At 44.9% G+C, this 144,179-nt stretch overlaps 2 protein-coding genes across 2 annotated transcripts in view; both read right to left on the bottom strand.

Moving 5' to 3' along the window:
* LOC311235712 (transducin-like enhancer protein 4) overlaps positions 1-30,472 on the bottom strand; it is a gene marked incomplete at both ends in the record, with an annotated part of 199,679 nt that extends 169,207 nt beyond the window's left edge. Inside the window, 4 exons of the mRNA XM_084323178.1 lie at positions 4,320-4,364; positions 4,496-4,559; positions 28,787-28,884; positions 30,425-30,472. Coding sequence (XP_084179304.1) covers positions 4,320-4,364; positions 4,496-4,559; positions 28,787-28,884; positions 30,425-30,472 — 255 coding nt within the window. The remainder of the gene's footprint in view (positions 1-4,319; positions 4,365-4,495; positions 4,560-28,786; positions 28,885-30,424) is intronic.
* A 56,487-nt stretch (positions 30,473-86,959) lies between these two features.
* On the bottom strand, positions 86,960-138,612 carry psat1 (phosphoserine aminotransferase 1). Its single transcript, XM_084323618.1, has 9 exons — positions 138,455-138,612; positions 135,761-135,821; positions 128,136-128,205; positions 126,838-127,043; positions 96,407-96,579; positions 95,008-95,177; positions 94,394-94,522; positions 90,479-90,619; positions 86,960-87,676 (listed from the first exon to the last, which is right to left on the bottom strand). The coding sequence occupies exons 1-9, from the start codon at positions 138,512-138,514 to the stop codon at positions 87,574-87,576; spliced, it is 1,113 nt and encodes a 370-aa protein (XP_084179744.1). The 5' UTR covers positions 138,515-138,612; the 3' UTR covers positions 86,960-87,573.
* Between the last annotated feature and the right edge of the window lie 5,567 nt (positions 138,613-144,179).

Below are 144,179 nucleotides of genomic sequence, written 5' to 3'. Positions count from 1 at the left end.
GCCTGGCGAGTGGCTGGTGGGCTGCTAAAGCCTACAGCGATTAGTAACTGTGTTCGAATTGCTGTTTTTTCTATAAAAAAAATTGTGTCTGGTGGCAGGGCCTTGAGGGCCAGCCGACGTCAACACATCGCGCGAGGTTGTTGACGTTATTAGCTTTGACCTAGCCGCAAGCTATAACCGCTCAGGGTTCCCCTCTCCGCAGAGGATTTTGGTCTTCTGCTGGAGCGCGGGCGGTATTGTCCTAGGCCCCACACCGCCTCACACCGCGCAGCCAGAAGAAGAAAGAGCACGGCCTCGTCAGCGGCCTGTCCCATGGGAAGGTTCAGCATTTTTTGGATCGTCTCCTACCTGTTGAACACTGTCAGGTGGGGGTCTGGTTCTCCTCCATAGACCTGTAGGGTGCGTATTCGCATCTCCAATCTTCCATCCTAGGGCTTACCTACGCTTCCTTTGCAGGGTTAGCGTATGAGTACCAGAGGCTGCCGTTCGGTTTTCTCTGGCTACCCGCATCTTCACCAAGTGCGTGGAGGCCGCACTGGGGCCTCTGCGTCGTCAGGGGTTACGAACTGTATTCTGCCCTGACGACGTTCTGGTCCTTCGCGGTCAAGGTGGATCGTCGGGTCTCGTACCAGGCAGGTCCCTACCAGCCTGGGGTTTGCTGTAGACTGGAAGTAGAGTACTCCTCTTCCCAGTCAACGGTTGGAGTGCTATGGGCATCCCTCTCAGAGCGTGTTGTCGACACGCTCGGGAGGTTCCGTCCTAGGACGGTTACGGCGCTGTCTCACGTCACGTTTTTCACCGACGCCTCCCTCGCTGAAGATGCGTCGGGCCAACGCAGTAGGGGGCAGCTGGCAAACCATGCTGCCCGGTCTGCGCTACGTTCAATGTGTTGGTATTGAAAGCAGTCCTTCTGGTCCTCAAACGGTGTTGATCAGGACGGACAATACGACGTCAGTGTCGTATATCGACAGACAGGGAGGAGTACGCTCCCCCCGTCTGCACCGGGCGGCTGGCTATGGGCGTCCTCCATCTGCGCGGCCTGAGGGCTCCCCACATCCCCGGCAGGGTGAATGTGGGTACAGGTGTACTGTCGCGGGGCGGTCCTCATCCTGACGGGTGGGGATTACGTCCGGACATAGCCAGGCAGATCTGGGACCGATGCCGTGCCGCCTGGGATTCTTTCCCCATACATCTGTTAGGTCAGTTGTTGGGACGGGTACGCCCCAGATGGCGTATGTTCCAAGAGTGGTGTCCTGCCCCCTGGATACTGTCCTTGTTACCTCCAGTCTCTCCTTGATGGACTGTCGGCTTCGACGGTGAGGGTATATGCAGCAGCTATATCCTCTTATCATGAGGGATTTGAGGGTGATGTTTTGTTCAGCCACCCTCTTGTGAAGCGTTTCCTGCTTGGCGCCCGACGCGTTAAGCCCTTAAAATGCTCTTTGGCTCCGAGTTGGGATCTTCAATTGGTCCTCGGTCGGTTGTCCTTGGCCCCGTTTGAGCCTCTTGAGCAAGCGCCGTTTGAACAGCTGTCGTTCAAGACCGCTCTTGCTGGCCGTCACCTCCGCTGAACGCGTGGGTGTGCTTTGTGCTCTCTCGGTACGACCAGAGTGCCTGTCTTTCGTTCCGATTGCGGTGCCACTCTGCGGCCTAATCCTGCCTTCGTGCCTAAAAATATCCGGAGTTCCTTCCACTCCAGGGATATTGTGGTTCAGGCGTTTCATCCACCTCCTCACGCTAGTGAGTTGGAGACGGGCCTTCACCTGTCATGTCCGGTCCGTGCTTGGGGATTTACCTCAGCCGTACTCAGGGCCTCAGGGCTACCGATCAGCTTTTTGTCTGTTACGGTGGTTCTCGTGCCGGTAAGGCACTATCGAAACAGCGCCTGTCCCATTGGTTGTGCGAGGGCATTGCCCTCTGCTACACGTTGGCCGGGCTGGATCCCCCTGGGGGCGTCAGGGCGCACTCCACTCATGGGGTGGCGGCCTCTGCCGCTCTTCTGGGTGGGGCCTCGGTGGAGGACATCTGTGCTGCAGCTTCATGGTCCTCCCCGGGTCCCTTCGTAAGGTTTTACCTCATGGACATGACCGGGGGTTCTGTCTCCCAGGCGGTTCTGGGGTCTGTGGCCTCTCCTGCTTCCCGTCCTTTGGTAGGGTAGCAGGGGTGTGTGGGTATGGGCCACAGTGTGTTCCCTCGCGTCCGCTCTACCCCATATCTCGGTATGGCTTAAGAGCGGGACGCGATGGCCAAGTACGATAATATAACGACAGGTTATGTATATAACCTAGTTATATGAGTACTGGCTAAGCGTCCCGCTCTTAAGCAGCCCTGAGTTCCCTTGGGGAATCTTTTCCTGGAAACGGGTTTTTTACGAGGAAGAGTGAGTGGTGACCATGCCTAGTACTTTATAGTACGCCTCTATAGGGGCGGGGCCTGGCAGGTGGTGGGTGTATTTGTTTTTCGTTGATGGTGTACAGTAGGTACATGAGATGAGGTATATCTCGGTATGGCTTAAGAGCGGGACGCTTAGCCAGTACTCGTTAATTGTACAATCTATTTTATTTATTGTCTAGTCATTGTAGTGTTGAGTCGATGTTTTTGGTGTCTTTTTATGTATTATTATTGTTGTATGGATTGTATTATTGTTATTATGTTGTGAACTGTGTTGTTTCATGTTTGAAAATTAAAAAAATTTGATCACAAAATAATAATTTGTTTTACATTTACAGTCGTGCCTCGAGAGTCATCGTGATGTCCGAAAATAAATAAAAACACTACACCAACACTGCAAATGACAGTGGATAAATAAATAAGAACTAAAGCTAATCGTGTGGATATAGCTATAGTGGATTATGTAAGGGATAATGTATAGCTACGAGGTCATTGTCGCAAAATAATTGACCGACACGTAGTTTAAAATACCGAGCCGCTTCGGCGAGGTGTTTTAAACGTCAGTGAAGGTCAATTATTTTGCGACAATGACCGAGTAAAGCTATACATTATCCCGCTTATTACATGGCTAACTTACTAACAATATACCTAATTCATTTGACAAATCGCAGTTGTTCTGTGGCTCTGTCAGCCCAAATAAAGTGATTATTATTATCGCGGGCAGCCCGGCAGGTGTGTCTGATTGGCTGCACTGAAACAGTGTTTGTCAGTGGGCTTGATTGCGAACAGCTGCGCACAGCGGTCATTATTGTCCCACAGCGGTCATTATTGTCTGATAACTGACCTCTGACGCGCGCTATTGACCAATCACAAGCAAGCATTTCGGCGAATGTGAAAACGCCATGTAATAAGTAAGGGATAATGTATAGCTACGAGGTCATTGTCGCAAAATAATTGACCGACACGTCGTTTAAAATACCGAGCCGCCTCGGCGAGGTGTTTTAAACGTCAGTGAAGGTCAATTATTTTGCGATGATGACCGAGTATAGCTATACATTATCCCTTACTTATTACATGGCTAACTTACTAACAATATACCTAATTCATTTGACAAATCACAGTTGTTCTGTGGCTCTGTCAGCCCAAATAAAGTGATTATTATTATCGCGGGCAGCCCGGCAGGTGTGTCTGATTGGCTGCACTGAAACAGTGTGTGTCAGTGGGCTTGATTACTCCAGCTGCGAAAAACAATAATCACCGGTGGCTATCGAAAAATAATTCACCGCTGTCGGGGGCTATTGACCAATCACAAGCAAGCATTTCGGCGAATGTGAAAACGCCATGTAATAACCATAAATAACAAGCGAAGAATGAGCGAGCTGGTATTGATATTGCAACAAATGTGTATTGAAACTGTTTCAAATATTCAGAATTGATCAAGTCAAAGTTGAAAAATCATGTGTGCACTCTGATGCACACACACCAACATGCACACACATATAAACTATATCCTGGCATCTCACACACGTGCACGCCAACACGCACACACCTGTCTACCAGGTGATGCAACAAGAGCAGAGTACATGTTGTCTGCCCCTGTAAATGTCCACCCCCCCCCAACCCCCTCCAAGGTACAGTTTCTTCCCCCTCAAATGTATATACTCTCTTTTAGAAACTGTCTCTTAAACAGTACTGTTTATCTATATATCGTGTATGTCATAAATGTCTGGATGAATTAGAAATGAGGGACCCTGATGTAAACAAGATGAAAGTCTTTCTCAGGTCTGCATCCCCTTGACAATTGTGTGTATTGAGCCGTACTGTATTGTACCCATTCTGCAATCCGTTAATAAAGTTTTCAATCAATCAATCAATCAATCAATCAATCAATTAATCAAGCAATCAATCAAGCAATCAGTCAGTCTTACCTGCTTATGCATTTCCATGTTGAGCCCGTAAGACATTTCATAGTACTGAAAAAACACAGATGAGTCAAATAAACATTTACACTCTCTACACACGCACGCACACACACTCTCACTCTCACTCACACTCACACACACACACACACACACACACACACACACACACACACGAGACTCACCATAACGTAGTGTCTCTGCATCTCAGTCTTCTCACTGGCAAGTTTCTCACACTCCAGTTTCAGACTGTGGACAGAAAATAAAGATTACACACTCTCACACACACACTCACACACACACACACACACACACACACACACACACACACACACACACACACACACACACACACACACACACACACATATATATAGACCCACATTATAGACACATTTGAACCTCTTAAGAAAAGAAAGGATGATAAAACTGTCCTGTCACTTCGAGCTGTTTTAATCTCAGGTAATGACAAAGGGAAGGTGAGAAGGCAGTATTCTGCTGTATTGTAGCACCGTCCCCTGTGGCTACAGCCTCCCCACCTACATACTCAGCAGCTCTTCTACCAGTAATTAACTGATCAATAGGCGTCTAGACGACCCTCAGTATGAGTTCCACTCTAATGGTCCCATTAAAGGAACACGCCGACCGACATTATCATGAAATGCTCTTACCGTCTTCTCCAGAGTCGGGCAATAAATACCAATATCCTTTCTGTGCGTTCGGTGGAAAGCTATCCGGCTGCAAGCTAGCCTAGTTTAGTTTAAATGAATGTAAGCGGATATGGACTACTAGCCTAGCTTAAAACTCCAGGAGAAGTGTTTTTGGCCAGCTAGGCTAGCTGATCCGTATCGTCTTTAAAAATATTTAAAACAGATATTGATACTGGTGATTATCGTCACCAAACTGATCATGACTGGACTTCTTTTTTTGTTCATCTCTCATTTACGTTTTTTGCAAAGAAACTTGTCTACATTAATTTTAATTATTCATTTTCAAGCACCTCATTCTTCCCTAGTATTAACCTCTTATACATCGGACGGCCCAACAATGGACCGTTGCGCACGCGAGCGCACGTCGCAGCACTTTGCCCTCGTCTGCCGGCTCTGGGCTGTATTTTTGCATATCAACCCATACATTGATGGAAAGCTAATATGGCCACCATTCGATTGACACCCTACTCTACATATTGCATGCTTCCAGTCTCGGGTTACAAGACCAAACAACCGACGAGCATCATTTGACGAGAGACATCCTGAATGGCCCAGTGACCTCCGATGGTGAAAATTATTGACCGCCTTTGTAGCCAATGAAATTCTGGAGCCAACGGTATCCCACGCGAGGGCTGATTGCAACAACAAAGGGGCAGAAGAAGACAAACAAGTTCTTTGTTTTTACTCGCTCTTCGGAATGAATGGCAGCGGGCGGCCATTTTGGATAATCATGCCGAAGAATAAATCGCAAATGACTTTGGGTATGCAATCGTCAGACGTGTTGTGCAAAACTAGACCAATTTTTTTGCCCAATAGATAAGAGGTTAGGGCTGTATTTGGTGGGTATAGGAGGACACACTCAACCCTCCCCTGCCTGCTACCTCACACCCAAGAGGAAAACACTTTAAATTAGTATTAGCAACAGTAACAGTGTATTGCACTACCAAAGCTACCTAGCATGTCCTATATGCCCTGTAAATAATTATGTACAGATACCGAGATGTCACATGTTACCTGTTATTGCACAATGTTTTTTGTATTGGATTCTATTATATGTTGTACCACTGTATTGCACATCGTTGCGGGCAAGACCACCCGCATTTCATTGTATACTCGTATGCCGTGACAAATAAAACTCTTGACTTGACTTGACTTGAACACTCAACCCTTCCCCTGCCTGCTAGCTCAATGGGGGGAAATACCTTTCGGTACTCACCAGCCTGTGAGTGGAATAAACTGCCAGTGTCCATAAAAAGTATTGACTCAGAAAGAAGAAATGGCTTTGTGTTTGTTTGTGTTATTGCATTTTTTTTTTTCATATTTACATTTTCACAATGCTTGGACATTTTATTTATATGTCTTATTTGTGCATAGTGCATACTAGTCTAGTCATCTTGCCCCCCCCCCCCTTTGAGGACCACAATGGAAATAAACCGTAAGGTTTTATTGTGTTTTAATCCTCGACGATTTTAGATTATATGTGATGGCTGTATATGTTGTGTACCGGTATTGTATGTGATTTTAGATTGTCAAATAAATTCAATCAATTCAATCAATCAATCAACCTCATGCCCAAGAGAAAAACACTCAACCCTCCCATGCCTGCTACCTCACACCCAAGAGGCAAACACTCAACCCTCCCCTGCCTGCTACCTCACACCCAAGAGGAAAACGGGGGTGGTTGCTATCGCTCCACCCCACAAAGCTCTCCACCACCACCACTCTCTACCTCCTGAGACACTGCAAAAGCCCAACCCCGTGGCAAGGCCGTAGCAGCGGAGCGCGAAGGAGGACCCAGACCCAGGAAGGGACTGGACCCCCCCCCCGGAAAAGGGGGCCTGGAGAGGCCAACGACGCCGCAGCATCGAGACCCCACCAGGCGGTCACTAGTGACCAGGCCACGTGAGCGGATCGGCGCAGGCGAGAAATCCGCTCTTCGCTCTTTAAAGCTTGGTCCGCTCCGCTAATCACTCATGTTGACCCCGCCCCCAAGTCGCTCTCCGCTCGCTCACCGCTCACCTTGAATCGAGCGCTCCCCGCTCCCCGCGCCACATCGCTCGGCAGATTTTTTTCTTTTTTGGAGCATGGTGTAAATTAGCTCAAACTACAACAGTCTACACCCCCTGGGCCCCTTAACAATTGTTTGTATTGAGCCGCATTGTAATTGTACCCATTCTGCAATGTTAAATAACGTTGTTTATCCATTCACTAGCTCTATTAAGCGATGATAGCTAGCCTAGCCACAATGCTATGGTCGCTGCCATTAACGTTAGCATGTAAGCTAACGACAACAACAATGGCGTCAAAACTTTTTCTAACAGGATGTGAGTGACAAAGCCTGAACAGGATATCACAGGTTCACCCTTCTCATTGGTTGAAAATGGCCTTCATGTTTGTACATTGCCATCCGTTGCTTTGGCATTGTACTACATGTATATTACATCAGTGTTAAACCACTGTGAGCGGCCTGGAGTGGATTGGAGCGGAGGAGAACTCTCGCTCCGGACGTCGCGCCGACCCATTTTAAAACCCACTCCTCGCTCACGTCAAAACCGCCCGCTCACGTGCACTGCTAGTGACACCACCCCCCACATCGCCAGCGTATTCGGACAGGGCCCATCCAAGAGCAGGCCCTTCCCTCCTACAGCACGCCGCTCCGAAGCACTCAAGAGGCTACACCCACAGCGGGACCAGGCAGCACACCGGGGAGACAACCCCCAAAAGAGGTCGATCCCTCAATCCAGGCAACAGGCCACTCGACCTGAGCCTGGAGCACTGCGGACTAGACAGGCGCCAAAGGGGTCTGCTGAAAACAGCACCCGGGCGGAAGGGGCATATGCTGGCATGCTGTGCACCATGTCGCAGCCTCCACAAAAAAAACCTCGACTCTCTAGAGGGGCCGAGGCAGAGAAGGCTGACATGATTGGCAGACGTCATGAAAGGTGCGGGGGCACACTCACAGGTAGACGGGCCAAACCCGGCCTACCCCGAGAGTTGACTCCGCTACCAACACACCAGGGAACCAACCACCCCCTTGGTTCTAACATGAGGCGGTTGTTCCTATAACCCCCCAAGAAAAAACTCCAAAACACAACTGCGGGTATACACTGGCTATACCGCAGTACAAGTGTTTCAGTTTTCAAGAAGGGGTTAACCCAGGCCAACAGGTCGACGAAAACAATTTCGAACCCGGGCCCGGCGGACCGGGACGTACACAGGGATGCCAGAGGAGTTCTACAAGAACCACCTCAACAGCCCCCTCCCAGCCCCGCCTAAGCAGGAGAAGAGAGGGGCGAAAAAGAATGGAGAAGGACCTGTTAGATATTAAGTAGTACTTCACTTAATATCGACTCAGTATTTAAACAATAGTCTTTATTTGCATTCTCCGTTCTAGTGCTCCCGCACTCGACTTGCTCCCAGCCTGCATTCTCTGGAGTGAACGCACAGCGTCAGCTCCTATGACGTAACCACGTAACAGCGTGGTACGTCAGTACACAACAGGACCAGGCTCCTTCAGCACGGCGCAAGGTACAACACAACATGGACCAAGCAACAGTGAGGGATAACACGTAGTAACATAACACGAACATCTCCATAACGTCAAACCCTGCAACGCCCGGGCCGACCCGGCATTCCCCCCCCCCCCCCCCCCCCAAAAAAACACAAGTCCCTCAGGGTACCAGAACAGCAGATCTGCGCCCCGGTGGACAACGGGTTAACTGACCTGGTCCGGCGCGACCAGAATCAGTCCCGTGCCCTAATCACGCCGCCATCCCCAGTCCCAGGAGGGGGGTAGGTACGCGTGTCGATCCAAAACATTATAGAGGGCGCCACCCAGACGGTCCCCTTCGTACCGCACCCGGTGGCCGACCCCAAGGATGTGAGACCCCTCTACCAATGCTTTGATCTATTCCGTTAACATCCCCCAGAGATGAACGAGAATTCGTAGAGACAAGCCTAGTACACTGGCGCTCGGAAGAGACAAACTCCATCCCAGTTGCCCCATAAAAACGCTGTTTCAATGATGAGCAACCAAGGCGCGCAAGCCCATGCATGGTTCCTATCAGAAGCACCCAGGGCCAGCACTATGTACACATCGAGACCCAAAACATATCAATGGACATTCTAACAAGAACCCAGATACCGTTCCTCCAAGCCGCCTGGGAGAACGACAAGAAGCAGTTTTTTTCACAGAAAAAAATACGGACATGGGTCCCATACGACGCGGCTGAGGGAAAACAACACCCCGTCAACCTGCTCCATAAAAGAGGGGACGGGGAGTGACGTACCCTATGGCGGGGGGAATCCCATGACTCAACCGACCATTACAGACGAGGAGTCAGGGAACTCCCTAAACACCCCGTCAACCTGCTCCACAAAAGAAGGGACAGGGAACCCCCAGAGAGACTTCCCACGTGAGCAATAAATTGAAAAGACATATCGCTGCTGTCGGGACAAAACCTCATAACTCCAAAAACCCAACTTTTCAGCAGATGAAAAAAACTAACACAGATTTGAGGGTGAATAGAGTTAGGAGGTTTAGACAGATGATCGGTTGAATGCTTTCCCATTGTTTAAACTTTGCAAAACCCACACACACATATGGAGGATGATCTACGGAGTTGATTTATATAATAAAAAAAAATTCAAAAAATGGAGTTATGAGGTTTTGTCCCGACAGCAGCGATATGCAACATTAAGCCATGTAACAATTGGACTAGGACTCTCTGAAACTCTGAGGAGGCTCCCTCACTGAGAGGGAGGCTCTGAACTCACCGAGGAGGCTCTGAAACTCTGTGAGGAGGAGGCTCTGACCCAATATACACACTACTAGTAGGGAGCAGAGCAGAAGAACAAATCGTCTCTACTGCATTGCATCACCTACCAAGCTCAATACACATACAACAGAGCAGAACCTCTTTTTAAGTTCTACTCACCTTGACAATCTGAGGAGGAGGCTCTGAAACTCTGAGGATGCTCCCTCACTGAGAGGGAGGGTCTGAAACTCACCGAGGAGGCTCTGAAACTCCCTGTAACAGAGGTCCACAACATGGAGCCTGAAAATAACTCACGAAAGTCTCACAACCAATAGAAACGCGCCCAGTGACATACTCTATGGCGGGGGGAATTCCGTGGCCCACCGCCCAATATGGCGTGGGACCAGGAAAGTCCCCCCCCCCCCCCCTCCCTACCCTGTGACGCGCTGACCCAGCAACGTGACAGGAAGCCCAAAGGACAGGAGGCCCAACCCCCTGACCAATCAGAAAAAGGGGAGGGAGGTTTTATCAGTTCACCCCCTCATGACCCCTCACCCCTGATACGATGCAATGACAAAGCAGAGCCATGACACCAGTCATAGCGTGCTACATGAATCGTTAACAACTTCACATAGACTCATGTGCGAACCTGCCACCTGAATTTTTACACCTTTTCCTAAAGGAAGAAAAATACAGACCAAGAGAGGGCCCCTTTAAGGGCCCTGGTACAAGAGCTTACACATGTAACTTCTGTAGGCCAACACCTAACCCAGTTATGGATCTTAACGACACACACAACCCTCCATCACAACAAAAAAGGCAAAAGTACACTCTCACTACCGTAAGAGGAACGCCGTTTTTCATAACGAGAGAAGACACAAGACCTCGATTAAGTACTGGTCACAGGCCTTGCTAAGTCCACATGACAGCGACCAAACAATCTTCAGAAAAAAATTGCCTCTCTAAGCAGGAGCACAACCCCAGCAGAAGCTAAGGGGTTACACCGTATCCCCACAAACATAGTGAAAAAATATATTGTAAACAAAATCATGTTTGAGGGGAGGGGGGGGGGGGGGGGGAAACCGGGGGAAAAAACCACCCCTCACCACCTTACCCCTGATACGACTCGTTTGAACAGGTACAGCCCTGTTCATTTGTGAAACTCGCCACCTGTTTATTGTCATCACAAGCTGAGAGAGGGACTCACCCCTCGATCACACAATTCACACACAACACATGTCGCATCCCCAAATGTAGTGAAGCAACATACGTTTTGGAAAAAACATCGTTATTACAAAACATTCAGAAGGGAAGGAAGGAAGAGGGGGGAAGTGTCCAATGGACCTTTACCTGCACCAATGAACGCAGGCTGAGAGGACCGCAACACTGGTCTCCACGTTGACGAAGGTCCTCGCTGGCGGGGGCAAAAGAAGCTAAGGCCGGAGCGAGGCTCCGCGAGACGCCCCCCTCCAACAGCCGATCATGGTGCAGGGCCGACTACCTCCTCTGTCAAAGATGACGTCGTAGTCAGAGTGTTATGGCCTGCTATTCTCACGGCTAATGTTCAACGGTGTAGCATAAGCTAACAGCTAACTCCAGGCTAACTGGTAGCATCAGGCTAATGTTCCCAGCCGAGCGAGCGTACAGAGCTAGCGTCGTAGCTAACAGCTAACTGGCTAACAGGTAGCTCAACCCAGCTAGGACGAAAGCTAAGCAGCTATCACCGAAACTGTACAACGAGAGAACACAATATAGGCCAACACTTCAGACAGCCGCCGTCTGTCCCTCTCCTCATCCGAAGAGAGAAGAGGAAAAGAAGTCAACACAGTCTTCAGAACGGTGATTAACAGACACAGCGGTGCCGGCACAATTCCCTCATGGGCTGCAGCCGACTTGAGCGTGGAGGAATTCTTATAACGAAACACCAAACCCACTTCCCTCACGCTGGGTAACTTTCATCTTGAAAGGTGGGGCCTCGCACGGTGACAGAGAGTATCCGTTTGTCCAGAGATCTGGGGGTTTGAACCGCAGATTCGGATACGGTCCCAGGCAATAGAGCTCCCGATGAGGAGCTCATGTAGCGTGGGCGTCAAAACCAGAACCCTCTCCACGCCGCTAAGAGGCAGCAAAAAAGGGTACCAGCCTGGAGCCGGCTTTCGTAAGTCGTGTAGCCATTCCCCCCATAGCAACACAACTGGCGCTCGCATATCAAAACCATCACCCACCCGGAGAGGCAGCTAGCCCTCACAACAGCCGAGCGCCTCTCAAGCAAAGTCCAACTGCAGAGCGGAGGTAATACCTGTCCAACTGCAGAGCTGGAGGAATGCAGGTGGGGATTGGGCCAGCGACGCGAGCCCCTAATACGAAAATGCCGGTGGAGGTCAGAATGATCATCATCTTCTAGACACCCCGGTGGCGAAGACATTATCGCTGTATTTCCTCGAAAATAGTGAGAGAGAAAATAAAGATATAATGTCAACGCAGCTCCTTCATCGTAGCTCCTCTTCAACATTTCACTAGTCTCAAAGTGGTGTATACAGACACTTGCCGTGGTGAAAACAAGGAAGGAGCTGTTAGTATGGCCACACCCCTGCTTATGTAGCGGATGGGGGTGTGGACAGGCAGATGAGGTGTGTAAAGGTGCATGTGAAAATGTATTCAGTGCTAATACTGATATGGAAGAGTATTACAGTATGACGCAGAGCGGAGCTACACGATATATAACTGAAAGTTAATGCCATAAAATAGAACACAGTTCGTTTCTCTACCTTTCTGTAAACGTCTAGCAAAAAAAGGCGTTGCAATCTGATGAAAAATGCTGGATAAATGTACATTATAAAAGGGTAACTGTACTTACAGTAGATTTCATTCACGTTTGTTGATGCCCTGTCAGGGGCGCCTGGTGGTACTAAATCCAGATTGAACTCTGCCATTGGAAAGGGGAGATTTGGCCCGATCCAGAGATGTGTGATTTGGCCATAATAAGGTCATTTATAGGCCTGATATTCTATATTATATAATCATATTTCAAATTGCATGTGTCCGGATGGCAGAATTCAATACTGTTTGATTGATTGATTGAAAACTTTATTAACAGATTGCAGAATGGGTACAATACAGTACAGCTCAATACATACAATTGTTAAGGGGATGCAGACCAGAGAAAGACTTTTGTCTTGTTTACATCAGGGTCCCCCATTTTCAATTCATCATAACATATATGACACACACGACATACAGATAGACAGTACTGCTACATCTATACATTTATCACATACCAGATTTGCAAATACAGTACTGTTTGTGATACAAAAAGAGTCCAGAAAAGAGAGTATATACATTTGACGTAGACACTGTACATTGGAGGAGGTTGGGTAGGTGGTGTGGAATAATATATTGATTCCCCAACTCTCATGTAAAGACATTCCCCTCCCCTTTGTCCCCTATCCTGTGCCCCCCCCCCCCCCCCACCACCCATTTGACCTATCAAATGGGACCCCCTCTTCCCCCTTTTCACTATATAGGGCTCCTCCCGACAGCATTCAGGGTCTCTACCTGGGTCATTTCAGCTGATCACCTTGGGCAAGAGCCTCAGCCATTCTGTCTAAATACTATGTGTATATTTCTATCTGTCTGGCTAATAAACCTTATTAACTGGATCTCGGTTGACTGAGCACGTTCTTCAGGTTATCCAAGATATCCCACAGTGGGGTGGGGTTGGGCTGTACATTGGAGGTGGGTGGGTGGGTGGGGTGGGGAGTTTGGGTAGGGGGTGGGTGGGGGACACTGTACACTGTACAAGCAAAACTGTACATTGGAATATTGACAAAGCCATACATGGTCATTTACTGTACATTGGAGGGGATTGGGTTAGGACATTTGCAGGGGCCAGTTTCGAATTGCAGTCTCCCGTAGGTGTTCTTTGAGAGTGGTTTTGAAAGTGGGTAGTGATTCACATTCCTTTACAGCTTTGGGTAGGGCATTCCACATTGATGTGGCATAATTGCGAAACGTGTTTAGTCCCTTGTTTGAGCCGAATCTGGGTTTAACATGATTTGTGGAGCTCCCTCTGGTGTTGTGATCGTGGTATTCACTGACCTTTGGGAAGTATTTTGACATGTACATGGGTACCTTGGTCGTGTAGTGTATCTTGTATTTTATTTTTTTATTATTTTTTAAACAAACATATAAACAAACATGACAACACACGATAAGATATACAAGCATTAATTAACAGTGCATATCCAATGAAATCACCATTTAGTTAAATGTCTTATACAGGATATACCCCTAATACCTGCTATCTAGTACCCTACACACATATGCTCTAGCTCGTACCCCCCCCTCCCGGACCCCCCATTGGATAATCCATCCATTATAACTTGTTCCTACCAGACACTACCTTTATATGCTAGCTTTTATTCTCTCCACCACTTCTAACCACATTGTCATTTTGGATTCATTGAGACCCAAAATTCTTGCTGTAGATATTTCTTGATAAATCACATCGAGATATGTAAGAATCCAGACCTTCCGGCAAATTTTTTCCGGTTCAAACCATCGTGATGCTATCAGCTTTTTAGCCACTGTGATACCAGATAAAACCAATCTCTTTAGCTGTGGATGTACTGCACACTCAAAGATATCATTCAGCAGTAATACAGAGGGGTGTACAGGTATATTCAGAGTTAAGAGATTTGATAATTGTTGGGTCACTTCTTTCCAGAATATCTTAACTGGTGGGCAGTCCCAGTACATGTGCATAAATGTCCCCTCCCCGTTTGTACATATGGAGCATTTGGGGTCTTGTTTAAGACCCATTTTGTTCAGTCTTATAGGAGTTAAGTATGTCCTGTGAATATAGTTAAGATTGATTTGTTGATGGTCCGGGTTCCTTGATGCAAGTCGAACATTTGCCCAGGCTTCTTGCCAGTCAAAATCTATCTCCAGGTCTGGTATATCCCTCCTCCAAACTGAGTCTAGATGGAGGGTTTCATATGAGGATGTTAGTAATTGATGATAAAAATCTGAAACAAAACCTCTCGATGTCTCTCTTTCATAGAAGAATTTGTGGTATCTGTGGTGTACAATTGGTATCCTTAATGGAACACCGTGAGCCTTCAAACATGCCAATAACTGTGCGTAAAAATAATATGTGGACTTGGTGAGATAATTTTTTTTGCGTATTTCATCATAACTACAAAAACCCTGTTTGTTGAAAACATCTCCTAATGAGTGTATGCCTTGCTTTTCCCATCTAGGGAATCTTATAGGTTGTTTTCCAATCAAGAGTGCATTGTTATTGAATAAGGGAGTATGATTATGCCATTTATGTGGGATAGAATATTTTTTTTGTGTTTCACACCATATCCGGATCGCATGAGTAATTATGGGGCCAAATTTCCGTTCGCATTGCTTAATTGATAATTTGGTGTAAACTATGTCCTTCAGCCTATGTGGAGCTACTATATTTTCTTCTAAATTTCTCCAGGATACTGATGCTTGGATCAAACCATGTTGTCAGTGGTCTTAAAGTGTACGCCTTAAAATAGTGGTAGAAATCTGGAAATGCCATACCACCGTCTGCTCTGTTTCTCTGTGCGGTGGATCTTTTTATACGTGGTGGTTTTTTTTTAATTTTTTTTTTATTATCTTTCTTCCCCTCCTTTTTTCCCGATTTTTCTCCCATCCCACCCTTCCTGGTTGTTGCGTACTTTCCCCTACTGTTGGTCCGGGAGACCGGAGACTGTCACATGCTTTCCTCCGACGCATGTGCAGCCTGGGGCAGGCCAACCTGGCCGCGCAGGTTCTCACCGGGGAGAGTGTAGCGTGTGGGAGGCCACACTATCTCTCCTCAGATCCAACCCTCGCTGAGCAGGCGCCCCGACCGAACTGTAGGGGTCGCTGTCCACAACGCCCAGGACCCACCCTTCAGCTTCCCACCCCCTGATACAGCCAATTGTGTCAGCGTGAGAGGACAGCCAAGCTGATAGCAACGCCGGGAGCTGGATTCGAACAGGCGAATCCTAGTGTCTCCCGGTGTTGGTGTATGTGGAGGAGTGTAATTCTTTCCAGTAACCCTCTGGAGGGGGTAACGGTAGCATTGAGCTGAAGAAGTTGATTCTAGGTAGGACGTCCATCTTAACTATTGATACCCGTGCCTGTACTGAGTTTTTAAGTTTTGACCACCTGTCAAGGTCGTATTTGATTTTGTTTTGGATTTTTATGTAATTGTGCTTCACCGTTTGGCTTATGGTAGGGAATATTTCAACTCCCAAACATCTAAAGTGTTTTACCATCGGTATCTCTTCTGGGAGGGTTATATTTCTTTTTGCAGGGGCGTTAAGTGGGAGGAAGGCCGACTTCGGCCAATTTTTCTTAAACCCTGATAAATCTCCAAAGTCCTCAATCAGCTTGAGAAGATGAGGCAATGCGGTGTTGGGGTTTTACATGAACAGTATTACGTCGTCCGCATATAAACAAATTTTATGTTGTGTGCCCTTGATTACGATTGGTTCTATGGATTGGGATTGTCTTATATATTGTGCTAAAGGCTCTAATGATAGATCGAATAGTCCGGGACTAAGAGGGCAACCCTGTCTGGAAGAACGTGATACCGGAAAGATTTCGGAGGTGATTGTACCTGTTGTAATCATGGCCGATGGGTCTTTGTATAATACTTTAATCATATCAATGAATCCTTTTCCTAACCCCATCCTTTCTAATACTGCCCATAGATACGACCATTCCAACCTGTCAAAAGCTTTCATTGCATCCAGGGACAGCATCGCCTTAGGTGTGGTGTCGTCCTTGTTAGCATCTAGTATGTGTAGTAATCGTCTTATGTTATCAGTGATCAAGCGGCCTCTTATGAAGCCAGTTTGGTGCGGATGAATTAAAGACGTCATGTGCTTTTGTAGTCTGATGGCTAATACCTTAGAGTACAGTTTGATATCGGTTCCGAGGAGGCTTAAGGGTCTATAACTACAGCACTCGGTGGGGTCTTTGTCTTTTTTAAGGAGGACTGTTATGAGTGCAATATTGTCGTGTTTATGGAAGTTCCCCTCATTGACTGAGTATAAAATCATATTTAGTAATAAGGGTCCAATTATGTCCCAACAAGAGAGGTACATTTCTGGTGGGATACCGTCTCTTCCAGGAGCCCTACCACTTTGCATTTCAGATATGGCCTCCCTAAGTTCATCTAGTGTGATCAGTGTTTCTAACTGTTTAGCGTCATCCTCTGAACGTTTAGGGAGGTTAATTTGATTAAGATATGTGTCCATTTTGTTTTGATCGAAGGTCGTTTCTGATTTGTACAAGTTGGAGTAGAATTCTTTGAATGTCGCGTTTAATTTCTTTAGGTTCTGTAACAAGTCCTTGTTGTGCTTTAATGGTAGTTATATCTGCAAATTTTGCGTTAACTCTTAATCGCATAGCTAATAGGTGACTTGGTTTGGAACCTTGAGAGTACTGCTGTTGTCTTGTGCTACGTATTTGTATTTCAGATTGTTGTCTGTATATGGCGCTAATCTCTTTTTTTAGTATATTGACTTGATTTTCCAGTCGAACCGAGTTGTTGTATTGTAAAGAATTAAATATCGTTGAATAAAGCGTTTCCAGTTCAGCCAGTTTTGAGCATCGATTCTTGCGTATTTTGGAGGAAAAGCTATGAGTGAAATCCTTGATCATTCCCTTTACCGACATCCATAATATTCTGGGGTCTTGCACCGAATTAGCGTTCATCCGTATGAATACCGTAAGAGCTTCTTTGATTTGTGTAATGAATTCCTTGTTATTAAGCAGCATCGAGTTAAATCGCCATCTTGGGGCTCGGGATGATAGTATACCAAATGTTCCTTTTAGGAGTAAATAACAGTGATCTGATAATGCATTGGGTATCATTTCCACATCATAACTTGACTATACACATCATAGTTATCAAATAGTCTTGGGGATGCAAAAACGTAATCTATTCTGGATAATGTGTTATGTCTCGCAGATCGGCAAGAGTACTTCCGGGTCGTGGGGTTGAGTGATCGCCATAAGTCATTTTTTTTTTGATCCACTTTTTCTCCCATTTTTCTATATTTTTCTCCCATCCCAATTTCGTATCATCCAATTCAACCCTCCCCTGTCACGAACGCTGTTTCTTGCCTCCCACAAGCCGGCTGCAATGTGGACTAAGTCATACATAGCACAAGTCCCCTCCGGTACTTGAGGTAACAGCAGTCGCATCTTTTCACCTGCGCAGCTCGACCTCTCAGTGTCGAGGAGTAACGCGTGGGAGGCTCACGCTGCCCCCGACACTTCCTGATTCTACTGCGCAGGCGCACCAACCGACTTGTAGGAGTCGCTTGTTCACAACGTTCGATCCCCACCCTTCAGTTTTCCCTCCCCGTAATACGGCCAATGTGTATTACTGCGGACGACCAGCCAAACTGAAAAACAATGTGGAGAGCTGGATTCGAACACGCGAATCCTAGCGTCTCCACACTGGTGGCGAGTGCCTTAGACCACTACACCACCTAGCCGCCTCCATAAGTCATTTACACCTGTAATCTTCGACCAATCCTTTAATGCATTAGATGACTTTTTTTTGTTCGTTGGAAAAGGAGGGGTAAGATTTATCCATCCTTGGATTCCAAATGGCATTAAAATCCGCACCAATTATAAATGAGTATTCGGGAAGGTCTAACATTGCTCTGGTAAGTGTAGTGAAGAAACTAACTTCGTACAAATTTGGGGCGTATACAGCTACCAACGCTATTTTCCTGTTCTTGTGTACAATCTTAGCTATAGTTATCCGACCATCTGAATCAGACCATACTCCCTTTAATTCAATATTCAACTTCCGTCTAACGACTATGGCAACTCCACGAGTTCTCGTTCCAAAGGAAGAGTGACTAATGTTATGATATGTGTTGTCCGCTAACGTATGTCTTTCCCTAAAATGTGTGTTTCGCTTAGTAGAGCCACGTCAACCTGTCCTTTTTTCATCAGTGTGAGCACGCTTTTGCGTTTGTGTTGATTATTTATTCCCCCAGTGTTCCAGATCATTATATTCAAACTAGCCATAATCAATACATGTTGTTGTGTAGTTGTTGGTAATGCTTCTGGAGAGCGAAGCTACAATAGATATACATCCAACTATTGAGGTCCCGTTGAGAGCCGAGCTTAAAAACATACATATATACAAATAATAATCCCCTAATCCCCCTTCCCTCCGAGATTCATACAGGACTGTGTTGCATAGACACATCCTACGCGTATGACTCCCTCCCTTATGCCACCGGGTTGCCCAAGATGAGCTTTCTAACCCTAATCTTCCTATGCTAATTGCCATAGGATCTAAAACGTTCATTCTAATTCAATAGAATGTCACTTTTGGTCTAGCGCCTTCCCATTAATGTAATAACAATAGTGTGAAAAAATTAAAAATATACCTCTATTGATATATTCATTTGAACCTTCTACTAACTTATATTGGAACCATCAGAAATATGAAAAGAGTGAAGAAAAATACTAAAAAAAAAAAAAAAAAAATTGAATTAAAATAAAACCTAACAGAGAGAAAAGATAAAAAAAAAATAAAAATAAAAATAGATTTTTAGAGCTACATTGTGCGAATCCCTAAGGCAGTGGAGTAATTGCTTGAAATATTAGAATAACCTTGCTTAAAATATTAGAATAACCTTGTCATGCTTATACCTTTAGATGTGGCTGATGTTTTTTTTAAACATTATTGAGCTTCCATCACTGGAGCTTATGCATATACATACCAGATGTTAAAGTTCCAGGCCTTCTTTGTAGGCTTACAGTATATTCTAGAAGGTTGTGGAATATCCTTGTAAATTCTTAAACACTGCTGTTATGTTCCAGAATGTTCTTCCTAACCGGGAGTTATGACCCACTAGTGTTTTCCAGCATATTCCATTGTGTCCGAGAGGACAGTCCAGAATATTCCAGAGTGTTCCCAATGTCATTTATTGGATTATTGCCTCCTCAGAGACCAGAAGACTATAAATATAGTGCCTATCGTTCCGTATTAGACACTTTGTGCCTACATGCCAACATGCATATCAGCTGTTGCTTGTAGTGTATCTTGTAGACCAGGCCCATTGCAAGTTGCTGTACTCTGTCGTCTACTCTAAGCCATCCTAGGTTGTCAAAGTGGGCAGGGGTGAGGTGGGTTCTAGGAGTAAGGTCAAGCAGTAGTCTGACCAGTTTGTTTTGAGATGTTTGTAATTTAGTTTTTAGCGCCTTTGAGGTGCTTTGGTACCATGAGGTGCAAGCATAGTCCTAGTACCCTTGAATGAGTGCTCCTGCCAGAGTCTTCAGGGTATTCTTGTTTACCAGAGAGGAGATCCGGTACAAGAATCAAGTTCGTTGGTTGACTTTTTTTACTACATTGGATGCCATTTTGTCACAGGAAAGATTAGCCTCTAGGATGGAACCCAGGTAGGTAATTTCATCTTTCCTTGTGACAGTATTGTCACCCACTGTAACTGAGGAGCCGTCGGTCTTGCTGAGTTTGTTATTTGAACCGAAGAGAATGGACTCTGGTTTGCCCATGTATCTACAAAACCTCCTGTTAATCATCTGCCCTTTATTCATTTGCTTCGATTTTTTGTAAATGTGATCTCAAGAAGGTGCTGAATGAGCTCAGTGGCAATAAATGTTTCATGTCTGGTCAATTTTAGCATTTTATTCACCGTCAAAGATGGACACAAATAATAATAATAATAATCATTGATATTCTCCTTTGGTTCATTACAATTTACTCAAGCATAGTAACAATATTTCTGATACTGGGAATACACATTCCCTGAGGTGCATAGATGTCCCTAGATACCAAGAACATGCAAATGGGCCTTGTAGAAGTGGAGCAATCTTCCATTTACTTGGGTAGGCTATGTACTTGTAGGCGAATGTTCTGAAAACATGGCTAGGGCTTAAGAGGTTAAATTGTTCATGTTATTGGTGCAAGGCCCTTAGGGTTATCTTTTTAACCAAACTAGTCCCACACAGTCAAATGCCTCACTTTTTAAAATTGGAATATTTGGCAGTTTAGCTTTGAATGGACTTTGAGGAAAGACGTTATAGATCTTATAGCTTTACGCTCTGCTCTATTGGAACTATCCCTTTAATCCATTCTAACACTGAACAACTTTCACATGTACACACCCCTATTCACCTCCGCCTGGCCACACCCACATCCGCTCCTTATAAGCGGGGTCGTGGCCACACCATCAGCTCCTTCCCTACCACCGAAAGTGTCTGTATACACCACTTTAAGCTTAGTGCCAAAGTAGTTTGTGAGGGATGCGCGAGAAGAGGAGCTGCGTTGACATTGTATCTTTGTTTTCTCTCTCACTATTTTTTGAGAAAATAAAGCGATAATGTCTTCACCACCGGAGAGTCTAGAAGATGATGATCATTCTGACCTCCACCGGCACTTCGCATTGGGGCGCGCGTCGCTGAGCAATCCCCGCCAGCGTTGTCTCCGGCTCTGCAGCTGGATACTATGCCTCGGGGCGGTCGGCTGTGTGAGAGCTGACGGTCTCCCTGGGCGGGTGATGTTTTTGCGACACGAGCCTCGGGTGTGTCAGTTGTGAGGGGACAACTGTGTGCAGCTTGCGAAGGTCGGCTCCAAGCTAGAATCCCTTCGTTGCCCCTTATAGCGGCGTGGAGGGGGTTCTAGTTTGATGCCCCACGATAACACAGTGCTCCTCCTCAGTGAAGTCGTAGCTTTGTTTTCCTGGGGCCATGATTCCAAGTCTGCGGTTCGATTCCCCGGGTCTCTGGAAAACGGATACCCTCTGCCGCCATGCTGGCCCAGATTTTCAAGACGAAAACACCCGGCACGAGGGATGCAAGTTTGGTGTTTCATTATGAGAATATCGCAGAGCTTGAGTCGGCTGCAGCCCGCGTACCACGAGGGGCTTACTGCCGATGCCGCTGTGTCTGGTAAACACCGTTCTGTGAGAGGGACGTGTGTTGCCTTTTTCCCTTTTTTCTTCGGATAAGAAGAGGAAAAGACAGCAGCTGTCAGAAGTGTTGGCCTGTATCGCTATTTCTCACGTTATGCAGCTTCAGAGTAGCCGCTTAGCTTGCTACTGCGTTAGCTAGTGGCTATCGATAGCCGGTAGAAGCTAACTATTAGCCAGTTAGCTCCTAGGCTAAGTCGTTAGCTGGCGGCTACGCTCGGCTGGAAACGTTAGCTTGATGCTATCAGTTAGCCTGGAGGTAGCTGTTAGCTTATGCTACAACCATTGGCGCTAGCCGTGAGGAGGTAGCGGGCCTCCCCCCTTTACTGATTGGCCGGGAGGTGGGACCTCCTGCCTGTCAGTCTCCCTGTCGGCTGAGGGGTCAGCACGTCACAGGGAGGGGGAAGGGGGGGGGCGGTTCCCTGGTTCCACTCCATGTTAGGATGGGTGGGTCACAGGATTTCCCCCCGGCCATGAAATACGTCACTGGGCGCGTTTTTCCTATTGGCCATGAGACATCTGTGAGTTTTCAGGCTCTGTACTGCAGACCGCTGTCATTGTCAAAGTTGGATGATGCGATGTATTCGAAAACTGTTTGTTTTATGCTCTGCTCTCTATTAAAGTGTGTATTGGGCCGTTAGTCACTTATCCCAATTATTATTACATGTATCTTTTTCAATTGTTACTCACGTAGAGGTCTCTCTGGGGGAACTTCTGTCTTCCCCTCTGAGCAGAATTGACAGGGTTTTACCCTCAGACGCGCCATATGAGACCCGTGTCTGTGTCTTATAGACCGGCTTCCTGTTGCTCGTCCCAGACAGCATGGAGGGAACGTTGTCTGATGTTTCTTATTAGAATTCACCATTGATGTGTTTCGGGTTCTCGACGTGCATATACTGTAGCGCTGGCCCTGGGTGCTTTCAATGTGGAACCACTTTATGGGCTGGCGCGCCTTGGTTGCCCAATTGGCGGAGGGCATAGAAACTGCGTTTTTTTATGCGGGTGGCTGGGAAGGAGATTTTTATCTCTACCGAGCGCCAGTGCACTAGGTTAGACTCGACGGCTCACGTGCATCTCCGGGGGAGATGACGGAGTAGATCAAAACATTGGCGGAGGGGTCTCACGCCCATGAGGTGGGCCACCAGGAGCAGTACATTTGCGTACTGACCGTCTTGGTGGCGCCCTCTGTGATGTTTTGGATCGACACGTGTACCTACCCCCCCCTCTTAGGACTGGGGATGGCGGCGTGACTAGGACGCGGGACTGGTTCTGGTATGCGCCGGACCAGGTCAGTTAACCCGTTGTCCGCCGGGGCGCAGATCTGCTGTTCTGGTACCCCGAAGGACTTTGTGCTTTTCCGGGGGGGGATGGCGGGTCAGGCCGGGCGTCGCGGGGATTGATGTTGTGGATGTGTGTGTCATATGTATGCCACCACAGGTTGCCTTTAACAGTGACGTGCTTGGTCCATACTGTGTTGTACCTTGCGCTGTGTTAGGGGGCTTGGTCCCTCTCCATTTGTTTCACCCCTCCCTCCCTGCTAGGACGGGGCTGGGAGGGGGCTGTCGGGGAGGTTGTTGTCAACTACTCTAGGCATCCCTGTGTAGGTCCCGGTCCGCCGGGTCCAGGTTTGAACTCGTTCTCGTCGACCTGTTGGCCTGGGTTAACCCTTTGAAAACTGAAACACTTGTGCTGCTTGTATAGCCTGTGTATACACGCAGTTATGTTTCTGAGTTTTCTTTGTGGGTTAAGGAAACAACCGCCTCCTGTTAAACCAAACATAGGGGGGTGGCTGGTTCTCCGGTGTGTTGGTAGCAGAGTCGACTCTCGGGTTGAGGCCGGGCTTGACCCCGTCTGCCCGAGAGTATGCCCCCGCATCTTTCATGACATCTGCCAATTGTGTCAGCCTTTTCTTTGAACCTCGACCCCGCTGGATTGGGGGGTCGGGTTTGTGGAGGTTATGACATGGTGCACAGCATACCGAACACCCCTTCCGCCGGGATACTGTTCTCACAGTAGACCCTTTAGGTGCCTGTCTAGTCCACAGTGCTCCAGGCACAGGTCGAGTTCTGCTCTTGGGGCCTGTTGCCTGGATTGAGGGATCAACCTCTTTGGGGGTTGTCTCCCCGGCACGCCGACTGGCCCCACAGTGTTGTGGGGGGGTAGCCTCTTGAAGAGTGCTTCAAAGCGGCGTGCCAAGGGGGGAAGGGCCTGCTCTTGATTTGGGCCCTGTCCGATACGCTGGCGATGTGGGGGGTGACCGGCTGGTGGGGTCCCGATGCTGCGGCCTCGTTGGCCTCACCAGGCCCCCTTTTTTCAGTGGGTCCTAGCCCTCAGGTTGTCCTAGGGCTGGGACCTCCTCTGCGCTCCGCTGCTGCAGCCTTGCCACAGGGTTGTGTTCTTGACCTTCGACCCCGTGATGTTGGGGGCTGTGACGGGGGTGTTTTGCTTCCCGTCCGTTCCCTGGTGGCATGTGGGATGCGCGCCTGAGTGGTCGCGGGTCCTTCTGAACAAAGGTAAGTCCCGCGGTCTGCTCACCCTGTGCGTTTGAGGTGCTAAGCCCTCTTCGCACAGTCTGATCCGATTCCCTCCCGTCCTCCACTAGGGAGGGCCGGGGGGCTCGGGTCCGCCCATGTTCTGATGGTTGTGGGGGGCCTCAGCGGGTACATATGTCGAGCTTTTCGCTCTGCTCAGCTCCTGTGTTCCAATAGAGCAGAGCGTAAAGCTATACGATCTATAACGTAAGGTTATCCTATAATCCTAGTTATATGAGTATAGTGAGCGCTCTGCTCTGACTCACTGAGGACCCCATGGTCTTTGCCTTCGGTGGTGAAAGACTTGGGAAGGAGCTGATGGTGTGGCCACGACCCCGCTTATATAGGAGCGGATGTGGGTGTGGCCAGGCGGAGGTGAATAGGGGTGTGTACATGTGAAAGTTGTTCAGTATTAGAATGGATTAAAGGGATAGTTCCAATAGAGCAGAGCGCTCGCTATACTCATATAACTAGGGTTATAGGATAACCTTACGTTATTTAACCTTGAGTAGCCTCACAGTATTTGTCTCCAACTTGTGGATCGAAGTTATTGTGATACTGGAGGAAGTGGTTATTACCTGTGATACTGGAGGAACTGGTTATTACCTGTGCTACTGGAGGAACTAGTTATTACTAGGGCTGTCAGTTGATCGCGTTAATTAGATTAATTAATTAAGCAAATCACCTCATTATGAAAATTAACTCAAAATTAATTTAAAAATAAATCTTTTTTATTTTTATTTATTTTTAAATATTTTTTTATCTCATTCATTCCATAAGAACGTAGAATACACATTTACAGACTTTTTTTTTATATGGTCCATTTGCATGTTCTTGGTATCTGATTCTAGGGACATCTATGGATCTCAGGAATGTATTCCCAGTGTCAGAAATACTGTGTCTCTTACTAGGCTTGAGTAAATTGTAATGAACCAAATGAGAATATCAATAAATTTTTTTAAATCTTTGACTGTGAATAACACGCTAAAATTGACCAGACCTGAAAAATCGATGATTAAACAGAAGGTTTTGTAGATACAGTACTGAATTCTGCCATTCGGACACATGCTATTTGAAATATGATTATAGAATATAGAATATCAGGCCTAAAATGGTTATGCGATTAAAATGCGATTAATTAGATTAATTAATTACAAATCCTTTAATTAATTAGATAAAAAAAAATTATCGCCTGACAGCACTAGTTATTACCTGTGATACTGGAGGAACTGGTTATTACTAGGGATGTCCGATATTGGCATTAAAATGTGATATCGGAAAATATCGGTATCGGTTTAAAAAATATATATATATATTTTATTTCTTTTAGCTTTTTTTTACATTTCTATAACCTTTATTTAACCAGGCAAGCAAGTAAGAACAAATTCTGATTTTATTTATTGTCAAAAGTATGCATAATGTTGTGTTAATTGCACAACAAGAGATTTTTTGGCGGGGGAAACCCTGCATATATCGGTATCGGTTGATATCGGTATCGGAAATTAAGAGTTGGACAATATCGGTATATCGGTATCGGTAAAAAAGCCAATATCGAGCATCCCTAGTTATTTCGGTTGCTACGGGTTACTACAGTTACTACGGTTGCTACGAGTTACTACAGGTTACTACAGGTTACTACGGTTTCTATGGTTGCTATGGGTTATTTCGGATGCTACGGGTTACTACAGTAATGTATGTAGCATTAGTATTAGCATGTAGCTAGCATTAGTTGTTTAACAGCACGCTTGCAGGACCGTTTGGAACCCGTTCACCGCAGTGAACGTTCACCAAACCATCCCCCCCCTGGCGCCGACACACAACATGGTTGTGTAACAAACAACCCAGCATTACTAACACTAATACCTGTGCCTGATGACACAGGGCTCACCGTTGTACAAACCGGCCCGATAGCCAAACCATGTACGCTGCCCCTCGATCTGCTGTCGTCAGACGAGGAAACATCAACATAGGCCCGTCGTGTCGCTGAAACATGCTTTGAAGATGCCAGGGGCACGCAAACCTCCGGTAAGCTTTCAACATTACGCAATTCCTCCAATCTTTTTCATACTACTAGTTACATAAGGTGCACTGCATCCAATATGATGGAACGAAAATAGAGGAAGAGTGTGTTGGTGACCATGGCCATGGTCTTATAGGCTACGCCTCCATAGAGGCGGGACCCGGTCAGGTGTGGGTGTACAAGTTGTTTTCGTGGTGGAGTACCTTAGGTACAGGAGATAAGGGGTATCTCAATAGGCTTAAGAGCGGGACGCGATAAGCCAGATACGAAATATAACCTCCAGTAGTGTGGTAGTAAAAGGTTAACCGTCTGTAGTGTGGTAGTGAAAGGTTAACCGTCTGTAGTGTGGTAGTAAAAGGTTAAAACCGTCTGTAGTATGGTAGTGAAAGAGGTTAACCGTCTGTAGTGTGGTAGTGAAAGAGGTTAACCGTCTGTAGTGTGGTAGTGAAAGAGGTTAACTGTCTGTAGTGTGGTAGTGAAAGGTTAACCGTCTGTAGTATGGTAGTGAAAGAGGTTAACCGTCTGTAGTGTGAAAGGTTAACCGTCTGTAGTATGGTAGTGAAAGAGGTTAACCTTCTGTAGTGTGGTAGTGAAAGGTTAACCTTCTGTAGTGTGGTAGTGAAAGAGGTTAACCGTCTGTAGTGTGGTAGTGAAAGGGCTAACACCAAAAGGAGGTTTGTAATTCTGTCATTGAACCAAAATGAAAACCTCATTTGGGTGTAAGAGCTCACATAAACATGACGTCACAAAATCAGAGCCCCAGTCATAGATAGAATAGAATAGAATAAAAATACTTTTATTATCCCGAGGGAAATTTGACACTGCAAATCGCTCAACATTTAAACATTTAGACAGAACAGGTCACGAATTAGAATAACAAAACAAATCAAATCAAATTGCCTAACATAAGAGTAGAATAAAATAGAATAAGAATGGAATAAAATATACAGTAAATAAATACAGTAAAAATATACTGAGGTCTACAGTAGGTGTAATATTGCACAGTGCTGTTTCAAAACTAAGAGTCCAGGAAGATGGTAACTGTCACTCTGTGCTCAGTGATGCAGTGAGGCACAGTGATGCATTGTAAAGTCTGATGGCTGTTGGAATGAAGGACTTCCTGTGCCGTTCAGTGCTGCATTTAGGTAGTGTGAGCCTGGCACTGAACATGTTCCTCCTGTCAGCCAAGTCTGTGTATAGTGGGTGGGAGGGGTTTTCCCTGATGGCCTGGAGCTTAGCAAGGCTCCTCCTCTCCGCCACCCTCGCTAGAGAGTCCAGCTCAACCCCAACCACACTACTGGCCTTCCTGACCAGCTTATCCAGCCTGTTTGTGTCCCCTGCTCTCAGTCCGCTGCCCCAGCAGGTCACAGCGTACAAGAAGGCACCCGCCACCACCAACTCATAGAACATCCTCAACATCCTTGTACAGACATTGAAGGATCTCAGCCTTCTGAGGAAGTAGAGTCGGCTCTGGCCCTTCTTGTACAGTGCCTCTGCGTGTTTTGACCCGTTCAGTTTGTTGTCGATGTGCACACAGAGGTATTTGTACACCTCAACCATGTCCACATCGACTCCCCTGATGGAAACGGGGGTCACAGGTGCACTCCTCCTCCTCCCCAGCTCCACAACCAGTTCCTTGGTCTTCGCCATATTTAGCTGCAGGTGGTTTTTACCGCACCATGTGACGAAGTCCACTGCCAGTTCACGGTATTCCCTCTCGTCACTGTCCTTTTTTTTAATCCACTTTTTCTCCTATTTTTCAATTTTTCTCCCATCCCAATTCCACTGTGCCAATTCTCCCCTCCCCTGTCTTGAACGTTGCTCGCATACGCCCCCCACTGGCCGGTTGTAGGGAGGATAGAAGCCTTGCATCACGTGTCCCCTCCGATACACGAGGAGGCAGCCTGTCACATATTTTCACCTGCCAGCGCGGACTCTCATTGGCGAGGTGTAACATGTGGGAGGCTCACACTACCCCCGCCATTTCCTGTCTCTGCTGTGCAGGCGTCCCCCAACCGACCTGTAGGAGTCGCTGTCCACAACGTCCAGATTACCACCCATCGACGTCCACCCGCTAACTCTGCCAATTGAGTTAGTATGACGGCCGGCCCAAGCCGGAGGCAACGCCGACAGCCGGATTCGAACCTGGTGTCTCTTGCGTTGGTGACGAGCGCAATGTCCGCTGCGCTTCGTCACCGTCCTTTATACATCCCACTATCGCAGAGTCATCGTCTAAGCAGCGCTGGACTTTACATCCCAGTTAGGGTTGGGTACCGTTCACATTCGAACCGATACCGGTACCAGTACCTGTGAATCGATACCGGTACCCAACGGTACCTTTTTTCTGTACTTTTTTAGTCTCTAAAAATGTAATCTACCTACCTCAGTTGTAAAAAATGTGTCCAAACTTCAAATAATTTATTATCATTATTATTTATTTAGAACAATTTGTTAATATATATATTTACCTGTGATACTGGGCTTGGAGAAAGTGGAACTCCTCCTTGATGCGCTCGCACGACTCGGTGATGGTGAACTTGAAGGGCTGTCCCGGCTGGTGGGGAACCTATAGAATAGAATAGAATAGAATAGAATAGAATAGAATAGAATAGAATAGAATAGAATAGAAATCCTTTAATAATCCCGAGGGAAATTCGGCACTATAGATCGCTCACATATTGAACAATAAACATTTAGGTAGTCAATAGGACTCAAATAAGAATAAGAATATAATAAAAAGAAATAAGAATAAAATCGAATACAGAATAAAATACGGTCCAGGATATATACATTATGGTATATATACATTCTAAAATCTTAAATATAAACTATACAGCCAAAAATATACAGAAATATACAGTAAAATGTACAGTAATAGTGTAAAGTGTACACATTTTAAGTGTAAAGTGTCCAGGAAGATTGTGAGAAGTGTCAAAATTGTAAAGTCCAGCAGGACGATTTCGCCAGGCTGTACTGTCACCCTGTGCTCAGTGAAGTGGCTAGAATGGACCTGTCTCAAACCCTGCCCTCTTTTCTTGATCCTCCAATCACAACTGTCGCTTACCTCGGACAAACCAAGTTTGTCCGAGGTAAGCGACAGTTGTGATTGGAGGATCAAGAAAAGAGGGCAGGGTTTGAGACAGGTCAATTGGTCCCCCCAGTGGCGTTGTTTCAGTAAAAGGCAAGGTATGGCGTGGAGGGAGGGGGGGGGGGGGTCAAGGGGGGTTTCCCCCCCCTTCGTGGATTTGTTTTTGTCAAATCAGTTGTGCAATAGTCACGTTTGGTGAGTTGTTTCTATACAATTCAGTTATATGACATTTAGGTATGACACAGGACTACACAAGCATTTTTAGTATTTTAGTATTACTTTTCTTGCAATTGAGCCAATTTTCCTTAGGTACGGTTTTGAGGTGTGTGTTCAACAGAATGTAGTATCAAAAACACGTTCACAAAAAGTATGGGTTACTGAATGCTGAACTGCACTGTTATAATCACTAAGCCAGACCTTACCTGTGTCCCTGTATCACTTGTCTCTGCTGCCCTTTGATTAAAAAACGTCCCTATGTCCATTTTCCTTTTTTTTGGCATATTTCAGTTAGTCACACAGTAAAAGTCACAGTAAAAGTGAGATCATTGACTATATCAAAACATGCTAGGGCTGTACCGAATAGTTCGAAGCTTCGTTCATAATGTTGACATTCGAATTCTAAATCAACATAAAAAATTGTAATTAAAAAAAAAAGTGTCATACCTTGCCATACCAGAACGACGCCCCTGGGTCCCTCCAGTCCACTATGTAGGCCTACAGTAAATTACCAAGTATGGTTTTGTCAATATTCCAATGTATAGTTTTGCTTGTGTAAGTAAGGGTGCAACTTGCTCCGTGCAATCCATTCTTTGTGGATCTTGTTGTCACTCACAAACAGACACAAATCACGCACACACGCACACAATACACTGTCCGTGCACACTTGTCCATGCGTGCGTGCGGTGGGACGGAAACTTGGTCCAAACTGATTCCGTACCGGGCGGCGGCATCACGGCGGTTTCAAAACTAGCTGCATTGATTTGACACAAACGCAAAACGCAGACTATAGTATACTTACCGGGTGTCGTGCCGGGAGGTACATGATCTTGCTCAAATCTCGAATCATTAAAATGTTTAGAATGGCCAAGTCCATCCGCCGAAAACACTAAGAAAAACAACAGTAGTTGGAGGAGGTGTGTTGGTCTCTATTCCGGTGCCTATCGGACGGTATAACGGGGCAACGTGCGCGAAAACGGGGGCGAAACCATCCTCCGACTTCTAGCTGCGTGTCATTCTAATAACTCATTTCACTGCGCGCGTAACGCACGGCACGGGTCCTTGTGTTCGATGCGGCTTTACAATGAATGATATCTAATAATAATACTAATAATATACCAAGCTTTCTCCCTTCGATCCAACTACGGATCTCCAGATTTCCTTAAGTGCGCCTTTTTGCCTTTTCAGCTGCTTTTCTACTTGATTTGGGAGTTTGGACTTTGGGCAAAGAGCTGGTCCCCCGCGGCGCGCCTCACTGGTAGTAATCTCCAATAGTATCCAGTCAGTGATGTTCATCATATTTATATATCCACCTCTCTCACACCGACCGCACTAACCTAATTACGAAGCAACCAGTCGTATGGATGCGATTACATATTCATAACATTTTTTTATTTTTTTTTTAAGAAAGTGTCTCTGTCGCGTCGACGGGACGTGTAGTTTTAATATCACGCACTGGAGATGCGTGACTTTGGTCAAAGAACTACAACTTAACGACGTCTCCTGATCGTCACCTCGTCACGGTGGGCGGTCTGAAGGTGGGGCCGACCGTTAAATACAGCCAATAGGAAGAGCCCGGGCCACATTGGTCGCCCCCAATCTATTGCCAATCGTCTTCTACGTTTTGTCCAATCGTGTCTGACTGGTGCAGCTTCTCTGGACTCCCCACGTGGGGACCTGGTTGGTTTTTTATTCAAAAAGTGAGTCTCCCATGAAACGATGTAGATGGAAAAAATAGTAATCTTGTTTTATATGGACTGATACCTTAGCTGTAATTAACACAACATCTAGTCAAGTCAAGAGTTTTAATTGTCACAAGTATACAATGAAACGCGGGGGGTCTTGCCCGCAGCGATTGTGCATAATACAATAATAATAATAATATAAATATAATAAGAATCCAATTGTTCTGAAGGTCCAGATTAACACATAAAGTCCACATTTATTATTTTGTATACCTTATATATTGTTTATGTATATAAGATATATATTTCACGTCGTCTATTTACCTAACAGTATTTTATCATTCGCCTCTTTGCATCTGTTCCATTCTTAACGCCGTAGGCGCGCGCGCATGCACCTGTAGACAGCGTGAGCGCATGCGCAGGGTTTTAGAACATGCCCGGGAGAGAGAGTAAACGTTTTGGCGCAGCAGTAAACAGACCGCAAGCAACGTATCTTGATAGAGAGCTGGACGGCTAATTAGATACAACTATAATATTGTCGAGCCACCATTGGCAGAGCAGAGTGACTTGTTTGAGCGAAGTGAAGTAAATAACAATCTCTATAGATTTGCAGACGGGCAAATAAGAAAGTAACGTTGAGAGACTTCTAGCTGAACCCAGCGGCGTTCTGGATTCAACTAACTACTACGGACTACATGCGTGTTAGCCTTAGCATAAAAGGGCTAACTAGCTAGTGACCATGCCATCGGGCGTTTGGAATATGTAAGGGATAATGTATGCCTACGAGGTCATTGTCGCAAAATAATTGACCGACACGGAGTTTAAAATACCGAGCCGCCTGGGCGAGGTGTTTTAAACGTAGTGAAGGTCAATTATTTTGCGACAATGACCGAGTAGGCTATACATTATCCCGCTTATTACATGGCTAACTTACTAACAATATACCTAATTCATTTGACAAATCGCAGTTGTTCTGTGGCTCTGTCAGCCCAAATAAAGTGATTATTATTATCGCGGCAGCCTCTGTGTTCTGGCTCCGCTGTGTTCTGTCTCCAATAGTATCGCTCGTCGCTCCGCCCCCTGTCATCGCCGGCACAGCAGTGTCTAATTGCACTGAAACAGTGTGTCAGTGGGCTTGATTGCGAACAGCTGCGCTCTGCGGTCATTATTGAAAAATCTGCGGTCATTATTGAAAAATAATGGCCGCAGTCGGGGGGCTATTGACCAATCACAAGCAAGCATTTCGGCGAATGTGAAAACGCCATGTAATAATAGCTATTAATCCTGCCATCGGGCGTTTGGAATACAGGAACCAGGTCCGTATGAGACCCCCTATCCAGCGACGACAGGATTATACCACGTTGGTCTGCAGCTCTCTGGAGTAGGAACTCCAGAGAATATCATCTCCATCCTTCTCTTGCTTCCCCCGTGCTGTTCACTCCGGCTCCCTCCATTCAGAGCTCCAACGGTCTGGTACCAGTAGTTTAGGAACTATACTTACCTCGGACATTGTTGCATTGACATTATCTTAGTAACAGGAGATCTGCGCTATATAATATGTATGTTTGACTTTAATATTAAAGTGATTATTTTAACTTGGTATCACTGTCCCCTCGCAGTTAATAGAGTGTCCGCCATTTTGTGTACATTTAATGTCTGGCTAATTAATATTTAGTAGTGGTCTAACCTATCCTTTAAATACAGTCAGGGTCGTGTAGCCCCTTAGCTACACCAATAGAACGACATTGTGCAATAATACAAGTAATCAAAGTAGGGCATATCGGTATATGAGTTTTTACAGAGCATGGTAGGACATGCTAGGTCCTGTGGTAGTGCAATACACTGTTAGCTACGGATGAGGCACTGGGTCTTTATGTACACTGCTATACAATGCTATATTATACAATCTCAAGTTATACTATACTATTCTTAAAGTGACCTTTCCTTTTGTAAAGTGACCATAAGTGTGAGCGTGTACAGCATGAGTGTGTGTGTGCTCATGTTAAAGTGGCTGCTAGTGTGTGAGCATGTACAGTGTGTGTATTGTGTGTGTGCTCATGTGTGCTTTTGTGTGGAGAGTTCAGTGTTCAAGGCTCTGATGGCCTGGGGGAAGAAGCTGAGCCGAAGTCTCTCTGTCCTAGTTGCTGGTGTTAAATTCTGCCTTGGTTTATACTGTACCCTGAACTACAGAATTGACGATTGAAGCATTCTCCAAGTTTCTTACACTTTTATTATAATCTCACGTTGACATACTTCATCCAGCTCTCCACCTAGCTGTGTCACACTCAACTCCGTCCGTGCGGAAACAAAACCTTAGTTTAATACAAACCTATTGTAACAGCTGGTGTTCGCAGGCGTTTGCCTGACCGCAGCAGCTTGAACAGGCTGTTGTTGGGGTGGTGAGGGTCTTTCATTATTCTGCAGGCTCTGGATTTGCACCTCTTGTTATATGCAGGGGTGGTAGTGCAATACCCGTGATACGCTCGGCTGAGCGTACCACTCTCTGTAGGGCCTTCTTGTCCTGTGCCATGCTGTTTCCATACCAGGCAGTGATGTTTCCAGTCAAGATGCTCTCTACAGCTCCGGAGTAGAAGGACTGGAGTATCTTCCCAGATACTCTGAACTTCCTTAACTGTCTCAGGTGGTAGAGGCGCTGCTTCGCCTTTTTTACGACTGAGTCTATGTGTGTTGTCCATGTCAGATCCTCTGAGATGTGGACCCCCAGGTACTTGAAGCTGCTCACCCTGTCCACGGTAGCCCCGTTTATCCTCAGTGGTGTGTGTGTCCCCTGCTGTCTGCTCCTAAAATCCACGATCAGCTCCTTGGTTTTACCAATGTTCAGGAGCAGGCTGTCGTCCTGGCACCAGCGTTCCAGTACCTCAACCTCCTCCCGGTAGGCCTTCTCGTCGTTGTCCGAGATCAGCCCCACCACCACTGTGTCGTCCGCAAACTTCACTATGGAGTTGGAGCTGAACTTGGCCACACAGTCATGTGTGTATACTATAGTGAGTACAGCAGGGGGCTCAGAACACAGCCCTGGGGGGACCCGATGCTCAGGGTGATGGTGTTGGAGGTCTGACCCCCCACCCTGACCGCCTGGGGCCTTTCACTCAGAAAGTCCAGTATCCAGGCGCTCAGAGCGGAGCTCAGACCCAGCTCGATCAGCTTGTCCACCAGTCTGGTGGGGACTATGGTGTTGAACGCTGAGCTGTAGTCAATGAACAACAGTCTCACATAGCCCCCCTTCTGGCGATCTAGGTGAGAGAGGGTGCTGTGCAGTACTTGGGAGACCGCATCATCAGTGGACCTGTTTGGCCTGTATGCAAATAGCATAGGGTCCATATCACTGGGGAGGGAGGCACAAATGTGATCCTTAACCAGCCTCTCAAAACATTGCATGGCCACAGAGGTGAGTCTTCTTTATAGGGACTGATACCTTATAGCTGTAATTAACACAACATCTAGTCTTATATGGACTGATACCTTATATAGCTGTAATTAACACAACATCTAGTCTTATAGGGACTGATACCTTATACAGTAGCTGTAATTAACACAACATCTTGTCTTATAGGGACTGATACCTTATAGCTGTAATTAACAGAACATCTAGTCTTATAGGGACTGATACCTTATAGCTGTAATTAACACAACATCTAGTCTTAGGGACTGATACCTTAGAGCTGTAATTAACACAACATCTAGTCTTATAGGGACTGATACCTTATCTGTAATTAACACAACATCTCGTCTTATAGGGATTAGGGACTGAATCCATATATAGCTCGGCACGTTGGTGTAGTGGTTAACACTGTCGCCTCACAGCTAGAAGGTCCAGGGTTCGATTCCGGCTTGGGGACCAGGTTTCCGCGTTGCCAGGTACCCAGGTGGGGGATCTCCCAGGCCTTTCTGTGTGGAGTTTGCATGTTCTCCCCGTGCTCGCAAGGGTTCCCCCCGATAAGAGAAACCCAATGGAAAAACATGCACAAAAACAGATCGCTGACGCTGTCGCGTCCCTGACGAAGACGGGCAGGAGCACTTGGATTGGTCCCTGGGGCGCCGTACCTTGCCGACGCCCTGTCTGCTCCCGGCTGCCCTTGGGGGGAAGGACGACGGGATGGGTCAAGTGCAGACACTAAATCGCATCGGCGACACGTGTGGGGTGTAAAAAGTACCCAGAAATTATACTTAAGTGAAAGTATGGGTACCGGCTCAAAATCTGACTCAAGTAAAAGTCAAAGTATCTGGCTAAAAACACACTTGAGTAAAAGTAAAAAAGTCCTACTTTTAAATGTACTTAAGTACTAAAAAGTAAAAGTATTTTTCTTTGAAAGGGATAGACCAGGGGTCTCAAACTCATTCCATCGTGGGCCAAGTTTTCATTTTAACTATACATTGCACCAGGTGAGTTAGTTGAAGAGGTGAGCCAATTAGTGAAATCATCAGCTGGTGTTTAGGCAAGGCTGGAATGAAACCAAGCATACACTCTGCCCACAATGGAATGTGTTAAATGCGATAGACAATGCTGAAATGAAAGAACAGAGGACACTTTTTTTGCATTAAAATTATTTAATGCACTTCTCCATTGAAGGTAAACTAACATGGACGGCATTCACATCACAGCATGAATAATATCACAATATTAAAAACAGAATGGTGTATCTTGAATAATATCACAATATTAACCACAGCATACTGGATTATCCTGAATAATATCACAATATTAAAGGCAGAATACTGGAGTACCCTGAATAATATCACAATATTAAAGACAGAATACTGGAGTACCCTGAATAATATCACAATATTAACCACAGCATAATGCAGATGTGACTGTCTATTGTTCTGATAGCAGGTGTTTAATCAAAGATCCCTGCTTTCTAGTGTTGCACAAGGACCAATCAGCATGGGTATGGGCGGGTTCATTTTCCATTGATGGGGATTTGATTGGCTGTTTACCTGCGGTCGCAGGATTAATAACGTTAACGTTAGTTCGGCCAGATAAACAATTAAAATATACGAATTAAAATGGTTGGACCTGTGAGATTTGTACTTTGTACTTTGTAGGTCTGCATTTTAAATGTAAGGAGTAAAAAGTATGTTTTTTTTCTCTGAAATGTAATGGAGTAAAAGTACAAAGTATACAAACCTAATAATACTTGAGTAAAGTACAAATCCCCCAAAACAGTACTTAAGTATTGTAACGAAGTACAATTACTCAAGTACTTTACACCCCTGCGTGTGTGTGTTCGTGTGTGTGTGCCGCCCATTGCATGTGTGTGTCGTTTGCATGCCAAATAAAGACTTCTCTAAAGTCCTGCATTATTATTATTATATTATCATTGTTATTATTATTATAGCTGAAATTAACACAACATCTTGTCTTATAGGGACTGATACCTTATATCAGAATCAGAATCAGAAAGGTCTTTATTGCCAAGTAGTTTTCACATACAAGGAATTTGCTTCGGACGTTATCGGTGCGACATTAGCGGACAGACATTAACAGACAGATAATACAATAAAGAGGTGGAGTCAAATGAAATATGAGCTAAGTTAAGCACAATAGAATAATATAGTTATGAAATAAAATATAGGCCAGGGCTGTACAACTGTAAATAATAGGTTGAATAAAATTATATGGGATATAAACTAAATTAAATATAGCACAATAGAATTAGTACATATAGCTGTAATTAAAACAACATATTGGGTTACAGGGACTGATACCTTATCATTTCATTAAACTGTAATTAACACAACACCTTGTCTTATAGCGACTGCTACCTTATCATTTCATTGAGCTGTAATTAACACAAGGATTTAATGTCCCTGATGGCCTCACTGGTGGCCATATTCAAACTCATTCACTCTCAATAGCTGTCAAACTGAATGAATGTGTGCAAAACAGATTTTTGGTGAAGTGGCCCTTTAAGTTCTTTAAAATGAAAATACTCAAGGAAAGTAAAGTTATCTCAAAACTATACTTCATTACAGTAGTATAGTATTTAAGTAAAAGTACTTTCCCCAACCTGCTTCTAGTGAAATATTCACTTCCCCCTCCAATGTACAGTAAATGACGAAGTATGGTTCTGTCAATATTCCAATGTACAGTTTTGCTTGTACAGTTGTACAGTGTCCCCCACCCACCCCTCCTACCCAACCCCTCCCCCCCCATCCCACCCACCCAAACACCTCCAATGTACAGTCCCCCAACCCCACCCCACCTACCCAACCTCCTCCAATGTACAGTTTCTACGTCAAATGTATATACCCTCTTTTCTGGACTCTTTTGGTATCACAAACAGTACTGTATTTGCAAATCTGGTATGTCATAAATGTATAGATGTAGCAGTACTGTCTATCTGTATGTCATGTATGTCATATATGTTATGATGAATTGAAAATGGGGGACCCTGATGTAAACAAGACGAAAGTCTTTCTCTGGTCTGCATCCCCTTTCAGTGCCCAGCAGGGGGCGCACATTTAGTGCTTGAATGCCCACCATCCACTTCAATGTTAGCATTAATATCGCCTAATCTATGTTTTAAATTATGGCTATGTGTCTAATCTGCCCGTCGCTTATCAATGACTCATTTCCAGTCAACATTGTCAAAGCGGATTGTTTTTTTATCGGTTCATTTCCGTTTTATAGCATTTTGAACGGCCCTCGTTTTCAAGAAGAAAAAAAAGATTCCATGATAATCGCCCTGTACTGTAATATTCTAGAACGTTGTCATTTTTCGGCCTATTTATGAATCGTTTTCAAATAAACGCTAGATTATCGATAGTATATGTGTACGTGTGCACGCTGGTGCCGCGAGCTGAAAATCGATTCTCTCAGTGCCTGATCGCTCTTACAGTCAAACAGCCATATCAACATAATGGGGAAAAGCTTATATCTCTGTGAAAACAGGTCTGATTATCCTAAGACTGGTAAAATAGATTCCTTACCTGAGATCAGATGGTATCCAAATTAGAGTTGTTCCGATACCGATACCAGTATCGGAAATGCCGCCGATACTGCCTAAAATGCTGGTATCGGTATCGGCAAGTACACGTGAATTGTAGCCTCCGATCCCATGATGTAATTTATCTCCTGCCGAGTCCTGCGGAGAGTGAGGATTATAAAATGAACATGTTTTAAAGTGTGATGCTGTGTCATTTTAACAGCAGATACACTTTCTTAAATTCCATTGTCCCCGACAGTGCTGGTGTGACGGGGAGCTCGGACGGGATGTGTTTTGCTGGTGTTATGATAGCATTAGCTGGAAAGATAGCTAGTTGGAACAACATCCGCTTTAACGTTACATCAAATCAGATGATCGCCTGTCCTTTCTCCAGGACCTAACACTGTCCGTGACCGGCTATCAACAATAATGCACCCACGGTGAATTGTATAAGTAGCTACTGACTAGCGTTAGCTGACTATTACTAACGTTATCAAATGTCAATGCGGGAAGACGAGCTAGGTCAGTTAGCTTAGCTTGATAACGTTACCGTGTCTAAAGTTGGTGCTATTCATAATCCAGCAATAATGGCTGCAGACCTGCAAGCAAAGTACAGCAAGTGCCAAAGGATAAGAGTCTGAGGCGGAGTTTCAAAAGAGAATGTTGAATATTTATTTTGCATCAAAAATCACAACATGAACGTTCTATCTCCCACTAGCTTACAGACTGAATAGGGTATATCTGCAGAGCCACTGAGTAGCGAGTGCAACACCGTTTAATGTCCGTGTGGATCATTGGAGTAGGGTATATCTGCAGTGCTGCAGCCCATACTCATTGATTAATAATACTAATACAAATCTATACAATCACCTGTTGTTGAATAAATACCATTACTTTCTAGTTATGACAAAAAAAACAGTATAACAGTATCTGTAAAAAAAAAAAAAAAAAAAAGTATAATTTATATAATAATTTTTTTATTTTTATTTTTTTATGTATGCACTGGTATCGGATAAATATCGGTATCGGCCGATACCCAAAGCTTAGGTATCGGAATCGGTTCGGAAAGGGAAAAATGGTATCGGAACATCTCTAATCCAAATGGATTATTCCAATTCCTGATCGCCATTCCAAAAATCCATCCTTTTATTGATCCAACGTGTATACTGTAAAACACATATTACACGCTGTGCTGAGGGTCCACAATGAATCTGATTGGCTCCGGTTACATGCGTGAGAAGTAAAATGTGGATTCCGGATTTTTTTTTCTCATCCATTTTCATTGAGTCCAATCCAAAAGGGTGCATTACCATCTGGGAGACGATATGGGGCGCTTTTTTCACATCTGAGCACCTGGCGGGGCAGGTTTACCAACGGTAGACTCGGTTGATGAAATATGAATTCAGATTGCTAATAAAAAAAAATAAAACGAGAATTCTCGTGATGGGCATTCAGGGGGCGGGCTGATAACCCGAGATATCTCGTGATGGGCATTCAAAGTGTTAACAATTGTATGTATTGAGCTGTACTGTACTGTACCCATTCTGCAATCTGTTAATAAAGTTTTCAATCAATCAATCAATCAAACACACACATGCACACACACACACACACACACTCACATTGATTGATTGATTGAAAACTTTATTAACAGATTGCAGAATGGGTACAATACAGTACAGCTCAATACACACAATTGTTAAGGGGATGCAGACCAGAGAAATACTTTCGTCTTGTTTACATCAGGGTACACACAGGGTACACACATACACACACACCCTACCCACTCACACACACACACACACACACCTACACACAAAGACATGACTGCACACAGACTACAGGCACCTCTCTCTCCCTCGCAGACACACACACATGTACCTGAATACATACACACACACACACACACACATACACACACACACACACACACACACACATAATGCTGCACACACACACATGTACCTGAATACATATACACACACGCACACACATACACATGTACCTGAATACATATACACACACGCACACACATACACATGTACCTGAATACATATGCACACACACACACACACACACACACACACACACACACACACACACACACACACACACACACACACACACACACACACACACACACACACACACACACACACACACACACACACACACACACACACACACATTTAGAATCTTTATTTATGTCCACATAAAGACAATGTTTAAAGGACACAAATATTATCAGTGCACTTGTACATTGTGGGTTATTCTGATACAATCGTGCCCAAATTGACAATGGCAACCAAAGTTACACACACACACATGGATGATGAACCTGACAATCAACACACAGCTCATGGATACAGATAGCAGCGTCTTCTCCAAATTGCCCGGCTGCCAATAATTGCTGACACTGAGCAATATCTTGCTAATTGTTTGGCTCTTCTCTTCGGAAGACCGGCCATCTGAAGGCCTCTAACACCCAACTTATGGACATGACCCAGGCTTCCAAATATGAAGACTAAAAGTTTACAGTTGTAGCCGAGTTGTGATGGTATGGTCTAACAGTTGATATTTTAACATTTTGGTTGTAAAGGCTTCCTCTAGACTGTAGTCAAACGTGCAGCCAACTTCTAGGATGAGAACCTCTCTGTTATTCTCATTAACAACAACAACATCGGGGGTGTTTGCTGAAATATCAGAGAACAGTGAATTGTCCCTACACAGATTGAGCATAATGGCTTCACACTGGTGTGCTTATACAGTTTATATGTTGCAGGTGACCCGAGTGTGGAACTGACACTGTCTGCAATCAGATCCACAATCCTATCATGCCTACAAATGTAGAGCCCTTTGTATGCATGACAGCCATTGAGTATGTGAGACATGGTTTCTGTTGTCTGTTCGTGACCATGGTGTATGCAGTGTGGGCTATGACTGCCAGGGAACCAGATGGAAAGGTTGAGCATCGATGGTAAAACCTGTAGCCTAGCTTTTAAAGTGAAAATGATGATGCTCTCATCAATAGCTAAATTTTTTAAAACTGCGTGCGAGACAGAGTGGTCAGCGGCAGGGAGACAGGCAAGCTTCCCTTGCAGTTTAAGCTCAGTCCAGTGTTGACATTGGCGTTGTTGTTGTGCCGACATGAGATTGACGCGCACGCACGCACGCACGCACGCACGCACGCACGCACGCACGCACGCACGCACGCACGCACGCACGCACGCACACACACACACACACACACACACACACACACACACACACACACACACACACACACACACACACACACACACACACACACACACACACACACACACACACACACACACACACACACACACACACACACACACACACACACACACACACACACACACACACACACACACACACACACACACACACACACACACACACACACACACACACACACACACACACACACACACACACACACACACACACACACACACACACACACACACACACACACACACACACACACACACACACACACACACACACACACACACACACACACACACACACACACACACACACACACACACACACACACACACACACACACACACACACACACACACACACACACACACACACACACACACACACACACACACACACACACACACACACACACACACACACACACACACACACACACACACACACACACACACACACACACACACACACACACACACACACACACACACACACACACACACACACACACACACACACACACACACACACACACACACACACACACACACACACACACACACACACACACACACACACACACACACACACACACACACACACACACACACACACACACACACACACACACACACACACACACACACACACACACACACACACACACACACACACACACACACACACACACACACACACACACACACACACACACACACACACACACACACACACACACACACACACACACACACACACACACACACACACACACACACACACACACACACACACACACACACACACACACACACACACACACAGTACAAACTAGTAATATCTCCAGCAGCACAGGGGTGATTCCACCAAGGCTCAGGAAAGGTAATATCCTGCTCCCGCCCTCCCCTCCTCTCCCTCCCCCTCTTACCTCCTCCAAGGGGTTGAGCTGTGATGTGGGGGGAGGGGGGGGGGTGTGGGGGGGCGTGTTGGGGGGGGAATAAACAGATTTATTTGCCTGCTCCCTCTCTGATTATGTGGCCTCAGCCTTTTGTTTTGCCTTATGATGAAGCGAAATGTCAAGTGAGACCAGACCAGACTCATATCCAGACCTGTCAATCACAGATCTTACATCCCAGAGCCTGACCTCCACATTACTGACAACAGGAGGGCCTCTTCCTCATCCCCCCTCCTCCTCCTCCTCCTCTTTCTTCTCCTCCTCCTCCTCTTTCTTCTCCTCCTAACCATCCTCCTCCCCGCCCCTCCCCATCCTCTTACTCCTCTTTCTTCTCCTCCTCCTCCCTCTTCTCTTCCTCCTCCTCCTCCTTCTCCTCCTCCTCCTTATTTTCCTCCTCCTTCTTCTCCTCCTCCCTCTTCTCTTCCTCCTCCTCCTCCTCTTCTCTTTCTCCTCCTCCTCTCCTCCTCTCCCCCTTCTCCTCCTCCTCCTTCTCCTCCTCCTCCTCCTCCTCCTCTTTCTTCTCCTCCTCCTCCTCCTTCTCCTCCTCCTTCTTTTCCTCCTCCTCCCCCTCCTTCTCTTTCTCCTCCTTCTTTTCCTCCTCCTCCTCCTCCTTCTCCTCCTCCCTCTTCTCTTCCTCCTCCTCTCCTCTTTCTCCTCCTCCTCTCCCCCTTCTCCTCCTCCTCCTCCTAGCTCCTTCTCCTCCTCCCTCTTCTCTTCCTCCTCCTCCTCTCCTCTTCACCTCCTCTCCCCCTTCTCCTCCTCCTCCTCCTCCTCCTCCTCCTCCTCCTCCTTCTCCTCCTCCTCCTGCACCATTTCCACTGCCATGGCTTTTCTTTTATCCTAAAGAGGAAGTTAATTTGACAGCTGATGCAGGATATTGTGAAGGAGCAGATTGTCAGGTAGCCAGGGTGGATATGTGTGTATGATGGGTGTGTGTGTGTGTGTGTGCGCGTGCGTGTGTGTGTATGACGGGGGTTGTGTGTGTGCGCGTGTGTGCGTGCGTGTGTGTATGATGGGTGTGCATGTGTGTGTGTGTGTGTGTGTGTATGACGGGGGTTGTGCGTGTGTATGACGGGGGTTGTGTGTGTGGCACAGAGTATGTTATCAGGGGGGTTAGGGAGGCTGAGGCAACACAGCCTTAACACCTCACTCTGCACAGATCCAGCAGCTACCAGCACCTCTACAACTCTTCTCTCTCTCTCTCTCTCTCTCTCTCTCTCTCTCTTTCTCTCTCTCTCTCCCACTCTCTCTCTTTCTCCCCCTCTCTCTCTTTCTCCCTCTCTGTATCTATCTCCCTCTCTCTCTCTCTTTCTCCCTCTGTCTCTTTCACCCTGTCCCTCCCTCTGCCTGTCTCTAAACAGACATGCAATGTCATTGACTACAAACGACGACACAAAATGTTTACAAAATAAAATCTTGCCGAAATCTCTCTTCATTTTAAGACGAGACAAAATAATTATAACTTTTAGAGTAATTCATGTTATTATTAGTGGAGCATTTCCGTTTCCTACAGTATGTATGCAACGCAAGCGCTTTGATTCATTTCCTCACCCGCGTCATTTGTTCTTAGCCAGCATTCTAGATAGCAGTAACTGCACATGGCAGGGGTTTAATGGAACAGGGTCTCGGTGGTCTTGTATGCAATGGGCTTGGAAGAAAACGAAGACCAGACCTCTGGGCATACTTTAGATATATAGAGCTCGAAGGAGCTACAGAATTTATGTTGAAAGTGAAAGACGAGGAGGAGAAATTAATTGAAGAGGAAGAAGGTGAATAAAACCGTTATGTTGATCATCAAACTCAAGTCAAGAACCGTTTCCACTTTTTACTGTCCAATGGCGAATGCTGTCTAACTATACTTTGAAACTAACTACTACGTTACTGTTAGCATTAGCAGCTAGATAGCTGTCAAATCATCTCTAACCGCATTCCCTTTTCTTCTCACACTGGACACTAATGCAGGAAACAATCCCACCACTGCCACCAATGTAACCAAGGAATAGTCCGCCTATACTTTCAAACTACAGTATAGTAAAATTAAATCACGGGAGAATTGATATCTGATCATCAACATAACGGTTTTATTCACCTTCTTCCTCTTTCCACTCCACAACACAACAATGGACCTGTCACTCCACCTAATAACGTCAGTGTCGTGTATGTTGTCTAACTACACAACTACATAATACAATAATCACGGAGATGTTGATAGCTTGAACCCATGGCTGACGTTGTATCCCCAACCCGGCAGTACATAATATGACCCGTGCGTAACGTAAGCACGCAGGACAAGAGGGGCGTATGTAGCCTAACGTTAAGTAGTCCCTCTACTACTCCATACATTACACATCCTCCCCCTTTAGCTTAACGGTAGGCCTATATAAACATAAGTAATAACAATAATTGTTTCCAAAATAAATGTATGGCCTACATCAATCCTTAACCAAATGTCTATTAACTATGACATTATGTTTTCAAAATATGTCTGAACACACAACAACAACATGGCCTTTAGGCTACAGATCAAGTCTCTGAGGCGGTTTACGCTGCCTCTCTGGGTAGCGTCTCACTGGCTCGCTTGAGAGTGGGGAACCAGGCTGTGGAGACATCTCAGGTGGTGAGGTATCAGCACTAGAGCTCTCAGTTTCCGACGGCTCTGTGGTGAGTGGTGCTGAGAAAACTGGATTGTCTATTTCCTGCTCAGGTGAGTCCAGGCCAGGTGACACACTGTTCTGTACCTGAGTGTCCAGGATTTGGTCAACATGACGTCTCCATACATCATTTCCCATGTCCACCGTATACATGAGTGGTCCATCACGTGAAGTGATTGTTCCGGTGTTCCACTTGTCCTTCCGATAATCACGAGCGAGAACTGTCTGTCCTACTTTGAAGCTCCTTGTTGGTTTGTCGTTGAGATGTTTGAACTGTTTGTCCTCCACGTCACGTCGCACATCTGGTTTGAGAAGGTCCATGTGAGATCTCAGGTTTCTTTTGAGAAACAGCATCGCTGGCGTCTGGTTGGTAGTGGCGTGTGTGGCATTGCGATATGCAAAGAGGAATTTGTCGATTTTGTGCTGGATCGGTAGATCTTCATTATCCATCGCTTTGATTGCTTTCTTGAATGTCTGCACAAATCTTTCTGCCAAGCCATTCGTGGCTGGATGGTATGGTGCAGATGTGAAGTGCTTGATTCCATTTCTCTTTACAAACGTCTGGAATTCATCCGAAACAAACTGGCGTCCATTGTCCGTGCATATCTGTTGTGCTAAACCATTCCTGGCGAACACAGTCCTCAGCACAGAAATGGTCTTCTCAGATGTAGTTGACTTCATTTTGATCACTTCCGGCCATTTTGAATGCGCATCTACAGCGATCAAGAACATCGAGTCTTTGAATGGTCCTGCAAAATCAATGTGTACTCGCTGCCACGGTGATGATGGCCATTCCCATGGATGTAGAGCAGCCTGTGGTGGTGCATTCTGCATCTTCTGACATCCGGGGCAGCTCTTTGCCATGTCCTCGATTTGCTTATCGATTCCTGGCCACCACATATAACTGCGGGCCAGGCTCTTCATCTTTACGGTTCCCAGGTGTCCTTCATGTAATGCTTCTAACACTCTGGTGCGCAGCTTGGACGGAATCACTACTCGTGAACCACACATCAGCGTTCCCTGGCACACTGACAGTTGCTCTCTCCTCGCTGAGAATGCTGGATACATTGAGTTACCGTGTCGTGGCCACCCCTTCACAGTGATGTCATAGATCTGTGACAGTGTGGGGTTGTTGCGTGTCTCTCTTTGGATGAGAGCATTGGTCACTGGCAGCTGGTTGACGATTGTGGTGTGAAACACCTCTGCTGGGTCTACAGCTGCGGCTGTCTCTGCGGTTTGCAGGGGTAGACGTGACAGTCCGTCAGCATTCCCATGCTGTTTCGTCCCCTTGAACTCAATGTCATACTGATGTGCCCCCAGGAAGAGTGACCACCGCTGTAGCCGCTGTGCCGTCATTATCGGAACACCTTTCCGGGGATTGAAGATATTTTCCTTTGGGTGCTGCTTTCCTGCTACTTTGTGTTTTGTCAGAGTAGGCCTACTGCTTTTTCCCTGATCTGCACACTCTTTCAATGTGACCTTGCTTTTGACATTTTCTACACCCTTTGTGGGTCCTACTAATCACCCCAAAGTACCAGAAAATACCCTAAAGTAGCCCAAAATACCCCAAAGTATACCCCAAAGTACCCCAAAATACCCCAAAGTACCCTAAAATACCCCAAAATACCCCAAAGTACCCCAAAGTATACCCCAAAATACCCCAAAGTACCCCAAAGTACCCCAAAATACCCCAAAGTATACCCCAAAATACCCCAAAGTACCCTAAAATACCCCAAAATACCCTAAAGTATACCCCAAAATACCCCAAAGTATACCCCAAAGTACCAGAAAATACCCCAAAGTACCAGAAAATACCAGAAAATACCCCATAATACCCCAAAGTACCAGAAAATACCCCAAAATACCCCAAAGTACCATAAAATACCCCAAAATACCCCAAAATACCCCAGAGTACACTAAAATACCCCAAAGTATACCCCAAAGTACCAGAAAATACCAGAAAATACCCCCAAAATACCCTAAGATACCCCAAAGTATACCCCAAAGTACCAGAAAATACCCCAAAATACCCCAAAGTACCCCAAAGTATACCCCAAAATACCCCAAAGTACCCTAAAATACCCCAAAGTATACCCCAAAATACCCCAAAGTATACCCCAAAATACCCCAAAGTAACAGAAAATATCCCAAAGTACCAGAAAATACCAGAAAATACCCCAAAATACCCCAAAGTACCAGAAAATACCCCAAAATACCCCAAAGTACCATAAAATACCCCAAAATACCCCAAAGTACCCTAAAATACCCCAAAGTATACCCCAAAGTACCAGAAAATACCCCAAAATACCCTAAAATACCCCAAAGTATACCCCAACGTACCAGAAAATACCCCAAAGTACCCCAAAATACCCTAAAATACCCCAAAGTATACCCCAAAGTACCAGAAAATACTCCAAAATACACTAAGATATCCCAAAGTATACCCCAAAGTACCAGAAAATCCCCCAAAGTACCCCAAAGTACCCTAAAATCCCCCAAAATCCCCCAAAGTACCCCAAAGTATACCCCAAAATACCAGAAAATACCCCAAAATACCCCAAAGTATACCCCAAAATACCCCCAAAGTACCCCAAAATACCCCAAAGTACCCCAAAGTATACCCCACAGTACCCCAAAATACCCCAAAGTACCCCAACATATCCCAAAATAATAGTGTGTAATAGTGTAATAGTGTGTAATAGTGTAAGTGTGTAATAGTGTGTAATAGTGTAATGGTGTAAGAGTGTAATAGTGTGTAATAGTGTGTAATAGTGTGCTAGTGTAATAGTGTAGTGTGTAATAGTGTAATAGTGTAATAGTGTGTAATAGTGTAATAGTGTGTAATAGTGTAATAGTGTGTAATGGTGTAATAGTGTAATAGTGTGCTAGTGTAATAGTGTAATAGTGTAATGGTGTGTAATAGTGTAAGTGTAATAGTGTGTAATAGTGTAATAGTGTAATTTTGTGTAATAGTGTGTAATAGTGTAATAGTGTGTAATAGTGTGATAGTGTGTAATAGTGTAATAGTGTGTAATAGTGTAATAGTGTGTAATAGTGTGCTAGTGTAATAGTGTGTAATAGTGTGTAATAGTGTAATAGTGTGCTAGTGTGAGTGTAATAGTGTAATAGTGTAATAGTGTGCTAGTGTGTAATAGTGTAATAGTGTGTAATAGTGTAATAGTGTGCTAGTGTAATAGTGTAATAGTGTGTAATAGTGTAATAGTGTAATAGTGTAATAGTGTGTGATAGTGTAATAGTGTGTAATAGTGTGTAATAGTTTAATAGTGTGTAATAGTGTCTATTACACTATTACACACTATTACACTATTACACACTATTACACTATTACACACTATTACACTATTACACTATTACACACTATTACACAAAATTACACTATTACACACTATTACACACTATTACACACTATTACACACTATTACACACTATTAAACTATTAAATTATTAAACTATTAAACTATTAAACTATTAAACTATTACACACTATTACACTATTACACACTAGCACACTATTACACTATTACACTATTACACACTATTACACTATTACACACTAGCACACTATTACACTGTTACACTATTACACTAGCACACTATTACACACTATTACACACTATTACACTAGCACACTATTACACTATTACACACTATTACACTATTACACACTATTACACTATTACACTATTACACTATTACACACTATTACACTATTACAGTATTACACTATTACACACTATTACACTATTACACTATTACACAAACTACAAACAAACTCCAGCAAAGGACAAAGGATCACCCCCTCCCCCCCTCCCCACGCACGGCACAAACAACAACAACGCCCCCCCTCCCCCCACCACAGGACAGGACACAAATGAACAGTGAACAATTGAAAACTACTCAATAGTCAGGAGGGATAGAAACCAGTATGGAGGTGGCGTCTGCGTGTATATACACAAGGATACCAAATACATCAACCGTACTGACCTTAACCATGATGAAATTGAAACTGTTTGGATTGAAATCTTATTAGACAGGGCGAAACCAGTACTAGTAGGCACAATATATAGACCGCCAGAACAGAGTGGCTTTTATGACACACTTGATGGGTGTTTAGCTGGGGTGGAGGGGGTAGAAAAAATTCTTATTGGGGACTGGAACACGGATATGCTGCGTAAAGCAGAACCCGTCTTCAAGGCCTTCAGTAGATTTTCTGATCTGCACGGTTTCAGCCAGCTAATCACCCAACCCACAAGGGTATGTGATTCGACACAAACCACCATTGACCTCATTTTGACCTCTGACAAGTCCATGATCTCCAATAAAGGGGTGATAGCGTGCGGGTTAAGTGATCATTATATGATTTTCTGTACCCGCAAAAAGCTAAAACAGAAGGCCGGCTGTCACAAAACAGTCACATCTAGAGACCTCAAAACTTACTCTAGAGAGGCCTTTAACCTAGAACTGGGGAGCTTGGACTGGTCAGATGAACTCAGTGGTACACAGGTTGAAGAAACATGGCTTGGATTCAAAACCAAATTCACAGCAATACTCAATAACATGGCACCCATAAGAACCACCAGGGTTAAAAATCGCGCTGAGCCATGGATGCACACTGAAATACTGGCCGCTATGAAAACCAGAGACAAAAAATGCTCTGAACTTCATAAAAGTCAGACAAAGCTTTCCAAAAGCTCAAACAGTGAACTCCAAGCCCACGTGGTTGAACAAAAAATTCAAAGAAACAGACTAAGAAATGACGTAAACACCATGATCAGAACCGCAAAAAGAAATTTCATCAACGACAAAACTGAGGAAAACAAAAACAAACCCTGCGAACTTTGGAAATTACTCAATAATCAACTAGGCTGCAGTAAAAAACTTAAAACCAGATTCTCAAACATAAACATAAAGACGGACAACACACTCATCACAGACAAGCTGGATGTAGCCAATTACTTAAACATCTTCTTCACAAACATAGCCACAACACTGGTAAACAAACTACCCTCCCACTCAGGGCATTATGGGGTAGAACACATAGTAGAATACTACAAAAACCTAGGGGTCCACAAAGATGACTTCAAACTTGAAATGGTAACAACTGATGAGGTACTCAAAAAATTGAGCGCCCTCCAACCTAACAAGGCCACTGGCCATGACAACATCCCCTCCAAATTCCTCAGAGACGCAGCAGCCGCCATCACCCCAGTCATCACACACATAATAAACCTCTCTATAAAACAGGGACACGTCCCCAAGGACTTCAAAATTGCGAGAGTGACCCCTCTGCACAAAAAGGGCAGCAAATTAGACCCAGGCAACTACCGCCCTGTTTCTATTCTTTCCTCCATCTCGAAAGTCATGGAGAAAATAGTCTACGAATAGGTCGAAAAGTACCTGGCGGAAAAAAATCTAATCTACGAATTCCAATCTGGCTTCAGAACGTCCCACTCCACTGACACATGCCTCCTCTATTTGAACGACCACATCAAACAAGAGGTGGACGCGGGCAAATACTGCGGCATGGTCATGCTGGACCTACAAAAGGCCTTCGACACTGTCAATCACTCCATTCTGATGGACAAGCTAAAAGCAATTGGTTTTGATAGCTTATCAGTGAGCTGGATGCAATCCTACCTGGAGGGGAGAGAACAGATGGTAGAGGTAAACGGTACTCTATCCCCCCCCCTCACAGTGAGCTGTGGTGTTCCACAAGGAAGCATACTAGGACCGCTACTCTTCCTAATTTATGCAAATGACATGTCGTCAGCCTGTGACTGCAACTTGTTCCTGTTTGCGGACGACTCAGCCCTGCTGGTCTCTGACAAGAACAAGTTGCAGGTTGAAAAAACCCTCAGCACGGAACTAGGCAAAATCTGCATATGGCTCGCTGATAACAAACTATCATTACACATGGGCAAAACAGAGTCCATTCTCTTCGGTTCAAATAACAAACTCAGCAAGACCGACGGCTTCTCAGTTACAGTGGGTGACAATATTGTCACAAGGAAAGACGAAATTACCTACCTGGGTTCCATCCTAGAGGCAAATCTTTCCTGTGACAAAATGGCATCCAATGTAATAAAAAAAGTCAACCAACGAACTAGATTCTTGTACCGGATCTCCTCTCTGGTAAACAAGAATACCCTGAAGACTCTGGCAGGAGCACTCATTCAAGGGTACTACGACTATGCGTGCACCTCATGGTACCAAAGCACCTCAAAGGCGCTTAAAACAAAATTACAAACATCACAAAACAAACTGGTCAGACTACTACTTGACCTGAACCCCAGAACCCACCTCACCCCTGCCCACTTTGACAACCTAGGATGGCTTAGAGTAGACGACAGAGTACAGCAACCTGCAATGGGCCTGGTCTACAAGATACACTATACGACCGGGGTACCCATGTACATGTCAAAATACTTCCCAAAGGTCAGTGAATACCACAACCACGACACCAGAGGAAGCTCAACAAATCATGTAAAACCCAGATTCGGCTCAAACAAGGGACTAAACACGTTTCGCAATTATGCCACAACAATGTGGAACGCCCTACCCAAAGCTGTAAAGGAATATGAATCACTACCCACATTCAAAACTGCTCTTAAAGAGCACCTACGGGAGGCTGCAATTCGAAACTGGCCACCGTAAATGCCCAAAACCCCCACCACCTCCTAATAGACAGTCTCCTCCCCACCGCATGTATATATTCCCTCCCCGCCGTATGTATATTTCTCTCCCACCCACCCACCCCGTCCTAATGTACAGTCCCCTCCCCATCATATATACTCTGTCAGGATCTAGGGGTAACAGTACTGTATATTTGAATACCGTTTATGTCACAAATGTATCAGTACTAAATACCTATATGTCCCTATGCCATAAATGTCATGTATGTTGTGTATGTCATAAATGTCTATATGAATTGAAAATGGGGGACCCTGATGGAAACAAGACAAACGTCTTTCTCAGGTCTGCATCCCCTTAACAATTGTATGTATTGAGCCGTACTGTATTGTACCCATTCTGCAATCTGTTAAATAAAGTTTTCATTCATTCATTCATTCACACACTATTACACTATTACACAAAATGTGCACATTTTAGTTTTTCATTTTAGGTATTTTGTGGTACTTTGTGGTATATTTCCAGGCACTTTGGGGTATTTTGGGATATGTTGGGGTACTTTGGGGTATTTTGGGGTACTGTGGGGTATTTTGGGGTATACTTTGGGGTACTTTGGGGTATTTTGGGGTATACTTTGGGGTACTTTGGGGGTATTTTGGGGTATACTTTGGGGTATTTTGGGGTATTTTCTGGTATTTTGGGGTATACTTTGGGGTATTTTGGGGTATTCTGGGGTATTTTGGGGTACTTTGGGGTATTTTCTGGTACTTTGGGGTATACTTTGGGATATTTTAGGGTATTTTGGGGTATTCTCTGGTACTTTGGGGTATACTTTGGGGTATTTTAGGGTATTTCGGGGTACTTTGGGGTATTTTAGGGTACTTTGGGGTATTTTGGGGTATTTCCTGGTACTTTGGGGTATTTTGGGGTATACTTTGGGGTATTTCGGGGTATACTTTGGGGTATTTTAGGGTACTTTGGGGTATTTTGGGCTACTTTGGGGTATTTTAGGGTACTTTGGGGTATTTTGGGGTATTTTGGGGTATACTTTGGGGTATTTTGGGGTACATTGGGGTACTTTGGGGTATTTTGGGATACTTTGGGGTATTTTGGGGTATACTTTGGGGTATTTTGGGGTACTTTGGGGTATTTTGGGGTATACTTTGGGGTATTTTGGGGTATTTTGGGGTACTTTAGGGTATTTTCTGGTACTTTGGGGTATTTTAGGGTACTTTGGGGTATTTTGGGCTACTTTGGGGTATTTTAGGGTACTTTGGGGTATTTTGGGGTATTTTCTGGTACTTTGGGGTATTTTGGGGTATACTTTGGGGTATTTTGGGGTACTTTGGGGTATTTTGGGGTACATTGGGGTACTTTGGGGTATTTTGGGATACTTTGGGGTATTTTGGGGTATACTTTGGGGTATTTTGGGGTATACTTTGGGGTATTTTGGGGTACTTTGGGGTATTTTGGGGTACTTTGGGGTATTTTCTGGTATTTTGGGGTATACTTTGGGGTACTTTGGGGTATTTTGGGGTACTTTAGGGTATTTTCTGGTACTTTGGGGTGATTAGTAGGACCCCTCTTTGTCTTTGAACCAACATTCATCTGGATCGTGTGATGTCTTGCCACAACGATAACATTGCTTTCCTTGTTTCAGTGACATTTTATTGGTTTCACACTCTATCCCTTTTTGTTGTATTTCTGATGCTCCCCTTGCTGCAGTTTCCATAGATATTGCTATGTTGAGCGCCCCTTTTGTAATCAAGGTCTTTCTCCGACAGTAATTTCTTCTGTGTGGCTTCATTATGCATACCACAGACTAGTCTGTCCCTCAACGCATCATTTAGGCCTAGTCTGAAATCACAGTGTTCGGACAATCTGCGTAGCTCTGTCAGATATGCTTTCCCCTTTTTCTTGATTTCGCTTGTGAAACTTGAATCTCTCAGCTATTACCAATAGTTTGGGGCTCAAGTGGTCTTGAAGAGTATCCTGAATTTCTTTGAATGTCATCTCTGCGGGCTTCACAGGTGCTAGCAAATTGCGCAGCAGTCCGTAAGTCTTTGCGCCCATCACACTCAACAGAACGACAGCTTTTTGACCATTGTCGATAAGATTCGCCTGGCAATAAAGCTCCACTCTTTCAACGTAACTTGTCCAGTCTTCAACACTGCTATCAAATGCAGCCAAAGTGCCAATCAACAACATTTTTCTTTTTCTTTTTATTCAGTCCAAGATTATCTCCGTCAAACTAGCTTTGTGCACTTTTCCACTCGACTCACGTGAACCTTATTCTTCTCACGTGTGGTCCGTGTAGCAGCTAGCATGCAGCCCACTTTTCCAATGCAAGTGAATTCGGGTCTTCCTCTCGAAAATCTCCTCTCCTTCGTGACAGGTGGTTTCATGAAGGTGAAAAAACGTAGGTACTTTTAATCTTGTCGCCAATTTGTCGTGTATGTTGTCTAACTACACAACTACATAATACAATAATCACGGAGATGTTGATAGCTTGAACCCATGGCTTTAATGACGTTGTACCCCCAACCCGGCAGTACATAATATGACCCGTGCGTAGCGTAAGCACGCAGGACAAGAGGGGCGTATGTAGCCTAACGTTAAGTAGTCCCTCTACTACTCCATACATTACAGTCAGCATCAATAATAACATAGAACACATTAAATAGCTTACATAAGTCTAACCAGCTAGCACTAACGTTAGCTTGTTTTTGTTTAGAAAAATACTTATTTTTAGGCTTAGACATATGGTTAGGTTAAGGCTATGGTAAGGGTTATGTTATGGGTTAGCTTTAGACTTATGGTTAGGTTATGGGTAGGGTATGGGTTATGTTAGGGTTTAGGTTTAGACTAAGGGTTAGGTTAAGGGTAGGGTACGGGTTATGTTAGGGTTTAGGTTTAGACTTAGAGTTAGGTTAAGGATTATGTCAAGGGTTAGGTTTAGACTTATTAGTCCATGGGCCAGAGTCCAAAATTTCACTTGTCGGTACCACTCAAGGTGACGAAACATACATATAATTTTTTTAAAGATCTATGTCTGTAGATGATATTTTGGTATGATAGCCCTTCCGGAGTGGTAGCTTTATCATAATTATCAAGTCATGAAGTATACTGCACCCCCTCAGGAAATTGCATTTCAGATGTTGGTGCATATCCTGCTTTATACTCACGTAGAGGACATCTGTCAATGTTTCACAATATTGTATTTGGTATCATTTTAAAGGGGACTATGTCATCTTTCATTCAAGCTAAGAATCTCTCTGACCAATATAGAGGTCACTGGAGCTCTTTGAACAGTCAACAACACACATTTTTACACGATTTCCCCCTAAGTTATATACTATCTCTTAGCCTTGTGTCATCTAGGAGCAACAGGGACACAAAATACAAAATACAAAACACTCGCAGGACCATAAGGATTCAGGAAATGTATAATATGCCTATACTATTTCTTGTCAGTGGTGATTGTGAGCCTTAAATTAGAAGAGCAGTATTAGGCTCCTATTACAGAACAGCCACTAGGATAATGTCACAATGTGGTCTGTCCTTATACCATACATATACAGGATATAAAGGACACCACAATGACTACATTAAACAGAACAACATTATAAACAAAATTAACATTGAAAATGAATCATACATTTAATCCCACAGTATACAGTATCGTTATTAATGGGAATAGGCCAATATGTCAAGATCTGATTATAGTCAGGCTATCACGATGGGTAACCTAGTCCAGAATCACCCCATAATGTCACTCAAACTGCTCGTCTCTCTCATCCTCTGACTCCTCGAGTTTGAAGTCAGGTTCTGGATCATCCTGCAGTTTTTGGTTGATGCATGTCTGTAACTTGCACATATCTGTGCATGCCACTGCCAGTCCATTTGATAAGCATGTGCAGCTTGGCATTTTGCATGAACGGACACACTTGCATGTTAGCAATTCGGCCCTCATTTATCAATGTTGCGTATGCACAGATATGTGCGTAACCCGTGCGTACGATCATTTCTAAGCAAAGTGTGGGACTTATCAATTTGAACGTGTGCTTGACTTTGTGCGTATATATACGCACAGCTCGGACCATGCGTACCTGGCGCCCAGCGGTAGAATATGGAGACTGCAGACGCGGAAATAAGCTTCCGTGCATTACTTCCAACACTGGCGTGTTCTGTATGACCCGTAATTCATTATAGTTCATTGTAAAATAGCGACAGTAGTGTAATTATAACGGGCTCACGCGCGAACAAGAGGTTGGCCTGCTTGTTTGGCAGAGGGGCAGACCATCGGCGTATTTAGACCACTATCAGTAGGGCACATGCCCTACTGATCATCACCTGTGCCCTAGTGATTACATAATAATTCTTATTTTTTTTTTACTTCGCTTTGAAATATTATAGTGAAATATTTTGCACTGTTTCGATTTATCTTGTTGAAATCCTCCAACAGGCTCTTTTTTGTAAGTTGAATGGTTTGCACACCCCTATGACAGAGCATACATGGGTCAGCTGGCCGCGCAGTTTACAGCCAGGTAAACACACACACAGTGCTCGAGGCACCACGTTTCAATCACAATGGACATCAGAAAGTTATTCGCCAAAGCGTTGCAGAGTAAAAATGAGAGAGGTAAGAGTTATAAGGCTGTCAAGAAAGCCTGCATGAATTTGAAGAATCTCCCATCCCTTAACTCTTTCAGTGCCACGCCTGGTTTTCCATTTTACCGCTTGAATGCCACCATCCGCGCCAATGTTAACGTTAATATCGCCTAATCTATGTTTTAAATTATGGCTATGTGTCTAATCTGCCCATCGCATTATCAAAGACTATTTTCCAGACAGTGCTGTGAAGGCAGATTGTTTTTTTATCGCGTCGTTGCCGTTTCAGAGCAGTTAGAAAAGCCCCCGTTTTGATATAAAAAACAGCTCATTCTGGAGCATTCTATGAAAATCGTCTTTTAGTGGAATATTCCACAACGTTGATATTCGTCTGCCTTTTTATGAATCGTTTTCAAATAAACGCTAGATGATCAATATTATACGTGCACGCACGCACATTACGGCCGCGCGCGGATAATCGCCTCGTTGATTTCCTCTCGGAGTTTTACATTGAAACCGAAAGAAGACATTTCACAAAACAGCTTATAACTTCATCAAACTTACTCTGAATATCCTACCACTGATAACATAGAGTCCTTACCTGACATCAGATGGTATCCAACTGGTATATTCCAATTCCTGATCACCATTCGAAAAAATCGATACGTGTATGGATCCAACGCGACACAGTGGATCTCCATGATCCGCGGGGATCTGAGGCTCCAGAATGAACTCTAGTAACCCCGGCTGGATCAGTGAACTGGAAAATGTGGAGTACCGGATTTTTTTCCCCATTCATTTTCATTGAGTCCATTCCAAAATCACTTATGTCATCTGGGAGACGACAGGGGGCGCTTTTTTCCACAGTGATCACCGGCGCAGCTCGGCAATACTCGGGTAGGCTCGGGTGATGCAATAATTTTTCAGATCGCAAAAAAAAAATAATAATAATAATTCCGAGAAATCTCGTGAGTGGCTAGCAACCACCTATAAAAAACACGAGAAATCTCGTGAGTGGCACTGAAAGAGTTAACCACAACGTTACCGGAGGAATTAGCTGCTAGATAACGATAGGCACTGACTATATCTGGTAAGCACGTTGTCGTATGGTCGTAACGTGCTTACCAGATATAGGCTAGCCTAGCTAGGACCTTTATACAGTAATAGCCTATCTATCTGCCTATGCCAGTAATTTTTATATTCTGCAGCTGTCTTTTGGAACAGTCTGCCCAGTGACTTGAAAATCGTCAATGCTGTTAGATTCAAGTCCAGCCTGAAGACTGAATGAATGAATGAATGAATGAATGAATGAATGAATGAATGAATGAATGAATGAATGAATGAATGAATGAATGAATGAATGAAAACTGTATTTAACAGATTGCAGAATGGGTACAATACAGTTAGTACATGCAGACCAGAGAAAGACGTTTGTCTTGTTTACATCAGGGTCCGCCATTTTCAATTCATAGTGACATTTATGACATACACAACATACATGACATTATAGGTATTTTAGTACTGTTACATTTGTGACATATACGATATGCAAATATACAGTACTGTTACCCATAGATCCTGACAGAGTATATGATGGGCAAGGCTCAAAAGGGACTATAATTAACCTAGACACTCAGCAAAAAGGCACCCTTGCATGTTTATGAGTCTGTTATGTATAAATAGTAAATGGTATATGTGATGTGTTGTGATGTGATGTCATGTCTGTATGATGCATGTCTAAGCATGTCATTCCTATCTATATATTTTTTTAAATCTATTCTATTCTACAATTTTATTGCACTGCACTATTGCACTATTCTGCACTATCAATTCTAAATGTTACCGGAAGCCAGTGTAGGTTACTTACTTGTAACTTCGGGTTTGATCCAAGGAGTAAGTTGCCCCATATTGCTCTGTAACATTTCTCTTTTTGTAATAGGACCGACTAGTAGGATTTCAGTTTTGCCCTCATTTAATTTTAGGAAGTTGTTCGTCATCCATTTGTTTATTGCTAAGAGACAGGTGGAAATGGAGTTTATAGCTGTGTGATAATTTGGTTCAGCGGAGATGTACAATTGTGTGTCATCTGCGTAACTATGGAAACATACATTGTGCTTTCTAATGTTCAATGCAAGTAAAGCACTTTAAACTTTAAGTATGACTAAATGCTTTCTTGACTATATATAGTAACTGTTCCAAAATGCATAGATTTCTATGTATTTTAGGGGTTTGGGGGGCTAGCTCTTTTTAATATAAATGTCAGATTGTTTTATTTATTTCATAGATTTCTATGCATTTCAGGAGTTTGGGGGGCTGGCTCCCCAAAATAATTAAATAACATAACCCTAACCTAACCCTAAAACCGAAAAATAAAGTTAAAAAAAAAAAGTTACAAAATCCACCCGTTTTCACCCACAAACCGGCCAAAACCGGCAATTTTTTCCCCCCCGGCCGCGCTACGCGCTCCCGCTTCATAGTTTTTGGTGCCCTTCTGTGCCCTACTGAAGTGCTGGGTCTAGATAAGATTGGTCACAACGAAATGCTTTCTACTTCAATTTGTTGGTTAGAATAGATGACCTCCGTTGAAACTTCACTGAGACTAAGACAGTCTATTTGTGAGCTCCCGCACAGACGTGATAATAATAATAATAATAATAATAATAATAATAATAATAATAATAATAATAATAATAATAATAATAATAATAATAATAATAATAATAATAGCTTCATTTTATATAGCGCCTTTCAAGAGACCCAAGGTCGCTTTACATAGGAGGGGAAAATAACAAAGTAACAAACATAGTGGACAGACACAACATATAAATATGATGATGGGATTCAAGTTTGCGTTTTTATTGATCACATAGGCAGGCTATACATAGGCTACATGGCACGGTCCATCGTGATATTGGAGATGGATCGAGCAATAGACTGTTATGTACCACCCATGTAGCTGTCAAAGCTGTGTGAATAGAAAGGTTCTTGTATATGCTCTCGTATTATTGTTTATATAGGCTACCTAATACCGACATCAAAATAGATTGTATGCCTCTACAAATCATATGCAGGTAGAAAATTGACGGAAAATCCGTCGCGATTTGGAATGAAATTGACAGAGAACTTTAATCCCTGGGTATTAATCGAACGAAACGAAGAAAAAGCAGTCATATTCCAGCATGGTTATTAATGACACCAATGGCAAACAGTGGTTAACGGTCTTTATTAGTGTTTGCGCTGCCCAGCAATCACTGTGTACATGTCTGTCAGCCTGTCGCGTATTTCTCCCAGGCGTTCGCTCGGCTTAGTCCACTTTTCCACATTTCAGGGGGGTGTTTCATGACCATATATGGTTAATTACGGGCGGTTCTATATGCAAATACGTAAAACCGTGCACGAGCGCGGAGCGTAGAACAAGTGGCATTTATCAACACGGAGTGTGCGTAGAACCTGTGTACGCCAGTGGAGGTTATTGCATGACTACTAGTGAGGCAGTGCTTCACTAGTAATATACAGTAATATACAGAAAAAGAAAAAATATATATATATATTATTATTAACACATCCACCGCCGGAAACGCTGTACAGCTTTATTGCCCGCCATGCGTTGACCGCCAGACCTCGCTGTACAGCATTATTGAGATCAATATTTAATTTTTTCACCATGGCATTCATAATTCATATATACAGCCGCAACGCTGCAGTTGGACCCTACAGGTGAAGGCAACAACGGCTCAATACCGCCGCCTGGTGGATGGTCGGGCGAGTTACACTCACCTACAGGATATGGGGGCTGTGCGTCGATTAAATTCATCCGGCCGTCAGATATAGTTGCATGACTCCCGACAGACACAATGTACATAATGGATCGCTTTCTAAACTTAATAATCGATATGATTTCGGCGTTTATTGCGACATACAAACCGGAAATGGACCTAGGCGATCGGCGTCGTATACCTGGGATCTTTCACCGCCAGTCTCTTTGACGCACGGTAAGAGGACACTAACGTTATTTTCAACCCAATTGTGAGTTTCCTTGTTTGCAAACCATCTGATCAATATATCCACCCATACTACATAAAGCATTTACTGATGATCAAGGAATTATAAACGACCCCCCCCCCTTTCCTCCACGCATGATGAAGCATAACGTATACCGATCATATACAGTTAAATGTTTTAATATAGCGTGTAAGTCAGATTGTTTGGTTATGTTGCTAGCATATATAGCCAGTGTTTTGTCCGACGAAATGTGTTGTACATTTGTAATCTTAATAAGAGATCTAAGTTTGTCTGAAGTGATGAACTGAGGTTGCGCGAAAATAATCGAAGGGAGAACAATAATTTTCGCGGGGAAAATAATGAACTGGTTTTCTCTCTCTCTCTCTCTCAATCTCTGTATAAAAAACATCTGAAGCATAGACAGACAGAGTGACAAAGTCCAGAGACAGCACAGCAGACACGGTAGGTTTGTGTGTGCTTGTTTCTCTACAGGTGAATGGAGGTGTGTGTGTGTGTGTGTGAGGCTGCCATGCTGAACTGGGTGAAGGTAAGGTTGTGTGTGTGTGTGTGTTTGCATGTCTGGTAATATTTCAGCATAATCATTTTGGTTTCATGCTCATTCATATTCAAGTTCATTAAAGGGGCTATGCATTATAAATGTCATTTTTCAGTCTCTAGCATTGTATTATAGTAATAGGAGTTCGTATCAATGTGTTTTAGGGTCTAAATACCATATTGGCGGATTGCTCCGATTCAGCCCAGCCCCTCTCGTTCTCTAGTAAATCGGGTCATTTTGATTTGAAGGCCTGAGTCACGTCATTCGGCGCTGTGGGTAGCGCACAGTGATGCGATTGGCTCTGTGGTTGGAGCTAATGCCCGCCCCCATTCAACCTCGAATAGAGTGGTACACTACCTAGAAACAGGAGTGCAGTCACTTGCATATCTTCCACGATGAGCAAACCCCGCAGAACATGTTCTGTTCCTGGCTGTAAAGCTAGTACTACTAATACGTCTTTGCACGCTTTTCCCGTGGATGCCGAACTTCGCCAGCAATGGACCAAGTTCGTTTTTGGGGACCCTCCTAGTTCTGTCGCAACGTCTCATACTCGGGTTTGTACTGCACATTTTTCCACCGAAGACGTTGTCAATCAAGGTCTTTTTGATGCTGGCGTGGCATCCTGGATGGTGCTAAACAAAGGAGTTGTACCTACTATTCGGGACCCGACACAAGTAGTAAGTAGATATGTCGTAATTAGCCAGCTAACTAACTAACTGTTGCTAGCTACGTTCACTGTGTGTGTGTGGGGGGGAACCTTGGGGGGTGGGGTGGGGTATGTTATCATCAATACAATCTAACGTTACTGTGTGTGTTCGACGGTGGGGTATATAATTAATTTGTTGATGCTGGGGTGGCATCCTGGATGGTGCTAAACTATTGAAGCAAGCTAGTCATAATTAAAAACTGCTCAATAAAAAAACACAACTAGTCAGAGGTAAACAAGGTAACGTTACTTATAGCAAGCTATCGAAGCAAAAGCTGGCTGATCGATCAAGTAAGTAACGTTATTTCGGCAAGCCATTATACTAACGGTGTAATCAACTTACCAATCGGAAACTATTTACAAGCCTCGCTGTTGTTTGGGGGGTGGGTGAGTACAATCTAACGTTAGTGTGTGTGTTCGACGGGACGCGACAGAAGTACACTGTATATAACTGCTGCTCTTTATAAAGTAACATTTTGGCAAACTATTGAAGCAAGCTAGTCATAATTAAAAACTGCTCAATAAAAAAACACAACTAGTCAGAGGTAAACAAGGTAACGTTACTTATAGCAAGCTATCGAAGCAAAAGCTGGCTGATCGATCAAGTAAGTAACGTTATTTCGGCAAGCCATTATACTAACGGTGTAATCAACTTACCAATCGGAAACTATTTACAAGCCTCGCTGTTGTTTGGGGGGTGGGTGAGTACAATCTAACGTTAGTGTGTGTGTTCGACGGGACGCGACAGAAGTACACTGTATATAACTGCTGCTCTTTATAAAGTAACATTTTGGCAAACTATTGAAGCAAGCTAGTCATAATTAAAAACTGCTCAATAAAAAAACACAACTAGTCAGAGGTAAACAAGGTAACGTTACTTATAGCAAGCTATCGAAGCAAAAGCTGGCTGATCGATCAAGTAAGTAACGTTATTTCGGCAAGCCATTATACTAACGGTGTAATCAACTTACCAATCGGAAACTATTTGCAAGCCTCGCTGTTGCAAATCGACTTCTTCTTCTTCTGAATCATACTGTGGGTCGCTCTCTGGATCCCAAACATAATGTACAGCCATGATTGTTGATTGTTATTAATGCTGTTAGTTAGTAAAATCGGTATATGTTTTGCGTGTCGAAATAAAAACACCTGAGACCTGAGAGGGAAGGACGGGGAGATGGGCGGAGCTATTTGGTGGGTGGCTGTCACTCAAAGCATTCTGCTAGTATGGGTGGAGCCAAGCCAAGCTTGAAATCTTGGAGCTGAAAAATGCTGGTTTTGAGTACTTGATTAGAAATATAAAACAATGATTCTTTTTGGAATAAACCTTACAGATGTGTTACATAGACTCACAGGAATTGTGTAAAGTTGCCCAAATAGTGCTAGGAATAGCAATGCATAGCCCCTTTAACAATAGGCAAGATGTTCTTGATACCTTCCATTGTTCTGCATCTTTTCATCAGAATTTCACTCATATCCAACAAACCATAGCAATAAACTAAATTCATCATTGAGGTCAACAACCTCCTTATCCATATTAAAAAAAACAATTCAAATCTAATTTAATTTCATCATAAATCACTCACATAAGTTCCCTCCTAGCACTGTTTTTTTTTAAATAATGTGCTAAATAAATCAAATAAAATAAACTCGTCAGTCGTACAATAATAATAAAGTTCATATTATTTTACTTTCTTGTTTAAAATATTTTTGTGTGTTTGCAGAGCATGCCTAATATCCGGCAAATGCGGAAGAGGGAGAGGAAGGTGCGTCTGTGGGCCCCGGAGGCTATGGATCAGGCCATTGCAGAGGTCAGAGCAGGCAGGTGGAGTGCGAGGCGGGCAGCCACGTTGTTCGAGGTCCCTAAGTCCAGCCTGATCGACCGACTCAGCGGAAAGGTGTCTCTGGCCTGCAACATCGGCCGGAGCACCTATCTTACCCCTGAAGATGAAAGTTCCCTGGTGGAGTACTGCTTGTACTCTGCCAGTTATGGGTTTCCGCTGACGAGGTCACAGGTCCTGGCCCACGCCCTGGCCATCTATAACCTCCGCCACCCAGGGAACCTAAAAACATCCCTTGGCCAGGGGTGGTGGATCAATTTCAGGGAGAGGCAACACCATCGCCTCACGATCCGGATCCCGGACACCATTGACCGTGGGAGGGCAGCCTGCGCCAAGAGGGGGGCCATAGAAGAATACTTCAAGCTCCTCACCAGCACCATGGAGGAGCACGGGCTGAGGGAGAAACCCCGTCATATTTACAACTGTGACGAGACGGGGTTTCAGATGGACTCCAACCGGAGGAAGGTTGTTGTGCCCCGTGGGATGAAGCACGCCTACAGGCAGGCCCAGGGAACCAGGGAACACATCACGGTCCTGGCCTGCCTCAACGCGGCTGGGGAGGATGTCCCCCCTTTTATTATTTATAAGGGGGGCTACCCTGTTAGGTGGTGATTGGTTTCCAGGTGTGTTGGTAGCGGAGTCGACTCTCGGGTTAGGCCGGGCTTGACCCCGTCTGCCTGCGAGTGTGCCCCTGCACCTTTCATGACATCTGCCAATCGCGTCAGCCTTGTTTGCCTCTGCCCCTCTAGAGGGTGGGTTTTTTTTTGTGGAGGCTGCGACATGGTGCACAGCATACCGTACGCCCTTCCGCCGGGGTGCTGTTTTCAGCAGACCCCTTTGGCGCCTGTTTAGTCCGCAGTGCTCCAGGCTCAGGTCGAGTCCTTTTGACCTGTTGCCTGGATTGAGGGATCAACCTCTTTGGGGGTTGTCTCCCCGGTGCGCTGCCTGGTCCCGTTGTGGGGGTGTAGCCTCTTGAGTGCTTCAGGGTGGCGTGCTGTAGGGGGGAAGGGCCTGCTCTTGGAAGACAAGACAGCATGGTAACATGGTAAAGACAAGACAGCATGGTAACATGGTAAAGACAAGACAGCATGGCAGTATGGTAAAGACAAGACAGCATGGTAACATGGTAAAGACAAGACAGCATGGCAGCATGGCAAAGACAAGACAGCATGGTAACATGGCAAAGACAAGACAGCATGGTAACATGGTAAAGACAAGACAGCATGGCAGTATGGTAAAGACAAGACAGCATGGTAACATGGTAAAGACAAGACAGCATTGCAGCATGGCAAAGACAAGACAGCATGGTAACATGGTAAAGACAAGACAGCATGGTCAAGACAAGACAGCATGGTAGTATGGTAGCATGGCAACATGGCAAAGACAAGGCAGCACAACAACATAGCAAAGACAAGGCAGCACAACAACATAGCAAAGACAAGGCAGCACAACAACATAGCAAAGACAAGGCAGCACAACAACATAGCAAAGACAAGACAGCACAACATAGCAAATACAAGACAGCATGGCAGCATAGCAAATACAAGACAGCATGGCAGCATAGCAAAGACAAGGCAGCACAACAACATAGCAAAGACAAGGCAGCACAACAACATAGCAAAGACAAGGCAGCACAACAACATAGCAAAGACAAGGCAGCACAACAACATAGCAAAGACAAGACAGCACAACATAGCAAAGACAAGGCAGCACAACAACATATCAAATACAAGACAGCATGGCAGCATAGCAAAGACAAGACCACAACAACATAGCAACAAGGCAGCACATGAGAAAAATATGAGAAAAATAAACAGTATACACAAGGTGCAGGTGAGGGTCTGTCGCCTAACTGGCTTGATATACAAGGTGCAGATGTGGGTCTGTCCCCTAACTGGAACATTGTTTAGCCCCCCTTCCCAAACAGCGAGCATGACATGCTTGGTACTGTGGTGGAACCAGAGAAGAAAGAGGAGAAGGAGGTTGAGAAGGAGGAGGAGCAGGAGCAGGAGGAGAAGAAGAATAAGGAGAAGGAGGAGGGGTAGAAGGAGGAAGAAGAGGAGGAGGAGAAGGAGGAGGAAAAGAAGGAGAAGGAGGAAGAGAAGAAGGAGAAGTAGGAGGAGAAGGAGAAGGAGGAGGAGAAGGAGGAGAAGGAGGAAGAGAAGGAGGCAGAGAAGGAGGAGAAGAAGGAGGAGGAGAAGTAGGAGAAGGAGGAGGAGAAGTAGGAGAAGGAGGGGGAGAAGTAGGAGAAGTAGGAGGAGAAGTAAGAGGAGTAGGAGAAGCGTCAAGTCCACAAATTAGGTCAATATGCTTGGATTCATAAACAAAGCAGATGCAGCCCCCCCCCCCCCTCCACACACACACACACACTCAAATACACACACTTATATATATATATACTGTAGTGACTGTACATAATTCACACGGAACTCGTTGGGAATGGTAGTTCCCCCCGGACGATTTATAGGGTGGCACTTCCTGCCACCGGCATTCTTATTTTACTGTCGATACGACTACGTCGATTTGTTGTTACGCTGATGAATAAAGGAATTAGGTTTAGCTTCGAGACACCGCCTCCGACTCCTTCTTCTCAGCGCTACACTGGTGACCCCGACATTAGTCTCGAAGAAGTTTCCGAGACGGAGAATACGACGAACATGGCAAACAACGCTGGTTTTCTCAGACTGCCTGAGTTTTGGGAGCAGTCGGCGGCCGCGTGGTTCGCCCAGGCGGAGGCGCAATTCGCCCTACGGGGAATCGTGGATGACGCCGCTCGATACTTCCACGTCGTCTCGAGTCTGAACAACACTACGGCGGCGAGAACGGTAGGCTTCATTACCGCTCCGCCGGCCCGGGATAGATATGAGGCGTTTAAGACGCACCTGCTCAGGATTTTTGAGTTGTCGCCGTCTGAGCGGGCCCGACGCTTGTTGGATATACGTGGCTTGGGAGACAGCAAGCCGTCGGCGCATATGGAGATGATGCTGAATCTACTGGGCGCCGAGCAGCCAAACTTTTTATTTAAAGAGCTGTTCCTCAGACACATGCCGCCACGGGTACAGACGGCGCTGGCCAATACAAACATTGTGGATCCCCGTGCTCTGGCGGAGGAGGCAGATCGGTTCTACCTGGCCACGCAGCACTTAGCCCCAGAGGTGCTGGCCCCGACACGGGCGCACATGCCCAGAGGGGGAGGGGCGAAGATGGAGAGGGGCGCCGCGGCCGACGGCAATAATGACACAGGCCTGTGTTATTTCCATGCACGCTTCGGCGCGAAAGCAACGAAGTGCCGCCCGCCTTGTACTTTTGTCAGGGCGGGAAACGCCAACACCTGCGCCCAGTAGCGGCCGTGAGCGCAGGTACGTCGAACAGGCTACTCTTCATTAAGGACACACTCTCTGGTCGAGAATTCCTCTGCGACACCGGGGCACAGAGGAGCGTCCTACCGGCGACGGTGGTGGACACCGCCGGCGGGGGGGGGGGTCCGCGACTGACGACCGCCAACGGTAACCCGATCCGCACCTACGGCACGAGGACCGTGGAGTTGTGTTTCGGGGGACAGCGGTTCACGTGGGAGTTTGTCACGGCCGACGTCTCGTTCCCACTACTCGGGGCGGATTTCCTCTGCGCACATGGGCTCCTCGTGGACGTGAGGCACGGCCGCCTGGTAGACGCCCAGACGTACGCTTCCTTGACTTGTGTGCGCAATGAAGTGGTATACAGCGGGCTGGCCAGCTCGCTCGCAGAAGGTGACGTGTACCAACGCCTACTGCGGGAGTTTCCCGGCTTGACACAGCCTACGTTCTCGGCCGCGACCACCAAACACGGGGTCGAGCATCACATAGAGACTCAATGAGCTCCCGTGTACGCTAGGGCCCGCCGGCTCAACCCTGACAGACTAGCAGTCGCTAGGTCAGAGTTCGCCAACATGGAGAAGTTGGGGATTGTCCGACGCTCGGACAGCCCCTGGGCCTCGCCGCTGCACATCGTGCCCAAACCGGACGGGGGATGGAGACCGTGCGGGGACTACAGACGCCTCAACGACGCTACCACGCCAGACCGCTACCCGGTCCCCCACATCCAGGACTTCTCAGGGCACCTGGCGGGTAAGCTGTTCTTTTCGAAAGTAGACCTGGTACGCGGTTACCACCAAGTGCCGGTACACCCCTTGGACGTCCCGAAGACGGCGGTGGTAACACCCTTCGGTCTGTTTGAGTTCCTACGGATGCCGTTCGGACTGAAGAACGCGGCACAGTCTTTCCAGAGGCTAATGGACTCGACGCTCAGAGACATGCCGTTTATTTTTGTCTACCTGGACGACATCCTCGTCGCCAGCTCCTCGCCCGAAGAGCACCTGGAGCACCTACGATGCCTCTTTACGAGGCTGGGCCAAAACGGCCTAATCATCAACCCGGCTAAGTGTCAGTTCGGGTTGACCTCCATACGGTTCCTCGGACACCTCATCGACAGGAGGGGGGCCGCCCCCCTCCCGTCGAAAGTGGAGGCCGTTTCCGCTTTCCCACGACCCCCGACGGCCCGGGCGCTCAGGGAATTTCTCGGGATGGTGACGTTTTATCACCGGTTCATCCCCCGGGCGGCCCACACCATGCGGCCGCTTTACGAGGCGCTGAAGGACAAGTCCCCCAACCAGCCGGTCGACTGGACGGCCGAGAGGACGACAGCCTTCGCGGCCACCAAGGCGGCCCTGGCGGGTGCAGCCATGTTGGCTCACCCGTCACCGGGGGCCCCGGTCGCCATTACCACCGACGCGTCAGACTACGCGGTGGGCGCAGTGCATGAGCAATACGTTGACGGCGCCTGGCAACCGCTGGCGTTTTTCAGCCGTCAACTGACCCCCAGGGAGCGCAAGTACAGCGCATTTGACAGAGAGCTCCTAGGTCTCTGGTTGGCGGTGCGCCATTTTCGTTTCATGCTGGAGGGCCGGGAGTTTACGGCCTTCGTCGACCACAAACCCCTCACGTTCTCCATGTCCAAGGTGGCTGAACCGTGGTCCGCGCGGCAACAGCGCCAACTCTCGTACATTTCCGAGTACACGACAGACATACGGCATATCGCCGGGAAGGCCAACGTGGTCGCAGACTGCCTATCCAGGGTCGTCATCGGAGCTGTGCAACTGGGCCTCGACTACGTCGCCATGGGCTCGGAACAGGCCTCCGACCACGACATCCAGGCCCTCAGGACAGCGGATACCAGTCTGCGCCTCAGAGACGTCGCGATTGGCGGCTCGGGCGCGTCCCTGCTCTGTGACCTCTCCACCGGGCAACCCCGGCCGCTGGTCCCTATAGGCTGGCGCAGGCGGGCTTTCGAGGCTGTGCACGACCTGTCTCACCCCGGTAGGAAGCCTTCGAGCAGGTTGGTGTCACAGAAGTTTGTGTGGCGAGGGCTCAAGAAAGACGTGATGGCCTGGGTCGACGCGTGTGTGTCCTGCCAACGGGCTAAAGTGCACCGACATACCAAGGCCCCGCTTGTGACATTCGTGGTTCCCGAGAGGAGGTTCGACCACGTCAATGTTGACCTCGTGGGCCCGCTTTCTTCCTCTCACGGGTTTACCTACCTGTTCACTATGGTGGACAGGACCACCCGATGGCCGGAAGCCGTTCCCCTCGCCTCGACGTCTTCTTCCGACGTGGCCCGCGCCTTTATCAGCACGTGGATCGCACGTTTCGGGACCCCGTCGGACCTCTCCTCCGACCGGGGCTCGCAGTTCACCTCAGAGCTCTGGAACGCGGTCACCAGCGGCCTGGGGGTTAAGCTGCACCGTACAACCGCGTACCACCCGCAGGCCAACGGGCTATGCGAACGTTTCCACCGGTCCATGAAGGCGGCGCTGCGCGCAGGCCTGACGGACGGCAACTGGGTGGATAAGCTGCCGTGGGTCATGCTCGGACTTAGGAGCGCCCCCAAGGAAGACCTGCAGGCCTCGTCCGCGGAACTGTTATACGGCCAGACATTGCGCGTCCCGGGGGATTTCATTCCGGACGCGACAACCCCTTGGTCCGCGGCCAGCCAGCGTTCCACCCTGCGAGAAGCGGCTCAGACCTTCGCCCCGATTCCCACGTCGCAGCATGGTACCCCCGTTTCCCGGGTGCCGCGCAGCCTGCACACGGCGGAGTATGTTTTTGTTCGCCACGATGCGCACCGGGGGCCCCTACGCCCCCCTTACGATGGCCCGTTTAGGGTCCTGCGACACGGTAACAAGGACCTCATGGTCGACATGGGCGGTAGGACGGAGACCGTGTCAATTGACAGGATCAAGCCCGCTCACATAGACGTTTCACAGCCTTTGGAGTTGGCCCTTCCCCCCCGCAGGGGTCGTCCGCCGTTGCCCCGGGTGCCACCGCCCACAGAGCCACCGGCGGCCTCACCGATGCCAGCGCCCCCGGGTGTCGGTGAGGGTACAGGCGCTTGCGACGCTTTCCCCTCTCCGCCCCCGGTTTTCCGCGCTCGCCGAGGCCGTTTCGTGCCCCCGGGTGTCGTGGACGGCGCGGGCGCTTATGCCACTCCGCCCTCCCCGCCCCCGGCTTTCCGCACACGCAGAGGCCGGGCAATTGTTCCCCCACGCCGGGGGGATTTTGACTATGGGTGAATTCTGGGGGGGCTTGTGTAGTGACTGTACATAATTCACACGGAACTCGTTGGGAATGGTAGTTCCCCCCGGACGATTTATAGGGTGGCACTTCCTGCCACCGGCATTCTTATTTTACTGTCGATACGACTACGTCGATTTGTTGTTACGCTGATGAATAAAGGAATTAGGTTTAGCTTCGAGACACCGCCTCCGACTCCTTCTTCTCAGCGCTACAATACAAACACAGACACATACACATTCATATACAAACGTGCACACAGACACGAATATACCCATACAAGCACACATACAAAAATACAGTACAGGCGCACAAGCACACACACACACACACACATATTCACAAACATACCGTGCACATGAAAACACACACACACACACACACACCTACACAAACAGACACACAATCTCACTCAACAATAGCACCATCCAGCCCATACCACTCTCACACAAACAATGAAATAACTCCACTTTATTAAGTTCTGCTGTGCACATAAATGCAGATCCGCTCACGGCAATAGGAACAATAATAGTCATGACATGATAGAACACAGTGAAAGAAAAGTGATATGAAAAACACACTCTCGCTCCCTGCAATAACACGACAGCCATCACCGCCCCTCTGTGGGTTCACCAGCGGGAGTCCCTGGTATAATAAAATCAGATTAAGGGACAATCATATTTATTTCTAGTACATACAGTATATCGGGGCTTGAGGTTTGTAGTGTCGTAATAGGCTGGAGGAAGCGGGAGGAGGCGGGCTCTGTGTGCCCTGCTCTCCTGAGTTGACATTGGGCCTCGTTTAATGAGCTGCAGGTGTCACGTTGTTAGAATGGAAGGGGCGGCTTATTGATTTATTGTTTTTCAAATCAGTTTTCTGTACTTTTTTGTTATTGCCCCGGCTGTCAGCGGCCACGTCATTTTAGAATTATTTCAGTTGAATAAGAGGGGAGTGAGTAAAGTGAGGGGATAAAACGTTTCAAAATATGATAACTTTGTAAAGTGATCTGTTCATGTTAAATGTGATAACTCTAATAATAATAATAAATTCTATTTGTAACGCACTTTATATTTGTAACAACAAAATGCTACATGAAAGGAGATTTTAAAAAAAATGTATGAATAAAACAACCAGTGAAATGGAAGAAACATTCAGATCAAAATAATAAAAAAAAAATGTTTAACTGTAAAACACACAAGGCATCAGTCGGTCCATTTAGGCAAATGCCTTGTTAAAAACAAATGTAAGTGCCGTTTTTAGTCCCCTTTTGAAAGCCTCAACGGACTGTGGTGCTCTCAGACGGTCGGGGGGGGCATTCCACAGCCGAGGAGCAGCTGAGCAGAAGGCCCGGTCGCCCCCACGGTGCAGAGGTGTGTCTTGTGTTTGGGTTTGAGTGTGTTTGAGTATCCAGAGCGGAGGCAGCGGGTGGAGGTCGGGGGAGCGATGAGCTCCTTTAGATAGGAGGGGGGGGGGCGTTGCTGTGGATGCACTGATGGGTGAGGAGGGAGGCCTTGTATTCAAACCTGAAGGAGATGGGGATCCAGTGTAGGGAATGGAGTACGTGGTGTGATGTGTTCATATCTCCGCACTCTCATCAGGATCCTAGCAGCACAGTTCTGAATGTACTGGAGCTTCTGGATGCTCTTGTTAGCAGTGCGTGTAGCAGTAGTCGAGCCTTGAGGAGACAAAGGCGTGAACAAATGTTTGGTCATCTGGCAGGGTGAGTGTGGGACAGAGTCTGGCTATATGTCTGAGGTGGAAGAATGAGGTTTTGCACAGGTGACAACTCTGTGAGGTGATCTGTTCATGTTAAAATGTGATAACTGAGGTGATCTGTTCATGTTAAAATGTGATCACTGAGGTGATCTGTTCATGTTAAAATGTGATAACTGAGGTGATCTGTTCATGTTAAAATGTGATAACTGAGGTGATCTGTTCATGTTAAAATGTGATAACTGAGGTGATCTGTTCATGTTAAAATGTGATAACTGAGGTGATCTGTTCATGTTAAAATGTGATAACTGAGGTGATCTGTTCATGTTAAAATGTGATAACTGAGGTGATCTGTTCATGTTAAAATGTGATAACTGAGGTGATCTGTTCATGTTAAAATGTGATAACTGAGGTGATCTGTTCATGTTAAAATGTGATAACTGAGGTGATCTGTTCATGTTAAAATGTGATAACTGAGGTGATCTGTTCATGTTAAAATGTGATAACTGAGGTGATCTGTTCATGTTAAAATGTGATAACTGAGGTGATCTGTTCATGTTAAAATGTGATAACTGAGGTGATCTGTTCATGTTAAAATGTGATAACTGAGGTGATCTGTTCATGTTAAAATGTGATCACTGAGGTGATCTGTTCATGTTAAAATGTGATCACTGAGGTGATCTGTTCATGTTAAAATGTGATCACTGAGGTGATCTGTTCATGTTAAAATGTGATCACTGAGGTGATCTGTTCATGTTAAAATGTGATCACTGAGGTGATCTGTTCATGTTAAAATGTGATCACTGAGGTGATCTGTTCATGTTAAAATGTGATAACTGAGGTGATCTGTTCATGTTAAAATGTGATAACTGAGGTGATCTGTTCATGTTAAAATGTGATAACTGAGGTGATCTGTTCATGTTAAAATGTGATAACTGAGGTGATCTGTTCATGTTAAAATGTGATCACTGAGGTGATCTGTTCATGTTAAAATGTGATCACTGAGGTGATCTGTTCATGTTAAAATGTGATAACTGAGGTGATCTGTTCATGTTAAAATGTGATAACTGAGGTGATCTGTTCATGTTAAAATGTGATAACTGAGGTGATCTGTTCATGTTAAAATGTGATAACTGAGGTGATCTGTTCATGTTAAAATGTGATAACTGAGGTGATCTGTTCATGTTAAAATGTGATAACTGAGGTGATCTGTTCATGTTAAAATGTGATAACTGAGGTGATCTGTTCATGTTAAAATGTGATAACTGAGGTGATCTGTTCATGTTAAAATGTGATAACTGAGGTGATCTGTTCATGTTAAAATGTGATAACTGAGGTGATCTGTTCATGTTAAAATGTGATAACTGAGGTGATCTGTTTATGTTAAAATGTGATAACTGAGGTGATCTGTTCATGTTAAAATGTGATAACTGAGGTGATCTGTTCATGTTAAAATGTGATAACTGAGGTGATCTGTTTATGTTAAAATGTGATAACGTTAGGTTATGAATATAACCAAGTTCTGTTAATAGTGGTGACGCTCGGCGTCACTCATGCACTGTCCTCGCACGCGTGCACGCGCACTGAATAAAATTCCACAATGTACCTTTATCCCAGTATTCGTCTGACCACACCCCTCGTTAGCTTACATTTACATTTACATTTAGTCATTTAGCTGACGCTTTTATCCAAAGCGACTTACAAGTTCTGTGCGACAAGACAGCAAGAAGGGTATAACTCTATCAGCTGAGTAACAATGTTCATCAAAGTGTTGCGTGTTACAGTGTAGGTTAGTTTATTAGGACAAGTGCATGACATTAAGGTTAGTCGGGGTTAGATTTTTTTTTTTTTTTTTTATCATTTCAGATAATGGTTGAAGAAGTGAGTCTTTAGTCGACGGCGAAAGATTGGACGGGATTCGGCTGTCCTAACTGGGATGGGTAGTTCATTCCACCATTGTGGGGCAAGGACTGAGAATAGGCGGCTTCTCTTTGATGACCCTCCGGGAGCTTGGATAGGAGTAGATCTGAGGCGGCCAGAAGATGCAGAGCGTAGGGGTCTTGAGGGTGTGTAGTTAGAGACCATTGACCGGAGGTAGGCGGGAGCGGTTCCCTTTGCCGCACGGTATGCTAGGTCGAGGGCCTTGAAGCGGATACGTGCAGCAAAAGGGGGCCAGTGCAGGTCCCTAAGAAGTGGGGTGACATGGGCCGACTTCGGTAGGTTTGAGATCAGGCGGGCCGCTGCATTTTGAATGAGTTGAAGAGGCTTGGTGGCAGTGGCCGGGAGGCCAGCTAGCAGTGCGTTGCAGTAGTCGAGGCGGGAGATGACTGTTGATTGGACGAGGAGTTGGGTGGCTTCTTTTGTCAGGAAGGGGCGTATCCTTCTGACGTTGCTCAGGAGGAATCTGCAGGTTCTGGTTGTCACCTTCATTGCTTACCTTCATAAGCAGGTGTGTGGCCGTCTGCTCTCCTCCTTCCCAAGCTTTCACCACAAGGTGAGATCAAGGGCTGCAGCGGCGTCGGACGCCGAGCGTCACCACTATTAACAGAACTTGGTTATATTCATAACCTAACGTTCTGCATCATAGTGGCTCTCGCTCGGCGTCACTCATGCACAAGGGAGGCCGAGCGAGAGCCATCGGCCGACAAATACACTCCGCTGAAGGCCCCCCACAACCATCAGAACAGGGAGGGCCGAGCCCCCCCGACCCCCCCTAATGGAGGGCACCCCCCCTATTGGAGGTTCCCGGGAGGGCGACGGACCCGACCGTGCGAAGAGGCACTCAAGCAACTCAACGCACAGGGTGAGCAGACCGTGGCCTGACCCCACGACTACACACACGCACAACCCGCATGCCACCCGGGAACGAACGGAGGGAACAACCTCGTTACTGCCCCCAGAATCACGGGGTCAAGGGCAACCCAACCCCGTGGCAAGGCCGTAGCAGCGGAGCGCGAAGGAAGGCCCAGACCCACCAAAGGGACTGGACCCCCTGGAACGGGGGCCCGGAGAAGTCCATGATGCCAGCATCAAGACCCCACCAGGTGGGCACTTAGTGACCCCGCCCCCCACATCGCCAGCGTATTCGGACAAAGGCCCCTCAGCCGAGCGGGCCCTGTCCCCCCAATAGTACACCGCCTGGCACACTGACCCTGCAGTACAGGCAGTCAGCACGGCCGTAATAACAAGGCTTACCACGGAAGCAGGTAGCGCACCGGGGAAAAAACCAGGCAACAGGCTGTTAACCCGAGCCTGGAGACTGCGGACGAGACAGGCGCCAGAGGGGTCAGCTGAACACAGCCGCCCGGCGGAAGGGGCGTATGCTGGCGTTGTCGTCACCATGACAAACCTCCCTCAAAGCGAAGGCTGACACAATTGGCAGACGTCACGAACGTGCAGGGGCACACTCAACCGGGCAACCCGGGAGTTGACACTGCACCGACACACCAGAGAACCAACCACCCAGGCATTACCCTATGCAGTGGTCGGTCCCATAACCCCTCAGGAAAAAAACTCCAAAACGTACCTGCGGCACCACCACAGTACCCGTGTTTCAGTTTCCAACAGGGTTATCCCGGGCCTACGGGTCAACGAAAACATTACTTCGGACCGGGCCCGGCGATACGGGGAGCACAGGGTCCCCCGAGGAGGTCAAAGACCACCCCAATAGGCCCCTCTTCGCCACGCGTAAGAGAAGAGCGAAAGAAATGGAGAACCAGCCCCAAGCACCCCGTACTTGGTATTCCCAGGAGGTCACCCAACCAAGTACTAACCAAGACCAACCTGCGTGGCGGCCGAGATCTGACGAGATCGGGCGTGTACAGGTTGGCACGGCCGTAAGCCATTACGACAGTGTAGAATACAATGTACCCAACAAGGGCTCCATAGCGCTTAACCCTGTGACACCCGGACCGACCTGGCATTTTTCCCCCTGAAAAAAGCCCAAGTCCCTCAGGGTACCAGAACAGCAGATCTGCATCCCCGGCGGGTGCAACTGATCCGGACCAGCGTGACCAGAACCAGTCCCGTGCCCTAACCACGCCGACCTGCCAACTCCAGGAGAAGGGGCAGACATGCGTGTTGATCTTAGACATGAAAAGAAGGCGCCACCCAGACGTTCGGTGCGAACCGCGCCCGGCGGCCCACCCCCAGGGCGTGAAACCCTTCTACGTATGTTCAGATCCATTCCGCCATCATCCCCCGATATGAACGAGAATCCGTCGACAACCACACAGGTCGTCGGAAGAGGAAAACCCCCATCCCAGTTGCTTTATAAAAACGCTGTTTTAACCCCAAGCAACCAAGGCGCGCCAGTCAGTTGCTTAATGTCCAACAGAACATCCCGAACTAGCACTATGTGTGTGTCGGGTATATCCACATCAATAAATAGGCTATTTAGACCTTTCATTGAATCCCCAAGGCGCCCAGGGGAACGACAAGAGGGGTGAGATGCAACCAACTCCAACTCTTTATAATAATAAAGAAGAAGCATCAACAGTATAAACCCAAACTGCACAGCTGGGAGTAAAAACTGTTTACATTTTTACATCCAGTCACTCCTTTTGTCAAAGAGTATAGACCGAACTTTCCCAGAAGCCTTCCCACATGAGTCGTAGTTATGAAAAAGACATGTCAACTGTGAGTCACGTGACCAACTGACTCAAGTTTACACATAAAATCGAGCGTAGCAGACCCGTAAGCCCTACGCTCTAACCCGACACTTTAACACCACAAACCTTACGTAAAGATCTTAACTCACGGAAGCCGTCGCCATAGCAACGTATATGCTATGACGGGGGGAAACCCTGTACACGACTCCTGTTTGTAATAGGAGTCGTGTCAGGACAACCCTCCCCCCCCCCCCCACCCCTGCCAAGACGTTGAACGGCTCGGCCCTGACTGGCTCAGCAGAATGAGAAAAATCCCCTAAACCAATCAAGTGGGAAGGAGGGGTTTATTCGGCACCCCCTCACACAACCCTTTTTCCCTACACACCAAAAACAACTGTAGCATTTTGAGACCTTCGGTAGAATGCCAATGTATAGCATAAGCTAATACAATGCCCGCTACCCACAGACTGTGAACAGGATTTATAACAAAACAAGTCGTGTGTGTGTGAATCCTACACCCGCTTTCTATGTCGTACATAGCAAAAACACTGACAGAGAGTAACGGCCAGGCCGTGGAACGCGTGTGTACGAGTATTACTGAAACTAACACAACAGTGTTGTGGATCAACATTACTTTGCTCAAGCAACGGAACATACCACCAGCTTCTACCTGCATGTGGAGCGTCAGGCTAATAGAACCTTTCTATGACTGAGTGTATGCTTGCAGACCTTGCTTAATCGCGTAACACAACACGACTCATCTCTCAATGTAATAATGCAGATTCACATTTCGCAACCCCATCATATGTATTGGTGAAGAAACACACAGTTTGTTTGGCCAATAATATAGTCCCCTTTTTAGGGAACTTTTTATTTATTTTTACGGCACAAAATCATGAGGGGGCCGGGGAGGGTGTAGAGGGGACCACAGGGGGAAAAGTCACTTTAGCGGCGTCTGCCGCCTCGAGCCGCTCGAGTTTTGCCACCCCGAGAAGTCCCGGAGGGACGGCAGTGGATCGGCTGCTGGTCACGTCGTTCCCTACCGTCTCTTGTGGATGGGCCGGCGGCAGCAGAATCGCTGTCTCTCCTCCTGACCTTCTTGGAGGGGCCAGCAGTGGCGGCGGAGGCAGTGGTAGGCACGGCGGAGGGAGCTCGACGTCGTGGAAGCCTTCTGACTCCACCGGCAAGAACGGGAGGCGGAAAATGGGGCTGGAGCACGGACCGCTCCTCTGCCATCTCTCTGCACGTTGAGGTCATCAGCTGCAGGGCCTTCCCGAATAATCCAGCATCGGAGAGGTCGGCCGTCAGAAGAGGGGCTCTCTTCTTCTCTGGCACTCGAGCCTGCTCCAGCCAAAGGTGGCGCTGGGTCAGGGTGGCCAGGGCGCGCGCCTTGCCCGAGGCTATGGCCTGCACCTGGGTAAGATGCAGGACAGCTCCTGCCGCCTGGGTGATCTGATCGCATTTTACCTCGGTCAGACCCGTGCCGCCCGTCATTATCCCCGATACAAATCTAGCCAGCTGCGCGATGTTAGAAGCCGCAGCCAGCGACTGTGTACCAGCGATAAATGACTGGTCACCCCAATATGCCAATCGCCTAGCCGATCTTCCATGGAGAACCGGCTTGCATAATGGCTCCCACACCACATCCGGACAGAGTAGAGCGGCCATCGGCCTATCAAGCCGTGGCACGCCCTCTCTCATACCTTTGACCAACCCCGACACCCGCGTAACTGGTATGTAGGCGGGGGTAAGTCCCATGATGTGAGACACCGCCTGGCCCCGACGAACATAGGCCCCCATTGAGGGGAAAAATGGGTAGACAACGTCCACCCCTCTCACCGGGCGACGCTGCCAGAGATGACCTATGAGATCATCGGGGGCAGGAGCAGGCAATGGCTGCGGCAGCGGCACGCCGTTTGCAGCGGCAGCTACCGCCATGAGCTCGGGAAACAAAGCCTGCAGTTCCCCCTGCTGACTTTCCTCCACCGAACCCGCATCCCTCACATGCAGCAGGCTTCGACCGGTTGAGGAGCCACAGTCTGATGTAGCTGATAGCAGGGCATCCTGCCGAAGAGGCCGAGGTGGTTCCCCGACATCCTCGAACAAGGCGCCCCAAGGAGACATTTCTCCCCCCTCCGGTGTTTCCTGGACGGGAGGGATACTCGCCTCCACAGGGCCTTCAAACAAGAATCCGTCCGACTCTTCCATGAAATCCTCAGTTTCCATCGGACATGCAGAGACCGACGCATCCTCGCTGGTCTCCAGCAATTCCCCAAACCCAGGCCGTTCGCGTCTGCAGGCCACCATCTTGCGACGTGTTGAGAGCACTGGTTGAGATAGTGGTGAGAGCACTAACTATAATCATAGTGAGATAGTGGTGAGAGCACTAACTATAATCATAGTTAGATAGTGGTGAGAGCACTAACTATAATCATAGTTAGATAGAGGTGAGAGCACTAACTATAATCACAGTTAGATAGTGGTGAGAGCACTAACTATAATCACAGTTAGATAGTGGTGAGAACACTAACTATAATCATAGTTACATAGTGGTGAGAGCACTAACTATAATCATAGTTAGATAGTGGTGAGAGCACTTCTTTGTTGTTGTTGATTCAACTTCTGGTTGCGCAGTTTGTTTTGGACTTTTGCCAATACAATAAATGACAAATAAGTTACACTAGTTATGACTGTGTGTCGTCATTTTCAAATAGCAGCTAAAAATACCTTAACGAGTGACTGCCGCTCCTCCCTTCTCTCAGGCTAAATACCACGCGTTATGAGGCAGCGCAAGATGGCGGGGATTGTTGAGGAGATTGTGTGTGTGTGTGTGTGTGCGTGCGTGCGTGTGTGTGTGAACACAGAGGAGTCATGTTATTTACCTGTCTTGGTGTTAGGTGGTGGCTGCCGGGAGCCCATGGCTAAATGCCATGCAAACGTTGCTGCCGTCGCAGAGCTGCCAGTCACACCACCACCGCTGGCATTCAGCGTTCTGCGGCAGCACTCTGTGCCCATGGTCTTTAATGAGGAATGACCCGGTCTGCCCGAGCGCTCTGTGCCCGTGGTCGTTAATGAGGAATGACCTGGTCTGCTGGAGGCCTCACCCTGTTTGAACAATGCTATTCCAAAATAAATTCCCACTGGGAAATAGCGCTGATGGAAAGAGAGCTTATTTTGTCAGAGGAAAGATAAATAAAGAGAAAAAGAAAGGGGGAATGAGGGAGGGTGATCTCCCACAATACGTGTCTTAATGCCCACAATACAACCTCAATAGTCTTAATTCCCACAATGCAACCCCATTACTATTAATTCCCACAGTACAGCCTCAATAGTCTTACTTCCCACAGTACAACCTCATTACTATTAATTCCCACAGTACAGCCTCAATAGTCTTAATTCCCACAGTACAGCCTCAATAGTCTTACTTCCCACAGTACAGCCTCAATAGTCTTAATTCCCACAATACAGCCTCAATAGTCTTAATTCCCACAGTACAGCCTCAATAGTCTTAATTCCCACAATACAGCCTCAATAGTCTTAATTCCCACAATACAGCCTCAATAGTCTTAATTCCCACAATACAGCCTCAATAGTCTTAATTCCCACAGTACAGCCTCAATAGTCTTAATTCCCACAATACAGCCTCAATAGTCTTAATTCCCACAGTACAACCTCAATAGTATTAATTCCCACAGTACAGCCTCAATAGTCTTAATTCCCACAGTACAACCTCAATAGTCTTAATTCCCACAGTACAACCTCAATAGTCTTAATTCCCACAGTACAGCCTCAATAGTCTTAATTCCCACAGTACAGCCTCAATAGTCTTAATTCCCACAGTACAGCCTCAATAGTCTTAATTCCCACAATACAGCCTCAATAGTCTTAATTCCCACAGTACAGCCTCATTACTATTAATTCCCACAGTACAGCCTCATTACTATTCATTCCTACAGTACAGCCTCAATAGTCTTAATTCCCACAGTACAGCCTCAATAGTCTTAATTCCCACAGTACAGCCTCAATAGTCTTAATTCCCACAGTACAACCTCAATAGTCTTAATTCCCACAGTACAACCTCAATAGTCTTAATTCCCACAATACAGCCTCAATAGTCTTAATTCCCACAATACAGCCTCAATAGTCTTAATTCCCACAGTACAACCTCAATAGTCTTAATTCCCACAGTACAGCCTCAATAGTCTTAATTCCCACAGTACAGCCTCAATAGTCTTAATTCCCACAGTACAGCCTCAATAGTCTTAATTCCCACAGTACAGCCTCAATAGTATTAATTCCCACAGTACAGCCTCAATAGTCTTAATTCCCACAATACAGCCTCAATAGTCTTAATTCCCACAATACAGCCTCAATAGTCTTAATTCCCACAATACAGCCTCAATAGTCTTAATTCCCACAATACAGCCTCAATAGTCTTAATTCCCACAGTACAACCTCATTACTATTAATTCCCACAGTACAGCCTCATTACTATTCATTCCCACAGTACAGCCTCAATAGTCTTAATTCCCACAGTACAGCCTCATTACTATTCATTCCCACAGTACAGCCTCAATAGTCTTAATTCCCACAGTACAGCCTCATTACTATTCATTCCCAAAGTACAGCCTCATTACTCTTAATTCCCACATACATTTACATTACACTTAGAGGTGGGCATAGATAAAAAAAAAATGAATCTAGATTAATCTATCTGCAATCCTGGATTTAATCTAGATTAATCTAGATAAAAATGGCCCAAAAAAATTAAATCTGCCAAAGGCATTCAAAATATGTGTGTTCTACCCAAGTCCTTACTTTTTCTTTCCTCCTTATGTTTCTCAGGCCAGGTGGCCCATTACACCATGAGCCCATCTCCCGTTTCCAAAATGCATTACAGACTGTTTGAAAAAGCTGTTTTGCTATGATAATTGGTAATGAAATATCAAAATAATGTTCAATTTTTTTTTTTTTTTTTTGACGGCGAAAGATTGGACGTGTTTCGGCTGTCCTTCCGACTCCTAACTGGGGTGGGTAGTTCATTCCACCATTGTGGGGCAAGGACTGAGAATAGGCGACTTCTCTTTGATGACCCTCCCGGAGCTTGGATAGGAGTAGGTCTGAGGCGGCCAGAAGATGCAGAGCGTAGGGGTCTTGAAGGTGTGTAGTTAGAGGCCATTGACCGGAGGTAGGCGGGAGCGGTTCCCTTTGCCGCACGGTATGCCAGGTCGAGGGCCTTGAAGCTGATTCGTGCAGCAATGGGGAGCCAGTGCAGGTCCCTAAGAAGTGGGGTGACATGGGCCGACTTCGGTAGGTTTGAGATCATTACCATTACTATTAATTCCCATAGTAGAGCCTCATAACTCTTAATTCCCATAATATAATTAGCATTTTTAGATTATATATATTAGATTATATTTATATTGTAACTATATTTATTGCAGGGCAAATATAAATGAGAGGGCATACATACCCTCATCTAGCACCTTGACCTTTTTACACTGCCACTTGCCCAATTATGTGCATGCCCAGAGTTAATTATATTGTTATATTGTTTACACCGCCTATTTTTATTCTATTTAAATTTTTACTATTCTCCACTGTACTATAATTCTATGACCTGTACAGTGGCGGGTGGTGAAAATTATTCTAGGTGGGGCGGAATTATGTGTTGGGGATAAGGGTTCCGCACAGACAATATTGTTGGTTGCTTTCCTGTTGGCAAATCAGTTCCGGTTAGCTACCATTAGCAAGCAGACAGTGTTGATGTTGTATTGATGTAAAATCTTAGCACTTTGAGATTTGGTTCCAAATGTAAAGTGCACTATTATTATGTTGAATAAACGTTTAGCGTTGCCTTTCGTTTAGCGCTAAACGTTTAGCGTTGTCGAATAAACATTTAGCGTTGACAGCCCGCCTCAGACTCCTATCCTTCGAGCGTATGGGATTTCCTGGTGGACGGGACGTGATGTCACACGAATACCACGCTCAGTCAATAGAGTTAATAGACTCTACTTCGGGCGCTAGAGAAAAGCGCCCTCAGGCATCATATTTGAAGACGCTGATTGGATTCAACTTTGTTGCTAGGTTCATTATGTTGCCCTGTGAATTTTTCAATTGGCTGAGTTGCGCACTGACGCTGGTGCTGATTTCTAGCGCCCGAGAAGAGAGGGGGGGTGAATAGGATGCACAAACAATGATTTATATTTGATATATTATACGTTATTGTGCATTTTAAACACAAACATACTTAAAATGAGTAAATATTAGTTATTTAAAAAATATATTATATTTTTAGCGGTCAAATAGCGACTATTATAGAAAAATCCAAAACCATTTCTTTATTCTTTATTCTTCTTTCCACCAGGGGGGGGGGGGGGGGGGGCGGCGCCCTAGCACCCTCTATGGACCAGCCACCACTGGAACTGTATCATGTCTTCTACTACCTGTACCTCCTCTCCCCCTCCCCCATGCTGCTATGATGCCTGAATTTCCCCAAGGGGATCAATAAAGATAAATACAAATAAATAAACACGTTCATTCACTTAATTTGTGCTAAACTAAGCTACCTGGTCCCTATCCGCTTCCATTCATTTGTGCTAAACTAAGCTACCTGGTCCCTATCCGCTTCCATTCATTTGTGCTAAACTAAGCTACCTGGTCCCTATCCGCTTCCATTCATTTGTGCTAAACTAGGCCACCTGGTCCCTATCCGCTTCCATTCATTTGTGCTAAACTAGGCCACCTGGTCCCTATCCGCTTCCATTCATTTGTGCTAAACTAGGCCACCTGGTCCCTATCCACTTCCATTCATTTGTGCTAAACTAGGCCACCTGGTCCCTATCCACTTCCATTCATTTGTGCTAAATTAGCTAGCTTAATAGCTTTCTACTGAGCACACAGACTGGTATCTATCTTCTTGTCTGACTCTGGATGCTAAGCACATTTCCCATAATATATTAACGTGTTCCTTTAACGTTGAAACCGGTTTCTACGCTGATGTGATTTGAGAATTCAAGATGATTTAGTTTTGTTGTCATCAGGTTAATGTCATCACCGCTCAGGCAGGTAAGGTTAATGTCATCACCGCTCAGACAGGGTGACAGACATGAGGTTAATGTCATCACCGCTCAGACAGGGTGACAGTCATCAGGTTAATGTCATCACCGCTCAGACAGGGTGACAGACATCAGGTTAATGTCATCACCGCTCAGACAGGGTGACAGTCATCAGGTTAATGTCATCACCGCTCAGACAGGGTGACAGACATCAGGTTAATGTCATCACCGCTCAGACAGGGTGACAGTCATCAGGTTAATGTCATCACCGCTCAGACAGGGTGACAGTCATCAGGTTAATGTCATCACCGCTCAGACAGGGTGACAGTCATCAGGTTAATGTCATCACCGCTCAGACAGGGTGACAGTCATCAGGTTAATGTCATCACCGCTCAGACAGGGTGACAGTCATCAGGTTAATGTCATCACCGCTCAGACAGGGTGACAGTCATCAGGTTAATGTCATCACCGCTCAGACAGGGTGACAGACATCAGGTTAATGTCATCACCGCTCAGACAGGGTGACAGACATCAGGTTAATGTCATCACCGCTCAGACAGGGTGACAGACATCAGGTTAATGTCATCACCGCTCAGACAGGGTGACAGTCATCAGGTTAATGTCATCACCGCTCAGACAGGGTGACAGTCATCAGGTTAATGTCATCACCGCTCAGACAAAAATACCTCATTACCGTTTTCTCTCTCTGACATTTGGTTCAAACAGCTGACTAAACAAGAGACCTTCAACATTCAATTACATGAAGACAGGCAACACACACACACCTTCCAGAACCAACTAGTGTTACACACACACACCTTCCAGAACCAACTAGTGTTACACACACACACACCTTCCAGAACCAACTAGTGTTACACACACACACACCTTCCAGAACCAACTAGTGTTACACACACACACCTTCCAGAACCAACTCGTATTAACACACACACACACCTTCCAGAACCAACTAGTGTTACACACACACACCTTCCAGAACCAACTAGTGTTACACACACACACCTTCCAGAACCAACTCGTATTAACACACACACACACCTTCCAGAACCAACTCGTATTAACACACACACCTTCCAGAACCAACTAGTGTTACACACACACACCTTCCAGAACCAACTCGTATTAACACACACACCTTCCAGAACCAACTAGTGTTACACACACACACACCTTCCAGAACCAACTAGTGTTACACACACACACCTTCCAGAACCAACTAGTGTTACACACACACACACCTTCCAGAACCAACTAGTGTTACACACACACACCTTCCAGAACCAACTAGTGTTACACACACACACACCTTCCAGAACCAACTAGTGTTACACACACACACCTTGCAGAACCAACTAGTGTTACACACACACACCTTCCAGAACCAACTAGTGTTACACACACACACACCTTCCAGAACCAACTAGTGTTACACACACACACACCTTCCAGAACCAACTAGTGTTACACACACACACACACCTTCCAGAACCAACTAGTGTTACACACACACACCTTCCAGAACCAACTAGTGTTACACACACACACCTTCCAGAACCAACTAGTGTTACACACACACACCTTCCAGGACCAACTAGTGTTACACACACACACCTTCCAGAACCAACTAGTGTTACACACACACACCTTCCAGAACCAACTAGTGTTACACACACACACACCTTCCAGAACCAACTAGTGTTACACACACACACCTTCCAGAACCAACTAGTGTTACACACACACACCTTCCAGAACCAACTAGTGTTACACACACACACCTTCCAGGACCAACTAGTGTTACACACACACACACACACACACACCTTCCAGAACCAACTAGTGTTACACACACACACACACACACACACACACCTTCCAGGACCAACTAGTGTTACACACACGCACACACACACACATTCCACTGGGGTTTAACACAATTTTAGTATACTTTCTGAATACATAATACTAATCTACCTATGATCTGAGTTTATATTGCTTTGGAATTGCTGCCATCTTGTGGCTGTAAAATGTTCCTACAAACGTTATCCCATTAATTTTGAGAACATACATTTGAAATGGCCACTGTGGCTGTAAATCAATAAAAAAATAAAAACTATTATTTTTCTATTATTATTATTACTATTATGCATTCTTACACTAATTAACACTTTGATCGCCATGGTTAAATTCATAATTTACCATCCCTAGCCAGCTCTATTTGTCTATGGAGAAGTTCCCCTTCTTTGCAGGGCTATAACTTTTTAAATTCTATTGCTAAATTGACATTATTATGGCCCATTCAATGTCCTATATCTATTGTTCAGGGTGTAGCAACGTTATACTTTTTCATTCACATATTCATAATAAAATATGGTCTAAAGTATAAGTATGTTTTTATCGTTTTCTGCAGCTTTCTCCAGAACTTGATTTATAGCCCCAAATGCATTTTATTGATGATCAAATACAGTTTGGTAGCGATCGGTGCCAGATAAAAAATGTCAACTGGAGGTACTTCTAGAAGTTACTACGTATCATCTGATGTTGACCGGATGGGCGGGGGGTCGTTTATAATTCCGTGGGCAACGTTATATCATTCATCTAGTGTGGGTCATATGGTCATCAGAGCAGTTAGTAAAGAACACGTTGGAAAATAACGCTGGATCTTACTGTATCTTCCTCGCGCCGTTGGACGATCAACTTGGAGTAGACAGTTTTCGATTATGGGATGTTGATCTAGATGAACCATTTCCAGGTTGTATAATACTATATACGTCCAAATAACGTTGTTTATTGAGTTAGGGCGAGCGATTGATTATCCAGTGTGTCGAGATGGAGTCCGGCTAACGATCGCGAGTGCCCGGACGAAATATGGATGAGCACTTCCTGTTTGGCGCGTCACTTCCTGTTGGCCGATCTGCCGATCGGCCACCAGATGGCGCTCTTGAACCGTTAGACAGTTGAGTGGAGCTCAGCAGTATATCTCAGGTCCCCGGAGGAGAAATATGATTTCGATCAGATTTTTTAAATATTGATATCAAAGACGTGTTACGGCGTCTTCGGCAGAATGAGCATGGCGGGGAAAGACGAGTTCCAGCGTTTTCGGCGATTAAAGTGTTAATTGTCCTTAACTGTCTATATTACTACCTACTATACTAATATGTCTTTACTACTCTAGTACTGTATATTTGGATATCTTGTATGTCATGTCTTGATGAATTGAAAATGGGGGACCCTAATGTAAATGTAATGTTTTTCTGGCCTGCATCCCCTTAACAATTGTTTGTATTGAGCCGTACTGTATTGTACCCATTCTGCAATCTGTTAATAAAGTTTTCAATCAATCAATACTCTGCAGCACTCAACACTGCACCTAAATTACTAAATGTAAAGTTTCCTAGAAACTATTCCCTTGGTGGAAATACATTTGAAGTTAAAAGACAAAAATAATACTGCACAATATGTTTAGCCACATTAGATTTAATGGAATGTAAATTAACAGGTAAAAAAAAGAAAAAGATTACTCTATGTACATTAAATCTCTGTTAGTCAACAAATCCACCATCTTCTACACATGAAATTAATATGACTGACAGAAGGGGGTTAAAGCTAAAAGATAAAGGTGCATTTTGCACATCCAACATGGATCTCATACTACAGATAAACCAGGGAGTTGGGAATTATTCGAGTGACGAGTGATTGAATGCCATTATTGTGATTGTGCGCATTAGTATGACTTGTTTTTAGTAGTAGCCTATGACCTGTTTCTAGTAGTGGTGTGTGTGTGTGTGTGTGGGGGGGGGGGGGGGTCGTCGTCGATTCACATAGGAATCGTGAAAAATCTATTTATATTGTCATTTGTTTCTTTGAGACTTGATACCGTCTACCAGTCAAATGGGAAAAGTGTAAACAAAACCGGCAACCTAGAACCAAATCTACACATGTATTGAATCGAGAATTCATTTTGAATCTAAATCATGACCCCAAGATTCTAAACGGAATCAGACGGTGAGATCGGCCTCTAGTCTCTACTGGTGAGATCAGCCTCTAGTCTCTACTGGTGAGATCAGCCTCTAATGAGTCTCTACTGGTGCTCCTTCATGAACTCCTTCATGTAGCTGGCGAGGGCTTCAGTGTCTTCCAGCGTCACAGCGTTGTACAGAGACGCACGGACTCCTCCCACCGACCTGAGGACACAAACACACAGCCTGAGACAGAGACGACTCCTCTTGCTCATAATCTTCTCCAGAGAGAGACAATAAGATAGATACCAGTTTCCTCTCTGTGCATTCAGTAGAAAGCTATCTGGCTGCATGTTAGCCCAGCTTAGCACAATGAATGGAAGCGGACATGACCGGTTAGCCTTCAGGAGAGGTGTTAGTTGGACAATGCCTAGGCTAACCGGTCACGTCCGCTTCCATTCATTGTGCTAAGCTAGGCTAACATGCAGCCAGATAGCTTTCTACTGAACGCACAGAGAGGAAACTGGTATCTATCTTCTTGTCTCTCTCTGGAGAAGACAATGAGCTAATTCCCCAAAATGTTGGCATGTTCCTTTAAGGGCATCTCCTACCACTGCTACGCGGATGACATACAAATATATTTGTCTATCAAGCCTGACAATCTGGAGAAACTAAACATCCTGCACGAGTGTCTGTCCGCCATTGAAAATTGGATGGGTAGCAATTTCCTTCAGCTAAACGCTGCAAAAACAGAGGTATTGATTGTAGCACCAGAAAACATAGCCTCGAGAGTAGCCACGCACATGGGGTCCCTTAAAGGAAATGTGCGCCCCCATTTAACACTAGCACAGCCGAAAAGGGGTCACATGACCCCTAGGCATTTTCAATAAATGTATCCTTGTCACTCTGTCGAGCTCCAGCTCTGTCACTCAATGACTTTTCCTAAAAGTACCAGTTTTATCTGGCACGGTTTCTGACATTTCTAAATGACTTCAAGAAAATGGAATTAGAACGTTATTTCAGCTATTTCTGCTGAGCGGCCACCTCCCTCCCTTCTTGACCCTCCCTCCTTTCACTCTCTCCCTCCCTTTCTCCTTCTCCCTCCCTCCCCCCCCTCTCTCTCTCCCTCTCTCCTTTTCCCTCCCTCTCTCCCTCTCTTTCTCCTTCTCCCTCCCTCCCTCATTGACCCTCCCTCCCTTCTCTCCCTCCCATCTCCATTATTTTTTTTTAATCCACTTTTTCTCCCATTTTCTATATTTTCTCTTATCCCAATTTCGTATCATCCAATTCAACCCTCCCCTGTCACGAACGCTGTTTCTTGCCTCCCACAAGCCGGCTGCAATGTGGACTAAGTCATACATAGCACAAGTCCCCTCCGGTACTTGAGGTAACAGCAGTCGCATCTTTTCACCTGCGCAGCTCGATCTCTCAGTGTCGAGGAGTAACGCGTGGGAGGCTCACGCTGCCCCCGACACTTCCTGATTCTACTGCGCAGGCGCACCAACAGACCTGTAGGAGTCGCTGTCCACAACGCCCGATCCCCACCCATCAGTTTCCCACCCCCTAATACGGCCAATGTGTATTAGTACGGACGACCAGCTAAACTGAAAGCAATGTGGAGCGCTGGGATCGAACAGGCGAGCCCAGCGTCTCCGCATTCGTGGCGAGCGCCTTGCCCACTACGCCGCGTAGCCGCCACCCTCCCATCTCCATTCTAAAGGCTGTCGGGTCATCTGACCCGTTCCCGGCGGGAATTAGTGTCATTTTCTCCATGGCTGTGCTAGTGTTAAGAAACCTCAGGGTTATATTTGAACAGGCTGTGAATTTGGACAAACATATCAAAGTTTCTTCCATCTGAGAAACATTGCTAAACTCCGGTCCATCATATCTCACAATGAACTAGAAATGTCTGTACACGCCTTTATTTCATCCAGACTCGACAACTGCAACTCACTCTTCATCTGCCTAAAATAAAACATCCGTGGATCTACTCACTAAGTTAAAGAAATCATGTGTACCCCCCCCAGGACCTGGCTTAAAACAAAAGGGGACAGAGCTTTCGCGGTGACAGCCCCAAGGCTCTGGAACACCCCTCCCCCTAAACATGAAAACCACTCCCTCTGAACTCATTTTTAAAAGGCAGCTACACGCGTACCTCTACAGGCGGGCTTTTAAACACCTATAGCCGTTTTTTCTGTTCATGTCTTTGTGTTTTTCTTTTGTCGTCTATCTGTTGTTTTAGCTCATGGTCATTTGAATGTTTTATTCTTTTCTTCAAATGTTTCCTCTTACTGTATTTTATTGATGTTATATATAACTGCTGTAAAGCACTCTGTGCACTCATGCTGAGAAGGACGCTATATAAACAAAGTTCTACTTACTTACTTAAGACAAGAAAGAGGTGCAAAATAAATAATTTAAATTAGATTCAGACTAATTTCTTTAATAAATAATTGTAATTAGATTCATTTCGTAGTTTAGTTTAGTCTAGTCCGGTCTAGTCTAGCATTTGCATTTTGTACTTTAGTTTTATATATTGTATATTTTGTATAGTGTTGGTCTTTCCTTTTTAACTTTTATTTTTTTACTGTATAAAGCACATTCTCAGGAGGGCTCATACAGAACCCAGCATTTCACTGTAATGTAACATACCTTATATGTGACAAATAAAACAAAACTTGAAACAGTGATATTAAGTGGTGAGTGGCTCTTGAATGAATGAATGAATGAATTTATTCACACACACACACGATATATTACACATATCTTCATCATCGTCGAGATTGTGTGCATGTGCCAGGTCTCCCAAGAAGCTATTTAAAGCTTTTGGAGGGAGCCTCTGATCACAAATATAAACAAAATATATACAACATAGGTAGGCTTACACACCTACCTACTAACAAACATACAACATAGATACATAAATACAGACAATTAATATACCTAAGTATGGATTCTATTTAGAGATATGATTTGAGCAGTTCCTCTTTCAGTGATTTTTTTAAGGTTGTGATCTTCATGTCTTACCGGTGTCCCTTCAGGGAGATCATCCCTCGTTTGGACGCCCCGTCCAGGAACTCCTTCTCCAGCGCCGCCACCTCCCCCTGTGTCTTCCCCACGTGGAACGGCACGTTCATGCGGCTCCGACAGGCCATGTCCACGGGACACCTGCATGGGCCAGACACTTTTGGTCATTGACTTATTATGGAAATTAGTATGGAAATATAAAGGTGATCAGTGACTTGAGAAAAGTTATGCTATATTATGAGTTAAAATCATATAAACGATTTTGATCTGTTTTGTTCTTATGGACTGACTGTGGAATATGTATTTTATGGTTGGAGAATTGTGATCTGACTTATGAATATTGAGTGAGCTTTGATTCACTTGTTTTGTTTGTTGTGATGTTTTCTGGTGAGTACTTCAATGTTTGTGGTTTTATATTTTTATTTAACTTTTTTTTTTTTTTTTTTTTTTAATGTTGGGACCCCAGGAAGAGTAGTCTCAGGTCGCTTTCACACAGGGGCTGTTTGGTCCGGACTATCGGACCAGAAGTCGATAGTCCGGTTTTTCGGGTTTGTGTGAATGCGCAGTCGAACTCGGTCCGCGGACCAAACACGCAAACTCGGTCCTCCAAAAAACATAGGTCTCGGTTCGCCTTCATCGGACCAAACGCGGACCAAACGTAGTCAGTCACCTGATAAACTGTGCATCTTGGGTAGAAGGAACACCGCAGCTTATTATTATTAGTATTAATACCGCGGCGCGCAGCACACTGCATCTATCTATCTATCTATATATCTAACTGTGCATCTTGGGTAGAAGGAAGAAGAAAAAAACACGGCTTATTATTATTACCGTGGCGCGCGGCATTACAAGCACACTGTGTAAACATGTCTCGTGGACAGACTTGGGTGATCCGCTGATCTGGAGTCAGACATGGCTCGCAGTCCACACACACAGACACACACACACGCGTGCGCGCACACACGGGCTCGCAGCCACACACACACATTTCCACTCTCTATCAATGCCACGCCTCTGCTACTATCACGCCTGCTCACGGCTACGCAGTTTGTGTATTTCCGCATTTCACTTCCTGAAGGGGAGGGATTTCCACTCTCCATTGTGTCCAATAGACGAGCGCCCTTTTCGACCGCGTGACATTGTTCATAAAGTTTGGTGCGCCTGACAAATTACTGTGTGAATGCAGACGAACCAAATGATGAATGCAACAATGTTGCAACTTCACTACCAAAACTATATGTGAAAGCGCCCTCACTTTGGTGTAGACTAATGGGGATCCACAATAAAATAATAAATCACTGAAATAAGACCAGGCCATGTCCACAGGACACCTGCGTGGGCGAGACACCACTGAAATAAGACCAGGCCATGTCCACAAGACACCTGCGTGGGCGAGACACCACTGAAATAAGACCAGGCCATGTCCACAAGACACCTGCGTGGGTGAGACACCACTGAAATAAGACCAGGCCATGTCCACAAGACACCTGCGTGGGCGAGACACCACTGAAATAAGACCAGGCCATGTCCACAAGACACCTGCGTGGGTGAGACACCACTGAAATAAGACCAGGCCATGTCCACAGGACACCTGCGTGGGCGAGACACCACTGAAATAAGACCAGGCCATGTCCACAAGACACCTGCGTGGGTGAGACACCACTGAAATAAGACCAGGCCATGTCCACAGGACACCTGCGTGGGCGAGACACCACTGAAATAAGACCAGGCCATGTCCACAAGACACCTGCGTGGGTGAGACACCACTGAAATAAGACCAGGCCATGTCCACAAGACACCTGCGTGGGCGAGACACCACTGAAATAAGACCAGGCCATGTCCACAAGACACCTGCGTGGGTGAGACACCACTGAAATAAGACCAGGCCATGTCCACAAGACACCTGCGTGGGCGAGACACCACTGAAATAAGACCAGGCCATGTCCACAAGACACCTGCGTGGGCGAGACACCACTGAAATAAGACCAGGCCATGTCCACAAGACACCTGCGTGGGTGAGACACCACTGAAATAAGACCAGGCCATGTCCACAAGACACCTGCGTGGGCGAGACACCACTGAAATAAGACCAGGCCATGTCCACAAGACACCTGCGTGGGCGAGACACCACTGAAATAAGACCAGGCCATGTCCACAAGACACCTGCGTGGGTGAGACACCACTGAGGCTGCGGTTACACTAGGCCCGGTTTTCGTTTCAGTTTTCAGTTTCAGTTTCGCTTTTCAGAACGCTACGTAATGGCAGGCAAGTTAGACATCGTTTTTCCACCTGAGCACAGTGATGTATATACATGTAGTACAATGCCAAAGCAGTAGGTGGCAGTAGGTGGCGATGTAGTTCAAACATGAAGGCCATTTTCAACCAATCAGAAAATCATTTAACAGATTGCAGAATGGGTACAATACAATACGGCTCAATACACACAATTGTTAAGGGTATGCAGACTGTTGTAGTTTTGGACTGGGCTCCTTATAACAATAACTTGACAACACATGGTAGCCGCAGCTACTTGGGACAGCTCTGCTGTAAACACTGGAAATAACCGTGCGGGTCTCTACTGCGCATGGGCATTGGGCAGAACGGCTCTGTATCCGGCTCGCGCAGATTACATGGCACCATTGTCGGCGAGTTTCCAAAACGAAAACACCTTTTCAGCGTTCCCACTAGGGGAACGCGTTTTCCTGCCAAAACTGCGTTTCTTTTTAACTTGGACATGCAAATGTAATCATTCAGCAACAAAAACAAAAACCCCAGTGTAACCATGGCCTGAAATAAGACCAGGCCATGTCCACACACAGGACACCTGCGTGGGTGAGACACCACTGAAATAAGACCAGGCCATGTCCACACACAGGACACCTGCGTGGGTGAGACACCACTGAAATAAGACCAGGCCATGTCCACACACAGGACACCTACGTGGGTGAGACACCACTGAAATAAGACCAGGCCATGTCCACACACAGGACACCTTTGTGGGTGAGACACCACTGAAATAAGACCAGGCAATGTCCACACACAGGACACCTGCGTGGGTGAGACACCACTGAAATAAGACCAGGCCATGTCCACACACAGGACACCTGCGTGGGTGAGACACCACTGAAATAAGACCAGGCAATGTCCACACACAGGACACCTGCGTGGGTGAGACACCACTGAAATAAGACCAGGCCATGTCCACAGGACACAAGACTAGCTCTGTGAGTCAAACTGAACAAGCTGGTGAGGAAGACTAGCTCTGTGAGTCAAACTGGACAAGCTGGTGAGGAAGACTAGCTCTGTGAGTCAAACTGGACAAGCTGGTGAGGAAGGCTAGCTCTGTGAGTCAAACTGGACAAGCTGGTGAGGAAGACTAGCTCTGTAGTGAGTCAAACTGAACAAGCTGGTGAAGAAGGTTAGCTCTGAGTCAAACTGGTACAAACTAGAGGTGGCGGCTGAGAGGAGAACAAGATAACCAGCGACTTCGGGTCCTTGAGAAGCACTATATAAATAAAATGAATTATTATTATTAACTTAGACCAGCGGTTCTCAACAGGGGTGCCGCGGCCCACTAGGGGGCCTCAGAGAGCTGCCAGGGGAGCCTTGAGATAAAAAAGAAAAAAAGAAATGATCACTAAAGTGCCATCTGTTGCAGCTGCACTGTTTTCCATGAACATAGCATATTTGGATAAGTTTGACCATTTCTCAAAAACTGAAAATCATTATTTAAAAAAACACAGAAAAGGATCACCAAGTTACTCTGGATAAAGAACCCCTTTACAGAGAACATTGAGACAAAGCTTCCCGACACATCTCCATCCAAACTCTTGGAAGAACTCATTGAAATCTCATCTGATACCACCTGGGGAGCTCGTTTCAGTGAAGTGTGTGATGAAGCTCTCTCATACTCACGCATAGAATCCGTCAGAACCGTTGATGATGTCATAAATCATGGATGACTTCTGCTTGTTGAGCGTCTCCATGGCGTCTGTACCGCCGTTGTTCTTAATCCACTCCAGAACCAGACACATGATGTAGATACTAGACAGAGACACAGAGAGGCAGAGAGACACAGAGTCACAGAGACACACAGACAGAGACACAGAGTCACAGACAAAGAGTCACACAGAGACAGTCACAGAGTCACAGAGAAAAGTATAGAAATATACTTTTAAGGGCGCCAGGGTGGCGCACCACGTTAACGCACTGTAGTGCAACGCGGCCGTCCCGGGTTCGACTCCCAGACCCGGCGACCTTTGCCGCATGTCTTCCCCCATATCTCTCCTCCCATACTTCCTCTCTGCCGGACTTGTCCAATAAAAACAAATAAAAATCTACCAAAAACATTAAAAAAAAATATATATATATATATATATATATATATATATATATATATATACTTTTAACACACTAAATATACAAAACATATACTTTCAGTATTGAAAAAGATATAGATTTACATTTACAATTAGTAATTTACAAATCTTTGACTGGGGATAACGTGACATGAAGGGCTCTGGTTGTACCTGAAGCATGGCGGCGTGTTGTACAGAGAGTTGTTCCCCGCCTGCACCTTGTAGTCCAGCACGATGGGACACTCCTTCAGGGCGTGGCCTATCAGGTCCTCCCGCACGATGATCACCGTCACGCCGGCACAGCCCACGTTTTTCTGAGCGCCGGCGAAGATCAGCCCAAACTACGCAGAGATTCAAATAACAAATGAAAGGTAGAATCTGTCATCATACAGTGACTCTCTAGGCAGAAGACCTGTGTGTGGCCAGCAATAGCAACCGTTCCCCTATCCCCCCCCCCCCGTCGATTCCAACACAAAAACGTCAGACCCAAATAAAAAAATTAAACATGGTGCATGGTGCAGTACAAAGTAGGCCTGCGCGATTAATCAAATGTAATTTTCAATAACGCTTTTGACCATGATGAACATGATGGTAATTATGGGTTAGGGTTAGGGCTAGCTAACCTAACACTAACCCTGGTACAAAGCAGCCCTAGCTAACCTAACACTAACCCTGGTACAAAGCAGCCCTAGCTAACCTAACCCTAACCCTGGTACAAAGCAGCCCTAGCTAACCTAACCCTAACCCTGGTACAAAGCAGCCCTAGCTAACCTAACCCTAACCCTGGTACAAAGCAGCCCTAGCTAACCTAACCCTAACCCTGGTACAAAGCAGCCCTAGCTAACCTAACCCTAACCCTGGTACAAAGCAGCCCTAGCTAACCTAACCCTAACCCTGGTACAAAGCGGGGCTAGCTAACCTAACCCTAACCCTGGTACAAAGCAGCCCTAGCTAACCTAACCCTAACCCTGGTACAAAGCGGGGCTAGCTAACCTAACCCTAACCCTGGTACAAAGCAGCCCTAGCTAACCTAACCCTAACCCTGGTACAAAGCGGGGCTATTTTGCCTAGAGTTAGCTGTTTGTGCATTTCCTTATTTAGGGATGCAATATATCAAAAATACATGGTGCATTAAAAAGAATTTATTATACTGTACAAGTGTGGTGGCTAATATCACAATCACTCAAATTAACTTAACCCATTCTAAAAGGTTTGCAAGCTAGCCTAGCTTAGCACAAATGAATGGAAGCAGATACGGACCACTAGCCAAGCTTAAAACTCCAGGAGAGGTTTTTCTGGCCAACAGCTAGGCTAGCTGGTCCGTATCTGCTTCCATTCATTTGTGCTAAGCTAGGCTAGCTTGCACCTGGATATCTTTCTACTGAACGCACACAGAGAGGAAACTGGTATCTATCTTCTCATCCGACTCGGAGGAAGACGGTGAGAACATTTACCATAATGTTACCGTGTTCCTTTAAGTCCAATACTTGAGTAAAAGTACTTTCCACACCCAGCAGGGCTGCCTTACATTCAACACCGCATTCACTCCAGATTCAGACCATGGGCTGACCTTTGACACGTCCACAGGCCGGGACAAGAAGTTGGAGGACATGTCGCTGACAAGGACCACGCCGTTGGTGTCTGGGGTGAAGTTGTACTCCACGCCGTGGACGGTCTCATTGCAGCAATAGTACACGTAGGACGCAGAGGGGTTCAGATTCCAGCTGCCAGGGTCTGGGATCTCTGGGTGACGGGAGAACAACCTTCAAGCAACGTGTGGCTCCAGTTTGTGTCAGTTTGCGTCAGTTTGTGTCAGTTTGCGTCCGTTTGCGTCAGTTTGTGTCAGTTTGCGTCAGTTTGCGTCAGTTTGCGTCAGTTTGCGTCAGTTTGTGTCAGTTTGCGTCAGTTTGTGTCAGTTTGCATCAGTTTGTGTCAGTTTGTGTCAGTTTGCGTCAGTTTGTGTCAGTTTGTGTCAGTTTGCGTCAGTTTGTGTCAGTTTGTGTCAGTTTGCATCAGTTTGTTTGTTTGTTTGCATCAGTTTGTGTCAGTTTGCATCAGTTTGTGTCAGTTTGTGTCAGTTTGCGTCAGTTTGTGTCAGTTTGTGTCAGTTTGCATCAGTTTGTGTCAGTTTGTGTCAGTTTGCGTCAGTTTGTGTCAGTTTGTGTCAGTTTGCATCAGTTTGTGTCAGTTTGTGTCAGTTTGCGTCAGTTTGTGTCAGTTTGTGTCAGTTTGCGTCAGTTTGTGTCAGTTTGTGTCAGTTTGCATCAGTTTGTGTCAGTTTGTGTCAGTTTGCGTCAGTTTGTGTCAGTTTGTGTCAGTTTGCATCAGTTTGTTTGTTTGTTTGCATCAGTTTGTGTCAGTTTGCATCAGTTTGTGTCAGTTTGCGTCAGTTTGTGTCAGTTTGTGTCAGTTTGCATCAGTTTGTTTGTTTGTTTGCATCAGTTTGTGTCAGTTTGCGTCAGTTTGCGTCAGTTTGTGTCAGTTTGCGTCAGTTTGTATCAGTTTGTGTCAGTTTGTATCAGTTTGTGTCAGTTTGCGTCAGTTTGTGTCAGTTTGCATCAGTTTGTGTCAGTTTGCATCAGTCAATGAATACAGATATAGATATTATACAGCTATGTATACAGGTATGTGAATATGGATATATGCAGATATATCCAACAGTTGTAGAGAAATATATATATATTATATATACACAGTATAATAAAATTATTGTACATGGCTATCATACAGGTATGTAAACAATAATATATGGACTATAGGATGAGGTAGGTAGTGCAAGGCAGTTGTGGACAGTGAAGGCAGTAGATAGGTCTAAGGTGAGTATAGGCAACAGAGTTCAGAGGTTGTATGTTATGGGCAACAGAGCCTAGAGTAGGGGTGGCCAACCCGCGGCTCGCGAGCCGCATCTTTGCCCGTCAATGTGTGGCTCTTCCATCCATAATTTTTTTTTTTTTTTTTTTTTTATGTCACTCATTCCATAAGGACGTAGAATAAACATTTAAAAAAAAATGTAAATGGTCCATTTGCATGTTCTTGGTATCTGAATCTAGGGACATAGATGGATCAGTGTCCGAAATAGTGTGTCTGTTACTAGGCTTGAGTAAATTGTAATGAACCAAAGGAGAATATCAATTCTATTTAAAAAAAAAAAGATCTTTGACTGTGAATAACACCATGCTAAAATTGACCAGACCTGAAAAATCTAAGCCAATGAATAAAGGGAAGATGATTAAACAGAAGGTTTTGTAGATACAGTACTGAATTCTGCCATCTTTTTTATAATATAAATTTCTCCACCATTTTTCATCGTATTGCAACACCGTTTTTTGCAAGACGTTCACAGAAAGGTAGAGAGACTAACTGCGTTCTGTTTTATGGCAATAACGTTCAGGTTTGTGGGAGATAATCCCAAAAAATTAAAGAAATAAAAAAGTAAATCCAGAAGTCAGATGATTGACAGGGGCTGGTGTGAGCTGGGTAGGGTCGTTTTTCGAAATTCGAAAGCCCTGAGTCTCTTCCTTCAAAAGACTACACTCACTTTTGGCTGTGCCACTTCCTCCTGTCAATATGCGCCGGTTTCCGACTCAATGCCCTGAGATTTCTATAATCTTATATTTCACTAATAACAGTTAAAATAATTGGTAAACAAACGTTTAAGAGGTTAACCTTGTGAGGCCCAAATTAACACTTTGATCGCCATGGGTTAAATTCATAATTTACCATCCCTTGCCAGCTCTATTTGTCTATGGAGAAGTTCCCCTTCTTTGCAGGGCTATAACTTTTTAAATTCTATTGCTAAATTGCCATTATTATGGCCCATTCAATGTCCTATATGTATTGTTCAGTGTGTAGCAACGTTAAACTTTTTCATTCACATATTACATATATCACATACTAAAATATGGTCTAAAGTATAAGTATGTTTTTATCGTTTTCTGCAGCTTTATCCAGAACTTGATTTATAGCTCCAAATGCATTATATTGATGATGAAATACAGTTTGATAGCAATCGGCGCGAGATGAAAAATTTCAACTGGACGTACTTCTAGAATGATCTACGTATGATCTGATGATGACCGGATGGGCGGGGGATCGTTTATAATTCCGTGGGCAGCGTTAGATGATTCATCCAGAGTGGGTCATATGTTCATCATAGCAGTTTATATGGAATACGTTAGAAAATAACACTGAATCTTACCGTATGTTCCTCGCGCCGTTGGACGATCAGCGTGGAGTAGACCGTTTTCGATTATGGGATGTTGATCCTGATGAACCATTTCCAGGTTGTATAATACTATATACGTCCAAATAACGTTGTTTATTGAGTTAGGGCGAGCGATTGATCATCCAGTGTGTTGAGATGGAGTCCGGCTACCGATCGCGAGTGCCCGGAGCACATATGGATGAGCACTTCCTGATTGGCGCGCCCCTCCCTCTTGGCCGACCAGATGGCGCTCTCGAACCGTTAGACAGTTGAGTGGAGCTCACCAGTACATCTCAGGGCTCCGGAGGGGAAATATGATTTCAATCACAGATTTTTGAAATATTGACATCAAAGACGAGTTACGGCGTCTTCGGCAGAATGAGCATGGCTAGGAATGACGTCTTAACTCGTCCCCGGCGATCATAGTGTTAAAAAGACATTAGCAACTTCAGAGGCCAGAGGGTGGGACATATAAACACATTTACTATCAAATAGCATTGTGAGGCTGAACAACAGGACCAATTGACTATACATGTGCTTAACATTTTTTAAATAAACATTATTTTTTTAAATGGCTAAAAGTGATTTTGTAATTTTGCAACCGTGGGACTCGCAGGGTACTTTTAACCCTGTGAGGCCCAAATAAAAAAGACATTAGCAACTTCAGAGGCCAGAGGGTGAGACCTATAAACACATGAAGGGTGCCGTGACTGAAAAAAAAGGTTGAGAAACGCTGGTATATGGTGTGGCTCTTTGTGGTACCACAGTAATTTGTGTGGCTCTTAGTCTCTGACTGGTTGGCCACCCCTGGCCTAGAGTATAGGCAACAAAGTTCAGAGGTCAGATGTAAGGGCAACATAGTTCAAAGGTCGTATGGTATGGGCAACAGAGCCTAGAATATAGGCAGTGGGGTTCAGCGTTTCTACGTGAGTATGAGAGAGAGGTGGGGGGGGGCAGGGCTGTCACCATGGTTACAGAGTTCAGTGAGGTGTCAGCTGAGGGGAAGGAGTGTGACCATAAGTGGAACTTCAGACTCATGTGACCTGAGCTGTGGAAGGGGGGGGGGGGGGCAGCAGGAGGTAGAGAACATGTTGAATACAGAACATCAGACCAACCAGGTTTAGGATATAAGAATAACATATCTGAATGCTGACTTTTAGAATTAACTTTCATAGCATTTTATATTTTTACATTTACCACGGCACATATATATATATATACCCATATCTTTTTTTTGTGTCCACTTTTTGTCCTCTTTTTTCTATTTTTCTCCCATCCCAATTTCGCTGTGCCAATTCTCCCCTCCCCTGTCTTGAACGTTGCTCGCATATGCCCCCCACTGGTCGGTTGTAGGGAGGATAGAAGCCTTGCATCACGCGTCCCCTCCGATACACGAGGAGGCAGCCTGTCACATCTTTTCACCTGCCAGTGCAGACTCTCATTGGCGAGGTGTAACGTGTGGGAGGCTCACACTACCCCCGCTATTTCCTGTCTCTGCTGTGCAGGCGTCCCCCAACCGACCTGTAGGAGTCGCTGTCCACAACGTCCAGATTACCACCCATCGACTTCCACCCGCTAACTCTGCCAATTGAGTTAGTATGACGGCCGGCCCAAGCCGGAGGCAACGCCGACAGCCGGATTCGAACCCGGTGTCTCTTGCGTTGGTGACGAGTGCAATGTCCGCTGCGCCACCCAGCCGCCCTATATATATATACCCATAACTGTCTGAATATACCTGCATATAATCCTCCTATATACCTACTTACACCTGCATATAACCCATACAACCCTGCATGATAGCATGTACAATAATGCTGTATATACCATATATATATATATACACACATCTGTCTGTACATACCAGCATATCCTTTTTACATACCTGTAGATACTATACAGTATATACACATACATCTGATTAGCACTATCACTCAGTTCAAATTGATATATTTTATACCCAGTTTAATCACCTGTACATTGTATATTACTATTGCACTTTACAGTTACATTTGCACTCTGGTTGGTTGGATGCCAAACTTATTTTCGTTGTACTGTACTTGTGCTGCATAATTAATGATGACAATACATTTGAATCTAATCTAAAATGACTGGCCACCAGTTATGCTACAGTGGGGGAGGGGGGTAACGCACATGGTCCAGAAGCCTGCTCAACCGTGTGGAAACATTGCCAACATGCCAGAGTCTTTCATCGCTATTGTTCCTTCATTGCATAAGAGGTCAGACTAGACCAGGGGTCGGCAACCTGCGGCTCTTTAGCCAATCAGCTGCGGCTCCCTGGTCAAATTTAAATAAAATAAATGTGTTTTGTCTCCTCTTCTGTGTTTTATTTAAAAATAGGTCTACACAGCCAGTCTTTTTTCTCCTCTTCATAAGAGTTTGAGGTTTTCCTTTGTTATAACAGGTAAAAACAGCAATAAAAAGTCAAACATTTTCTTTTTGTTGTTTTATAATTCCATTAATGCACTATAAGTGTGTGTACTATAAGTATAAAGTATAATAAATCGCAAATTACTTTTGGGTATGCAATCGTCAGGCGTTTTATGCTAAATGTGGGGTATGCTTGGCAGGGGCGGACCTAGCACATTTGGCGCCCTAGGCGAGGTTCACTACTGCGCTGCGCTACCAACCAGTTAACCCTTTTCACTGCTACAATACCCTTTCACGACCGTCAGTTGTGTGATAGTAAAGGGTTAACCCTCCGTCGTGTGGCAGTGAAAGGGTTAACAGTTATACAGTAAAGTACTGCACCTTTATTTTTTACAGGCAAGAACAAGAGCTAAGAATAAATGTAAAGTGCACACTAAATAATTTAAACAAATAAACAACTTAGCTAACACACAATAATAATAATAATAATAATAATAATAATAATAATAATAATAATAATAATAATAATAATAATAATAATAATAATAATAATAATATAATAATAATAATAATAATAATAATAATAATAATAATAATAATAATAATAATAATTATTATTATTATTATTAATAATTAACACTTTGATTGCCTAAGGCTAAATTCATGATATACCATAGGTTGCCGGCTCTATTTGTCTATGGAGAAATTCCCCTTCTTTGCAGGGCTATAACTTTTTAAATTCTATTGCTAAATTGCCATTATTAGGGCCCATTCAATGTCCTATATGTATTGTTCAGGGTGAAGCAACGTTAAACTTTTTCATTCACATATTCATACTAAAATATGATCTAAAGTATAAGTATGTTTTCATCTCTTTCTGCAGCTTTCTCCAGAACGTGATTTATAGCCCCAAATGCATTATATTGATGATCAAATACAGTTTGATAGCAATCGGCGCGATATAAAAAAATCCAACTGGACGGACTTCTGGAAGTTACTACACGTAATCTGATGTTGACCGGATGGCCGAGGGGGCGTTTATAATTCCGTGGGCAGCGTTATACCATTCATCTAATGTGGGTCAAATGTTCATCATAGCAGTTAGTATCGTACACATTGAAAAATAACGCTGAATCTTACCGTATCTTCCTCACGCCGTTGGGCGATGAGCGTGGAACAGACATTTTCCTATTATGGGATATAGAAATATCCGGTCCATTTCCAGGTTGTATAATAATATATACGTCCAAATCATGTTGTTTTTTCGAGTTATTTGCAGCGATCGATGTTCACTGTGTGAAGACCGAGTCTCTCTAACACTAGCGAGTGCCCGGACCCCATATGGAGTGAGTCCTACCGGGTTAAAGGTAACATCCATTTTTTCGATCTGCCGATCGGCCACCAGATGGCGGTCTTGAACCGCTAGAGGATTGAGAGGAGATCACACTTGTGTCTCAGGGCCCCCGGAAAGGAAATAGGATTCCGATCACAGATTTTTGAAATATTGATATCAAAGACGAGTTACGGCGTCTTCGGCAACTTGAGCATGGCGGGGAAGGACGCCTAAAAGCGTCTTCCGGCAGTTAAAGTGTTAATTAACAATAACAATAACAAACAATAAAAGTATGTGCAAATTAGCTTTCAAAGAAAATTAAGAAGAAATGTAAAGTGCACACTAAAGAATTAAAACAAACAACTTAGCATGTTATAAGGGAACACAATGCACCCAAATTGGCGGGTCTGAGGTTGAGCTGGGAGAACGATGTACGTGAGGATATTATTGAGGAAATATGGGAGAAGCTGGTGTCCAAATGGGGTAAATTCTCTCGGGAGGCACAGTCACAACTTATCTTTTACAAAGTCTTAAACAGAAGCTATTGGACGCCTAGTAAACTAGCCAAGTAGCCAGACTAAAATTAAGAAACAGTGACATCTGCTGGAGATGTGAGAAGGAGACAGGTACTCTACTACATATGTTATACAAATGTGAGAAAGTTCGGAAAATGTGGGATCAAATTGTGATATTCCTAAGTAAAGTTCTGAATGTAAAGGTGAATAACTCCCCAGTGGCATGCGTATTGGGTATAGTACCAAAAGAGATTAAACTGTCTAAGTACCAAGGAATGTGGTATAGAATGGCCATGATATCAGGATGTAGAATTGCCTTACGAGTCGTTACGACATTGGAAATCAGCCATTGATATTACTTTTAAAGAATGGATGGAACAAATGTTCTAATTGTATGTCCGAATGGTGTATCTATGGCATAGCCACTTGCTCTATCACTCTCTCACATACGCATATCTAGCCGCATATGCATGTCCAGGACACACACACTCTTATGTGTACATAACTGAGCTACGCACACTCACATGCACATGGCTGAGATATACATATCTGAGGCACACATACACGCATATACTCACATATAGGAAGCAGGCATACACACACATACTTATACACATATCTGAAACATACGCTCTCACTTACACATATAGGGGATATACACATACATATGGGACACACACACATACATAGCCGAGACACACATACATATACACATCTGAGATACACACTCACACACATGGCAGAGACATACATGGGTACGAGACACACACAAAATGTAGGGTCACAGTCACGTATCTGAGAAATACACACACATACACATATGAGACATACACACATACATACGTGAGACACGTACCCACATACACATATCTGAGACACACATTCATACACATTCTCACACACACTTACATATATCTGAGACGCATCCTCTCACATGCACTATGGAGAAAGATGGCATCCCGATAGAGATGCAGCACATACTTGCATCGCAGGTAGAATCGGACTACATGTAACGTATATGCATCTTGGTTATATATGCACAATATATAGTAATGTTTTTTTGTAAGTACTTTTTTAATTTCCATGTCTGTTTTTGGTATGTCTGTATAAGTCCTATGTAAGTTTTGTATGTCTACAAAAAAAGAAAAAGACAAATCTTCAACATTGCATGTTATGACGATGAAAGTTCTTCCATGAAGATGTGTAAGATTTGTGCAAAAATATTAATAAAAAACTAAAAAAAAATTAAAAAACGTAGCTAACAATCAATAATAATAACAATAACAAACAATACAATAACGTGCAAATTTGCGAAAATGATGTATTGTAAAATATGTTACACATATAATCAAAATATAATATGCTAAATAAACAAACAAATAAATAAAAATTACAAATTCACTTTGTCTAAAGAACTATTTACATTCCACTCCCTATCATCACACTTCAAGGTTAGCCTGTAGCTCCTACTGGTTTCCATTTACAGTGCAATCCTTCTGGCCTTCCTCGCTGCAAAGTCATCAATCACATCAAATTTTCCAACTCCTGAGCCAGCTCCTTCCCATCCAAATCAGATTGCCCTCCATGGTTTAAGGTGTGTACAAGTGCCTCTGCTTGCTTCATCAGCTCTTGGTGTGGCAGGTCTTGGAAGTTGTACAAAATTGCATACCTTTCACCTTCAAGTTCAAGTTCTTTAATAGTTGTCATACAGAAGTACAGAATACTTTCATACAAAATGCTTCTTACTGTTACGCTCCAGAGACTGTGCTAGACAAGATAGTATCAAATAACATAATAACATAATATAGCATGAATTTAGAAGAAGAAAATGAGGTCACAGTTGTTCGGTATAGACATATGTACAATGTTCTGAGTTACCATATAATATACAATACACAACTATGCAGTGTACTAATGTACAGTACTATCTAGTGCAAAGCAGAAATGGGATGAGGTACAATTTTAGGTACAATTTACAGTAAGGTGTACGAGTTGTAGTGCAATCCTTCATCCATAAATATAAAGTGTGGGGAGTGGGTGCTACAGTGTGTTTGTTTAAAGTGGGTGTGTGCTATAAAGTGTGTGTAGTGGGTGCTACAGTGTGTTTGTTTAAAGTGAGTGTGTGCGTGTGGATGTGTGTGCTATGTGTGTTTGGTGGTTGTTGTTGTGTAGTGTTCATTCATTGTTCGTTTAGCAGCCTGATGGCCTGGGGATAGAAGCTACTTCTGAGTCTTTCTGTGCTCGCCTTGAGACTCCTGTATCGCTTGCCTGACGGCAGCAGTTCAAAGAGGCAGTTGTTCGGGTGGCTCGAGTCCTTAATAATTCTCTTAGCCTTCCCCTTGCAACGCTTGTAGTAAATGTTCTGGAGGGTGGGGAGCCCCCCTCCAATTGTGCGTTCGGCTGAACGTGTCACTCTTTGTAGTCTGCTTTGGTCTTTTGCAGTGCTATTCCCAAACCAGGAGGTGATGTTGCCGGTCAAGATGCTCTCTATTGTACATGAGTAGAAGTTCTTAAGGATCTTCTGGCTGACTTGGAACTTCCTTAGGCGCCTGAGGAAGTAGAGGCGTTGTCGTGCCTTCTTCACCACACTGTTAATGTGTATGGTCCATTTCAAGTCCTCGGATATGTGGGCTCCGAGGTACTTGAAGCTGTTGACTCTCTCAACCGGTGCCCCGTCGATGCTGAGGGGGCTGTAGTCCTTGACCCCCGACCTCCTGAAGTCCACAATCATCTCCTTTGTTTTGCTGACGTTCAGGGAGAGGCTGTTTTCCTGGCACCATCCCGCCAGGACCTTGACCTCTTCCAGGTAGGCCCTCTCGTCGTTGGCAGAGATCAGGCCCACCACCACTGTGTCGTCAGCAAATTTGACGATTGTATTGCTACTCCGCTGAGCCACACAGTCGTGTGTGTACAGGGAGTAGAGGAGGGGACTCAGAACACAGCCCTGGGGGGCCCCTATGTTGAGGGTGATGGATGAGGAGGTGCAGTTGCCTGCTCTCACCACCTGGGGTCTGCCAGTCAGGAAGTCCAAGACCCACTGGCAGAGGTCATAGCCCAAGCCCAGGTCCCTGAGCTTGGCTATGAGTATGGAGGGGACTATGGTATTGAATGCCGAGCTGTAGTCGATGAATAGCATTCTCACATAGTTCCCCTGCCTCTTGTCCAGGTGTGATGCTGCTGTGTGCAGCACATGGGATATGGCGTCCTCCGTGGACCTGTTGGGGCGGTATGCAAATTGCAGGGGGTCCATGTTGATGGGGAGGGAGGAGCAGATGTAGCCCTTTACTAGCTTCTCAAAGCACTTCATGGCTATGGAGGTGAGAGCTACAGGGCGGTAGTCGTTGAGGCAAGCAGGCTTGGATTTTTTGGGTACAGGGATAATAGTGGACTTCTTCAGGCAGGTGGGGATGACAGCCTGTTCTAAGGACAGGTTAAATATGTCAGTGAATACTGGGGCCAGTTGGTCGGCACAGACTTTTAGGACGCGGCCGGGGATGCCGTCCGGACCTGCTGCCTTCCTGATATTCACTTTTTTAAAGGTCCGCCTCACCTCATGCTCTGTTACCCTGAACACTGCGCCTCCATCAGCAGCCGACCCCCCCCCCCCCCATTGCCGAGGCTTGTGAGCTGGTGTTGTTATTACCAGCATCAAACCTCGCATAGAAGGTATTGAGGTCGTTTGCTAAGGAGATGTCACTGTTCAGTTTGAGGGAGGCGCCTTTGTAGTCTGTCATCGTTTTGAGCCCCTGCCACATAGCTCTAGAGTCAGCTTGTTCAAACTGGAGTTCAATTTTATCCCTGTAGCGCCGTTTGGCCTCTGACACTGTCCTCCTTACGTTGTGTTGCGCCACCTTGTGGTCGTTCATGTTGCCTGCCACTAGGCCGTCATTGTATGCTTTGGTGCGCTCTCTCAGAGCTTCACGGACGGATTTGTCTACCCAGGGTTTTTGATTTGGGTAAACTTTCATTTTGGTAGTGGGGATTGTTTCTTTCACCCTAGTACAGACATAGTCCAGCACTGTCTCCGTGTAGGCATTAATGTTATCTGTGTCGCGGAATACAATCCAGTCTGTGTTGTGAAACACTGACCGGATCGTATCCTCTGACGTCACATCCCATTTCTGCACCTCTCGCGAGACTACGGGAGTACTTTTAATTCTTTGTCTGTACTTTGGTGTAAGGAAAATGGATGCGTGATCTGACTTGCCAAAGCCACTATCAGAATGAGCCTTGTAGCCACCTTTAAATTGCGTGTAACAGTGATCTAGGATGTTACCGCCTCTGGTGTTGCAAGTCACATGCTGGTAGAAATCAGGCAATACCTTTCTCAGATTGGCGCTATTGAAATCTCCCAGTACTAAAATGGCGGCGTTAACGTTCGTCGCTTGTATATTGTTTACCTCGTCGTGTAGTCTGGAGAGCGCGGCGTTGTTGTTGGCTTGCGGTGGAATATACACTCCGACCAGGATGATCGCCGTTAACTCCCTCGGGAGGAAGAAAGGACGACACTTGATGGTTATATATTCCAGTTCTGGGGAGCAGTGATTGGATAATTCCTTCACATTCGTTGGATCACTCCAATTTTTGTTAAACATGAAGGCAATACCTCCACCACGTTGTTTACCGGACTCTGATTGTGTCCGATCCTTCCTATGGATAAAGAAGTGATCCGCTGGTTGAATCGCGTGATCTGGAACCTCCGGTGTTAGCCATGTTTCGGTGAAGCAAAGGACATTGCAGTCCCTAACGTCTCTTTGATATTGAATCCTTGCTCGGATGTCATCCAGTTTATTGTCTATTGATTGTACATTGGCTAGCAATATACTGGGAAGTGGTGTACGGTGTCGTCTGGATCTCAGCCTGTTTCGGATCCCAGCCCTTTTTCCTCGTCTTCGCGGCGGCTTCTGGTGGTCTTGTCCATGGCCGGCATAACAAAGGATCTCGGCGGGCCATTTCTGCTGTTCAGCGATCCGATCCAGAGAGCAATCCAAACGGTAAGTTTTTCTTAATCCAATGTCAATGATTGACTGACGGTCATACACATATAATGCACCAACAGTTGGTGCAAATAAAACTCCTAATACTATAAAAATTAACAAAATAAAGCACAGTCTCGTCGGAGCGATCAGAGAGGCAGCCATCAGAGCAGCGCTTGGCACGCTTCTCGTCTTCTTCTTTTCTTCTCTTTTTATACTGGATGGCCGGATGGCTTTTGCCTCTTCATAGTTCTCTAACGTTAGTCGTTCTTTCCTCAACACTCAATTCTATAAACACTTGACCGATACCCATCAATGCACAGCGCTCTAGCATGTTCTGACTGTGAACACCTAAAGCTGAGGCTCAGACCGACCGACCGTTTTAGATTTTTGGCTCATTTTCCCTTATGTTAGAATTTTTTTTATGTAAAAATAATGGTTGCAGATATAGAGGGGGGCGCCAAAACTGCACAGAGCAGAACAAATTTAAAATTTAAAATTAAATTTAAAAAAGAAACAAATTGGCAATGCCCTAGGCAACCGCCTATATCCCTGATGCTTGGGGATAACTATATATAAAACGTTATACACTGTGTTATCTTCATTTTAAAGGGGACATGCATTGCTATTCCTTGCACTATTTGGGCAACTTTACACAATTCCTGTGAGTCTATGGAAGACATCTGTACGTTTTTTTTTCTTTCTTTTTAATCATTGTTTTATATTTCTAATGGAGTACTCAAAAGCATAATTTTCCAGCCTCAGGATTTCAGCCTGTTGTTGGATGGGCTCCGCCCATAAGCTCTTTCAGTCACCCACACAGCGTGATACATACGAGAGAGAGAGAGAGAGAACGAGCAAGAGAGAGAGAGAGAGGGAGAGAGGAGAGATGTGTCCCCGACACACACGCAGTCAAGTTTGTGTGTAATGCTCCGACGAGGGAGAGAGGAGAGATGCGTCCCAGACACACACGCAGTCAAGTTTGTGTATGTGTGTGTCCCCGACGAGGGAGAGAGATGGCGCACACACATTTACACACACTTCTGCTCTGCAGTCCCTCCCGCCGTCCCTCTCTCTCCCTCTTGCTCGTTCTCTGCCTGTCAAACCCTGTTTGAGGAAGTGTCGGGTTACAATGCGGTCTCTGCACTATAATGGTTGATGTGGGCGGTGGAGGTGAGTACAACCAGGGGCGGAGCTATGCAAATCAATGCTATATTAACATCACGGAAACCGTCAAATCAGAACAGTTTAGTTGAGTGAGGGAGGATCTCGTGAACTCGAGACTAGACTGATGAGTCAATATGGTAATTAGAGACACAGACCCATTGATACTAACCTGTATTACTATAAAACCATGCTAAACACAGAAAAAAGGCATTTATAATGCATGTCCCCTTTAACAATTTCAGAGCCGGCCTCCGTTTCCTATTTACCCCCTTGAATGCCACCACCCACTTCAATGATAGAGCTCTCATATTTGCGAACGCAAAAACTATATCTTAAATTATGGCTATGTGTCTAATCTGGCCGTCGCTTATCAATGACTTGTTTGCAGTCAACATTGTCGAAACGAATTTTTTTAAATCGGTTCATTTCCGTTTTATACCATTTTGAAAAACGCTCGTTTCTTGAAACTTCCAGAAGATTTCAGAAGATTCTGTGATAAACGCCCTTTACTGTAATACACAAAACACGTTGTAATTTTTCGGCCTATTTATGAATCGTTTTCAAATAAACGCTAGATTATCGATAGTATATGTGTACTTATGCACGCTATAGAAGCGGGCTGAAAAATCGATTCTCTTATTTCCTGATCGCACACACACACACACATATGGCACACGCTGATATATAGGTGAAAATAGCTCTGATTATCCCAATACTGGTAAAATAGATTCCTTACCTCAGATCAGATGTTCTCCAAAAGGATTATTCCAATTCCTGATCGCCATTCCAAATATCGATCGCGTTTATTGATCCAACGCTGGGTACTGTAAATATATATTCCACGCTGTTCTGAGGCTCCACAATGAGTCCGATCAGCTCGGGTTACTTGCCTGAGAAGTAAAATGTGGATTCCGGATTATTCTTTTCTCATCCATTTTCATTGAGTCCATTCCAATGCGTGCATTACCATCCGGGAGACGATAGGGGGCGGTATTTTCCCTATTCAAGTTCAGACAGATCCCCACTGGTAACGTGAGGCTAGATTGATGAAATATGAATGGACATTTCTGGCACTCAACGGTTGGCATGGAATAATGAGATATCTCATCCGTGGCACTCAAAGTGTTAAGGGTAAATTGGTTTTGCGGCTCCAGATGAATTTTATTTTGTGGGAGGGGGGGAAATGGCTCTTTTGATAGTAAAGGTTGCTGACCCCTGGACTAGACCATCATGTTGTGTATAGAGTCCAGACTAGACCATCACATTGTGTAAGAGTCCAGACTAGACCATCACGTTGTGTAAGAGTCCAGACTAGACCATCACGTTGTGTAAGAGTCCAGACTAGACCATCACGTTGTGTAAGAGTCCAGACTAGACCATCACGTTGTGTAAGAGTCCAGACTAGACCATCACGTTGTGTAAGAGTCCAGACTAGACCATCACGTTGTGTATAGTCAGACTAGACCATCACGTTGTGTAAGAGTCCAGACTAGACCATCACGTTGTGTATAGTCAGACTAGACCATCACGTTGTGTAAGAGTCCAGACTAGACCATCACGTTGTGTATAGTCAGACTAGACCATCACGTTGTGTAAGAGTCAGACTAGACCATCACGTTGTGTAAGAGTCCAGACTAGACCATCACGTTGTGTAAGAGTCAGACTAGACCATCACGTTGTGTATAGTCAGACTAGACCATCACGTTGTGTAAGAGTCCAGACTAGACCATCACGTTGTGTAAGAGTCCAGACTAGACCATCATGTTGTGTATAGAGTCCAGACTAGACCATCACGTTGTGTAAGAGTCCAGACTAGACCATCACGTTGTGTAGAGTCAGACTAGACCATCACGTTGTGTAAGAGTCCAGACTAGACCATCATGTTGTGTAAGAGTCCAGACTAGACCATCACGTTGTGTATAGAATCCAGACTAGACTATCACGTTGTGTAAGAGTCCAGACTAGACCATCACGTTGTGTAAGAGTCCAGACTAGACCATCACGTTGTGTAAGAGTCCATTCTAGACCATCACGTTGTGTATAGAATCCAGACTAGACTATCACGTTGTGTAAGAGTCCAGACTAGACCATCACGTTGTGTAAGAGTCCAGACTAGACCATCACGTTGTGTAAAGAGTCCAGACTAGACCATCACGTTGTGTAAGAGTCCAGACTAGACCATCATGTTGTGTAAGAGTCCATTCTAGACCATCACGTTGTGTATAGAATCCAGACTAGACTATCACGTTGTGTAAGAGTCCAGACTAGACCATCACGTTGTGTAAGAGTCCAGACTAGACCATCACGTTGTGTAAGAGTCCAGACTAGACTATCACGTTGTGTAAGAGTCCAGACTAGACCATCACGTTGTGTAAAGAGTCCAGACTAGACCATCACGTTGTGTATAGAGTCCAGACTCAGGGATTAAAGCAAAAAGCAAAAATCTCCTGACTGAACTTTTTTTCAGGCCAAGTCATATTCTTATTTTAACCTCCACTGTATTTTTATTTTTTTATAGCGTTAGCGTTTTAAGGGAGCCTACTTGTTTCGGTTTCATCGATAATCCAATGTACAGTTACCCCCCCCCCCCCCCCCTCCCACCCAACCACCTCCAATGTACAGTTCCCTCCCCCCCACCCAACCTCCTCCAATGTACAGTTTCTTCGTCAAATGTATATACTCTTTTTTAGACTCTTATTGTATCACAAACAATACTGTATTTGTAAATCTGGTATGTCATAAATGTATAGATGTAGCAGTATTGTCTATCTGTATGTCATATATGTTATGATGAATTGAAAATGGGGGACCCTGATGTAAACAAGACGAAAGTCTTTCTCTGGACTGCAACCCCTTAACAATTGTGTGTATTGAGCTGTACTGTATTGTACCCATTCTGCAATCTGTTAATAACAATCAATCATCAATCAATATTTAACAGATTGCAGAATGGGTACAATACAGTACAGCTCAATACACACAATTGTTAAGGAGATGCAGACCAGAGAAAGACGTTCGTCTTGTTTACATCAGGGTCCCCCATTTTCAATTCATAGTGACATACTACAGGTATATAGTAATGTTACATTTGTGACATATAAGATATGCAAATATACAGTACTGTTACCCATAAATGCTAACAGAGATTATATACATATGGGGAGGAGACTGTACATTAGCAGGGGGTGGGTGGGTTCGAGAAAATATACAGTACTCTTACCCATAGATCCTAACAGAGATTATATACATATGGGGAGGAGACTGTACATTAGCAGGGCTGTACGCTAAGCTTTTTCACTAGGGGCACACTTGCCCCTAAATGAGAAATGTATAGCCGTTTATAGAGATCTATGCCAATTAATGTTTTATGTATATCCGGGACTTTTTTTTTTATAAGAATTAAGAGGTATTTGTATATGTGACCTTTATTTTGAAAACCGTGTTGCGACGCAACCTTGTTTAAGTTTGCGCTTTTGACAGTGAAATGTTCAGTTCAACTTAGCTCGAAGGAAAGACTAATCAAAAAGGTTTAATTGACCCGTATGAGGCTCTTACGGTAGGACTTTGATTGTTTATAGAAGAGGAATGTAATACTATGCAAAATGAGCCACTTTCATACTAGTCTACCGTAATTCCTCTAATAGTAACCGGGTCTCAAATACAAGCCGGGGCTCTATTAATGGCCGGGTGCGCTCTTGAGCTAAGCAATTATAAGCCGGCCTCCTAATACAAGCCGGGTTACTAATATACTGAGCTGCATACTGAGCTAGTTACTTGATTTCACTTTGAAAACGTTGAAATGACCAGTGACCACCTGTAATTGCACTGTTTACTATTTCATACAGTACTTGGTTTCAATAAATGAACCCAGTACATTTTACTGGGTTCAAACTGACACAAAATGTTGATTTATTCATTATGATCCGTTTGAAAATTTGAAATATAGGCCTCCCTCTTATACAGGCCTCCTCCTAATACAAGCCTGGTACCCGCTACAGTTGAAACAAATACAAGCCGGGGTTACTATTAGAGGAATTACGGTATTTGCCATCCCATAGAGCCCCATTGTGAACCCGGAAATTTCGGAACCACCAAAGTTTTATGATGGATATGGATAGTACGGATCCCCAGCACTCAGAAACTGCCGGATGCTAAGTTGTAAATGTTGGGCAACTTTTTGTATTTGCATAATTAGCAGACATTTGCATAATCGCCTAAATGGATAAATCGCAGAAACTACTTGATCAATTTCAACAATGTTGGAGTTGTTTTGGGGGTTATTCGGGATACTGAATCCATTTATGATACTTAAGAGAAGAAAAAAAAATTCAAAATTGCTATATTTACTGGAAATTACCATATTTTGGTGCAATCCTTTATGAATTTTCTGTTTATAAATGTTTCAGAAGATGCAGAATTTATAGATAATTTTCATGGAATGTTCAATTGTAAACAGAATGATAATAATAATAATAACTTTAATTTGTAGAGCGCCTAATGGGGTACTCTAGGTGCTTATGCTTGGTTACTGGGGTAACTGCTGCAGTTGAGCTCTGCCATGAGTTCACGTGGCAGCGGAGCAGTTTGCTGCCACAACTAGAAACTATTCTATTGGATTTTTGTATGTGACTGTTACCTTATAAAATGTCCTCAGAACCCCAGTTCCTAGCCTTGACTGAGACTTCAGTGTGCTAATCGTTAACGCAAAACTTCCAAGTGAGTAGTGGCTAATTTGCACCATGATCTCATTCCTACTGTGGCAACGAGCAACTGCAGCTGCAGAAAATACAGACCCCTGATTTTCAAGGATTGTTGTTGTGCAAGTAACTTGAGAAAATAGAAACAGATACACAAACTGTGGTTTTATTACTATCCAATAACAAACACTGAATATAATATGATCACAAGCTGTAGTAAGCCAGCTCTTAGGGTTAACGTTAGCCATCTGACAGTAACTAATGTTAATGCATAGCTAGTTAGCTATGTTAGCAATGTATGTCATGATATGAATGTGTGATTATAACCTGTTATTACCTAGCCTCGCATCACCAGGCTCTATCCCTCGTCACACAGAGAAGCATCAAGTTTGATTCTAAGTATTCATATGGTACTTTTGCTCTCCTTAATGTAGAATTGTGTGATCGAATATCTGAGGCACTGAGGCAGAGAAAGAGACCCAAAAGGTAATGCAAATGCCAGGCAAGTTCATGTAGGATACCAAGTACATGGGAAATACATGTTTTCATTAGAATAGTGAACAGCCCGTCTGAAATGTACATCCTGGCAATGTATCCAGAGTGTGTAGAGATGGAGGATACAAATAGTGCATTCTTCTCTTGTTAATTTCAGATTGACATGTCAAGGAAGAAATGCCTATTCGAGCCCTGTGACGGCAAGGACAATGACTTCAAGACATCTGGACCAAAAGGCATTACAGCTTTGCTTCAGAGGAGTGAAGAGCTTGACGATTCAGCTACAACTGAGACTTTATCGAACATCATTGCTACCCATGGTGTGTCCGCCTCTGTAGTTTGTCACAAATCATGTTATAGCTCATATACCTAAGTCTAGAAATGCAACCAAACGCAAGCTCAGCTCAGCTAGGGAAACGTATGTCTCGTTCTCATGCCTTTGAGTTTTCTAAACAATGTCTGTTTTGTGGTATCTTTTGCGAACCCAAAGACACCAATCACCCTGATAGATGGAAGCCAGTGAAACAATGCCGGACTGTTGAGAGACCAGGAAAGTCATCCTTCAAAAACATTTGTCAGAGTTACATGATATATATGTAGCCAACTCCGGGCACCTCTCTGCAGTAAGCAGATACTTGTGTGACTTTTATGGTGATGCTGTAGTTGTCATGAGGGTGGAAGGGTGCCAGACTATTGTCGATGAGTTGTTATGAAGAGCTGGCTAATCCAGGAACAAAGTGTGCTTTGGTAAACCACAATCCATATCTTCCTCATTCCTGGTTGTGTCTGTGTGAAATCTCGATGAGTTGTTGTGAAGAGCTGGCTACAATCCAGGAACAAAGTGTGGTTTGGTAAACCACAATCCATATCTTCCTCATTCCTGGTTGTGTCTGTGTGAAATCTCTCCCCAAACAGGTTCAAATGTTCTCGAGGTCATGTCCTACAAAGTATCCTCTATACAGTCTGCCCCATTGTTCTGACAAGGATTATTATGTTCCTTTTGGCCTCCTTGCTGAGTCTGACGTGGACGAGAAACCCATATATAGGCCTAGTTATCAAATTCTTGGTTTGCAATGGTTTTGCACCTTGTGGGTAAATAAAACCCAGTTTTCATCTACAACTCGTGTTTCCTCATTGTCTCACTGCTTGGTCCCTAACAAGGAGAAATGGGCATTCTAAACATTCTGTGCAAGGCCTCTATTAGGCGGTAAATTGTTCTTTGTTTTCACAATGTGTGCCCTCTATCGTATCAAGATACATATTCCATGTGTATGGAATAACACTCACCTTTAACATTCACTTTAAACACTTTTTAACACTACACCATATTGTATCTATTTATTAGTAAACGATTTGCACTACCTCTCTAACTCATCTTTGCATTTGTTTGCATTGTGTACTTGTACTGGATATTTTGTATTGTGTTTGGTCTTTATTCTTTTTACTTTTTTACTGTCTGAAGCACAATCTCAGGGGGCTCATACAGAACCAAGCATTTCACTGTAATGTCATGTACCTTATATGTGACAAATATGGTCAGGAAGGCCAGTAACATGGTAGGAGTGGAGCTAGACTCTTCCTGTCAGAGAGGAAGAGCCTTGCTAAGCTCCACGCCATCATGGACAACCCCTTCCACACGCTATACACAGACTTGGCTGATAGAAGGAGCATGTTCAGTGTTAGACTAGATGCAACACTGAACGGCACAGGAAGTCCTTAATTCCAACAGCCATCAGAGTATACAATGCATCACTGTGCCTCACTGTCTCACCACAGAGTGACAGTACAAACTCCGGTAATCTTCCTGGACTTTTGACTTCTTATTTTTACATATACACTTAAACATTTGTATATTTTAGAATGTATATATTTTAGAATGTATATCCCGGACTGTATTTTTATTGTTATTTGTGATTTTTGACTACCTAAACTTTACGCAACATAGGGGAGGAGCAAACATAGCTTGCATAGCAGCCTTCTAAACTCTAATTTGAAAATTACCTTGAAGAAAAGGTTTTCTGCCAGTGAAGTTTTGTCACAGATATTTGACGGTGAAAGTGACATAGGAGAGAATGTGTCTGAGACCCTGATTATGAGGCGTCCTCCTCTGATGAGAATGAGACCCTTAGTGCAGATGCTCCTGTTGTCTCTCAACCACAAGCAGACACGTTACTTTCCAAAAACGGAAAGTTATCATGGTCCCACTCCCCACTTGAACAACATAATATATATTATGTATGTATAATTGGGTGGGTGGGGGGGAGTAGGGGTAATGTTTTATTTAAATGGTTATTTAGGTAATCAACAAAGTAACATGAAGCACCTGAAACATACATTTGGGTAACACTTTTGATTATGATCATTTTCTGGAGGTTTAAACTGCTGGGGTCAAAATGTCCCCAAGGATAAAGAGTGTAAAGTCAATTTGAGGATAACAGGAGGGTTAACAAAACCATTTCAAATCATTTTAGCCCTGCTAGATAGAGGTAGCAAATAACTAAGGATGGCAATCATAATAATAAATGTTATTTGTACAACTTCCATACAAGAATTGCAGCCCAAAGTGCTTCACAGCAGAAAATACACTAGAATACACCAAATGAGCATAAAATAGACAGAATAAATGCAATGCAGAAAATAAAAAGAAGTAGATGATTGTAGTGTTCTTGGGGGCATGTAGTTGACAAGAAAATTGCCAATATAGCTTGGTCTGGTTCCATTTAGGGCTTTGTACATAAGGAGGAGGACCTTCAAATCAATTTTAAATGTTACCGGAAGCCAGTGCAGGGTAGCTAACACTGGACTAATGTCCTCTCTCCTCTTGGTTCTAGTTACAGTAATAGCCTAGCTGAGAGTTGAATAAGCTGAAGTATTTTCTTCAGTCGGCTTGGAATAAAGTCGTGGATCCGTTTTTCAGCATCCTTTTGATTTATAAATGGTTGTACTTTAGCTTTGTTTCTAAGGTGGAAGAATTATGTTTTTGTCACCTTGTTAATGTGGGACTTAAAGCTTACAGTAGACCTGAGTCTATGATAAGCAAGACTTGTAAGCAAGGAGTAAGTTTCCCAATAATATTATTCAGCAGAATTTCTCTTGAAATTGAAATTTGATCAATTCCAGTAAATATTGCAATTCCGAAACTCTTGAGTATCATAAATGGATTCAGCATCCCGAATAACCCCCAAAACCACTCCAACATTGTTGAAATTGATCAAGTAGTTTCCGAGATTTGACCATTTAGGTGATTATACAAACGTATGCTAATTATGCAAATAAAAAAAGTTGCCCAACATGTACAACTTAGCATCCGGCAGTTTCTAAGTGCTGGTGACCCATACTATCCATATCTATCATAAAAGTTTGGTGGTTCCAAAATTTCCGGGTTCATTGTGTTGGCAAATAGACTAGCAGTCAAGTTTGTGTATGTGTGTGTCCCCGACGAGGGAGAGAGATGGCGCACACACATTTACACCCACTTCTGCTCTGCAGTCCCTCCCGCCGTCCCTCTCTCTCCCTCTTGCTCGTTCTCTGCCTGTCAAACCCTGTTTGAGGAAGTGTCGGGTTACAATGCGGTCTCTGCACTATAATGGTTGATGTGGGCGGTGGAGGTGAGTACAACCAGGGGCGGAGCTATGCAAATCAATGCTATATTAACATCACGGAAACCGTCAAATCAGAACAGTTTAGTTGAGTGAGGGAGGATCTCGTGAACTCGAGACTAGACTGATGAGTCAATATGGTAATTAGAGACACAGACCCATTGATACTAACCTGTATTACTATAAAACCATGCTAAACACAGAAAAAAGGCATTTATAATGCATGTCCCCTTTAACAATTTCAGAGCCGGCCTCCGTTTCCTATTTACCCCCTTGAATGCCACCACCCACTTCAATGATAGAGCTCTCATATTTGCGAACGCATAAACTATATCTTAAATTATGGCTATGTGTCTAATCTGGCCGTCGCTTATCAATGACTTGTTTGCAGTCAACATTGTCGAAACGGATTTTTTTAAATCGGTTCATTTCCGTTTTATACCATTTTGAAAAACGCTCGTTTCTTGAAACTTCCAGAAGATTTCAGAAGATTCTGTGATAAACGCCCTTTACTGTAATACACAAAACACGTTGTAATTTTTCGGCCTATTTATGAATCGTTTTCAAATAAACGCTAGATTATCGATAGTATATGTGTACTTATGCACGCTATAGAAGCGGGCTGAAAAATCGATTCTCTTATTTCCTGATCGCACACACACACACAAACATATGGCACATGCTGATATATAGGTGAAAATAGCTCTGATTATCCCAATACTGGTAAAATAGATTCCTTACCTCAGATCAGATGTTCTCCAAAAGGATTATTCCAATTCCTGATCGCCATTCCAAATATCGATCGCGTTTATTGATCCAACGCTGGGTACTGTAAATATATATTCCACGCTGTTCTGAGGCTCCACAATGAGTCCGATCAGCTCGGGTTACTTGCCTGAGAAGTAAAATGTGGATTCCGGATTATTCTTTTCTCATCCATTTTCATTGAGTCCATTCCAATGCGTGCATTACCATCCGGGAGACGATAGGGGGCGGTATTTTCCCTATTCAAGTTCAGACAGATCCCCACTGGTAACGTGAGGCTAGATTGATGAAATATGAATGGACATTTCTGGCACTCAACGGTTGGCATGGAATAATGAGATATCTCATCCGTGGCACTCAAAGTGTTAAGGGTAAATTGGTTTTGCGGCTCCAGATGAATTTTATTTTGTGGGAGGGGGGGAAATGGCTCTTTTGATAGTAAAGGTTGCTGACCCCTGGACTAGACCATCATGTTGTGTATAGAGTCCAGACTAGACCATCACATTGTGTAAGAGTCCAGACTAGACCATCACGTTGTGTATAGTCAGACTAGACCATCACGTTGTGTAAGAGTCCAGACTAGACCATCACGTTGTGTAAGAGTCCAGACTAGACCATCACGTTGTGTAGAGTCAGACTAGACCATCACGTTGTGTAAGAGTCAGACTAGACCATCACGTTGTGTAAGAGTCCAGACTAGACCATCACGTTGTGTAAGAGTCCAGACTAGACCATCACGTTGTGTAAGAGTCCAGACTAGACCATCACGTTGTGTAGAGTCAGACTAGACCATCACGTTGTGTAAGAGTCCAGACTAGACCATCATGTTGTGTAAGAGTCCATTCTAGACCATCACGTTGTGTAAGAGTCCAGACTAGACCATCACGTTGTGTATAGAATCCAGACTAGACCATCACGTTGTGTAAGAGTCCAGACTAGACTATCACGTTGTGTAAGAGTCCAGACTAGACCATCACGTTGTGTAAAGAGTCCAGACTAGACCATCACGTTGTGTAAAGAGTCCAGACTCAGGGATTAAAGCAAAAAGCAAAAATCTCCTGACTGAACTTTTTTTCAGGCCAAGTCATATTCTTATTTTAACCTCCACTGTATTTTAATTTTTTTATAGCGTTAGCGTTTTAAGGGAGCCTACTTGTTTCGGTTTCGTCGATAATCCAATGTACAGTTACCCCCCCCCCCCCTCCCACCCAACCACCTCCAATGTACAGTTCCCTCCCCCCTCCACTAGGGATGTCCCGATCACGTTTTTTTGCTCCCGATCCGATCCCGATCATGTGATTTTGAGTATCTACCGATACCGATATTTCCCGATCCGATCAAATAATTTTTTTTAAATTAATTTTTAATTAAATTTTTTTTAACTTATTTTTTTTATTCAACAAACATGATCATGTTCACGTCTTAAACTCATACTGAGGCCTTAGTTTTGGTTTTAAATTGCATATCATCATTCATTTATTTATTGTCACAGAGCAGAAGAATTTTGCCAAAACAAAACAATAGTATCCAGCTGCCGAACGGCACCAGCCACACTCTCAGACCCAAACGCATTTCCTTTGATTTAATTATACATCAAATGATTTATGAAGTTAACTTTTCACCTGGATAACGTCAACATTCAGGGTGAATGTAATGTGAGAAATTGGGATTAAATATGGAATCAGTTCAGACGACATTTTGGTTTACAATCTTTTTCTTTACTAGCTCCAATTACAGCTAACCCTGTTTCCCCCCCTCTGTGATGGATAGAGCTTTTCTCTCCTGGTCCCCTCTTGGTATTAGAACGTTCAGTGATTTATATATAGAAAATATTTTTGCATCATTTGAACAACTGTCTGACAAGTTTTCTCTTTCGAGGTCACATTTCTTCAGATACTTGCAAGTCCGCAGTTTTGTACGTAATATCAACCCACAGTTCCCCAAACTCCCAGAAGCCACTCCTATTAACACTTTACTAAAGCCTACACTGGTCACAAAGGGTATATATCTGTCCTGTATGGCTTGATTTCCTCACTGCGTCCTACCTCATTAGAAAAGATCAGGAGGAGATGGGAGGAGGACCTGGGTGAGGACATCACAGAAGACCTGTGGGAGGATATTCTACACCGGGTCCACTCCTCTTCAATTTGTGCCAGGCACGGACTGATCCAATGTAAAATTGTTCACCGTTCACACTTTACTAAAGTCAGGCTAGCCAAGATCTATGGCAACATTGATCCCACCTGTGACAGATGCCACCGTGCCCCTGCTACACATAGTCACATGTTTTGGTCCTGCCCTTCCCTACATAACTTTTGGTCTGAAATATTTGAAACCATCTCAAATAGTATTGAGATCCCAATCAGCCCGACTGCCATAACTGCTTGCTTTGGTGTCTCTATCTCCCCTACTACCCTGTCTCTGCCACGATATAAAGCTGACCTGGTGGCATTTGTTACTCTCCTGGCTAGACGTCTCATTTTACTGCATTGGAAGTCACCCACTCCTCCATCTCACTCTATGTGGCTCAGGGATATTTTGCATTTCCTTAAGATGGAGAAAATAAGGTGTGTCATAAGGGGTTCTACAGCTAGATTTTATAAAACATGGGGTCGTTTCTTTACTTATGTTGGGGAACAAGGTTCAATCGACCCCCCCATAAATAATGCTCACTCCTAGCCTAGCACTGTCCAGTCGATTGACCTATCTACATGTGCAAATGTAACCTGATGTCTACCTTCTCACGTAAAAAAAAAATGTGTTCCATTCCTCTATTTCTGCTGTACAGTCCTTGTCCTGAGTGTACATATCTGTTTAATTGACTGTATGTCCGAAACAATATCTATATTTATTTTGTGGTGTACTCGCATATTCAACAGACCTATACTTTGACTACTTATACGTAGCTTTGTGCAATATGTATATTATTTACATTCAACAGACCTATATTTTGTCTATTTATACATAGCTTTGTGCAATAGGTATATTGTTTATCCAACAGACCTATATTTTGACTAATTATATGTAGCTTTGTGCAATATGTATATTGTCTACATTCAACAGACCTATATTTTGACTATATGTAGATATGTGCAATACGTCTGGCATATATGTGTACAATTTGACCTTGTGCTCATCTCATATTGCAACGAAAAAACTTCAATAAACAAAGTTTTGAAAAAAAAAGACTACAACTTCCAAGTATATAGCGTGGCCCAGATTCACTTCACACGCAAATCTTTTTTTCACACAGGCAGCTACGCAGTAAATTCATTCATTGCTGACAGATTTTTTCATAGCACCGCGACATTATGCTCGCCAATGACTGCTTGGCGCGGCAAAAAAAAAAAAGCCCCTTTTCATGATATTTGACACCTCCGATTGGCTCAGATTAAAATCTGTCACGACTCCGAATCAAATGACTGAACTCCAAATCAAATGGACGGATATCTGTCTCAAGACGGAACGCTTTAATGCCTGTCCAGACTAGACCATCATGTTGTGTAAGAGTCCATTCTAGACCATCACGTTGTGTATAGAGTCCAGACTAGACCATCACGTTGTGTATAGAATCATTCTCCATTTGTTGTTAGTGACGATGATTAGATAACTCACACAAGCTCACGCGAGAACACCATAACGGTCTATTTCAATCCAACATGTTGCCTTATGTGTGGGACCTTCCCAGTATCACTGTGTGGATGTGATGTTCTTGGCTCACTTCCCCCCCTGACGCTGGACATTGGCAGCAATCCAGACTGAAAACAAAAGGGCTCCACTGAGCTGTAAGAGAATGTTGGAAGTAGCCAGTCGTCTGAGTGAGGAATCTTAATGACAATAGGCAGTTCTTCACTTCAAAAACTTGCCTGGGAAGGAAAATAACTCAAAATATCAAGGTTTTCCTTAAAGGGGAACTATTTTACTATTTCTTTCACTATTTGGGCACTTTTACACAATTCCTGTGAGTCTATGGAACACCTCTGTAAGGTTTTTTTTCAAAAAAAATTAATTGTTTTGTATTTCTAATCAAGTACTCAAAAACAGCATTTTTCTACCTCAAGATATTAAGCCGTTTTGAGGCTGGGCTCCAACCACTGTGTGGCCTGGTGCCAACTGCCACATTATTATGCAGCTGAGAAATCTCTGACATCACAGATATGCACATTTTCAGATGACTCAGTTCAGTGAGGGCGAATATTGTGAGAGGAGAATTGGAAGAATGTGCCAACATGAGAATTAGAGACATAGATCCTATTAATATAAGTCCACATAGCTAGGAAACAATGCTAAACACTGAAAAGGGGCATTTATAAGATAGTTCCCCTTTAAATTTGATTCCTGTAAATCGGTTGCAGCTGGATACTTTCAGAAATGTGGGTTTTGTTTCACTGGGGTCTAGGCAATTATTACTATAACACCAGATAAGCCAATAAGGATGACCTCTTAACAGGTGGTGGCACATATACGGGCCGTTTTGCACTTGCACAGCACTTTGCGAGCGTCTAGTGGCTCAGGGCTGCATTTTTCACAGAACATATAATATGCTGTTCGAAAGATCTATTTGTTGCCGTTCGAACGTCACCTCACTCGACCAAATCTGTGCCTCGGTTTTCGAGTTACATGACAAATTATGTCAGGCGAGCGTCTTTTTACGCGGTGTGCGTCAGATGACCACCCGACGCTCCAGAACTGCCAATCATCCGCTGATGGCGAAAATTATTGGTCAGCGTTGTAGCCAATGAGTGTACCTTTCCAATGACGTGGGGGGTGCGTGAAAGTTGACGAGCGAAAACCAGAAGTGAATAACACTTTCTTTTTTTGTCGCTGGTTATACTCGGACGTCTCTCAAAGACCCATTTCTGAACAGATTTGTAGGGATGCACGATATGAAAATGTGCCACCGATACCGATACCGATTGTTCAACTAACACAATCGGCCGATACCGATACCAATACCGATATTTGTGGCAACAATTTTTTTTTAAATATTCTTTACATTTTTTTTTTTTTTTGTACTTTTTTTTTTTTTTTTTTTAACTACTGTATATTTGTGTTACAAATTGTGCTCACCGATATGAACATAGGCCTCTTTACTTACTTAAAAAAAGGAAACATCAAGAAATAGCACTATCTCTCTCCCAGTATGTTCTGCAGGGCTGCAGCTAGATACTAGTTCTCCCAGCATGGTCTACCTGCTGGGCTGCAGCTAGATACTATTGTCTCAACCAATGAAATTTTGATTGACAGTCGATTCTGCCAATTACGTCACACACCGCTTGCACCCGCCTCTGCTGTTACCACCAATCGGCAAGCGCGTATACATTTTTTACTTCGGCTTTTGTCCGCCATTGATTTTGACGAGAGCTTTTCTACAACAACAACAATGGCGGCGCGGCTGACGTTTAGCTTTTAGCTCCGCAGGATGACTTAAATGAGGCATAATGATTTTACTGCAACTAATGTTATAATAAAACAAAGCCTTTCTATACATGTGTCTGATTGAAAACGTTATTAACAGATTGCAGAATGGGTCAAACTCAGGGCTCTGTGAGCAACGGAAGGAACTGAGCTAGTATGATATGAACACTTGCTACGTTCGGGTAAATAATATGCTGATGTTATTGAACGTGTAACACTAACTATATAACGTTAATGCCACAAAACGAATGCCTTGTTAATCATAAGTAGTAACTTTGATGCAGTAGCTTGTGTGTGTGTGGGGGACTGGGGACGGCGTTGTGCAGGTCGCAAGTGAACTTTTTTTTGTCTTGACGCTACACAAATTGATGGATATTTATCGGCTACTGCCATCGGCACATTCAAGCTTATTGGCCGATAGGCCGATTGCAGTCAACAAGGCACTTATCGGCCGATACCAATACCCGACCGATACATCGGTGCACCCCTACAGATTTGTATTACATTTGGACCTGTACTACATAAGACTTCAGGCTATGGAACCGCTGTGTTTTCCAGTTTATACCTCTATGCTGGAATATTGGAATATGTAATCTTGCAACCACTACAGAAAAATGTGAGTACACAAGTTCAACTCAAGTTCAGACCTCTGTTACTCTATTTCATTAGCACTAAAAGTGATTTTCCTTTTTTGCATTAGTAACTTCAGAATGTTATCTTTCAAAAGAGACCAGGCTCATGCATGTGCTATGTATAAGGTATAAAGTATAAAGCTAAGCTTTGCAAAAAAAAGTATGCAGTCCTCAAGTTCAAGTAAAAAAAATGCCACTTTTCTGGGTGCCTGTTAACACATTCCCGGCCAACCACGGACATGTCCATGTTTCGGATCCAACGGTTGAGGGCCAACCACGGACATGTCCGTGGCAAGGTTGTTTTGGCTTTTATTCCATTGTAATATCCCACTCAATGTCACCCTGCGGCACTGCAGATTTACCCTACTATTGGAATTCGGAAAAGTGCATTACCGGCCAGATCCTCGTAGGGGCGCTGTCTCGATAATGCAGTGTTCCCTGTGGCAGAACGGATGAAGTTTTTTTTCATCATGCAGTGAATTTTCCTGCTAGCCTGGAAACTCTTATTAACTCTTGGAGGCATCACTTTGACTATAGACTGTTATTAACTCTTGGAGGCATCACTTTGACTATAGATATTGTTATTAACTCTTGGAGGCGTGACTTTGACTATAGAGATTGTTATTAACTCTTGGAGGCGTGGCTTTGACTATACAGATTGTTATCAACTCTTGGAGGCGTGGCTTTGACTATAGATATTGTTATTAACTCTTGGAGGCGTGACTTTGACTATAGAGATTGTTATTAACTCTTGGAGGCGTGGCTTTGACTATACAGATTGTTATTAACTCTTGGAGGCATCACTTTGACTATAGATATTGTTATTAACTCTTGGAGGCATCACTTTGACTATAGAGATTGTTATTAACTCTTGGAGGCGTGGCTTTGACTATACAGATTGTTATCAACTCTTGGAGGCATCACTTTGACAATAGACTGTTATTAACTCTTGGAGGCGTGACTTTGACTATAGAGATTGTTATTAACTCTTGGAGGCGTGGCTTTGACTATAGAGATTGTTATTAACTCTTGGAGGCGTGGCTTTGACTATAGAGATTGTTATTAACTCTTGGAGGCGTGGCTTTGACTATAGAGATTGTTATTAACTCTTGGAGGCGTGGCTTTGACTATAGAGATTGTTATTAACTCTTGGAGGCATGACTGACTATACAGACTGTGGTCCGTATCCGCTTCCATTAATGTGTGCTAAGCTAGGCTAGTGGTCCGTATCCGCTTCCATTAATGTGTGCTAAGCTAGGCTAGTGGTCCGTATCCGCTTCCATTAATGTGTGCTAAGCTAGGCTAGTGGTCCGTATCCGCTTCCATTAATGTGTGCTAACCTAGGCTAGTGGTCCGTATCCGCTTCCATTAATGTGTGCTAAGCTAGGCTAGTGGTCCATATCCGGTTCCATTAATTTGTGCTAAGCTAGGCTAGTGGTCCATATCCGGTTCCATTAATTTGTGCTAAGCTAGGCTAGTGGTCCATATCCGGTTCCATTCATTTGTGCTAAGCTAGGCTAGTGGTCCATATCCGGTTCCATTCATTTGTGCTAAGCTAGGCTAGTGGTCCGTATCCGCCTCCATTCATTTGTGCTAAGCTAGGTTAGCTTGCAGCCGGATAGCTTTCTACTGAACGCACACGGAGAGGAAACTTGTGTCTATCTTCTTGTCTGACTCTGGAGAAGACGGTAAGAACATTTCATCATAATGTTCCTTTAAAGCAAGTTTTAATAGTATACATTTGAATGGAACGCACGCCCACCACCATATTGCACCGCATCCCCCCCCACACACACACACACACACACTTACTGGTGTAGCTGTCCAGCTTCGGGTGGACGACGTTAATGTTGCCGTACTTCTCGGCCTCTGTAGCAGCCTTGGACGACCAGGTTCCCGTCACGATGTAATCTGCGCTCTTATCCTCCTTCAGGCCAATCAGGTTGAGAGGCACGGCGCTGAACTGTCCAGACCCGCCCCCTTGCAGAAACATCACCTTGTAGTTGTCTGGGATGTTCCTGTGTGAAAGGTTTGTCGTCATCACATTGACGTGTGGCACACTGCTCACAGTGCAGCCCACTGCTCACAGCCCACTGCTCACAGTGCAGCCCACTGCTCACAGCCCACTGCTCACAGTGCAGCCCACTGCTCACAGCTCACAGCCCACTGCTCACAGCTCACAGCCCACTACTCACAGCCCACTGCTCACAGTCCACTGCTCACAGCCCACTGCTCACAGTCCACTGCTCACAGCCCACTGCTCACAGCCCACTGCTCACAGTGCAGCCCACTGCTCACAGCCCACAGCGAGAGAGCACACCTGCAGAGCTGCCTGTATGTCGCAAAGCTTTTAATTAGCTGCTTTCAAATGGCTCTAGCTGGCTCATGTTGTCAGCAAGCATGAAGATACTGGTATCATATGAAACTAGAGATCCTGAGAAATGTAGATCCAGTCATAATAATAATAATAATAATGGATTGGATTTATATAGCGCTCTTCTCTGACTCAGAGCGCTTCAGAGTCCATTATTCGTTCATACACAGTCATACCGGTGGTGGTAAGCTACAATTGCAGCCAGAGCTGCCCTGAGGCAGACTCACGGAAGCGTGGCGAATAATCATCGCCTACGGCCCCTCCGACCACCACCAACATTCATTCACATGCATACACATTCATACGAGGCAAGTAGGTTAAGTGTCTTGCCCAAGGACACAACGGCAATGCGATGGACATGGGCTTGAGCAGGATTCGAACCACCAACCCTTCGATCATTGGACGCTCCGCTCTACCCCTGAGCCACGCCGCCCCACAAGTCATGTAGCTCACTGGCAAAGGGGGTACATTTAGCTACAAATGTAAGCTATTTTAAGCTAGCTTAAATTTGATGGAAGGAAAATGCTGAATTAGGCCCAAACCAGGCAGTGTCAAAAACAGGGTTTCACTGTTTTTGGATGCGTGTGAGATATGTGTCGAATAAATCAGCATTGTTTTTTGTTGAAGTGCCCCTTTAACTACATATAAGCAGCACCTATTAAAAACCGGCTTGAACTATGGTGAAATAAACAGTGTGATCATCAGCAAAGTGTGAAATAGTAAACGTGGGACTCACATCAACTCTCGCAGAAGATTCTCCGTTCTGGTCATGATTTTGTTGAAGTCTGACGACCGATGACTCATCTCTGGAATTAACATAATAAATCACAATACAGCAAGATTTTAAATAAAGCACAGGAATTATTAACCTTGTAGTTAATTCCCTTCATCACACATCCATTTTAGATATTTTCTCGCCGTTTCTTTTTCCGAAAAACTTTTAATTTGGACCCGAATTATCTGGGCAATAAGATTTGATTTGAACATTTAAAAAAAATCAAGATTCAAGAAAACATCAATAAACCTTTATTGATTCACTTGTGGTAGTTCAGGCATCATAGCAGCATGGGGGACGGGAGGTACAGTTATGGGAAGGGTAATATTATAAAGACATAAATATAGGCAATACAATTACATCTGAATATAAAAATATGAGAAGAATAAACAGTTTAAACAATATAATTTATTCTGAATATAAATAAATACAAATTAAATCCCCATTTCTGAAGATCAGACTGATTGCACTGATTTCACACCAGCTTTTCAAAACATTACTCTTTCGAAACTAACTCTGATCCCCAATGTCTGTCCTTTTCTCCTGTTATATATTCGTACTGGCGAATCGCGTCTCGCTCTTTCGTCATATTGAGATATACCTCATCTCCAGTACCTACTGTACTTCATTAACGAAAACAAAGCACCCATACACTTGACCAGGCCCCGCCCCAGTGTCCCCCTATAAGGCACCAGGCATGGTCACACTCGCCCTTCCTCTTTTTCGTTTTCCATCATGGACGTGCATTGCATCCCATGTAACTAGCTGTTATGAAATGCAGAGAGAAATTGAACAATGTTGGGTTTTCGCCGGAGATTTGCCAGCCCCTGGAATCTTCTCGGCATGTTCCAACGGTGCGTCGCGTCTGTCCTGGGGTTTCCTCTTCTTTTGACAGCGGATCGAGGGACACAGCCCACTGCTCACAGTGCAGCCCACTGCTCACAGCCAACTGCTCACAGCCCACTGCTCACAGTGCAGCCCACTGCTCACAGCCCACAGCGAGAGAGCACACCTGCAGAGCTGCCTGTATGTCGCAAAGCTTTTAATTAGCTGCTTTCAAATGGCTCTAGCTGGCTCATGTTGTCAGCAAGCATGAAGATACTGGTATCATATGAAACTAGAGATCCTGAGAAATGTAGCTCCAGTCATGTAGCTCACTGGCAAAGGGGGTACATTTAGCTACAAATGTAAGCTATTTTAAGCTAGCTTAAATGTGATGGAAGGAAAATGCTGAATTAGGCCCAAACCAGGCAGTGTCAAAAACAGGGTTTCACTGTTTTTGGATGCGTGTGAGATATGTGTCGAATAAATCAGCATTGTTGGGTTTTCGCCGGAGATTTGCCAGCCCCTGGAATCTTCTCGGCATGTTCCAACGGTGCGTCGCGTCTGTCCTGGGGTTTCCTCGTCTTTTGACAGCGGATCGAGGGACGTTGCGCGATGTTTAGCTATCGGGCTAACTCGCGCTCAGGTAGGCCCTGTGCCATCAGGCATTAATGTTGGTGTTAGTAATACTGCTTGTTGTCCTGAGAGACAACCGAGTTGTGTATTGGCGCAAGGGGCAGGATATCCGGGTAAACGTGACTCTGAGTTGGACGTTTTCACGGCTATCCTGGAACTTGCTGGTAATAATAAAGCTGTAATGCTGGGTCACTGTCCCATTGTTCCCCGCTGTGGGCTATCACCGCTTTTCCCTCCTCTTAACTGGTTCATTGATGAAGGTCAGTCGGTAGCTAATGTGGGGGGTTTTGCTGAGACTTATTTACCCTTTTTACGGGTAAATGGGCTGACAACAAGGCGCAAGGCAGGTGTGCCTTGGCTTGAGAGCCAGGTAGCATCGATCCTTTGCCCTGGCAGGGTTGAACGGTGTCCCACCCGGAAGCCGACGCTTGAGAGCAAGTCGGCCCGGCAGGTGGCCGTATGGACTGATGATGTTTATACCGCCATAGGATGAAATTTAGCTGCGGCCAGTGTCATGGCTCAGCTGATTGTTTTTCTGTCCACATTGGTGTCGGGTAGTGGGGCTGCAGGGCCAGTCGACGCTGAAAACATTGTGCATGTTTTTGGGGTTATAGAAATCTTGGATCAGTCGCAAGCTATAACCGCAGGGAGGATCAGGATGCGATCAACTCTTATTAATAGGCATCTCTGGTTGGAGCAGTCTTCCCTTGGGGAGGAGGAAAGGTTTCTTCTCCTTAAGGCTCCTCTTTCCGCGGAAGGACTTTGTCGTTCTGCGGAAACGCGGGCGGTATTTAACCTGGGCCCCACACCGCCTCACACCATGCAGCCAGAGGTGAGAGCACGGCCTCGTCAGCAACTATGGCGAGGCCCTCGACCAGCGGCCATGTTTCCCCCGCCTGAGGTACCCTGGGCTCTACGTCAACAGGTGTCCACAAGGCCAACAGCCTTGGCGGCCAAGAGATCGGCTACATTGGATGAGCACGCCCTAAGAAACCGTCGCCGTCCTGCTGTGTGCAGCCCGCTCTCCGATCACTCCCTCCCCCAACACCAGCGGAAAAAGGGGCTCCGATTTGTTTCCTTTGGCTGCGGGTCTTCAATGAAGCGCAAGCGGCCCCACGTTTCGCTTCTCATGGGGACAGGGGCTGACACCCAGTTGATGGCTGAGCCTGGGTCTGTCCGTGAGAATGTTGTGCTGTCACGTGGCTCCCTCGCCACGCGTTCTGCGTCTGCGATTGGTGAGCCGTCACCTTCAAAGGTTGTCAGCAGGGGGACTCGAGGCCTCTTCGAAAGAAAGCTCTGCGCGGGTTTCCCCGACCTCGCCTTCGCCAGGCCGGGTATCATGTTAGTGCCACCCACTCCGGAGAGCCCGGTAGTGGTCTGGCAGGCGCGCGTGATTTGGGTGGTAGTAATATCACTGCAGGGCTACGGTGTGTAGGAACCCATGGGGTCCTCACACCTTGTATGTCCAGCTGCAGAATAGCTCCTCAGCGGTCCATGCTGGAGGGGTGTTCAGTGGGGGAGCTCTTGTCACCTGGTATGATGTCAGCTTCTCCCGTATCGATGTCCCGACTCCACGAAACGCCCTGCCCGCACGGTTAGCGGGTCCAGAGTTGGCTACGCACAGCGGGTGGGACCGGGCCGCCTATCTACAGTTCCTAGCGGGCCAGCGCCAAATAGCGGCGGGTGCGCTTTGGGAGTATCATCACATATGGCTACAGCAGTACCATATGTCGAAGTGGATGGAGATAACGTTGAGGCGGGGGCTTGCCTTGCAATTCGCACAACCCCACCCTCCGTTTTAAGGTTTGGTGCAGACCCTGTTGTCAGGGTTGGCAGCAGTGACAGCTCTGGCCAACGAGATCCAATCTGTTTGCGAAGCAAGCCGTAGTCGTGGTCCCACGGGAGGACGCGATGTCTGGCGTCTACTCCCGGTATTTTCTGGTGCCCAAAAAAACGGGAGGTGTCAGACCTATACTGGATCTGTCCGCGTTCAATCGTCTGATTGTGGCGAGACGGTTCAGAATGTTGACCGTCAAACACCTGTTAAACGCTGTCAGGGTGGGAGACTGGTTCACCTCCATAGACCTGAAGGATGCGTATTTTCACATCCCGATTTTCCCCCCTCACAGGAAATACCTACGGTTCCTGTTTCAGGGCGTGGCGTACGAATACCAGAGGTTGCCGTTCGGCTACTCTCTGGCCCCCCACACATTCACCAAGTGCGTAGAGACCGCGCTGGAGCCTCTACGTCGTCAGGGGATACGAATTATTTTCTATCTCGACGACATTCTGCTCCTCAGCCGGTCGGAGGAGGTCGCCAGGTCTCATACCAGGCTGGTGGTGGAATTCCTCACCAAGCTGGGTTTTGCTGTGAACTGGAAGAAGAGTACGCCTCTTCCCAGTCAACAGGTGGAGTACTTGGGCTTGGTTCTAAGCTCAAGGCCCATGAGGGCAACCCTCTCGGAGCAGCGGCGAATGTCTATCCTCGACGCGCTCGGGGGTCTCCGTCCTGGCGGGACGGTTACGGCGCTGTATGTGAGATGCGCCTGCTCGGTATGATGGCATCTGCTCACTCTGTGGTCCCTCTTGGCCTCCTCTTCATGAGGAGGATACAGAGGTGGTTTTTCCAGTATGAAAATAGACCCGGTGAGAGACAAGTGGAAACGTTTGAAGGTTCCCTTGTAGATACGGGGGGGATCTCGCCTACTGGAGGAGGCCTGGTACCCTCACCAGCGGGGTCCCCATGGGCGGCAGGCGGTCACACGTCACGGTCTTCACCGACGCCTCCCTCACGGGATGGGGGGGACGTGTCGGACCAACGCAGTGGGGGGCAGCTGGACGGTCCATGCTGCCCAGTCTGCTATGCACATCAATGTGTTGGAATTGAAGGCGGTCCTCCTGGTCCTCAAGCGGCTCGGCCACTTGGTGGTGGGCGAGCACGTGTTGGTCAGGACGGACAGCACGACAGCAGCGGCGTATATCAACAGACAGGGTGGAGTACGCTCCATCCGTCTGCACCGGGCGGCGTTCGAGCTCTGGCTGTGGGCGTCTCGCAATCTGCGCAGCCTGAGGGCGCTCCACATCCCTGGCAGGGAGAATGTGGGCGCAGATGCGATGTCGCGGGGCGGTCCTCATCACGACGAGTGGGGACTACGTCCAGACATAGTCAGACAGGTCTGTGGCCGCTTCGGGGAAGCCTCGATGGATCGGTTTGCGAGCAGACAGTCTCACCAGTGCCCCTTGTGGTTCTCGGTCAGTCGGCGGTACAATCCTCCCTTGGGGGTGGATGCCTTCTCGATGTATCCATGGCCGCCCGGGATTCTGTACGCTTTTCCCCCCATACATCTGATAGGTCAGTTGTTGGAGCGGGTACGTTGGGAGCGCAGGACCTTGATCCTGATCGCGCCGGACCGGGGCACAGCTGTGTGGTTCCCGGTCCTGATCCAGCTCTTGGTAGCCCCGCCGTGGCCTGTTCCTTGGTTGCCGCGGGCCCTCTCTCAGGCGCACGGGTCTCTGTGGCAGTTCCCTATGCTGGGCCAGCCGCTGATGGTTTGGCTGTTGAGAGGGTGAGTCTGGAGAGGATGGACCCTTCTGTGGTCGACACCATCCGGAACGCGCATGCTCCTTCCACTATCGCGGTTTACGCAGGTAGGTGACGTATTTTCCAAGAGTGGTGTAGAGTGGGGGCCTTGGACCCTGTGTCCTGCCCCCTGGACGCTGTCCTTTCCTTCCTTCAGTCTATTTTGGATAAACTGTCGGCTTCGACGGTGAGGGTATATGCCGCAGCTATATCCTCTTGTCATGAGGGGTTTGAGGGCGTTACGTTGTTCAGCCACCCTCTTGTGAAGCGTTTCCTGCTTGGCGCTCGGCGCCTTAAGCCGGTGAAACGTTCTCTGTCTCAGAGTTGGGACCTCCAACTGGTCCTCGGTCGGTTGTCCGAGGCCCTGTTTGAGCCTCTTGAGCAGGCATCTTTGGAACAGCTGTCTTTCAAGACTGCGTTCCTGCTGGCCATCACCTCCGCTAAGCGCGTGGGTGAGCTTTGTACTCTCTCGGTGCGGCCTGAGTGCTTGTCTATTCGTGTCAATAGCGGTGCGACTCTGAGGCCTAATCCAGTCTTCGTGCCAAAAAATATCCGGAGCTCTTTTCGCTCCAGGGATATTGTGGTTCAGGCGTTTCATCCGCCTCCTCACGCTGGTGAGTTAGAGGCGAGCCTTCACCTGTCGTGTCCAGTCCGGGCTTTGGGGATTTACCTCAGCCGGACTCAGGACCTCAGGGCTACCGATCAGCTCTTTGTTTGTTACGGTGGCTCTCGCGCTGGTAAGGCACTGTCGAAGCAGCGCCTGTCGTAGGGCTGGGCCATATGGCCAAAAACGTTATCGCGATAAAATTATGAAATTATTTTCATATAACTCGATATCGATAATTATCGTCGATATAATGTCTGTCAAGTTTAATTAACTTCTTATGCCCGGCGCCGATGGACGGGCTATTATGTTTTGCTGCTGCGAATGTCTCGAGTTGATGTCGTCATCAGTCCGCGCACGTTAGCAGTTAGCCAGAGCAAGCGGTGTATCCAATGTACTAAATATGACCCTAAAATACTCCGTTCCTCCCCAATACATTGCAACGACGTCCACCGCATACCCCACACTACTCAAACCGTTACCTCAGAATTCACGCCACACACCCACTCGGCACGTAAACTATAAAATAGCGCCGTGCAGGCTAATTATCCTAGCCAGCCTTGTTTCCAATATACTAACTATTACCCTAAAATACTCTGTTCCGCCCCAATACATTGCAACGACGTCCACCGTATACCCCACACTACTATAACCGTGGCCTCAGAATTCACGCCACACACCCACTCGGCACGTAAACTATAAAATAGCGCCGTGCAAGCTAATTATCCTAAACAGCCTTGTTTACTACTTGAGTCCTACCTCCGGGTCTCCTTCCGGGTCTCCTTCCGCTGTCTGCCATCTCCTTCACTGATTGGTTGTTAGTGCGTGTGCTCATATCCAAGCTTGGAAAATCGATATATCGAAACTTTGCGACCACGTTTCATGTTTATTTAGAGGAAATAATTTATTGCGATAGTTATCGTTATCGTTTTATCGCCCAGCCCTAGCCTGTCGCATTGGTTGTGCGAGGGCATTGCCCTTTGCTACACGTTGGCTGGGCTGGCCCCCCCTGGGGGTGTCAGGGCGCACTCCACTCGTGGGGTGGCGGCCTCTGCCGCCTTGTTAGGGGGGGCCTCGGTGGAGGACATCTGTGCTGCGGCCTCCTGGTCCTCCCCGGGTCCCTTCGTTAGGTTTTACCTCATGGACATGACTGGGGGTTCTGTCTCCCAGGCGGTTCTGAGGTCTGGGACCTCCCCTGCGTCCCGCCCTTCGGTGGGTTAGCAGGGGTGTGTGGGTGTGTGCCACGAGGTGATGTGTCACACGTGGTCCCGCCTGTGCTGTGCATTTTTTTTTTAACTTTGGCCATTTCCCTGGCTCTTTTATACGTTTATCGCATTTATACTTGGGTCAAGTTCGACCGACAGAAGCAGGCTGAAAGGGTTCAGATGGGGGGGAAGACACTCTGGGAAAGGCACGGCTGCAGTCCGGGATTCGAACTCGCTCAGCCCCAGATCCGTGACGAGCACGGTTGTCCACGGCGCTGAAATAGCACTCGCGGTACGTGGTGAGCTACTGGAGCTCCCCCTGTGCTGTGCATTTTTAGGGGTCTGTCGGGCCACACGTCTGCTCTGTCCCATATCTCAATATGGCGAAAGAGCGAGACGCGATTCGCCAGTACGAATATATAACGATAGGTTATGTATATAACCTAGTTATATGAGTACTGGCTGAGCGTCTCGCTCTTAGCGCGCCCTGAGGTCCCTTGGTGGGGTTTTTCTTGATGGAAAACTTTTTCCAGAGGAAGGGCGAGTGTGACCATGCCTGGTGCCTTATAGGGGGACACTGGGGCGGGGCCTGGTCAAGTGCATGGGTGCTTTGTTTTCGTTAATGAAGTACAGTAGGTACTGGAGATGAGGTATATCTCAATATGGCGAAAGAGCGAGACGCTCAGCCAGTACTCTTATAACTAGGTTATATACATAACCTATCGTTAGTCATACTCACCGAGAACACTAATACCAAGGCCATTGTAGTTGACAAATTCCTTCTGGGCTTCAAGCAGCACCTGCAACAGGCGAATTTTTTTTAATTAATGTCTATCCCTTTTTGAATGAATGTCCCTCTCTCTTTATGAATTAATACTAGGGCTGTCAGTTTATCGCGTTAATTAGATGAATTAATTACACAGATAATTATCGCGTTATGAAAATTAACTCAAAATTAATTACAATTTTTTTATTTTATTTTTTATAATTTTCTTTTTTTAATCTTATTCATTCCATAAGAACGTAGAATACACATTTACAGACTTTTTTTTTTAAATATGGTCCATTTGCATGTTCTTGGTATCTGATTCTAGGGACATCTATGGATCTCAGGGAATGTATTCCCAGTGTCAGAAATACTGTGTCTGTTACTAGGCTTGAGTAAATTGTAATGAACCAAATGAGAATATCAATTCAATTTTGTTTATCTTTGACTGTGAATAACACCATGCTCAAATTGACCAGACCTGAGAAATCTAAGCAAATTAATAAATGGAAGATGATACAGTACTGAATTCTGCCATCCGGACACATGCAATTTGAAATATGATTATAGAATATAGAATATCAGGCATAAAATGGTTATGCGATTAAAATGTGATTAATTAGATTAATTCATTACAAATCCTGTAATTAATTAGATTAATTTTTTTAATTGCCTGACAGCACTAATTAATACCTATATCTATGAATTAATACCGCTCTCTTTATTAATTAATACCCCTGTCTCTCTCTTTATGAATTAATACCTCCATCTCTTTATGAATTAATACCTCTCTCTCTCTCTCTCTCTATGGATTACTATCCCTCTCTATCTCTTTATGAATTAATACCTCTCTCTCTTTATGGATTAATACCCCTCTCTCTTTATGGATTAATACCCCTCTCTCTCTTTATGGATTAATACCCCTCTCTCTTTATGGATTAATAATACCCCTCTCTCTCTTTATGGACTAATACCTCTCTCTATCTTTTTATGAATTAATACCTCTCTCTCTTTATGGATTAACTCTCTCTCTTTATGGATTAATACCCCCCTCGCTCTTTATGGATTAATAGCCCTCTCTTTATGGATTAATACCACTCTCTCTCTCTTTATGAATTAATACCCCTCTCTGATTATATTTGATTTGATGTTTACAATTTTTTTCAAGATTCAAGAAAAACATCAAGGATGAAACACAAAACTAGACTGGACTTATTTCCATTGTGGTCCTTGGTCTCAGACAGATAAGCAATACAAAACACGACCACAAATAACAATATGACAAACTACATAGACATGTTAATTTTAAGTGCAGTACAAATGTAGCCACAGACAACAATGTAACACTTCATACATTTTAAAATCTAGTTTTTGACATTGTCAAGGAGCCATGATTTAACTTTTTAAACCCTACTTAGTGTATCAAATATTGCCGTCCAAAACTCTGAGTTTGGGGCACGTCCAAAACATGTGCATATAATCGTCTGGAGATTGTTTACATCTATTACACGCATCCGTTCTATCCGGGTATATCTTTGCTCCAGCCGCCCATCTTTACACGTTTATAAAAATTATTTAAAATGTTTATTAGCAATGCCGAGCTTTCAAACCATCCTGCTTTTTTGTGTGAAACCCTCTGGCAACTGTGAGTACCTTTGAAATGTCTCTGTGATATTTGTATAATGAACCGTTCGTCCAAAACCAGTGCTTCATGGTGAACATTCCCTGGGTTAGTAATGAAGAGCAAGTGACTGTGTATTCAAAGCATATTGGCGTGCATCACAGTCACGAAAGGGGCTACTGGCCAGTATGACTTACTACAGTACCATAGTGTCTTTATACCTGTATCACTGTACATATTAATACTACAACTCTGTATATACATCTGATTAGCACTATTGGGTATTAGTACTAATTTATATATTTTAGACCCAGTTGAATCACCTGTACATTGTATATTACTATTGCACTTCACTGCTACATTTGCACTCTGGTTAGATGCCAAACTTCTTTTCGTTCTATTGTGCTGTATGATGACAATACATCTACTGTTGGCCCCTGTAAATGTCCAAACCCAACCCCCTCCAATGTACAGTTCAACAAGACGAAAGTCTTTCTCTGGTCTGCATCCCCTTAACAATTGTGTGTATTGAGCTGTACTGTATTGTATTTGTACCCATTCTGCAATCTGTTAATAAAATGTTCAATCAATCAATTGGGATGGCATTCTCAGGCAAATGTGCAGAACGCTTTGTCGCCATCTAGCGGTGGGCTTGTCGCCAGTGGATAAACAAAAGAGCATTTTCCACATGAAAGCATGAGGCTGATGCAACCAGAACGCACTGTTTCAGACCTACGATCTACGAATAAACACCTGCTTTTAACTTCAATATTTTTGCATGATCGTTTTCATAAACCACGGGGAGATAACGCAGATTCCAAGAGCAAGAATCATGAAATATGTTGTTGCACTACTAAAAGAAAAATCGCTCTCATTATTCAAAAATTAGGAAAAACGTCCACCGTTTGTATAATAAGAGACAGCATGATGTCTCCAAACACTTGGTTGCAGTACATGCTGGTTTTCTGTTGCTTCTCTACCAAATATTGCGCCGATGCATAAAAGCGCTTTTAGTTCACAATCGACATTATGTGTTACAAGCTTACGGATTGTGGCAGTTTCGCGGGTCCTGCGCCGAAGTTGATCGCTCGCTTCTTCTGATCCATGGTTGCAAAATGCGTCTGAAACGTTAGATGTCCAGGTGCAGCGCAGGTTGGCCAGATGTGTCCTTCTTCTCGGTTTGTCTTGGTTATTATAGCAAAGTAAAGGATGCGGGTCCGAGTCCCTAAGAGAAGCATGCAACTGCAGAGCCGCAGAGCCAGCGGCGCTCTCAGGTCCGGCGGTCTGAGGACCGCTCAGCAGCGCCACCCACCCAATGGCTGAATTGGAGTATTGCACTGTGCGGGCACCGCTGTGAGATCCGCGCGAGGCCAGATATCTTGAATGAATGCGTTTATTTAAACTTTTATTAACAGATTGCAGAATGGGTACAGTACAGTACAGCTCAATACACACAATTGTTAAGGGGATGGAGACCAGAGAAAGACTTTTGTCATCTAGTTTACATCAGGGCCCCCCATTTTCAATTCATAATGACATTTATGACATACTCAATATACAGATATACAAATCTAATCTAATCATCTAATCTAAACTAATCATGACATTTATGACATACATATTAATATGCAGTACTGTTACATTTCGTTAGCCTCATAGGATAATTCCCTAAGTCATTTTTCAAGACTTTCGGAAAAGAAGAAAAAACTAAACTAAAGTCACACGAGTGAGTTAGGCAGAAAGAAATGTTTAAAATAACAAGGTTCTGATTGGCTGAGGACACAGCCACTAAGACAGGGTGGTGCAGCAGTGTGAGGAGCGTAGAGTTAGGCAGAAATATCAATTTGGTCAAAAAATGACTTAGGCAATTATCCTATGATGCTAACGATTTGTGACATACAAGATATGCAAATATACAGTACTGTTAAACTGATGTAAACAAGATGGAAGTCTTTCTCTGGGCCCTATTCCCCGTACCTGGTTCAACTAAGTCGATCAAGAGTCCCATTATCCAGATTCAATTAACCCGATGTTTGAATCCGGGATTTTCCTGTTCCTCGAAGGTGGATTCAGTCTCGTTCATTTGAACCAGACTTGATACTCAGGATAATTGCGCGCGCCCGCCTCAGCTGAAAAGACAGCAAGTGTCGATAGCAGAAATCCTGATTTTCTAACGGCATTGATTGATTGATTGATTGATTGATTTAAAACTTTATTAACAGATTGCAGAATGGGTACAATGCAGTACGGCTCATAGCCTCGCCGACAAGTTAAATGCATAATCTATAGGCTAATTTTAAATCCCTCATTACCCCAATCAATCAGATTATATTTCTTTAAACGTGCCTGCTGGCAGTAGGCTTATGGAATGAATAATCAAATGAGATCTTGCTAGCGAAAATAATTAGTTCAGCTCTTTCAGAATAACGATAAAAACAAGCCCAAATAGTATATCTAATTGATACGAATTATATCATGAGGATATCTGTATGTGCTTAGGTATTAATATTATACACTATATAAATACATGGTTTCCAAAGAGAGGCTTGGAGGGAGGCTTGCAGTTACACTATTAATCAGGTTTTAATCTGTTTCGGACCTAATCCATACATGCATTGAATTGATTACCATTTGGTTTATACCAGTGACACCTCATGTTCATCATCAGATAACAGTGCTTGAAAAGATAAATGCATTTTCTCGAATTCATTCATCAAAAACGTCAAAGGCTCATTCAATTTATCAAGTCACGTCACGTCATCAAATCCATCAAACAGCGCATCTCCTCATATATTTTAATCCCAGTTACAATATCACAATAACGTGTGACACTATCACAGTGATACAATTAAATATTCCACAGATTCAGATTCCTCATAATTCATATCCACAATCTGCGCATAGACGTTTCAGCTTGAATGAAACGCATCCGGGTGCTCCGTTAAGCAAATACACAGCGAAGAATATTAAACTAATCAGAGCCAAACACCCGATAGGTTTCATTCATTAAAAATATCCCAGCGGGATTCACATTTGCAATGATCCGTTTAGTCCGTTATTAAAATAACTGTGTGTCGCGACTCGCGAGCGCCGTATCCGTATAAATATGACGTGCATTATATAGGACAAAGTAAATTCATAGGCTGAATATGATTTATTATCAGCGTTACTGCAGACATATTATTTTACATTTCAAACGAAGCACAAGAACATAATTCAGAATGGTATAATGCAGATCTAGACTGTGAGAATCATTTCAGGAAGCGAGCTGGCATTTCTTTGCGGGGGCGTGGCCATGGTTCATCCAGCTAACTGAACTTAACCCTGCTCTCGACCAGGCTCAAACTTTTTGATCTGTTGTCATAGTGATTTAGACAATCGAGCGTCGGGGAATGGAAAGGTCCGGCTTAAGTCAGGCTATGCTGGAAATTATCCGGCTAACTCAGTTAGCCAGGTACGGGGAACGGGGCCCAGGTCTGCATCCACCCAACAATTGTGTGTATTGAGCCGTAGGCCTACTGCAGATTTCGACTACAAAATTAACAATATGATGCCGCAAGTTCTGTTATATTTCAATTGCCTTACTTAATTGCCTTTACATAAATATAAGGTAACGGTATACTTTTGCTATATGCTATACACTACAGTCTATGCTATGTGATGTGGTGGGTACGTATGATGGTAATTAAGAAATGGTGAATATTATGTTTAATGTAAATATGTGTATACTGGATATGAACAGCAGTATTATAGGCCTACAGCAGTATTGTACAGCCAGTAACTATACTTTTGCTCACACAATATCTTGAATGAATGAGTTTATTTATTTCGAACATAAATTGAAAATAAATAATAATACAAAACAAGTAATAAACATTAAAAAACAAACAAGCAGTTCATGTATAATATTGTAAAATAGCTTAGACATAGCCTACTTGCATAGAATAGTCATGTATAATAATGTATAATATTGCTGGCTGTACAATACTGCTGTAGGCCTATAATACTGCTGTTCATATCAAGTATACACATATTTACATTAAACATAATATTCACCATTCCTTAATTACCATCATACGTACCCACCACATCACATAGACTGTAGTGTATAGCATATAGCAAAAGTATACCGTTACCTTATATTTATGTAAATAAGTAAGCCAATTGAAATATAACAGAACTTGCGGCATCATATTGTTAATATTGTTGTCAAAATCTGCAGTACGGCTCAATACACACAATTGTTGGGGGGATGCAGACCAGAGAAATACTTCCGTCTTGTTTACATCAGGGTCCCCCATTTGCAATTCATCATAAATGTACAGTTCCCTCCCCCTTGTATATATTTACTGTTAGGATCTCTGTTTAACGTGTTAATCTGTAGACCGTTTTCGCCTAAAAGGTACATGCCTAAGTAAATGGAAGATTGCTCCACTTCTGCAAGGTCAATTTGCATGTTCTTGGTATCTATAGGAACATCTAGGGACCTGGATGTATGTATTTCCAGTGTCAGAAATATTGTGTCTGTTACTAGGCTGAGTAAATTGTAATGAATAAATTAATTATGATTAATTATGATTTATGATTTTGATGATGATGATAAAAAATTGATACGGGGCACGAGAAAATGCTCACTGAGCTCATTCACCACCTTATTAAGATCATGTGTACAAAATATCTAAGCAAATGAACCGCGGGAAGATGATTAAACAGAAGGATTTGTAGATACAGTAATTAATGATAATCGACTTTAATTATAAATTCATATTTGACCTTGAACTTGACCTTGACCTTATTATGGCCAAATCATACATCTATGGATAGGGGAAATGCTCCTCTTTCCAATGGCAGGGTTGAATCTGGATTTAGTCATTTCTTGCGGTTTTTACGATAATTAGCATTTTCCGATAAATTTGTAGTTCAAGTTTCAAGTTTCTTTAATAGTTGTCATACAGAAGTACAGAATACTTTTATACAAAATGCTTCTTACTGTTACGCTCCAGAGACTGTGCAAGACAAGATAAGTATGAAATTAAATAACATAGTATAGCATGTAAATTAGAAGTAAAAAATGAGGTCACAGTGTTCAGTATAGATACAATGTTCGATGCATAATAGACCAGTGGCGGCTCGCCACCGGGGGCGCTAGGGTGCCGCCCCACCTGTTAAATCAGAGAAGAAGAAAAAAAAACGTTTTTGTTTTTTGTTTTATAGCCCTATAAATAATATAAACATGTTTAAAATGAATAATATTTACTCATTTTAAGTATGTTTGTGTTTCCAATGCACAATATAACGTTAATATATAAAATAAAAAATACTCGTTTTCCTGAACTCACTTTTTTTATTTTTTTATTTTTTTGTATTTCTCGGCCCGGGCTAGACGCAATAGCGCTCTGAGTGCGCGTCACTGTTTGATCGCTGTATCCGTCGCAGCCAATCAGTGCGTAACGTGTTGTGCGTTGAAATATGACTATTATGTTGGAATCCGGGCGCGATTTGAAGCGGTCTAGGCAGCAGCGTCAAGAATTTCCGTAGCCGCATTTCGCGGAGACGCTCTCTGATTGGCCGACGTCAGTTATTTTTTTCCCGTAGCAGTATTTCGCGGAGACGATCTCTGATTGGCCGAATCCACTTTCATGTTCCAATTCTAGCTTCTTCTAGGTTGGTGGTAGATAGTTGTGTGTTGTTGTGATATGCAGCTATTTGTCTTAGAGCGTGACGGCAAGTTCTTTCGACGGTTAAGCTTAGGCACTCTTTCAAAGTTGGTTAAGGTTAGAGTTTGTCTTAGAGCAGGGCGATAGAACGCCAGGTAGTTTGCAGGCTGTTAGACGTGGAAATGGGCAAAGAAATCAAGTACTTGTGCTTGTGTTGTGTGGTGCTAACACTAACAGCTAACACTTGGCTAACAAGCTATATGGCGGATGCAGTCTGGACAGTGGACAGTGGTCTGGATATACATCAACAGTGGATTATACACGTTATCAAGCCCTCCTGCCCTGGACGTTTCAACTAAACAGTAAGTCTCTCTCGCTCTCTCTCTTTCGCTCTCGCTACACAGCTGTCTCCGAGAAATGCGGCTACGGAAATTATTGACTGTGCTTGCTGAGACGATAATAGGCTAGCGATGCAAAACGCGCTGCTGTGTTGTGAACTATAACATTAATTTAGCTGCTGCTGATGCATAATGAATGAATGGTGAGTTGTTTAAAATGATATACATGTGTTAATTATTTTATTGGATTGATCCGAGAGACAGAGAGAGAGATTGCTCCAGAGCATCTCAGAGCATTACATTTTAAACTCGACCTAACGTGAACCCCCGGCTGCGACCCACCAGGCTGCGATAGTAGGAGCCGCTACTGTAATAGACGTAACTGAGTTACCATATAACAATATACTATGCAGTGTACTAATATACAATACTATATAGTGCAAAGCAGAAATGGGATGAGGTACAATTTAGGTACAATTTACAGTAGGTGTACGAGTTGTAGTGCAAATCCTTTATCAATAAATATAAAGTGTGTTTGTGTGATCTAAAGTGTGGAGAGTGGGTGCTGCAGTGTGTTGTTTGTTTAAGTGAGTGTGTGCGTGTGGGTGTGTGTGCTACGTGCAATTGATGGTTGTTGCATAGTGTTTATTGTTCGTTGAGCAGCCTGATGGCCTGGGGATAGAAGCTTCTTCTGAGTCTTTCTGTGCTCGCCTTAAGACTCCGGTATCGCTTGCCTGACCGCAGCAGTTCAAAGAGGCAGTTGTTCGGGTGGCTGG

The sequence above is a fragment of the Notolepis coatsorum genome (genome assembly GCF_963971535.1).
Source record: "Notolepis coatsorum genome assembly, chromosome: 10".
NCBI lineage: Eukaryota > Metazoa > Chordata > Actinopteri > Aulopiformes > Paralepididae > Notolepis > Notolepis coatsorum.
This window is presented reverse-complemented; position numbering and strand designations above follow the sequence as displayed.

Coding starts and splice junctions, on each gene's coding strand:
- psat1 (XM_084323618.1), bottom strand. CDS start 138,514: ATGGATCAGAAGAAGCGAGCGATCAACTTCGGCGCAGGACCCGCGAAA. Junction 128,206..135,760: donor CCTTGGTATTAGTGTTCTCG/GTGAGTATGACT, acceptor TGTTAATTCCAG/AGATGAGTCATCGGTCGTCA. Junction 96,580..126,837: donor GAAGCTGGACAGCTACACCA/GTAAGTGTGTGT, acceptor CCCGTCACCCAG/AGATCCCAGACCCTGGCAGC.